The sequence below is a fragment of the Mesocricetus auratus genome, unplaced genomic scaffold, assembly GCF_017639785.1.
Source record: "Mesocricetus auratus isolate SY011 unplaced genomic scaffold, BCM_Maur_2.0 Super-Scaffold_100004, whole genome shotgun sequence".
Lineage (NCBI taxonomy): Eukaryota > Metazoa > Chordata > Mammalia > Rodentia > Cricetidae > Mesocricetus > Mesocricetus auratus.
Window position 1 is genome coordinate 33,535,961 of NW_024429189.1, and position 144,179 is coordinate 33,680,139.

The following is a 144,179-nucleotide window of genomic DNA, read 5'->3' on the forward strand; positions in this document are numbered from 1 at the left end:
CAACCTTCATTATTTTATGTGGTTAAGTGTCCACAGCTCTCAAATTTATTGGTACAACCATCCACATGTATATTCCATTTGATAATAATGTCGCAGCTTAACGAGGTCTCTTAGAATTATTTATTATTAAGTTTCATTACTTCCTGCAAATGAATGTGCTGATTAAGACCACCCTTTTAGACTCTACCACACCTAGACTAATCACAACATGATGATGAAACTTGAGCTGACTTGCTTTCCCCAGCACCAATCTCATCAAATCTTTAAGTATAATTTAATGAAATGTCTGCTTATATAACTATAAAAGTGGAAAAACTCATTTATAGAATCGGTCAACCATATCTGAAGTGCATTTGCATCTTTGACAAGTCAAGGATCATGTAAACATTTTGAATTGTCTTTGTGTTGAAAAGGGAGCCATATACTCTGCCCCTTGTAATCTGTAAGAAACATGGTCCAATTCTTCTGGAAAACATGATTCCTAAGACTCAAATATTTCAAAATAGATTTCAAAAAGTATCAGGTGATATGTATATATAAAATGCTGTAGTATGTGTGGATATTCACAGATCTTGTCCATATTATTATTATTATTTATAAAACAGTTGTGTATGGCATAGAATTATTATGAATATTGGCAAATGTTGGAATCTAGAAGGTAATTTTATGCATAGAAAGGAGTCTTCTGATACAATACCTAAATACAAAGTATATATGTTTGTTTGTATATATACTAAAATTTTTATCATTGAATATGAAAGTTAAGATTGTATGAACTTGAGTGGTAGGAAAACAGTAGTATTAGTGAAGACAAAATATTCAGAACATCTCCATTAAAATATTCAAAGACAAGATACAAGATAAGAAAATGTTATTTTGAAAATAATAATAACACTCTGCAGATAATGCAGAGTGAAGTTACCCATTTATAGTCATTGTGTGTGTTCTTGTTCTCTATCTCTATAGCATCTATTCATAATTACCTATTCATAGCTTTACCTCTTCCTTTTTTTGTAAATTATTCGAAGACAAAGACCTTGTCTTTTGTAGTTCAGTTCTTTACCACATATGACAGTTCCTGGGACATAGAAAGTGATCACTAAATGTTAAGTATATAGGTATGCTACAGGCAGAATTAAAAGCTTCAGTAAGTACCTTATTCACAAATCCAAGATTATGTTCATATATTGTGAAAAATGCTAATTGTTAATTTTATATGTGTGTGAGTGTTTTCCCTGAATATGTGCACCCAGTGAATACCAAGTGTAGAGGTAAAAGAGGGTACCAGATCCTCTAGAGCTATATTCATAGACAGTTATTAAAACCCTATAGGTGCTGGAAATTAAACCTTGATCCTATGCACATGCAACCAATGCTGTTAACCACCAATCCATCTCTCCAGCCATCAAAATTATGTTAAATGCTGAGGAAAGGTCATATTCTATTTTTATGTGTTTTTGTGAGAGATGCAGCTATTATTTAAACCAGACCATATTTGCCTGCCTGTCTTGGCAGACAGCATGGAGAGACCTGACGGCAGTATATGAAGTGCATCCCATATCCAGAGACCCTTACAGGCTCTTCCAAACACACACTAATTTGACAAAGCACATTTGAATGTCTTCTTAGAAATATAACCCGCGAGAGAGCAGTTTGCTGCATACATCTAACTTTGTTTTTCTTATGTGGTTTCAATGAAAGAGCGCATTTTATGCTGCTCAATGAAGTATAGTCAGACTATGAATAGCAAAGGAGACCCTAGGTGAGAAAAATGTCTACTTCTAGAGGAATCGATACAAAAAGAGGGCAGAGGAACCTACCCAGAACAAACACAGCATCCAGCAAAAGCATAGGCCAGAGTCTTTCAGAGAGTTCAGGCTATTTGTTTGTGTATTTTTTTTAGTGTAGCATTGGTACTGAACAGGAACCAAGGCACATGCATGCAAGTCATTTGCTCTCCTAATACAATGCCTTAAAAAACAAATTAGAATACATGACAAGAATGGACATTGTAACTGTAATCCTTACTTGGCTTTAAAAGTGGTTACAGTAGTAGTCATTTATCCTTTCAACCAAAACTTGTGGAATTGCTGTTATATTCACAAAGAGAAAAGAGAAAGAAAAGGATATAGAAAATAAAATTTATTAAAGGATTTTATTCTACAACTTAGGCCTTCTCCTTTGTGTATATTGTCTAGTTTCATACGACAATTATTTTTGTGAAAGGAAACCAAAGTGCAGAAAAGTTATTCATCTCAAGCGACTGAGTTAATAAGCAGGCTTGTCCCCTCAGTCTTTCTGGGGCTGAGATGTATGGCCTTATCCTTCTCCCCAGTACACACTGACTCCCACAAATCCTATCCCACTAAAGAATCCTTTGGCAGGATTCCCCTATTCAAAGACTTTGTAGACCAGGTTTTAAAAGAAAAGATAAAGATAACCACCATCAGGCCATTGAAAATCAGCACATTTAAGCAACTACAAAATGCATAGCTTTGAAGAAAATCCTTCAAATATATAAATAAACCCTAAATTATTAAAGAATAGAAGACAAATTATGCTGCCAACACATTTTTGGTAAATAAAGAATTTTAGTTCCTAAAATTGAAAATCATTTAATAGTTACCCATAGTGCTTTACGACGACTCAAATCATATTGTGTAATTGGAACACGGAGTTACTAACAAAGCCTTTAGTTATGAAAGCAGTCGTCTTTCCTTAATGCTCACTGTAACTTCACATTTCTTTCTATGGCAGAAATGAGCTTAATATACAACTGCATACAAGTTATATCCATGGGTTAGCATGAGAAGAGTTGGTCAACCCTAGAGTTCAGGCTGACCTGGAGGAAATTAATCACACCTACTTGCTGTTGTTTTTTCCGTCTTTATGATTGAGGACATTCTTAATTGAAGAAAAAAAATATCATTTACAAAATCTATTTAATTAGCCCTCAGATCATTCATCTAGTGAACATGAAATTTCCATAATCATTGTGGCATTCGACAGTATAGAATTTTTTGAAAGGGGAATTATTTCTTAAAATAACTCTATCTATCTTGCACAGTATATGTGTCCTAACGATATTCTTACTTCTTGACATTTATCCTCATTCTCTCAAAAGCCTCACTTTTTCCTACACACTTTAAAGCCTTTTTTATTAATTAGACAAATCATTAGTATTAGAAGACAATATAATAGTTTCAAGAAGTAACTTCACAGACTAGCTGCATATTTAATCAACTGCTTCTAAATTTTTAATCGTTTGAGTCCAGGTTCTTGTCTTGAAGCTTAACTTGATAACAAACCTACCAACTGGTAGAACTAATTGGCACAGAGTCAGTCAATAATTTATAAGGGAAGGGAAAAACATATTGGATGTTATGAGGTACAAGACCACCAGCCAGTTAATCCTGAGAGGTACCAGAGAAAACACTTGGTTCCACAAATCCATGGCGCACTGGTGACACCCACTGGCTGTCCACTAGCATAGCCTGGATTGTTCGGCTCTACTACAAAGAATGTAAAAGAGAATTTGTAGCTTTTGCATGTTACGTTTACATCTTCTCTTGATGTTGACCTCAGTTGTTCCGCCTTATATATCAGCTGCATTTAGTGACCAAATGTATGATTTCAAACTCTTGTAATTCAGTTGTAGGTGGTAACTGTTCTGTGTAAAGTGGATCTGATAAAATTTCTTAGTGTTCTGAGTTTGAAATAAGAAAAACCAAGTGAGCAGAGAAAGCATTTTAAGTGTTTCACGACAAACATTGAGATTGTCATCTCACAGTGCTGGGAGTTTAGTGAATTCCCTTGCTACTGTAATTTGGATAAGACCACTGTGCCAGGACTGAGTCATAGGTTTAGCTTGATTCTCAAGTAAATCAGAATGATCTGGAAGACTTATTGCCGCTACAAATTTGGTGGTACCGTTGATGACTTATAGTAGAAACTCAGAGAGAATTTCTTATGTATTTAGTTCGCAAAGAACACTGCATTAATACTGACACTTTTGTCCCATGTGCTCCAATCTCAGCATTTCATATATACATAGAATAGTGATTCAACTTAATCAGGATGAACAAATTCTTCAGAAATTATATATTTATACTGTACAGTTTCCTAAAACCTCACCACCATACCAATCAAAACTTATTAAAGGGTTTGAGAGGATGGCATAGTAGATAAAGTGCTTGCTGCAGAAACATAGGGACCTGAGCCCCAATCCCCAGCACCCATGTAAAAAGTCAATGCATGGCCTGTTTTGAGAAGCCAGCATTAGAAGAGTGGAGGGAAGGTAGGGGTAGAGACAGGTGGCTTCTGGAAGCTCAATAACTAGCTACTCTAGCCAAATCAGTAAGCTCCAGATTCAGTGCCAGTCCTTGTCTACACATGAGGGAGATAACCTAACATTGACTTCTGGCTTCCACATACATGAACACACCTACATGTGCACACACACACACACACATTAAACACACAAGTGCATACACATATGCATAATCTAAAACTATTTCCCAAAACTTTCAGGCAGTGCATAAGGCACATATGAGATAGTAATCGCTGAGGACCACTAGCAAAAGCAAGTCAAGTGCCCCGAATGAACTTAACTTAGCTAGATGAGGCATAACTGACATGAAATGGTGAGGCATGACGCACAGGGCACTCTCCCTGGTAACATCAGTATTTGCAGTATTGTGTCATCTGAAAGTCATAAACCTCCAGATGATTAGATTTTGCTAATATTACCTAATTTTTCACTTATGAAGACAGTTCCTTTTGTGTGAATTGGTTTATGCACTCCTTTTATCACTTCTGGAGACAGGTGGGTGTAGGGGAGGACTTGGTGGCACATTCGACAATCTTGATAATAGTTGACTAACGAGTGGCAGCTGCATTCTCTCTCTAAATCCAGCAACTAAGCCCCCAATGTTTCAGGAGCTTCACAGATGATTCCAACTAAGGCACGGGGTTCAGGAACTTACATGAAAGCGCCAATTTAATAAATTTAAGTCCGTAATTGCGGCATGGAGGAAAGGACAATTTTGAAAGGTACCAAGAAGATAAGACACGCAAGGGCGAGAAAGTCCAAAGGCTAAGCTATTTTCTATGAGAAACCAAGGAAAGGTATTAGAGGAACAGGGCTGTGAGGTGGGGAGAGGATACCACATCTAGAACTTAGAGAAACAGTTTTTTTCTTTTCATTTTCTGAAAGAACTGAAAATTGACCCCATAGATCATAATTCCAGATAAGTTCTTTTCTTTTATAGTGTCATTAAACCGTTTTATACTGTGATGTCCATCAACAATACATTAATGTCCTTTGACAAGGTATGTTCAAATAGCCTTCAGACCCTCTGAAACTCAGGCTGTGTGTTCAGGATGCTACAGCTCATGGAGGCCTGGGGAGTTTCCTGGTGAAAAACTCTGTAATCTGGACCAGTCTTCCAAAATGAAATGCTGAGGGCTAACCTAGCCTCAGAAGTTAAAAAGTGGGTCCTTTTAAGGAGAACCCCCTTGCTCCTCTCAATTACAAAGACCACAGCATAACGAGAGAAGGCAATTCCCAACTGCTTTCCTTCCCCTATAGAACATTCAGGCATCTATTCTTGCCTGATCCCAACCCGTGACCTGTGAAGCATCAAGAGAGACCCTGTCCTGACCTAGCTCTTATCTTGGTTGTTTCAAATCCGTGGCCTTTCCATTTCCCTCAGAATGAAGCCTAAACCACACCCCATGGTCTACAAGAATCTATGTGGTCTGCTGTCACCTACAACTTCACCCATGTCTTTCTTGTAGTTCTCTCTTCATGTACCATGTCAGCGATGCTGGCCTTCATTTATTCATTAAATGTATTTATTTTTGCCATGGATCTTTCCACACATGCTTAGAAAACCCCATCTTTCCACTGCTTAGGTCTTCACCCACAGAGCTCTGCTGTCTCAGCAGCAACCTTGCTACTCCTCGGGCCCCAACATTCCCACCATTTTTTTCTAACTGCCTCCCTTCTTCACTTTTGTGCTCTAATTCTGATTTTCCCAAGAGAAACAAATTCTCCCATAAACATCTGCTCTAAGACTTCACTTTCCTATGTGAATGTCCTCCCTGGCAGGTAGAGCAGGGGAAGGGCCGGTCCAGCTGGAGCTGGTCTCTTCCCAGGGCTGAGTGGGATTGTGCCTGTCGATGACTCAGACCTGAGTCTGGAGTCTGTTGAAGTAGGATCTCGATTTATTCCAACAGGCAGGAACTGACATAGGGCTGAGGTAGGGGATGAGAAACATAGGCTAGGGTAAGGTGACTTGAGGAGTAAGGGCCAATAATATTCCACCAAGCAGGCAGGTAGCTAGGGAGGGGGGCAACCTTACATCAGGTCTGGCTGATTCACCCCCACATGGAGGTTACAGCTTAGAGGCAGGTCTCCAAACTCTAGCCAGACTCAGGAGCTTACACTGGGCCTGGCATCCAAGCCCTAAACTCAAGTCAGGCTCAGGAGCTTACACTGGGCCTCGCGTACGAGCATTTCTTAGGCCCAACAGTGAAGAGGTCTACATGAAACCAATTTTTGTTCTAACAGTTTTTATCTGTTAAAATCATTTATTTTTCAGCCGAGCGTTGGTGGCACACGCCTTTAATCCCAGCATTCGGGAGGTAGAGGCAGGCGGATCTCTGTGAGTTCAAGCCAGCCTGGTCTACAGAGAGAGTTCTAGGATAGCCTCCAAAAAAAAAAAGAGAGAGAGAGAGAGAGAGAGAGAGAGAGAGAGAGAGAGAGAAACCCTGTCTTGAAAAACCAAAAAAAACTCATTTATTTTTCATCATCATCAACATTTATTCTCGTAGTATCCTTAGCTCTTTTCTTCTCACTCATTCCTCTCTTCCAGTCTTTTCCTATGCCATCCGTACAACTCTATTTTCATGCCATGGTTCTTAAGCAGGCTCTTCTGATTATTAGTGTCATCAAATATATTGTAAAGGCTTCTTTCTTTCATCAACCCTCTCAATTCTCTTCTCCAGCTTTTCTCACCTTAGCAAGAACTCTCTTTCTAACTCTGGGCAATTTAGCCAACTTTAAGGTAGATATAGAATGAGTTTGTCCATTCATTTAATTTTGGAGTTGCAGAAAAGAGATGCAAAGATAAAAAAAGAATAAATACTACTTACAACACCAAATAAGTTAAAAAATTGGAGTGAAAAACAGAACCACCTCATTGTGGTTCTTAACTAAGGCAAAAGCTTGTTTTTTCTCACAGTGAAATGCTCTAATGCAGAAGGAGCTGACTTTAAAGTCCTATTTTCCACAACTCTTCTATCCGTTGTCATAGCCTGTGCACTCAATTACATGAAGCTATGATCATGTGCTGAAAAACTCTCAACTTCTGTCTACAGAATTTCTATGCTCCCTGGCTCTGTCCTCCAGCCCTCTGATGACATTATGGTTCTTAGCCAGAGGCTTTGTACACCTATATCCTCCTGGCCTTCCAGGGTCCAACTTCACTTTCCCCATCTTTCTTTAAGTATAATTAATGTCCCTCTGTTGTCTAGAGTGCAACACTTATTCTGCCTTCTAGGGCAGATGCTATAACTCAAAAATCAACTTTGAATGTCTAAAAGGGACTGTCACATACCACTGACACTCAATACATCCTGGAATGAATGTAACAAGCATATTAGGTGATAACAGCATCTTCTGCTCTTAATTGCAAGCGCTTCTGAAGGTGGCTGAGTATAGTACCAGGCTGAAGAAGGGCACTTGTATGTAGTTTCCTAATTTCTTGGTGTTGAAAAAAATCACCTAGGAAGACTTCTTTCACCTAGCCTGGCATCCCCTCATTTCCCACACTATCCACAAAGTATCTCCAAAATGAGTGTTTATCTTTCTGTATTTCCCATTCTCCCAGTCACTGATATTTGGAAGGAGAATTCAGCAATTAAGAATGAAAACTCTCTGATACACACGGAAATAGTCTAGCCATTCTCATTGGCCCTACAGAAGTTAGGGGCAGGATCAGCAGCAGGTGCTCTTGGCTATTTCCAAATTCAGCCTTGGAGAGGCCAAAATCAAATGCAGAGGCACACTTTACAAAGTGCAATATATTGCTGCTGACATGGAGGGCAAAAGAGGGGTAGCAAAAGAATGTCACTATACAAAAAGAAAGATGTCTCTGGAAGGCAGTGCACCTAAATATGCAGTCAATAGCACAATACAAATTCTTTGTTGAGGTTCTAGACAAGGTGATAAGTACTTTTCATGCATGATTGTTGTTTGTCCCTTTGTTTGTTTTTCAAGACAGTTTTCTCTATAGTCTTGATTATCCTGGAGCTCGCTCTGTAGACCAGGCTGGCTTCAAACTCAGAGAGATCTACTTGCCTCTGTCTCCCAAGCACGTCACCATTCCCTGGCATGAGTGGTTTTAATTAACAGTCGAGAAAATTTGAGAGGTGGTGGTAATGATAAGGATGATAGTAATTGTAGCAGTGGTGGAATACACAGTTGAAAAAAATTATTTGGCTAGGGCTTTATAGCTACTGGAAATGGTTTAGAATTCAAACCCACATAATGTAAAACCTGAACTTTCATCTTAACTCTGTTTCCTACTGTCTGTATGTTGAGTGAGGTTGAATTAGAAAGTTGGGAACTTTGTAAACTTATTAAGGAAACAGGCATGAAGAACTGATCACTTGGTGTTACAGCTACACAAATTGGTGTTTGTACTGGGGAGAAACATACTTGAGAAATTTCTGCAATATATTTTAAGGTGATTATGTTTTACATGCTCAGCCAAGAATTTGGCCTTTCTTTTACTCAAATATCAAACTTAAAGCCCAAGAAACATTCAATTGGAGACATTACTAGTAGTGCCCCAGTTATGCACATTCCTAAACATCACAGATGGGCAAAGTGGGAGTCAAGATTGGCAAAGATGATACTTCCCAGAGTAGACATGGAGCTCTTGATGAATATTCAACAAATGTTACAAGGACCTTGCATTCAAAGAAATTTATTCTGCCCCACTGGTACTGTGAGTAGAAAGGTAAGCCACCCACTGAGCTTGCAGAGAACACAAGATAGGAACCTAAAAGATTTTCATGAAAAATAGAAAACACTGTTCCAGAAGTAGACACAGCAAGAAACTGTACATCAGGGTTTGCAATGAGGTCATCTAGATGCAAAAGTATATAGAACTATGCATCTGCATAATTAGCTCAAAGTCTTTTCATTGTACACATTTCAAAGCATTCTATGAAAGATGTCCATAAGCTTTACCTAGCCACAGGATGAATCCAGAACACCTTGGAGTTTATAAATGTCTGTCAATAGAGAGGACAGCTTTTTAAAAAAATGAGGCCAACTCTGGGAACTTCTCTGAAACTTTGCCAATGAAAATCCTTTCTCCTCATGAAAACTATAATCTGAGGACTAAATATACAAATAAAATGTCTAGTTATCATTGTTGGTCTTCAAAAGTCAGAGGCCTTAGAGGACTCTGATTAACTAATAGCAAGCACTCTGAAAGAAAGCAAAACCCAAATACACTACCAAGGCCTATACCTAACACAAATAAACAAATATACCCTAACATAAACAAACAATTAATTTAAAATCACTCCTAATAATTTTATCTTCTTTTCCTGGATACTTAAATATTTCATAATAATGCCCTTAAGTTTAAGTGTCAGGAGATACAAAAGAACAGAGTACAGGTAAGATCTCACCCCATTCCCTCCCCTCTGAAGGAGTGAAGCACACTGCAACATGTGAACAAACAGAGAAGAAAGCTACTGATTCATCCTCACCCTTATACAAAACTGTGCAAACCAAATGAACAGAGCTAAATCAAGGTGGAAATAATCTGAAGGCAATTACTATTTTCTAGGGAATACATTGAAATTCTCTAGCCACTGGTTGTGTCTGACATCAGATTTAACAGCACATTAAATTTACATCCACACACACATTTTTCAGAAGGAATAAAAACTAATGATTTCCCTTCACCAACCTTCCCCCAATAATTTTCTTTGATTTATAATATCTGTATATTATGAATACAGTCAAAGACATAAATAACAAAAACAAACACAAATTGGTCAATTGATTAGGATTTAGTATTGTGAGAGCATAGTTTTTGATATTATCTACTTGGACTGTGTACAAAAATGATAAAATGTATTCTAACTCAAAACACCAAGTGTTTTATATAAATTAGAAATCAATCAGATCTACTCAGACCTGTTCTAGAAGGTGAATAGGGAGTGATACACTTGAAGATCCTGTATCTTTAAGCCTTCAGAGAGACCAGACCAGGATTTGATAACAGACAAGTGGCTGATGATTCAGGATTTCAGGAGTTAAACATGCCATGTGAACGTAAGTTGGACAATAAATTATATCTCAGTGATGACTGATTTTATTAGTATCTTGGGAATATTTACCATGGTCTGTTACCAAAATATATCACTGTTATTTAAGATTATATTATGCACTTCTGAATTTTCTTTAAAATCTTTAACTTTCCCACGATGTTGTTACGAAGGTCAGTTTACAAGAAAAACCATATATTAATGCTTGCTGAAGTTTTGTTTCTAGTCATTTTTTAAGAACAACTCTTATCATCCCCCAAAAGGGAACAAGAGTCACAGAAACAGAAAGAAACAAAGGATGGAAGGATGGAAAGGAGGAGTCAAAGGAGGAAGAGGAGAAGAAGGGGGGAGGAGGAGGTGGCTTCTTTCCAGAAGATCTCCAAGATGATGAGGAAGGATAGTGTCTCAGTGTTTCAAGTTTGCAAATTGATTATCTACCACAGTGAGGAGATTAAAGGTAAATACACAGAGAAAAATGGATTTAACTGTTTGGATCTTTAGATTTGAGACCTTTAATTTCACCTGCTCTGATTAGGAAAATAATCTATTAGTAAAAGGATCTAGATTATAATGTAAACCAGAACATGAGATAAATATGAAATGTTGAGGTCACCAGTCACATAATCATAGATTATATGTCTGGAAGCATATGTTAATTGTGCCGACTTTTTCTGTTTTGATTATTTCCTTAAAGATAAATCTCTCCACCCAAACCAAAAAAAATGAAAATATTTCAATAATATGCATCTAGGGGTACATTATTAGAAGACATTGTATAACTAGTAATTTAACAATATTATGAATTATCACAAAAATCAGTTTTTCCTAAAAATTATTTAGCTACAACTCAACAATATGTTTTTATTTGGGGGGGCACTATTTTAAACTCAGAAGTATATGTAGTTCAAAATAGTTTATAATTTATATCAATAGTTATAGTTTCATTTCATAGATAACTCAAGTTTTTATCATACTAATTAATATTTTAAGGTATCATAGCTGAAATACAGTGTGTTAAGAATCATTTGGAACCAATTTTTGGTTTTCACTTTGGACCATGCTAAGGATCAAACCCAGGACTTCAAGCAATGGCAGAACCACTTGGCTACATCCAAAGTCTTGAGACATACCTTGAGCTCATGACTGTTATGTCTTTGCTTCATCAGTGCTGAGACTACGTGTGTGTTCCCAAGCCCTGTATATCAACCCATGATTTCTCTTTCATATTTCATGGTGAGAATTTTGATGCTATGAAATTAAATAATGACAATTTGTTGTTTAAAGTTGCACATTTAACAAAATACCATAGGTGTATATAATCACACAAGAACACAAACAAGTCATTTTTTTTACTAAGGTTTAATTTTAACTAATAAATTTTAAGTAATGATTGTAATACCAATCGAGTCTTCACTAATTTTCAATGCATGACCATTTTTTTAACTCAAAGGTAGAAAGTTTTTTTCACCATGGTTTACTTTCAGCTTATTTGTTATCTTTCTTCTTAAACATTCTTCTTTGCATTCTTCTTCTTGCACTTTTTAATGAGTCACATACAGTTTGACTAAAGAACCATCCTAGCACAGTAATGTTTCAACTTGCAAGGAAGGACACCCTTGTTGAGCTGGTAGAACTCTACCAGCTGGATGAGATCTGTGAATTTTGTGTGGCCATCATCCAGGGTGTGGAACAACTCTCCATCATCTTCCACCTTCAAAAGGACAAGCAACAAGCCAGTGAAAGGAAAAACAATGAACAAACAAGCAAATATTTTAAAATAAAACAAAATTTTGGGTTAAACTACCCAGAAGAACAAATAAAGTTCTCCGCATACTATATGTTTCCATAAGCCTAAGTCAACAAGTATGTAAAACTAAGGACAATGAAAACAGCCCCATAGCAACCTTTCCTGGTAACATCCTTACCTTTAAAAGCAGTTATCTACTCTTAGAATAAGCAGTCTGGTTCTTTCCTTATTCTCCCAGTGTTCTGTATATTTAGGATAGCACAATGGTTGCCTATCAACAGTGAGGATTTTGTAGTCCTTACTAAGGAAAAAACTCAATGTTTTCACATAGAATTTCCTTTCTTTTTTCTTTGTCATGCTTTTGGGCATGAATCACTTAATATTTTCTGGAGCTGCTAATCACATAATAAAAAAGCAATCAAAGTAGCAGGAAGGATACTTTGAACAGCTATTGGAAAAATCCAGAAAGTGGCGACTCAGAGGAATCCCCAGAACTCTCACAATCTTACAAAAATACCTTCCTAACGATGGGTTACATCTCTGCTACTCTGTAGGCCCCCAGTGTGCACATCATACACATGCATTCATACAGGCATGTATCAGCAATACAAGAGAAACACCAAAGCAGGATGTGACAAAGATTTTTCTTAATGTTCTTAGAAATATTGAGACACCCACTAGTTACACAACACCTTTGATTTCATCGTGATTCAAAAGAAGTTGATGGGAGACATCAACAAAAGAATATAGTTTTGAGAGGAAGGAGGCAAAGAAGGCTTCCAAGCACTGCTTTGTAAGAATCTGTTAGTGACATTCAGAAGAAGGACTTTTAGTGGCCTTTAACAATAGGTGGCATGAGGTCTACACAGTATTGCTAAATCATATTTTGTGGAAAAGGGGAAAATTTAATTTTTTACAATTCCTGTATTTCTTGTATTAATTCAGACTTATAAAATCATTTCTGCCAAACTTAACTCTAGTCAAAGCACAAGCTCCCAAATTATATTTAATAAAAGGAACAAAAGAAAACCAAAGTTTCCCAAAGCGTATGCACTAAGAACATCTCCAATACATGAATCTAGAAGTCACAATTACTTACCGGTATGATTTGAAAGTGTTTTATCTTTTGTCCATGACTCATTGACAGTACAAAAGTTCTAGGGTTACTCTGACTGTCCCGTACCAAGAAAACTCTAAAGAGAGAAAAGGAATTCCAATGTTTCTTTCTTCATACTCAGATTTCATAGAAATATATTGTATGCAAATACATATGGATACATGTAAATGGTAGAGCCGGGGCCTCCTTTACTGGGTGATCAATGGGTAAGACTATCCATCTTGGAAAAGAACAGGTAATAAACTTGTACTGGAAAACTGTCATTATACTAATGGAATGTAATAAGGTAAATACATAACCCTTCTGTCAGGTTGCATGATCACGACTGCCAATATTATGTGAAAGTGGCATCAATAATTACTGTTATGTATGTCCTTTTGTCACTCAGAGACTAGGTACTCCCACGTAGCTATCCACCAGAAGGAATGGACATTGCTATTTTAACTGACAGGTCATGACAGTCCCCTGAGAGGAGGCAATTATTTGGAATGAAATAGTTTTGTTTTGTTTTTTACACTTCTGCAGTGCACCCTCTTGTAGTAGTAGGAAATGAATCTATTCTAACAAATTAATCTCGAAATTGTTTGTGAAACGTTTAGGTAAAGATGTTTTAAGTAAAAGAAACACCCCAAAAAGCATGCACTTTAACCTTGAAGAGGCCAGCATAGAACCTTTATAATGTCAGGCTAGACAAGCAAGATGTGGCCTAATGGCCTAAAGAAAAAAGACTGCCAGGCAGGGATTCGTATTTACTGGCAATGCTGTGCAAAACCAGTTTGGTATTAATTATTGGGAAGCACACTGTGCAAATGTCCCTATGCTGACTCCAATACGAATCTCACTGTGCCTGAGCAAAGAGGCAGCCAATGTCTGAGGAAAGCATCCATTTCAAGTGTGTTGTGTGAGACTCAGAAATGACATCACTGGAGGCAGGACAAAGGGACATTTCAGTGGTAAAGGAAGATGTAATTTTCTTTCCTTCCCAAGAAGCTCAGCACTACCCCCTTGTGGGCTACTTGGCACCATCACAACTTTACAGGTACAAAAAAAGGTTTGAAGAAACATATCCAATTATTATTCTTTATTGAATTATTTCATTTAATTTACAAATATTGGACTCCAAAATTAATGGAATTGTAACTTTCTAAAACAACCCCCTCTTGGTCTCTTCTTTGTAAATCTCATCAAATGTATAACTCCAAGGACTATGCTTCACATAGAGAAACACAGTCATATCTGCTTTTAGAGTGTAATAAAATGTGCAGGCATGCATCTTTATCTAAAGTCCAGTATCAAAAACCTCAATGTTGAGCAGGATGAGAGATACCATAGCAGAGGGAGTCATTCTAGGTTCGAGGAGAGATCCGGCACTAGTGAGATCTCCAGAGATCTACAAGGATGACAACAACTGGCAAACTAAGCAGTAATGGAGAGACTACTTTAAATGCCCCTCGCTGATAAGGATTTTTACAACTGTCTTATATACCACCCTAGAGGCCAGCACGGGACTGAGTCAGATCACCTAAATGTGATTGTCAGTGAGGAGAAATAGGCAATCTATGGGGCTTTGGGTAGTAGATCAGTATTTACCCCTGGCACACAAATGGACTTTGGGTGCCCATCCCACAATGAGGGATGCTCTCTCAATCTGAACACTTGGGGGAGGGCCTGGGCCTTCCCCGTAATTAAATGACAGACTCTAGGGATCCCCATAGAGGGCCTTACCCTCCCTGGGGAATGGAGTGGGTACTGGATAGGAGTTGGGGGGTGCTGATGGGCAGGAGCGGGCATGGAGGGGTGGGAGAAGGAGCTAGGACTGACATGGTAAGCAAGCTTGTTTCTAATTTAAATATATAATAAAAAAGTGTTTCAAAAAACCTCAATATTGTCAACGTCTTAAGCCAATCCTTGCAGATACAAGATCCAATCACCACTTGTTTAAATGGATACTGCTTTCTTTCCTCTTCAAACACCCACACAACCCCCACCCCCATTTGCTCTGTATTGAGAAAGAAATCTGGCTAGAATTATATTCAATGAATGAAATATACCAAGTGAAACAGATAATCCTTCTAATTATAAACAGTTGATAGTTCATTTTATCTTCCTCTTTTGTACTCATATACAGTAAAAGATATCACCAAAAAAGAAAATTTACCTGTATATACTGTGTACATACTTTTTATGGCAATAAAATCATAAAAAGAAAAACAAACAGGGAAAGAATTAAAAATACACAAGAAAAAGTTTTCAATTAATATGTTTTGCAACATATCCATGAAACCAAATTTAGGACAACATCCTGCTATAAAATGTATTTGGAATTACATATACTATATGTACAAACCAAAATGGTGACACCTCAAAGAGACTTGGATAGTACCCCTCATCCATTCGCATCTGAGATGATAGCATTCACACAAACAAAATGAGAATTAATGCTATTTGGTTAAAATTAAGTATCCTGCTATCTCGTTATTTACACACAACTATTAAATCCCACTATAATATAGTGACAACCATGCTTACAGAACAAAAGTACCTCTGCTTTGTGATAAGTCAAAATTAAAATTTCTTTAGTATGTGCTAAGTAATCCTCATTCATGGGGAGAGGGGAAAACCAAACATTATCACTCAAACTACGAACATCAGACTCACCCATCCACAGGCCCCTGCCGGATAATCAGCTGCTGAGCTTCATCTCTAGAAATTCTGTGATGAAACCATGGCTGGGATCGGTGGATAGCTGAAGGAAGACAAAGGTTTGTCTGATAGGATCATGATTTCCTTCCATGCATCTCCCGCCCTATCCCTTGGGACTATTTGAGGAACACCGATCTGATTGTCCATCAACTGGTTGGCAAACACAAAATGTAGACATACCCATGTTCACAGCAGCGCTCTGGGAGGGGGCAGTAGGGCTACCATGATTCCCCAGGCGTAAACATCCTTTCTTCTGAACAGTAAGAAAAAAAAAAGGGAGGGGACAAAAATAAAGTCTCAACTTCTTGGCTGAAATGACCCAAACCATAAACATTTGAGAAAAATTAAGCCATTGGTACCCTCCAAGCGAGTCCTTCCTCAACAGCCACCGAAAGGGCTTCTGTGGGGTTGTCTATGACTCTGCTTGTCTGGCCTGAGAAGTCCATTGCTACCAGTGAATTCTCTGATATGCTTCTCTGAAAAATTAAAACAATAGAACATTTGGACTATCAATATATATATATACATATATATATATATATATATACACTAATGTTCAATGTTTTTCTGTTCATATGTGTCCATTCTGGACTGGGATTCTGTCAGCAACCCTGCAAGGGTCATCATGGCCAGCAGGGAAATGGTCCACATAAGGTGAAATTCTGCACCTCTTTATCAGGTACTGAGTCAAAACTTCCAGGGTCTGGCCTCCCAGTTATTTCTCTTACACACTGAAGCACAGTAAAACTTCAAAAAGAGGTTTCCACATGACAATTATCACAACTAAGCCTTAGACATAGTTACATAGGAACTCTCTTGCAAATCAGCAAAGCATCTGTGGCCTTTACAATAAGAATCAGTTCTATTGACTGATGGGCAGTGCTCAGGGTAGGACTTAACAGGAAAGGATTTAATAAGCATAGGGATAGATCTGTTGGAGGATGATGTAGAGTACATGGGACCTCTTTCATAAGGATGGGTTCTATTCACTGAGAGCCTAAGCTCAGGATGAGGGACTAAACAATGCTTAGGGTATTGGGGGGATTCAGGAAGACTGGCTCCATAGAATAGCAAAAGATCATCACGTTATCAGACAACATCTACTCCTGTCTTCTGGGTGAATATGCATCAGTCAATTCTGTATTTAGAAGAAAAACTGCCTTTGTGTTGAACAAATCTTGGTTCTTCAATACTTTCTCTAAACTGTGCCTCCTACAGGATTTCGAATGTAGCCCATCAGAAATTTAAAGGATAAATATGTATAGGAGGTAAAATGGTGGTCTAACTTTCATTAGTACAGTGAGTTACATGGTTATCTATCAAGATAACTAAGTAAATGCAGAATGGATGGATTTAGTGGAACTTTGGAATGAAGCTAGCTCTTCATATTTTACAAGAAGATGAAAAATGTCTATTGAGCAAGGCATAATTCTTTAGGTTAAAATGATCCATGGTCATCCTTCTAAGCATTTTTGTCAATTATCAATTAAATGACAAGTTCAACTACTTGTGAAATAGCCTTTTGTGTGTGTGTGTGTGTTTTGTCTACATATATAGCTGTGGGACGCATGCATGTGGTGACCATGGGGGACAAAAGTAGAGATGAAATTCCCCACAACTGGAGTTACAAAGGATTTGTGAGCACCATGTGGGTGCTGAGAACCAAACCCAGGTCCTAGGATCAAACCCAAGTCCTATGGACAAGAAGACAGTTCCCTTTACACCTGAGCCATCTCTCTAGCCTGGAATAACTCTTTATGAAACTCATATTTATAAAAAGTACACTTTAACTCTGCAAACATCTACTTCAAATTAGTATCATGCTTTATTTTTATTATTAATTTTAATGTACATATTCTTTAAACATGAATTTTAGCTAGCAAATATAATAGTGTTGGGATTGTTTAAAAGTACCCTTTTTAAGGTACTTTTTTATAAACACAATTTTTTTATTTTATAAACACAATTCTGAAATTTCTGAGAATTCTCGGTAATGGTGATTTATTTTCCCCAGATCCCAAAGAATACTATGTCAGGAATTTGAAAGCACTGAGAAATTTTCTTCTTCCACTGTGTATTCTAAAATGTATAATTGTTGTTGAATAAAAGTACTTGTGATTTAGGATAGAACAAACTTGAACATCTACTTTGAAAATTTCTTGCCTCGACTCATATTGCTTAGAAAGTAAAATTTAGTGGAATAATAATTCAGACATTTTCATATTATTAAAATGTCTGTGTTCAATGAATTACCTGTTTTCCTCTTCTGGGGAGACCCATAGAAAAAATGGGAACTAGGAACAAGAGCCTGAACCACAGATAGTGTCACAGAATGAAGAATGCCTCAAACAAGCAAAACGGTCATCAACTTTGTTGTTTGATTTGTTTTCTTACTAATTCTTTTCTTTGCATTCTCTGAAAATAAAACGGCCAATGCCTGGACCTTAGTTTCATTTGGGGGGAGTTTTATTTTGCAATTAATCTCTTTAAAAGTGTATCACCCCTCCATGTCAAGAATGCAGAAAATAGAAATTTTCAAGCTCTCTAGTCAAGAGTCTTGCTGTTTTCATAAGCCAGGGAAATAACATAAAACTTTCCCAAATAAAACAGCACAAAGGGGAAATACTTAAGTTATTCCCCGCTAAGTATTAAAAGAGTGAACCCCCACAGTAGCGTGATGGTGGCAGAGTCAAGCCATGCTGCATGTGGGGACATTTGGACAGTGCCATTTCATACCTCTCCTGAGCATTCAGCCAACTGGCTGGGGTCACACATGGGCTTCACAAAAAAATTCTATCCACAGGAAAGAATTTAGGGCCCCTTTATCACTGCATCACAGACCCCTACTTATTAGCATCTGCTATTTTCTCTTCAGAACATGTGAGAGAAGCTGCAGTCTTATTACAGATCACCTCTCTTCCTGAAACCTGCGCGCAATCCCCTGTCTGTTGCAGGGAGTTTTGATTATTGACAGCTGCTCTTTCCTGGTAGATGCTGTCTCTGTAATCTCTATTTGCTGCCACACTTTAGTTTGCCCTTCTCACCCCGTGATCTTCAGTGCTGGGCTGTGGACCAGTCGGATATGCCTTTGCTTTGCCGACCTTAATGAAAATCATTCACCTGCCCCAACACAGAGTAACTGGCCTCGATCCTAATGATAGCTTGATCCTTATAATATCTCTACCTCCGCATGCCAAGGTGGGCTATGAACTCTCAGAGTCCCTGATAACATAAAAATGGTGTTAGGAAAGAGATGTAAACACAATCAGTTGTCTTGCATTTTTCTTTTTTTCTTTTTCTTCCCCACAATATGACAGGCAAGGATGTAAAACAAGATCTCATGTTCATTATTTCCTGGCCCAAAAAATTGCAAGGAGATGCAAGACAAGGAAAGAACATTTTTATTTGCTATGGTAACTACACCGTGGGAAAACAGTAATACAGCAAATGTTTTCTACTGAATGGCAGGTGGTGGATGAAAAATTAATAGTTTACCTTTAGTGGACAAAGAAATAGAAGTGAAGCAGAGTTTGACAGCCCGGAAAGGTCATTTTCAGCTCAATTTCCTTCACATAGGAAAGCAATGCTGATAACATTCAGAACTGGTTGGATTTCTCAATTATTTGCCACCTTTTCTAACCTGTTCTTCTTAGGGGATGAATGAGACATTCCCTAAGAAACAGTCCATGATTGTAACAGCCTTGCCTTCTTTCCAAACAAGAAGAGGCCAGGATTAGCTTGGGTTTTCCAACTCACTTTCTGAAATCTGATCTACCCACTGTTAGGGCAGTTTGCATAACATGTCTCTTTAAAAGTTTAGATACATGCAAGGCACACCATCTTATTTGAAGGAGCCAGATAAATTTGCAGGCCCTCGTTACAATAAAGGCACAGAATTTCTCCAATATTGTCATCTCATCTCATTCCTACAGAGCCACAGGACAGTAGAGATATGCTAGTCCTCAAAGACTATACAGTAATCCCTTTATCTTGCACAGTAGGAAACCAGTGACCAGCCAAAGTCATGCAGACAGCATATGGTAAAAGGGGCAACTGACATGCTGTGTCTTGTCTAGGGTTCTTTTATTGGTGCAGGGAGGCACAGGGAAGAACTTTAGTTTATAATGTGTAGGTTAGGGTCAAAAGTGGAGAACAGAAAGAACTCCGGTTGATTTCCCATCTCCACATTCCAGCTAGGGCCCTATCAACAGTTCCTACCTTCACATGAATCCTAACTTTGCACTGTGAGGAATCAGGTATATTTGGCCTCCTGAAATGACTGCTGCTGATTCTCATGTCAAAGCCAATGAGGGGGAGTTATATGTAGCTTTGTAACTATGGTGTTCATTATGGTGTATCAAACCTTTTCATCATTTCTCAAAATGTATATGTGAAAAAAATTATAGAATATGCCTTTAAATGTGAAACTGGGTATCCTATCATTTATATGTGACTTCCTGTTAAGTGGTCCCTGAATGAAAAGCAGCTAAGGTAGGTGGCAGGGCTTGACATCTATTAAGCCTCTAATTCTTCCATAATAACATAGAAAAGTGAGATCCTCCACAGACACCAAAATAAGCAAAATGCCTCCCATAACTTCTAAATCTCCATCACAGAAATTACGAACCACATAGATAAAAGTCATAAAGACCGCCCTTTCTGATCATAACACCTACCCCATGGACAGGCCCTTCCCACACATGCCCCTGAACTTCTTACCCTCTTCAGTCCCATACCCAACAAGAGTCACTCATGGAGTTTGTCTTCCTATACACAGTGATCAAGTAACAGTGTAACTAAAAATCTCATACACACCTTGACTGACAGCATTTCCCATATTACACAATTTCAACAGAAAAAGTAGCAGTGACCCCCATGCTTGAATGCTAATGACAGTGATGAGAATGGAAAGGAGTTTGATTACAACATTTTCCTATGATTAAAAGGACATTAAGCAATAATTGCCTCCAAATGCTTGGTTGCTGTTAACAAATTCATCCTAATAACTTTAGACTCTAAAAGAAATTTGGAGAGATTTAGAAGATTAAGATAATAAAATCCAATATGCTTTTTATATACAAGTGGATTGAAAGATAAAAGTGAGCTGACAAACTATAAGAACATCCACCTTAAAGAGATTGCTTTTTATAAAACTCATTATATTCCTTAGTTTCTTATTTTAAGGCTTATAAGAGTATGTTTCAAAATTTAAAAGTTATTTTTCTATCGCTTAAAGGAACATAGCTACAAAATTGGAGGTTTTTTTCTCTATAGTTCTATCAGGCTCCACAGTCAATATCATTTCATGCCTCATTCCTAGAGCAGGGCATTTCATCTGCAACCTGATATGTGAGACACATGTACCTTCCTTGGTCACAGCCATGAAGAATGTATTTTAACCTCAATGGAAACACTTCAAAAATGCACATTAACTAATTTGTAATGCAGGAACATACATCTGAATTTTGAAAGCACTCAGTATCAAGGAGCACAGCAAAAAAAGAAAAGCATAAACTTTATGTTCAGAAATAAAATTTTTGTGTTAATGTACAGGAAATCAAAACACAAGATGTGTGTCTGTGTGTGCCTACAAATGAACATCCAAGGTACAACTAGAGAAATAGTTCTGTAGAAATGTCATGCATGACCTAGATTTTTTACTAGATTCCATTTTGTGGTTTCCTGGAAAGCAACTGACTTTGTAAGGGTGCAGAACTTAAAAAATTATTATTAAAAGATCAGAATGCAGAATAACCTAGATACTCATAATGTATCTTCAATTTTTAAATAATGGTATGTTATTTGGCTATAACAATACTAAGCTAATATTGAAAGAAATCTATAACTCTACAATGGAAACCAATGGTTTTTAGGGCATAATCGACAAGGCCAAGAGAAAATATGCTGCAAACTATCTTACTATGATCTAATCTTCAAATGACATAATGACCCTGAATGGTTCACATAGTCCTTTCAATAATTTTTACTTTAACACATAAAATTATTGGCTTTCATTGAATGCTTCATATATGTTTCTGTGTCTTTTATAGTACAGAGGTCAAACATACAAAAAATACAAAACCAAAATTTCTTTATGACATTATATGAAAATGTTGCAAAAGAATCACTTTATTGGAGATCAACAGTCAGAATATTAAGACATTATATGTTTAACATAATGTAGCAGTGGATAATATGACTATAGTCTAAATTTGAAACCTGGGTCCTTACCATGGGTGATATGCTCTGTGAGCTGCAGCCACTTCGACCTTGGTATGGGTGCATATAGTTCTGGTACAGTTGCATGCCATACTGCAGAGCAGACACACACACACAAAAAGCAAAAACATGTTCTCAAGATTATCAAGTCACTGAATTTCTACACTTCCATGGTTATACATTATCAACACAAAAAGGAATTGTAACATTTTCTTTTTTACAATTTTTAAGTGTTCTTTTCTCATACAATCCATGCCAACCACAGTTTCCTGTCCCTCTACTCCTCCCAGGTCCCTGCCATCTCTCAACTCCTCCAGATCCACTCCTCTTCCATTTCCCTTCTGAGAGAGAGGGGAAAAGGGGGTACTTCCAGAGATATCAGTCGAACATGGTTTAAGTTACAAGATTAGGGCTGGGTGAGACAACCTAGTAGAAGGAAAAGGGTCCCAAGAGTAGGCAAGAGAGTCAGAGACACCCTTACTCCCACTGTCAAGAGTCTCCCTAAAACACCAAGTCAACAACCACATAATATATAGAGAGGACCTAGTACAGATCCATACAGGCTCTGTGATTTACACTTAAGTCTCTCTAAGCCCCCATGAACACTAATCGTGTTATCCCAGTATCTTCCACCTCTCTCTCACCACTCTTCTGTGGGGTTCACTCCTCCATTTCTGGTGAGGGTACAAACTTGTTCAGCCACTATGCAAATCAATATGGTGGTTCCTCAGAAAACTGGGAATCTATTGGTCTACATCAAGACACAGCTACAGCACTCTTGGGCATATATACATAGGATACTCCATCCTACCACAAGGACACTTGCTCAGTTATGTTCGAAGGAGCTTTATTCATAACAGCCAGAAACTGAAACAACTTAAATGTTCCTCAACTGAAGAATGGGTAAAGAAAATACGGTGTATTTATACAGTGGAGTATTACTCGGCTGTTTAAAAAAACAACAACAACAATATCATAAAATTGGCAGGCAAATGGATGGAACCAGAAAAAAATTCATCCAGAGTTAGGTAACCCAGACCCAGGAAGACCAACTTGGTATGTACTCACTTATAAGTGGTTATTATCTGTTAAGTAAAGAATAATCAAGCTATAATTCACAGACCCGGACAGGGTAGGTAACAAGAAGGGCTCTAGGGTGAACAAATGGATGACATTTTCTTAAAACAAGTAAGCAACCAAATTTTTGACATATTAACTTCTGAGTTTTAAAAGGATACATTTAAAAAGGAAGTGTTTTTACTTAGACCCAAAGCTTTTAGTGTACCTCAATAGAACAAAGCTCTAAAATTCACATTTCTCCTTGAAGCCAAATTGTAGTATAAGCATTGTGAGTGGTACACCACCTAGTGATACTGCTGACTTAGAAAATACAGTATCCTTTTGGGAACAATGATATTTTTAAAACCTTATACATCCTAAGCATTACTGAAAAATTCAGGCCCTCAGATGAGTTTTGCTTCATTGATTAAGTAAATTATAAATTTGGTCCTATGTGGATAACATATTTAGCAGTACATTTTCTTCCATGAATATTTATCTGCATGTTCATGTGGTCTGTGTCTATCCACTCACCCGTGTGTGTGTGTGTGTGTGTGTATGTGTGTGTGTGTGTGTGTGTGTGTGTGTTTCGGTATTGTCTAGAGATCAACCTTAGATGTATTACTCAGCTAAATTACCTCTTCCTCCTCCTCCCCTTCCTCTTCCTTCTCCTCCACCTCCTTTTTAGGAAAAAAAAAGCCACATTCTGTCCAAGAACTAACCAAGTCAGCAAAATTGGCTGACCAGCAAGCCCCAAGCCTGCCTCTGCCTTCCCAGTGGTGGTATTACAAATGCATGCCTTCAAGCCAGCCTTCTCTCACCTGGATCCTGGGAATCCCATTAATCTAGTGAATCAGGTCCTCCCGCTTATAAAATCACTTCATCAGAGGAATTATCACCAAGCCTATGTTTTTCTTTATGTATTCTTATGGTATTTACTTTTTATCTCTTGCATCAAAGATGTGGGAAATGAATTGGATTTCAGAGTTTCAATATTTCAAAGGTAAATGATGGTAGTGTCTTTCCTTTCAGGAGGCAGTATCATGGAGAATTAACTGGAAGCCTACTGTGGGAAAGTAGGCCAGGATCATATACTCAAGAAACAAGCATACAAACTGCTATGAGTAAACCCATTCTGGAGATGCCTGCTTAAGAATCCAGATTGCTTTCCCCTTGAATTTGTCACTTAGCTAAAGAAAAGAAAGCAATGTGATGGCCAGATTTACTGATATAATTACTCTAGCACACTATTCAAACATCACCATTGCATGGAGCTCTAATAAAGCTTCATTAGGTCCTAGCACCTGATTTCTAACATAGGCCTCCACCTTCCTCCTGGAACCAACTTATGTCACAGTCACCACCTACAAATAACTCTTGCAGCATCTGAGCCAGCAGTGCTATGCAGCAGAGGGAATCTAGACAAGAAGGTGTAGTCAGGCATGGCATGTAAGGACAACAGCTTTGGGAAGCAAAATGCACCATCAGCTGCAGGTTGAAGATCATTTCTTGTCTGTTTCATTTTGAAGAGAAGAATGACCAACACACAATTACCTCTGAGAGCAGTACAACCATCAAACACATGATACCTACCTCTTTGGTTTGGGGAAGCCTTGACCTTACATCCTAGGGCCAGAGTAGCTCGGGTCTACCTAGCTGGCTTGGGGTCTTTCTTAAAAGCTAGCTGCAGATCTTTTGTGGGTTTCCCAGGTTGGGCCACCTTCTTTCACTCCATCTGCCTATCTAGGCCAGGTCTCTGTGTCTCCCAGAGGCAAGTGTGAGCTTATGTCTGCCTGCACAATATTAGGAAACCTCTGCCTTGAGGGTCACATACATTAAATTGTTTTCTGAGCTAAGAAAAAACGAGACAGTGGGGGTTAGAAAACATAGAATCAAGAAATCAAATCTTAACCATAGGATGAATTCCAGAACAGCTATTTTTCTACTAAAATAGTTCCTTAAAGTAGTTCCCACAAAGTGAATATATTTGGTAATTAGGAAAAAATTGCCAGAGAGGAGAATTACTGTTCCCAAGATTTTGATTTTAACATGAATCTAAACCCATTCTCATTTAAAATCCTTCATGCTGACTCCTTTATCCAATTATTTCTCAACTTTTTAAAAAATTGTTTTAATTTAGAGTTTGATTGACATTAATGGGAGCTAATGAAATTTAACTTCAAGCCAACAATAACTTCACAAAGAAAAGTAGAGTAGCTTAATTCCTAGACACATTCATTTTAGAGAACAGATAGTAACCTCAAACCAACACTTTCACAAGAAACATGCTGCTTGGTCACCTTTTATTTATCAGCATTGAAAAGCCAGCTACCTACTAATAAGACAGTTTTCTTCAAAGATGTATTGTCCCTGATCCTGGCAGTGCCTCTGTGCTGTTGGGGGTCTTTAGAAATCCTTTAACTCTGGCCGAGGGGTAGGGCATGGGTCACCTCAATGCTTGCCTGTCCCATGGAGGAGCAGATAGGCACCAAACTAGGCTAGAGTGGAGCTGGCTGGGTTCTAATTGATGGGAACGGAAAGAGCTGACACTTATCCAGGATACAGCACAATATGGAGCCTCATTTCTCAGCCTCGGGTTTTCTATAATTCTTTATGTAACTAGAGTATTTTCCATAAAGAAAAGGAATGCCTCCTGTGTTGCGAGCACACGTGTGTGTGTGTGGGGGGGGTTGCATGTAGATGAGTGTACACATGTGGGCATGCATATGTTTGGAAACCAGGGCTTCATGTCTTGTGACTTCCTCAATTGCTTTCCATTTTAGTTTTAGACACATAATCTCACTTTGACCTGAAAGCTCCTAAAGTCGCTAGACTAGTTAGCCAGCATGTCCCAAAGACGTTTGTATCTGATCCTTCAGTGTTAGGATAACAAACACACCGCTGATCAAAATATAAAAACAACTCAAATGTCCATCAGTGGCTAAGCAAATGCCTGTGTTGAAGGGCACACATATCATTTCATTCCCAGAATGGATGAACTCATAACGACAGCTCAGACCGGTGACTACCACGGCCTGGGAGAAACTGCTTGACAATAACATTATCTTCTTTTGAAGCTAAATGAAAGGTATGGTTGCACAACATGCTGAATGCGTTAAACATAGATTTTTTTCCATATTAAGATAACGACAAATTTGAACTCAATAAAAACATTGAAAACTGCCAAATCAAGCTTTCCCCTCACCTAGCATGACACCTGATCCAGTTATCTCTGTTCTGCTGTCTTCATTCTGATCTCACTCCCACTCAGGGTGCCAGAGATTTGTTAACACATTATAATGATAGTTAAAAACAGAATGACAAAGACAGGAAGGAAAACAGCGACCTAGAACATACATTAACTGTAAACCAAGAGGAGAAACTTACTTTTGCCTCTGCCTCAGCGGAAAGAAAAGGGGGACACTCAAAGATTCCAAACAAGATGCAGTTTTCTCTAATTTTCATTTCTAAATACATTCAAAAGCTGTCTTTGGTATATACTTTGTTATCTAATTCTCTTTCTGATAACATATGAAGTGATATGATGCATGATATTTTGTGGTACATGATATGACATAATTAATGTAATACACGTGATATACACTGGAAAATTATACCAGTTCTCAGGTATGAATTATGAAGACTGCCTCAGAAAATCCTGAAACTTCCAATTTATGAGAAAGATTCAAGGATGGTAGTAAATCCCATGTTTGTAAAGTCCGGTAGCAATGGGGAACTGACTAACACGGACAGGCACATTCTTTGGGTTGGCCTCTTCCAATGAAAAGCACTTTTTTGTACTTTCCCCTTTTGTTACTAACATAGCAGTATTTTCAAAAAGAAATGGTTGACTGCTTTTCTGATTATGGCGTTAAAGTTGTGATAAACTTACTGGCATATGCGCTTTCAAAATAATTGTGCCTACTTTTTTTTTTACCTATTTATTCATTAACTGTGTGCTTGCATGTGCATGAGCCCATACGCATGCTCTAGCGTGCACGTGTGTGGCCAGAGGACAACTTGTGGAAGTGGGTTTGCTCTTTCTACCACATGGGTCTCTGGGATCAAACTCAGTTAATCTTAGTGGCCCCTAAGTATGTGTTTTCAATGCAATCCTGGAAGAAATCAGTTCTGTATCTTTCCTATTTTTATCGACCTTTAGAACTGTCTAACTCTTTTCAACAGGTTCATCAAGAATTTACACTTACATAATTTTAATTTTAACATGACCTACAAGTGACGTTCTTAAAACATACTCAAAACAAAATGTATACAATAATTTCAGTTACACTTAAACTAGGAAGCAGATGAAACTGGGAGAAGGAGAGTCTGTGTTGTTTAAGGGTGTCAACCACACTCTTGTGTAAAGTCACACATTTCAGAATACTAGGACAGCACAAGGTAGCCTTTATGCAGGCGGGGGGGGGGGGGGGAAGGACAAAAACATTGACTTGGAACCAAAGCAGTGTGGATCCAGCAAGAGTTGGGGAGAGATGGTGAATATGATGAAAAGATGTAGGAAATTATCAAAGAACACACACACACACACACAAACACACACACCACAAATTATTTCCAATTAGCAATACCCAGGGGGAAATTTTTAAAATACAATTGCCTGTGGGTTTGGAGCCATTTTATAAACACAGACCAAGCTGCATACAGGAGACATGTCACCAGCTACACAGGGGACACACACACACACACACACACACACACACACAACTCACAAGAGTAAAGAGTCATTTCTAGAAACAGAATACTTATTTCACACACAGATCATGGCTACGCTCTATTCTGTATGATGGTCTCTTGAACTAAAGAGAAAGAGAGCACATTTGGTGGTGGTTACTTTTCTTCTTTCTCATACAGACACACAGATTAGAACAACACCTTCATATTTGAAAACAGAGGGATCTCAGAGCATTTACTAGGCACCCACCCCTCTTGAAAGATTACCTTAAGCAATCTAATGGCGGTCACCCAGCACATCCTGCTCTGCTCTTCTTCGGCACAGAGCATTCTCAGGTCCCGGGGCCCTCCTGCTTTGTTAGGCTAGAAGGCCACAGCACATTGTTTATTGTTAATGCAAATCTTGAAGGTAACACCTGTTGAAATAAAAGCCACTAAAATTCTCCTATACATAAGAGAACTCTGCCTCTTTTTAAAAGAAACTGAGTGAAACCCAAGCTTATCTAGAAGATGGAGTCTTACTTTGCTCATCTATCAAAACATAAAGCCTGTACCTTAAAGCAGAATCCGTAGACAGTTGGCGCTCCGTGTTTTTTTCTGCCTGCCAGTGACATGTAAACATTACTAGTGCTGAATTCGCTGAAAAACTGCAAATGCCGTGGTTCCTTTAAAAAACATACATGTGAATGTTGAAACAGATGCATGGTTTCACAATATCTTTTGCCTTTCTTATATTACACAATTTATAACTTGAACAAAAGAAAAAAACTTGCCTCAAACAATATTCCAGTGCAACGTCACACAAACAAAAGGAAGGGGGTTGCCATTTCCCTAAATAACCAGGAGCTGTGTGCAATTTCATTTAAATTGACAGGTGACAATTTGTTTATGATCTTAGACAGACAAATTCCTATTTTAAGTTTCCTATTCTCATTAACCATCATGTCAGACTAAAATAGAAAAGAGAAGGCCTCGAAGGCTTTTAGAAGTGTTTCCCTCATCTCAGCCCAAGTGGCAGGTTCTACAAGAGAAGGAAGTTTGGAAAATAGGGAAAGTAAGAGAAAATCTCTGCTTCTGGCAGACACAGCCATCCCTCACATCCTTGTGCTGCCTGGCAGCAGGCTGTGTGGCCATCTTGATCCACAAAAGGAGAGGAGCCTGCAGAGACGAGTTCAAGGAAATTACCTGGGATGGAATGTGTCTGATTGTCAGGGCAAAGGGAAATCGTGAGCTGCTATTTCTTCTCTGGAAAATCCAAGAGATTTGCAGCTGGCCATGGGAAATCACTAGGTCACATCATTCTGTGATAGGTTAATAACTTGGAGAAGTGCTTAATTCTGAGGTTGACTATATAATCAAAACTGGCCAAAATGCATTTGTTCTCCAAAACCTTGTTACTAGCAGTGTGGTCACTGAACCACAGGACCTGCCTCACCTGGGAGCTTGTTAGAAATGCAAAACTTCAGGGTCCTTGCAGAGCCCACTGAATCAATATCTGCATTTTAACAAGATCCCAGGTGATCTTCTATGCAGTGTTGAGCAGCACACACACACACACACACACACACACACACACACACACTCACACACATACACATTCACGCACACACACACACACACACACACACACACACACACACACCACACCAAATACATTCAGCAATGTGAACAAACTTGTCCAATTTGGAATGAATTTCATTGTCATTTACCAGTAAGCTATTCCAACTCAAAAGATGTCATTTCATGTCACTATTCCTTAGCATTTTAATCTAAGAAGTGTCCTTCTTTGAAGAATAAAGCAGAAATTTTAAATTATTTATTTATTCATTGTGGGTTTTTGAGACAAAGTCTATACAGTCCCGGCTATCCTGGAACTCACTGTATAGATAAGGCTGGCCTTGAACTCACCAAGATCCTCCTGACTCTGCCTCACAGTTCTGGGATTAAAGGTGTGTACCACTATGCCTAGACTTAAAATATTTTTTAAAGAAAACCTTTGTTGTGGAATAATCTTTTTGCACACTGTGAAGATGTGTCACTTGGATTGTTTTAATAATAAGTTGAATGGCCAATAGCTAGGCAGGATTTCCAGGTAGAGAAGACTCTGAGAACAAGAATGTAGGGAGACACCAGGGACCCAGAGCAAGCAGCATGAGCTTTACAAAATAAAGGTAACCGAGCCACATAAAAGAATGTAGATTAAAAGATATGGGCTAATTTCAGTTATGATAACAAGTTAGAAACAAGCCTAAACTGTTATTTGGGAGCTGGCAGGTTGAACAAAAAAGACACACTACAAACTTTTTTTAAAGAAAATATTAAAATGAGGGATTGAAATAGAGGTTTTCCTACTGTTGTGACATTTTAGAATATATATTCACTAACAGAACCTAATTTGATAATAAAAATGCATACTAACAGGCTGTATAGATTTAGTTACCAAAATCTACTGGCAAATGTACATAAGCTTATATAAGGAGGGAGAAGGAAGGGTGGCACCTAGGGTTTTCACTGACATGTAATTCACAGACATATTGCCAAGCCGTATGATAGTGGTTAGTAACTCCCATGCAACCTTCACTTCCTTGGAAGTGAAAGTATTCAACCAAGACCCCCTCGTAGGAAAAATAAGAAACAAAAATGGGAAATAGTCTCCTTAATAGGTAGGCATGCCATGTAGTACATTGGATAGCATATGTATTAAGGTCTAAAAAAACTGAAGTCTCTTATATCTCTAATTTTTTTCTTAGTGGGTGAATTTAGAATTATCTCCATGTGTAAATTACATTTGTGTGTGTGTGCGTGTGTGTGTGTTTGTACACCACAGTGTGCTTTTGGAGGTTTCAAAGGAAAACTTGTGGGAGTCAGTTCTCTGCTTCCAACATGTGAATTTAAACAATCTTGAACTCAGTTTGCTAGGCTTTAACAGTGAAGGTCTTTACTCACCGAGCCATTTCACCTGCCTCATATGTGGATGAGAAGAACATTATGATATCAGTTGACAGCCAACATTGAAAATATTACCACAGTTCTTATGATAGATTTTTTTATTTTTGCCTGTCACTAGAGACTGGTTGTATAAACAACCAAAAAAATTAAAAATAAATTTAAAAAGGTGTAGGAGTTGGAGAGATGATTCAGCAGTTAAGAGTATTCACTGCTCTTGTAGAGGACCTGGCTTCACTTCCCAGCTCCTAAGTGGTGGCAAACAACTGGCTATAGCTCCAGTTCCAGGAGACTCAACTTTCTGAGCCTACAGGGTCCTGCATGTATGTGGTATACACATATACACTCAGTCACACAGCACAATGTACACATAAAATGAAATAAATGGTTTTTTTTAAAGAAAAACTGTAAATCCTAATAGGCTTCAAAATCTGAAGCCTCAGATGAGGAAGAAGAACCAGAAAATAGATTTGTAGTGGGAGGAAATGGGGCCTTTGACATGGGAATAAGAACATCCAGGATCAACGAATGCTACAGTCGATAAATCAGTATAAAGATCAAAGAGTTTTAAAAAAGCTAAAAAAAGCAGATGACTAGGATTCAGACAAATTTCCAACTCTTGACATCAGCTAAGAAAGAAATCACCATAACAAAGCTGAATGTGATCTCATACAGCTAATAGATAGTTCATAACATACCCCAGATACCCTGGCTTACCTTTGATGTGCCTTTAGTAGAAAAATATAAACCAGATCGTCTCAGAAAACAGTAAACTTTTTTCCAAGACTTCTTTCCCTGTTCCTTTACATGTAAGAAGCCATGGATTTCGGGATAGGTGCTTGAGCTTAAAAACATCTGGAAGACAGATTGGATGCATTCATAATATTATGGAAACAATGATGCCAATAATCATTTACCTGTCAGACATGAACAAGCAAAATCAAGCAGTATCAATGGTGTTTGTACTGTACAGAAGTTACAATGGATACTTGATAGAACTCTTATCAAAAACCGGGCACACGTTCCAAATCAAGGTTCTTCAGAAATTTTACACTGAAAGTAATCAATAAATGGACAAAAACCAAAATCAGAAGTTCTTTGAATTTCTACTTGAAAGTGGTCATTATCTAGGTAATTATGTTCTGATATTTTTCATCTTTCTTATAGATTCCCAAACAAATCATTTGCCTGTAAAGGATATCATGCAATGCAATAAGCTGTAGGACCACTATCTTGACATCACTCATTCCACAGACAGAGGATTCAAGTTTACCTCCTTAGTAAGGATAAAGCATGCAATCCCTGCTTGTCTCCTGTGATTTTCGTTTTTGGTGGGCATGGTATTTTCTAGCTCTCATTCTCTTCAGCAGTGGGATCTTGGCATTGAGCCATGGAGAGGTGGCATATGTTTCTCACACCCAAATCTTCATAAATCTGTCACCCTTACAATTTATTTGGAGTGACATTGCAAGTTCTAGGCGGAGTCTTAGCTTGATGTTTCCATGAATTGATTCATAAAACAAGCTCTCAGATTTAAAAAAAAAATGGTTACCTGAGACCACCATGGGCAAGAAGCCTAATGTAAGTGGGAAAGCCCTGGAGGATGAGAGAGTGAAAGGCCAGCTCTGAAGAAGAGGCTCAGCCTCCAGCCACTGAGCCAAACAGCTACAGAACTGAGCCAGCCAGAAAACTCTAACCCAGCTCTTGCCCCGCAAAGTCACTGGTAAAATGCAAGCAGGTACTTTAAGCCATTAAGATTAGATTTGGACGAGATTGTTACGAAGCAGTAATTAGTTGAGACAATGGGCATGTGTTGCTGGGGAAAAGAAAAAGGACAGATATAAGTGGCTATGCCGCGACCTTAATAAGATAGTGAAAATGCATTAGTGATTCCTAAACGAAAACAGAAATCCCTATGAGTACACAGACACAAAAATGGAAAAATTTAAAGGAGCAGAAATCATTAACTAAAGCAGGCTAATATATCCTAAAGGCCTGTAATACATTCAGGGAAATGCTGATAGGAGATATTTACATTTTTAAGTAAATCACTAAAAAAATTGCTGCAATGAGCCATTAATTAATTGATATGCAAAACAGGCAAGAAGGTTTTTTAGTTTGAGTGCTTTCCAAGTTATTAAACCAAACCAATTAAATTTTTAAAGAAGAGTCATAGGGGTCACACTAGAAAGAGAAGAAACCTTTTAAAAAGTAGAAACATTGCCTCAGTGGAGAGGAGAGGTCAGGGCGTGCACTGGACTATCTGATTCTAAAGCCTGTGATTTTCCTTTTTATTATAATTTAACATTAAAGCAAGAGAATCATGGGAAAGGACAATTTAGGAAATGGGGTAGAAAAAAAAAAACTCCTTCCCGCCGCCACATCACACAAATCAGTGAAGAGTCCACAGGCAAAACTTTGGGGTTATACACTTATACCACAAGGGGTGCCTTTATGAGACTCTGCAGCATGGAAGCTGCTTGTAGAAAAAGAAATTTTCTTGAAACTAACAATATTTATCAAATATTCTGAAGGGTAAAAATAAAACACACACTATTTAAAAATCCGCAGAAAAATCTGTGCTAAACAAAAGGCATGCTATAAACACTGGACCAGAGAACACTGAATTTGTGAACACCCAGATTTAGCTTAAACAGAACTAACGAAACCGTGAAAAACAATTGTGGGTAACAGATCTCTTAATCTATTGAAAATAAAATTACCCAAACACTTGACTGACTGACTGTAAAGACAAAGTCTTAATAAATGATCATTCCAAGCCACAGCCAGGGTGACAGAAATGAGCTCACTAGCCATAAGGTTAACTTTATGGAAATGCTAAGAATGATTTAGGATTGCACATTTGTGTTTCCCTCACACCACTGCAAGTGCTGGCTCATGGAATGGATGCATTGCATACCCCTTCTCTTCTATTCATTTAACTGCTATGCATTTTCTCGCAAATAGCATTGAGGCTATTTATTACAAAAAGTATACTAAGTATCTACCGGCAAAATACCTGCAGTTTACTGGGAAGTGCATTTTTTTCAAAAGATGCACATTTTTTAGTACAAATAGCATGCAAGTTTTCTTTCACACACACACACACAAAACATTTTTAACTTTGAAAATTCTTTACAATCAGATTGAAATATTATTGATTTTTTTATTTAGTAAATGTTTTATTCAGGTTGTTTTTCCTTTTGATCTTCAGGAAAAATGAATCATGCAGGCCACAACATTTCATAATTCTGGCAAAAATTGAGGAAGTTAAGTAACCAGAGTTTCCATTTTGGTATTCTTACACATTTTAATGAAAACATTTTACCTGCAGGATTTGTGTAGGGGATCTGTCACCATTGGTCTCAGCTGCAAAGGACACCATGTTCTCTGGAAAGAAATACTGACCAAAGACACAAGTTAAATCAGTCCCACACCTCTGCCAGGAAAGATCCAACAGTGACCATTATAGTAACCAAAAGTAAAATGACTTTAAACCATCATGTTTAAAATTCCTACAAAATAATTTGGAAAAAATATGCCATTCCTGAACCTAAATTAAATGGCTTCTTAGTGGACCCAGGTGACAGTGGGTCCCCAGATCAGCAGATATCCCAGTCATACTCACAGAGAAATCCTAGCCCTTGAGTTTATAGTGGGTTTGCTCCAATCTCTTCCTTCAGTCCCACAGCCACCCTACCAGGTACTGGAAGAGCCCTAACCCATTTCATAAAGTCAAGACTCATAGGAGTAAGGGGCAAAGGCTGTGTCAAAAGTCATAGGCCAGAACACAAAATAGCCAGGACTCAGCTGGGAAGCTAAAAGGCCACTCATTTCTACCTACTGTTTCTCCAAACTTGTTTAATCATAAAATTCACCCCAGGAAGTTGTTTAAAATAGAAATTCCCTAGCTTCAATCTTGACTTTTCTGATTCAGTAGGTTTGAACAGGTCTTGAAGTCTGTGTTTTTAATAAGAACTGGGGCTCCCCAAGGTAAATTTCATGATAAGAAAAGTTTGGAAACACATATTCTACTTTATTTCCTCCAAGAGAGGGTTTGTCAACAGTCATCTACTAATACTGTGGTGGAAGACTTCTGCATTGTTGGGGTTGACCTGTGTGTTAGAGATGTTTAACACCTAGCTGTCTATCCTCCCGCAACAACTGCTCTCCCACTCACCCGTGCTGCGTGGATAAAAACGCCCCCACAGATTGTCACTCCACCCCCAAGCGAAGAACACTACTCAGATCTACAAAAATGAATGTCAAGCATTATTTAAATAAAAGTAAATAAAATAAAAAGTGTACACTAAGCCATATTTTTTAACTATAACCTTTAAATGAATGCCTTAACAAAGACTCCCAACAAGAAAATACTTTTCCTTTGAATCTAATTCTATTTCATCGTTATTAGAACTCTCATTTTCTTTGTCAAAGATCAACCCATTATGTTTCTATTAATAAGTTACAATAAAAGAGAACATAAGAGGTCTTCCAGGGTTTGAAAATATTCTATTATGGTGTGTATCATATATTTTTCATAAAGGATCGTTTCAATCCAATTATCCAAAACTTAGTATAAAAATACACCACAGCTGCAGAGACAAAAACAATTTAAAATAATGAGCCCAGAGGCAATTCTGACTTCTCCAAATCCGCAGACTTCATTAGGATGACACACGTTTACTTTCTTTTAAAGAGAACTGTAATGAACATAGTGTTTACTAGGTAATGTGCTGTTCTTTACCTCATTTCTACTTAGTTTAGAAGTTACTATGCTGAAAATAAATTAATTTAAAGAAAGATGCATATCAGTCTTAACTGTCTGGCAAAGCTACAATGCTTGCAACAATCATCAATGTACTTTAGATAACGCCTTCCTTTCCTTAATTCTATGAAATGTACTAAACTGTTATGTTCTGAATGATACTTGGGGACCTGTAACAATTCATTTTCTAAAGCAAATACAAATTTTCTTTGACTTTGTTTCTTAAAAGGCAGGAAAGAGAAGCAATAGCAAGAATCTCCAAATTGGCTTTCCCAATAGTTTGAAATTAAAGAACCAAATTCACTCTGTTCAGACTTTTTTTCAAAAATGTTACAGTGTTTTGTCTGTGAATGTAAACTGGCATGCATCAGGTTAGCTCACCACTGTTAAAGAAATCAGAGCACAAATCCAAAGCAACTAGCTCTATCTTATTTACAAAAATGCTCCTCTTCACATAAAAGTTAACTGAATCATTTAATTCCATAACTGTAAATGGAGAGTTCACTCACCATTGGGTTCTTAAAAAATTCATATTTGGCATAATTTTTCCTAAGATAGAGCTTATTTTCTTCTTCCATCCCCCAGTGAGACAGCACTTCAATCACCAGCTCATGGTCTTCTATTGTTCTTTCTGTGAGAATGTTTCAATGAGTATGTTGACAGACACATAAATAGTTCAACAGACAAACATGAAAATATACACAAACACAGCACACAAACATATAGAGTAAATTATGCAGCATTCACAATGCATTATTAAACAGCAAGTTTCATCTCAATTCTTAAATACCTACACTGGCAAGATTTCTTTTCAACTTTGAATTATTATATCGACTTTTATGCCAATGCAGTCATCTAAAAGGAAAATTACATAAAATATCACAAATGCCATTTTTGCTAATTCTCGCTCTCCTTTATTGCTATGTAAATTACAGTATAAGTTTGATAACAAATCTTATTAAGATGTGAGAGCTATTCTTTCTTTAACTCATCATGGTGCCAAAATTAAAATATTTGCTCCAGGTTTGAACAATTCACCTCATTAAGAGATGAAGAATTTTGACAGGTTCACTATGCATTTTAAGACACATAATCTGGGTAGATGAAAAAATTAAAACAGATGCTGTAAAGGAGAAATTTTCACTCAAGTGGATACAGTTTTTATGAATCTCAATTCCTCGTGGCACTTTAGGCTTTCAAAACTAATTCAAGGAAAATAGATCCTGTACTAACAAAGAAGATAATTACGTAAGGTAGGAAGGTACTTAGTAGAAAAGACATTAAATGAACCAAGCAGTGGTAACTTTAAAGAAGTCAAACACAACCAGCATAAAAGCTATTTTAATGCAAACTGTGATGGTGTTTGTGATTGTATTATTCATAATAACCCCAAACTGGAGACTACCCATATACCTCTTGACATGAAAATGATTTTTGTGAGAGCACACAAAAAGTATACTCTACAATAGTCCCAAACAGAAATCGTATAAGTGAAAGAAGATGTATATTGCATGAGTCCTCTCACACAAGGTTCAGAGTGAGGAAAATTTATCTATGTGGCTAGGAATAATAAAGATAGAAGGTGAATGGGGAGTGCATGAAGCAACTGGGTGAGTTCACAATTCTGTTTATTCCTGTAGATATTACTCAGGAACATGCAGTGTCTGAAAGTCACCAAGCTGCCCCCATGGGATGGGCTCACCTTTCTCAGTATAGCTCATTCTTCAACAAAAAGTCAGGAAATTTTAATTATGAAATTGCAAATAGAGTAGAGAAAGTCTAAAAAGGGGTGTGAACTCTTCAGTTCTTTTCATGTTTCTAGGGCCTTTTTGAAAAGAATCTGCATCTCAGAAGTTCAACACTTAGACAGGATCTGCGCCACACTGCAGGGAACTCTTGTAAGTAATGACTCTTGTAAGTGTGTTCTTCTGAAAGGAATTCATCTGGATGAATATGGATGAATTGCAGCAAGTGCTCATGGGCAAGCAGAATTCTGGCCTTAGACTGATCAGATACCATTGTTTCTGTCTCACCAGCCAGTTCCCTTCACTGCTTCCCTTTCCAAAAGCTCAGCTTTCAGCTTTACTCTTCCCTTTCTTCTCTAAATGAAGTCACTCTTTTCAACACATCCATTGAGTTCACTGAAGTGAAGACTCTTCCTAAAATTGCTCTCCCTGGTGTTGACCGTCTCCACCTACTCAAATACAGTCTGTTGAAAGCCAAGGTCCACACTATTTTAAAACAGCAAACACAGAATGATCATTCAATGCCACTCCTAATTGCACATCTGGCTCGAAGAAACAAAGAAATGATAGCTAAGATACTAGAAGATATTTGTGTCTAAAGGCAGAAACAACACCATATCCATGGGGAGGGGAGGTAAATAGACACACAAAATAGAAAACCAACCTTAAAAGAAATGAAGGTATGATGTACATTAAACATGAAAAACCCTAAAGATTCTGAACATCAGACACAAAAGACAAACACTATATGACCCCATGAAGGTACCAAGAACACCTCAATGCAAGTAACAGAAAATGGAATGGTAGTTTCCAGGGCTGGTGGTGAGGAGAAATAGAGCATCACTGCTTAACTACTAAGAATTTCAGTATTGGAAGAAAGAGTGTTCTGTAGACAAGTGTTGATTCTACAGGGCTTATGTGGCTTATAAGCCCACTGAACTGTTTTAACTGCATCCCACTTGCTCTTGAGTACAGAACTGATTATTTAAGTTGTAAGTACTAAAAACACAAAATTCAGTTAGGAAGTTGATTAGAGTTAACCAGGGCAGGTTAGATTAGATGATACAGATTAGATTTATGTGGTAACTGTGGGTTTTGTAAAAGGTAGGCAGGATCTGCGTACACCTTGAAGGTCTAAGCAGTGGGATGGGAGGGAATACTAGAAATGTGTGAAAAAGAGGGACAAGTCATGGAAGACACTGGTGTTCTTGTTCTAAGCTTAGAAGGATTGTATTAGTAAAGAGGAAATAGGGAGACTGAGACCAAGCTAGTGAGGTCCAGACATCAATGAACTACAGTACATTGCAGCAGTCTCTGGATACTACTGACTTCTGTTTATTGTTCCCACAAATCTATCTCATGCTTCTAAGTTAAAATAAGTACCCAAACTGCCCGTGGAGTGATTTCTCTTATTGGATGATGAATAAAACACCGACTGGTCAGTAGGCAGGAAGTACAGGTGGGGCTACCAGACAAGGAGAATGATGGGGTGAGGAGGCAAAGAAAAGTCGCGAGGAGATGTCATGCAGCCAAGGAAGGATTAACAGGTCCAGACCCTTCTCTGGTAAGATAAGACCACGTAGATTAATAGAAATTGGTTAATAATTAAGAGAGAGCTAGCCAGTAAAAAGCCTGAAACATCAGTCAAGCAGTTTCTAACTAATTTAAGTCTCTGTGTGTTTATTTGGGGCTAAACAGCTGCGGGACCAAGAGGGACAAAAACTCCATCTACAATGGAGTGTGCAACTGCCAAGATAAGAAATTCAGTGTGGCAATAATGATACCTATTTGCTGGCTTCAGCAACTTGTGTTTCTTTGTACAATTACCTGTCTATAACAATAAGGAAGGAGTTAATGCTCTACCCTGAATGTACAACAACACAGAGACAGAAAAGCAACAGACAGGCATTGTCTTGATAGTTAAACTTCAAGGTACATTTAACAGTCTTTGGTAAATATAATTGCTTGGGAAGAATCATGTCTAGCATGGTCCCCTGCTGCCTCACATCGGGATCCAAGCTTTCCTGAAAGGGGAGTTACAGATAAACAGATTGTGAAGGGAAGAGAGGGTCAAGTCAGATCCTGGATCATGTAGGAACCAATGACTCTATCTGCCCCCATTCAGGAACAGGGACACTTTCAGAGTGTCAGGCTCCCAGCAAGCTGAAATTCTCTGAGTGGGTGAAACCGTAGACTCACAAAGATTTTTTTAATCCTCAAGAAGCCATGTATCAAGCAGAAGCAAGAGCTGAGTGCAATACCAACTCACAGCTTCCCAGTATGCAGAAAGAGTAGGAAAGTGTTAAGTTCCCAGCAAGAAGATGGAAGAGCTGAAAAATAAAAAGACCATAAGCTTAAAAGCCCATGTGCTTCTCAGAAAGGAACTGTGCGACAAGCAGGAGCTTCCAGAATATGAAGAAAAACACTGACACAAAAATAAGACAAACACCTTAGTTGAGAATGATGTGTCCCACCAGGATGCTGGAAAAGTAAAAGGGGTCTCAATTGTCATATATAAACATTTCAAACCAAAGGCAACTCATGGCAGAACTTGAATTATTGATCCCAACAGAACAATCTGGACTGAAAACAAATACTATGAGGTTAAATTCTCTGCCTTTCTGGTGGTAGAGTCCAAAATTCATTCCAGTAGCAGAAAGAGATTGCAACTCTGCATCTCTCAATCTGTGATCATGTCACTGTTACATTTCATTTTTACAATACCCTAGGAAGATTGGATAATGTCCCTAACAACATCAGCGCCTAACTCCTAGAACCTGTAAATTTTATCCTACATGGGAAAGCCTTTGCAGATGGCTAATGACAAACATGGAGTTGAGGAATGGAGAGGCTCTCAATCTGTCTGTAAGCATCCTTGGAAACACAGACAGAAGGAGGTTTGATATAGACAACAAAGGGAATTGAAATGCAAAGCAGTGATTAAGTGATGTGACCACAAGCCAAGGAATATTAGCAACACCCAGCACCTAGAAGGGTAAATAGTCAGGTTCCCTTGAGCCATCCAAAGGAATGTGCCCCTCCAGAATTGTGGAAACACACCGCTCCAGCTGAAAACTCACCAAGTTTGTAGTAATCTGTTATGCATCCTTATGAAATTATTATAGCAACCTAACGAGCAAGTTATGTTTCTGTTTTAAAGATAGCCAACATACCCAGGTTGACTGAGCCCTTGTGCCTGACCCAAGCTGACAGCCTTTCTCCTGCAGGGCACTGCTTCCTATATGGAAATTTCCCCATAAGGCTCTTGCACTGCTAATTCTATAACCAGGGAAAGTATAAATCACTCCCTCGTTTCCTGTTGTTTAATTATCTGCTTCTTTTTTGCTTTGGAATATGTCCAATAAGTATTTGTTAATCTACTGAAAATAAACAATCATGTTCTAATTGTAAGGTGAATAAAAGTAGCAGTTGAATTTCAAGTTATCCAATCTTAACCTTCCATAAAAGTAATTTATATCATTTGAGTTTGGGATGCATTCAAAACTAAATACAAAAATGGGTTGAAAAAAATCAAGCTGTATTTGAATAGTCAGAGTGAATAAGAAACTAAAAAAAATAGCATGGAGTACATGGTCACCAAGCAGAATGTAGTCCGGTGTTTTGTTGACACCATACATACACACACACAAACACACAGACAGACAGACAGACAGACAGACAGACAGACAGACACACACACACACACACACACACACACAGCAAAACCAGAATATAAATCTACAAAGAAAAGATAAGCAATAAAATACTTCAGAAAATTTCACAGATCTATATAGTACTGAATGTTTGAATAATGCAAACAATAAAGTCAGAAAAATAGCCTCACAATATCAAGAATAAACCTGCTTTCAGAAGGCTATCAAAGCCTACTTTGTTTAAAAAGCAAAAATACATCTGCTCAACTCATTTAAAGCAATGTTCTCTATCTACCCTATGGATAATTCTGATAATATGTAGACAAAGGCAGGGAAAGCCCACATGGCTGAGTGCAGCTATGTTTTCTACTTCATATACTAAGTCTGACAGTGAAGATAAAGTTTGCTTACCATGGAATTTGGCTTTTAAAAATTGTATCACGTTAGATATTCTTCATGCATCCACAAACCATCATCTCAAGTTGGATGCACTGTTGTATACCATCCTCCAACTGATTTCATCCCTCAAAGACCCACAGCTACAGAGACCTAGATAACCCTGGCATGGACAACAGACGACCAATGAGCTAAAGCTTACTCTGGTTTATATCCTTTTAGTGAGACGGCTCACTAAGTATAGGCATAACATTCCACAGGAAGATACAGGATGCTGAGACAGATTCCTCTGAGAGGAAGACATGTAATGTGTAGACGGAGTGAAAAGTTGCGGAACACCAGTGTGAAAGCCCAAGCACTGCCATAAACCATGTTACCAAGACCTGACAGTGTAAAGAGAAAAACAGAGCTGCTCTAGTCAACTTTGAGCTTGGCACCTAAAGAATTTTTCTCATCACTGTCCTCCTTTAACTATACTTTAAAAACAAGCAAATTTTAGCCAATTAAGTAATCCTTTCAAGTACCCATATTTTTACAACACAAAAAAAATTAATTCTCCAAAACATAGTTCTTTGATTCTGTGTTCAGAGAGAGAATGAACTTCAGCCTTTGAACTGCCACTCAAGAAAGAGCCATTAGGTATCATTTGTATAAATCCATCTCTATTGTATCTATTGTCTGTAAACTTCACAAAATCAACCTAAGTACTCTGTTAAAATGTTATTAAAACTCTACAGTTGCAAACATGGTCTGAATTATAAAATTATCCCCACTGGTTCGCGAGTTGAACACTTGATCTTGCAGCCGGTGGTGTTATTCTGGAAGAGTTTGGAATTGTTAGCAGTTGAGACACAACTGGAGGAAACAGGTCACTGGAAACAAGTCCTTGGGGTCATCTTGCCTCTGGTCCCTCTGTTATCCCCATGCTCTGTGACCATGATGGTGTGGTCACTACAGCACAGAAATATGGGAGAAAGAAACCATGAACAGACTCCCCCAGAAGTGTGAATCAAAATAAAGGCTTCCTACTTCAAGTGGTTCAGTTGGGCCCTTGGTCAGAGTCACACAAAAGCAATCATCAACATGGACACTTTTTTTTTGGATATTGGTTTTTTGTTTTGTTTTGTTTTTGTTTTTGTTTGTTTGTTTGTTTGTCTTTTGGTTTTTCGAGACAGGGTTTCTCTGTCACTTTTGGAGACTGTCCTGGAACCAGCTCTTGTAGACCAGGCTGGTCTGGAACTCAGAGAGATCTGCTTGCCTCTGCTTCCTGAGTGCTGGGATTAAAGGTGTGTGCCATCACCGCCCAGCATGGACACATGTTTTAAAAAATCATTTCATTCCAAAGGCCATATGGCCTACCTTTAAATGGCTAACAAATAATTGGCTAAGCCTATTTCAAATGCGCTTTCTGAAGTTATTTTTCAGACAACAGAAAGTGAATTGCAATCATCAAACATCACTCATACGTAAGTAAAGAGTAACAGGAGGGCCTCCTTAAATTACTCCAAGATAGCCAGTAAAAAAGTGAAAGCGGAAGAAAAGCTCTGGGAAGTTTTCAATGATGCTTACAACAAAAAATGAGAACTACTATTGTTTTACATTTTATTTTTTGTCTCTAAGGTATTTTCAGGGCTTTGCTGTTTGAAAAAAAGATATTATCAAATAGTTCTGTTTTCTGTTTAATTTTCAAGAACTTTTTCTTTAAGGGAAAACTAAAAAAAAAGTTTCCTCTGAAAGTGTTGATTTAAGTTCAAAGTCTTTTAAGAAACTTCAATCCGCCAAGAATGGGAGTGCTCACCTGTGACCTTCTGCCTGGATTTGTTCCCTGAATCCACTAAAAGCACCACATTGGGCTCAAATAGAAGGCAAACCCCTGCTCTTCTCATCACTTGATAAGAGGAGAAACAAAGTGGCTTTTACTTCTAATGCACCCAAGAAACAGGTCTTCCTACACCATTGTTACAGGAAGCTTCAGGTAACAAATAAAGGTCCCTTGTATTTCCCAGAGCTGGGTTGAAACCACCTATATTTTGTCAATCTTTTTTCCAGACAAAAATGAACAGTCTCTTACCAAGCAAAACAAAATCTGAACATTAGAAGCAAAGAATAAGCCAGGGCTCAATTTCTAAAGGGTTCCTTAGCCTGAGAATGCATTTCAGCACCACCAAGAGGCCCCAGAAAACCCCCAACCAGATTAACTCCTCAAAGAAAATCACAGGGAAATGATGGCCCTTTACCGTGGAGGCTTACAGGCCTTTGCATTCATTTTTCAGCAAATCAAAATAATCTATGCATTAACTCAGATCCACAATGGCAACTTACACTCACAGGAAGACTTCTTTTTCTACAAAGGCTTGCATCTACTCTCACTCCAGCCCACTGGGAAAGCATGCGGAGCTGGAAGGCATCCATAAACTGCACATCACCAGGTGCATCTCTGAGAGGGGAACTAGGCATCCACGTGAACATGTGGGTTCTATGGTGTGCTTTCCAAGCCCCTTTCTTCTCTGGACATCATAAGATATGCTTTGAACCATTGGGGATACAAATACCTTGCAATTCAGTACAGCTGAATTCAAAACACACTTATTTGTCTTTGACCTGGGATACAAAGATGTATGCGTAGTCAGAGTTCCTTATCTCCCAGAGGTACTATCTAATTTTAACAAGATCATTAGTAAGACTGTTGTAAGAAATGTTGCTGCAGTTAAGAAGATGGGTATTTGGACCTGCTTGATACTCCAGGGGTCTGTGACATCACAGGGGTCTGTGACACTCTAGGGATCTGTGATACTCCAGGGGATCTGTGACACTCTAGGGATCTGTGACACTCCAGGGGTCTGTGACACTCCAGGGGTCTGTGACACTCCAGGGGTCTGTGACACTCCAGGGGTCTGTGACACTCCAGGGGTCTGTGATACTCCAGGGGTATGTGACACTCCAGGGGTCTGTGATACTCCAGGGGTATGTGACACTCCAGGGGTCTGTGACACTCCAGGGGTCTGTGACACTCCAGGGGTCTGTGATACTCCAGGGGTATGTGACACTCCAGGGGTCTGTGACACTCCAGGGGTCTGTGACACTCCAGGGGTCTGTGATACTCCAGGGGTATGTGACACTCCAGGGGTCTGTGATACTCCAGGGGTCTGTGACACTCGAGAGGTCTGTGACACTCCAGGGGTCTGTGACACTCCAGGGGTCTGTGATACTCCAGGGGTATGTGACACTCCAGGGGTCTGTGATACTCCAGGGGTCTGTGACACTCGAGAGGTCTGTGACACTCCAGGGGTCTATGCTTAGTCTTCAGGAAAGATGTTCCACACTACCAGTCATCACAATCCATCTCTGTCTCTAATGACCAGGGATTTTCAGAAAGCATTCCTCACTTGCTTTTCCCCCTGGTCTACATGAGGGCATTTATGTAAACATCTCTGGTAAAATTTGGTAAATATTACATTGGTGCATGTTTTATTCAAGTATCATTATAATCTTATGTTTGCCAAAATCAGTCATTTTAAGTTTTATTTTTTAATTATGTGTGTGACACACACACATACAGAGAAGGAAGGCAGCAAGGGAGGGAGGCTGGAAGGGAGAGGAAGTGTTCCCATGGAGGCCAGAAGAGGAATGCACCCCACTGGGCATATGGAAAAAGCAGTTGTGACAACCTGCCCCCCTCAGACACAGAGGACAACTACGCCACACAAGACTAAGTGCATGGTGGCAGCTGCCTCCCTTGGCCTGCTTTCTCTCCTAGATCGTGGCACTCGGAACAGGAGCCACCATCCTGGCCACTGCTAAAGAAAATGCCCACATTTACCTTGTCAGCGCGAGTATTCTGTGAGAAAACACTAAAGGAACCAAAGTAACAGTCCAGGTGCCCAATAAAGTAGCGGGTAGCTGGATAAAGTAGGTACCTGACAATCCCAGGAGCACAACAAGGACACAAAGTGAGCAGAACAGCAACAGTGTGCCGATGATTCCACGTGTGGAGAAATGAGGGGTGAGACACGGCCTGTGCACATGGGGGTTAGGCGGGTACCCCATGGGGGTTAGGTGGGTACTCCATGAGGGTTAGGCCTGTACCCCATGGGGGTTAGGCATATACTCCATGGGGGTTAGGCAGGTACCCCATGGGGATTAGGTGGGTACCCCATGGGGGTTAGGCAGGTGCTCCATGGGGGCTAGGCAGGTACTCCATGGGGGTTAGTCCTGTACCCCATGGGGGCTAGTCCTGTACTCCATGGGGGTTAAGCCTGTACCCCATGGGGGTTAGGTGGGTACTCCATGGGGGCTAGGCAGGTACTCCATGGGGGTTAGTCCTGTACTCCATGGGGGTTAGGCCAGTACTCCATGGGGGTTAGGCCTGTACTCCATGGGGGTTAGGCCTATACTCCATGGGGGTTAGGCCTGTACTCTGGGTCCCACAGATGACTGTCAGTAAAACTCCAAGTCTCAGGTCCCCACCCAGATGGATAAAATTGGTACACAATTGGGAGAGGACCAGCTGTGAGGCTACCATAATACCTGAGGGGGAAAACAGTGGGGAGTCAGGCAGCCCTGAGAACACGTCAAAGAAACCAGGAGGCAGTTTTACTTACAGACACTTCCTACTCTTTTCTGGTAAAAATTTTTCTGGTTTGAGGACAGCTGAGAGCACAGGAGGTCAGGGCACACGATTCTCTGCGCAGAACATGTCCTAAGGGCTCCACTGAGGCCCCTGATGGTGACAATGGTAGTCACGACTCTGAAAACTGCTCAGTTATAAACAGCCCAGACAGTGCAACTGCACATTGGATCCAGATAACAGGAAAAATGCCGACCCTCTTTTGTTTGGCACAAAAAGGATAAAAACAAAAACAAAACCAGTTGCAGCTTCGGAGCAAGCTCCCCCCGCATCGCAAGACTTCTCCTGCCTCTGAGAGATGCTGTAGACATGGCTGCACATGTAAAAACGGTTTCATTAAAAGCCTCCAGCCATTCATTCTGCTTATTAAAGCCACTCCACAGTAGTGTTCACGATGGAAATCTCAGCTGCTGTAGCAATGGTACTAAAACACAATTAATCCCTCTTCCTGAGAGTGTGTAGGTATGTGCTCGAGGTATAGTGTTAATTGCCACTGCCTTGTACCACAGCTTCAATTAGGAATCCAAATGGGAGCCAGACAAACACAGAACCCCTTACGTTCCAGAGGAGCTGAAGCTGAAGCCACACCCAGTGTGCACACACACACACACACACACACACACACACACACACACACACACACACAGTTCCACTGATTCTAACAGCAGAAGGTTCCATCTGGGGAACTATAGTGACACCCAGTGGCTATCAAGGAAAGTACAAAGCAGGGCTCTATGGGCGTGTGTTGCTGCAGTGAAGTTTTAACCTTACTGTATGTAAAACTGCATTATCAGAACCGTGTCATACTATATTCTGCCATTGGACAAGTCAAAGACTTAACACCGAGTGAGGACATTTACTTCTCTCAATGATTTAGTAGATTAAAATTCTCAGCAGTATATATTTTGGGAACAGGCTATTGAGGCCACGGGTCCTCAGGTGGGAGAACTCCCAGCAACGAGCAGAGTTTCTTTCTTTGTGGTGTGGCTCTTTTGTTGCCAGCATAAGTTTCTGTGTCTCCTAAGCACAGCCCTTTTCCCTGCAGGCGGTGTGTCTCTCTGTACCTGCTACCTGCCACCAGCAGAACGGCAAGGGCACCCAGTCTCGTCCCAGCCAATCAGCAACTGCAGAGACAGACCCTCTGCCTGGCCCAGAACAGTGCGCAGGGCAGACAATGGTAAATCACAGAGAACCAGGTGGAAAATGAAGCGGTGGGCCACCCTAAGTCCGGATAAAAGCCCAAACCTCTTTAGACTCAGTGGTCCCCAGCGCTGTCTTTTAATTCTTTAGCTGACAAAAAAAAAAAAAAAAAAAAAAAAAAAAAGAACCGACCTGTGAGCTGGCACCAGAATGAAGCTCGGATACTGGGTTCAAAGTTGCCAGGCACAGAACTGTCTATGAATAGTTGCTGGAGAGTTCAGGAGAGGAAGCCATGGGAGAGGAGATTTTTCTGATATGCAAGAGAGGGGAAAGGCTTAAAACTCCCACGAACTCATTCAGGTGGACTAAAATAAAGTCGTTTATGCAAATAAATACGAATAACGACTGTGCTGAAATGACTAGCTAACTTAGGTGTAGAAGCAGACACCTGTAATCCCAGGCCTGGGGGGCACTGAGGTAGGATGCTGGCAAACTCGAGGCTAATCCGGGTTCCATAGTGTGAAAGTGATGGGGTGGAGGGAGAAAATATCCAGAGTCCTACAATGCTAATAGAAGTCATCTCAGTGTTGTAAAATTGTTTGTATCTAAATCAGAATCTTTTTATCTCTCAATCATCTACAGGGAGCTGATTGCTCTTGCGTTTAGAAGTATTTTTCAGGATGGAGAGTGCACGCTCTTGATCCAGCACTTCCCTAGGGGGCACTAAGGCCCTACTTTCTTCAATAAAACCACGGAATATTTTTTTGCATAATGACAGGCATTCCCCACTTCCTTTTACAACCTACCGGGGGAACAAATGCAAACACGTTGCTCCGACTGCTGCATGGAATACCAATGAGGGTCTCCAAAGCAAACACGGTCAAGATACACCTGCCTGTGTTTGATGCCGAGGAAGACTACAGTCCTTTAAGCTGCAGCCTCCTCACCTACTGCTCAGTCATTTAGGACTCAGGTAAAAGCAGTGTTTGTGACTACTTTGTTTGGATATGTAATCTGGGTACAAGGCCAAAAGAAAATCAACACACTGGAGGTCCAAAAGGAAATGTCTTTTCCATAGCCTTTTGTCTATGACTGATGAATCTGGGAGATGACGTTCCAGTGCTTGACTTCATTTCAGCGATATCTAGCAAATACATGAAAGCCACAAAGAACACATCATATCAATGTCTAAAAATTTGAACTCAGTGTGGAACTCACAACAATGCCAAAGGCTTCGTGGAAAATTTTTGCATGTAAAAGTGAACTTCATTCCCTAGTATAAACACTTGGTAGATTTTTGTGAGCATGGCCCCTTTGTTTACAGAACAGATTTTTATTTCTGACTTTTGAAGCTGTTCTTTAGGCGTAAATTGTGGTGACTATAATACAAAATATTTCCAAAGTTCCAAAGATGGAAATATAATAAGATTAAAGTATACAATTTGGCACTTATATGTTGTGTTAATTAATAACTGAGTAGGTAATGAAACTGTCTGGAATATGGCAAGAATCTACTGAAAGTTAACACGAGGTTTCCTGGGAATTCTCAAGAGCAGAAGTTAAACTCACCCTAATTGGCAATGGCCAAAGCCAATGGATTGGCTTTCCTGTCTGTGGAGGCAGGAGATGTCACAGGCCAGTCTAGCCCACCTTCAGAATTCAAATATCCTCAAAAGATTCTACGTGTTCCACACTCAGTTGTTGTAAGCAGTGGACCATGGTGGCAGAAAGCAGCTGTGTCCCCATTGAGGCTTCAAGAATACCCCCATCCTTTCTTTGAAGACCAGACATATCCCATAACTGTCTTCACTGAGAGGAAGTCTTCCAACACTTATTTTGTAATTTTTAATTTCATTTTACATGCCAACCACAGTTCTCCCATACCTCCTCCTGCCCCCTGGCCTCCCACTCCCCTTCACTCCCCCCAGACCACCCCCAGTCCACCCCACTTCAAAGGTAAGAGCTCCCATGAGAAGTCAACATAGTCTAGCACAATAGGTTGGGGCAGGGCTAGGACCCTCTCCCATGCATTAAGGCTGAGCATGGCATCCCACTATAGGGAATGGGCTCCAACAAACTAATTCATGTCCTGGGTTTGTATCCTAGTCCTACTTCCAGGGACCCCTCAACTAGTCCCAAACTTCATAACTGTCTCCCACATATGGAGGCCCTATTTAACTCCCCTGGAGTCTCCACAGTTGTAGGTCTAGAGTTCATGAGTTTCCACAAGCTTGGTTCAGCTGTCTCTGTAGATTTCTCCATCATGGTCTTGACCTCCCTTGCTCATATATTCCCTCCTTCCTCTCTTCCCTTGGATTCCCATAGCTGAGCCTGGCTCTTGGTTGTGATATCTGTGTCTGGTACCACCAATTACTGGATGAAGGCTTTTTTTCTAAGATTATCTCTCACTGGTACCTAAAGTTGGCAGGATAAACTAGACCTGTTGGCTAACAAGCTTCAGGGATCTACTGTTTCCACCTAGCCAGCATCGGGGTTTCAAATGCAAACAGCCACATCCAGTTTCGTAGTGGCTGCTTGAATCAAAGTCAGATCTTCATGTTTGTACCCCAAGCACTTTACTGAGCCATCTCCCCAGCTCCACAATCTTTTTAAAGCAAGTCTATCAAATAACCCTGCAGCAGCAGCATATTTTTCAGTTTCATCTCACAAGAGAAAAGGCAACTGGACCTAACTTTGGAATACTGTTTTGGGATCTAAACCCCAGAATAAATAAAACAAGGTAAAAAATTTATACTTCAGTAGTTGATGGGGGAAGTAATTTCGTGTATATGTCTCTCTTACTGGTTAATGAATAAAGCACTGTTGGCCAATAGGGAAGTAAGATAGGTGGGACTAGAAGTCGAGGAGGATTCTGGGAAATGTAGTCAAAAGTCTAGTAGAGTCTCCATGTGATTCCAGGGAAGAGAGGACATCTCAGGATGTCGTCCTTGGAAAGATAAGTCCTTCTAGAAATATATATTAGTAGTCATGGGTTAATACTTAAGACAAAACTAGCCAATAAAAAGCCCTAGACATAGGCCGGCAGTATGGTGGTAACTAATAGAGTCTCTGGTTGTTTTGGGGGTTAAAGCATCGACGGGACACAGGGTGGGAATCCCGAAACAATATGGTGCCCAACGTGGGGTCCAAACACAGGACCCTGAGATTAAGCGTCTCACGCTCTACCAAACTGGTTAATGAATAAAGCACTATTGGCCAATAGTACTTTATTCATTAGCCAGTAAGACAGACATATACACAAAAGGATTTCCCCCATCAAGAAGCTATGTCAAAAAGTGAAGGACTGTCATGATGAATGTAAAAAATCATCTACAGCTCTCTAAATAAATCACTGGAAGTAATTATGCTGTCAATAGCAAGCTATAAGAAATCATTTTGATGATTGCTTAGTAACAGTTAGATGATAAAAAGAGAAACAGTGTGTGGCACATTGAACACTTGCCCTCAGAAGATAAACATAAGACTGCAGGTGTGGTTACATATGGAATCTGAAATTATAGCACTGCTGTAGATGATGTGGGAGACCCTAAACATTGCTGAGACAGCGGAGACTTATTAGAGACAGAAGGGGACTAGGCTATCGGACCAAGGAGGCTCATCAGAGTGATGAGTCTTCAAGCTGAAGAATGCTAGCAGCCATGAGAAGCTGGAAAAAAGGAAAAAAAGAAAAAAAGTCTATCCTAGAGCCACCAAAGGAATCACCAAACCTTGATTTCGACCAAAGGCATTGACCTCACACCCCCAGAAGCATGAGATGGTAGCATTGTTATAAGCAGGCAAGTTCCTGGTAACTTGTTAAAGCAACCATGTGAACACAACACAAAGCTGAATGAATGAAATAGCTTGCCATAGCTCACTCCTTCCTTTCTCATCCACTTAAAGACAAAAGCATGCTTTCCCACCTAAGTACTTCTAAGAATAAGAAAGTAGAGAATAAAATTATTGCCAAACCCTGTTCTCACTCTAGAGGGCAATCAATTGTTTATATTTAACTAAAAGAAGACCTTAAAACTCTCTTCACAATTCACAACCCAGAGATGTATCCCATAAATATTTGAGAAAAGATCACTGTTTTTAAGTTTGATTATTATGTTTAAGTCTTTAAGAAAAACCTAGAGGGTATTCTCCCAATCAACTCAAAAGCAGACCAAACAAAATCTTTTTCTAATTTCTTGAGAGGTTTTCCTGTTGTATGAGATTTAACTATGAAATTTAACTCCTTGTTTTGGTTCTGAAATTGATCAATATCACGATTAAACTAAGGAGGGTAACAAATTTGCAACGTTTCTACCTTTGTTCCTGCTCTGTACTTTCTTTGTCCATCATCAATGGGTCCCAATGAAAAAGGTAAGGGGACTACTGTGTCCTTACCTACACCTGTGTGAGACAGGTGCTCAAAAAGGGTCCAGCTGTTGTCATCCACATAGTGGTTCTTCAGGATCAAGAGCTGGCAAACATCTCGGGCGGTGATGTCACTGGGCACTTCTAATGCCCTGCTGGTCTCATCCTCGCTGTAGACTTTAATCACCTGTGTTTGTGAGAAACAAGAGAAAGAGCTCAGAGAGCCATGCTTATTGTCTTGATTACTTTTCTGTGACAAAACACCTGAGAAAAGAAACTGAAAGAACGATTGGTCTATTTTTGGTTCATAGTTGCAAGGAATTTGTGCCAGCGTGGTGGGTCATCGTGGCAACAGGAGCTTGACGTAGTTGGTCACACTGCATCTGTAGTTAGGAAGCAGAGAGAGATGACTGTTCATGCCCAGCTCACTTCCTCTTATGTTCCAAATTCACCCAGCCCATGTAATGGTGCCACTCACATTTACATGAACCGTACCATGCCAATTAGTTCAACCTTAGTAATTCTCCAAGCATACCAAAGCTTTTGTTTCCATGGTGATCCTTTACATGTGAGGTACTGAGCGTGAAATTATGAGGTGGGTATAACAAATAAAATGGTTACCATAGAAGCGAACTAATGTGTCAATCATTCCCATTATCCACACTCTGCTTACAAGGGAGCAGAGATCACCTGCTCTGCCACACCTGACACGACACCAGTCCACAGTTTACATGTTATACCTTACAGCTGAAGACTCTCTCTTCCCAGGTCTGCTGATTTGTGTATTTGAACTCTTACCTCTCCACCCATGCACCCAGTTCAAACTGCCTTGTTCTGTATTGATCTAGATTTGACTTTTTTTCTTCAATGCTTCCACACATAAGTGATATTATGGGATAGTCTCCTTCTGTGTCTGATTTCTCACTTAAAGGAATCTCCTCTGGGTTAAGACTAGAGGCAACTAGGATAATTTTTTCTTTTTACAAAAGATCTTACTATATAACCTGGGTTGGCCTCAAACTTATTGTTTAACCCAGACTAGGTGAAATTTGCATCATTCCTCCTGTCTCAACCTTTCAAGTGCTGACATTACAAGCAAAAGCTACTATGCCCAACTCATAATCTCCCCCTTTTAAAAAGTCCATTGTGATAGTATATACAAATAAACGCCACAGCTTCTTTATACATCTGACCCTTAGGAGGACGCAGGCAGTTTCCATACCATGGCATCATTAATAACATTTCAAAGAGAATGAAACTGCAAATCTCTGTAGGTGATAGTGATTTCAGTTCTTTTGGGTAACATGGTGGTTCTATGATTTATTTCCTCCGAAACATCTGTGCCATTTTTCACAATGCTGACTAATATTGCCTTCTTCCTGCATCCAAATGGAAACCTTTCTCCCTTCTGCTCCATCACCTCCAGAGTGATGTCTTCTGGTCTCTGGAAGATGGCATCTTATAGTGTTTCTGCTTTAAATGTCTCAGTGCTCAGCAACTTCTCACACACCTGTCAGCTGACCATTAGTCTTTAGAGAAATGGTGCAGCTCATTTCTCACTCTGATGGCTTGCTGCTATTGAGCTGTAAGATAGTAGACTCCTCAGATATATGACTTTCAAATATGTAGGCAGTTCCATGCTGTTATGGAGACCTTCATTAAAATATTCCATTCAAACAAGTGTCATTCTTGTAGGTCACCAAATTTGTCCATTAAACATAAATTCCCTATAAAATCCCTTGTGCATTTCATCTTCTTACATGCTTCCACAACTAGGAACCAAATCATTTTATTCAACAACTTTTATCTTTCTCCATTTTATAAACCAAATTCCATTTGATGGCCAATCTGTCATGTCTTTACCAATCAGGTCTGTTAAAAGCTATGCCCTTCTTATCAATATTCTTCATTTCCTTTCAATATTAAATTTTGTAAACTATCCAAGAAATTTGGGTGCTCTACATTGAGACATAGTCACGAGTCCCAGAATACAACAGACTACCTAGGTATTCACATGTCCTTCAACACTTCTTTTCTCCCTTGCAATCCGTATGGCCATGGAATTGAGTGTTAGTCAGCAGAACACAAGCCGGTGGAACAGTGAGCCTCCAGATCTGTCCCATGAAATTCTTCCACATGTCCCGATTGTCTTTCACCACCCTTGCACAGAATGAAAACAACTGCACAGGCCTTGAGGAGAGTAAGGTCATGGGCAGAAGGAATTCTTGTCTCTAAATGACTTCAAGGACAATTCCCCTCACGGAGTATCCTTGTGAATAAGAAGCAAATTTTCACTCTGTTAATTCCGCGAATTAGGAGTGAGCTAGTAGAGCATCCAGTGTCCAACTGAAATGACGCAAAACTAGAAGTTTCTACAAAGGAGCCACTCAGCATTTGCCAAGCTATACTCTGTACTAGAGTTTCCAGTATCAATTATTATCTGTGCGAATTTAAGAGCACCATGTGCATGGAGATGGAGCAATGGTGTAGCTGTGCACACACACCAAAGTGAGAAACAAGAAAGTGTAGTACAGAAAACATGCCTATCATAAGAATGCCAGCATTTTACACATGGCCAGGAATTCAAACAAATGTCATAGAGAACAATGTGCCAATCCAGTCTTACCATTTTTAAGACACACTTTATTACATCACAATGAGGTAAAATCTCTTCTGTGTATTAATGGAAGGGTATGTACTGAAAGTATTAAAAGGTCATTCCTTTGACCCAGCAATTTCACTTCAGCAAAGTAACTCAAAAAACATTTTTAGTAACTTTACAAAGTGACTTTTAGGAATTCACATGGCCAACAAACCATTCATAATTCTAGTGGCATAAGTTTTCAACAATAAAAGAAAGGGATAATACTGTTCAGGGGATCTTGAAAACATTACCCAAAGAAATTATATAAGAATATTTAGAGCAAGGCCTAGTGGCACATGGATGTAATCCCAGCACTTGAGAAATAGGGACAGAATAATCCAGAATCCAAGGCCAGCCTTGGCTACGAAGTCAGTTTGAGGCCATCCTGAGAGGATGGGGTTTAAAACACACAAGCTTTTTTGGCTCCCAGTCTCCCATCCCTCTTCTTCTGACTGTCATTTCTTTCGGGAGCATTCTCCTTCCCCATGACCATCACCAGCTATCTCTCCAATTATGACTACTCATCCTCCAGCTCAGTGATATTATGCTGGAGTTCTGGGACTGGCTTTGATGGAACCCCAGACCGGGAAAGCCAGGCATCTTAAAATCAGCCATGACAGTAGTTACTCGTGGAGGCCAGTGTTGTGAGAGCCAGCAGAACTCATACAGATCTGTTCAACAATTATTGTATGGGATCTCTTTTCTTCAGAGCTGTGGAGATGTAGACCAGAGCTGCACTGGTCACAAACACAGTGGCCATGTGCAGATGCAACTCATATGGAAAAAGCCACATGCCAATATGATGAATCTTTGTGCCCAACACAATAAATATATTGAAATCCTAATCCCAGAGTGATGGTATTACCTGTGCTGTGGCCTTTGGGGGGTGATCAAACAAGGTTGTGGCTTTCCTGGATCAATTAAGATTTTATGAAATGAATCACTCTGTGATCCTACAAGGTGTCTTTCCTGTCACATGTGAAGCTCCATCTGGAACTAACATCGGTGCTCTATGCTGCCCCCGCCATGTTTATTTTGGAAAAGTCCAACTTATATTTCACCTGAATTCAAATGAATTCCTCTTCAGAAGGAAGCTATCTTGAATGCTCAGGGCATCATGATGTGCCCTCCCCACCTGTGCTAGCATGTCCCCACCCTCAGGAAAGTTTCTTTTTATTCACTATTTACACCTGTACCACAGTGACCTACCTTAAGTCGCCTGGCTTAAACAAGCCTTGCCAAGCAAATGCAGTTACCATCCATTGCAAAGCCTACCGGCATTCTGTACACAGTAAATACTCAATATGTCTTTTTGACATTCAATTTGAAACTATTTTCCACCATGGTAAATATAATTACTCAAAAATATCTTTGTTCAGGAAAGTTGTTTGTACATACAACTTTTCAGTGAAACAAAAAGATTCCAATTAGGAACTGATTCAATATGGCAGGCTCAAGTTACAAAGTCATTGAGTCATCCATAAAGCATCATGATTGCCACCAAATTTTCCTTCCTATCACCTGTCTCTTAGCAGCTCCCTTTATAGTGACTCATGTGGAGTTTCACTGTGCCGCGTTATCATCTTGATAGGCTGTTGCTCATGAGGCCACGCCTCCTACATCTGGGTCTGGCTTAGACCAGGCTGACTTTCTAAGGGAGGCTTGTACTGTGCCCACCCTGCTGTGCTGACAGTGGCCTTGGTCAAACTCTAGAAGGCGCTCCTGCCAACATCCATGTGGGCATAACCATTGGGTGAGCATAGGAGCACCAGACTCAGTGGAGCCATGAGTGTCCTGGAGCCAAAACCCAGGAAGGGCGACTGGAGAAGGATGGATGAGCTGGAAAGGACCCCTCAGTTTCCAGATCATCCCGTATGTTTTCTTACAGCAAACTCTCATCCCCTGGTGAAAACAAAGCCTGCTTTTTGCTTTCCATGTCCATCTTTTACTTCAAGGAAGTCATAAAGATGCAAAAGCTAGAGACACTCAGAAGCTCTGCTGTATTGTAATTGAGGGCAATGAAAGCAAGAGCAGGATAGAAGACTGGGAAGCAAAAAGTTTAACCACCCATCCAGGAAACCCCACTGTTTCATGCAGCCTCTATTGTTACAAATGATTACCAAGAATTGAGACATGTAAACTAAGAACCTCATGATATTTTATTATATGTATCAATTATACCCATCAGTAGCACATAAGTACCAGTAAATTAAATTGAAGAAGCAAAGCCAACAGAAACTTTTCTTGAACTTGGCCCCAATGGAAACTGAAATCTATGGAGTAAGTGTTATTGATTTTAAAAAATATTATGTACTGAAAAGAAACAATACTTTGGTTTGGACTCCATTTCAAAGTCTGATTTTTGAAAAAAACATTATTTAATGCTGATGTTTTTCAAACATACATTTCTGTGTATATGTACTTATATGCATATATGTGTGTGGTACATGTGTGCATATGTGTATATGGGTGGTATTTATGTACGTGTGTGTGCTTGTGGTGTGTGTGTGTGTGTGTGTGTGTATGTGTGTGTGTTTATGTGGTATGTGTGTGTACACCTGTGGGGAATATGTTGGTATGTGTATGCATTTATATGTTTGCATGGTGTGTGTGTGTGTGTGTGTGTGTGTGTGTGTGTGTGTGTGTGTGTATGTGTGTGGTGAGATTTTACCTAGGTTGGCAGTCCTCTGAAGCACACCCCCGGGTCTCTGGAATCCACTCAATAATAGAACATTTTCATGCTACTAGTTCAGGAAGAGAATATTCTGTCCTATGTCTATTTGTATCCCTTAAATATGTGACCACAGAAAGATAACTAAGCCTCAGCTCTTAGTTAGCAGTTAGAGTGCAGTTAGCATCTTGCAGAAACGTCACCACACGAGAGCCTTCCTATCTAAGGAAAGAAATGAGCTCCACACAGAAGCCCTGGGGCTGCTGTGTGTAAAGCCCAAGCTTGGACTGTTCAGGATGTGGGAAAACAAACAGCACAGTGTTCTTCAGATCCCTTAGAACATAATATTAGTATCCTCTTTCCTCTACAGCTGAAAACTAAAAAGGGCTGAATCTTATATAATCATGCTATTTAATAAAGGACTACTGTACATTTCTAATTAAGCATCCCAAACGCCCAGCTTGTTTTATAGTGTGAAGAAAATAGGATGAGAAGACTGATGTCATTTGAAATTGTACACCAAAGAGAGAGAGAGAGAGAGAGAGAGAGAGAGAGAGAGAGAGAGAGAGAGAGAGAGAGAGAGATTCTCCTTGGATCCAAAGAATAGAATAGGAACCAACTGACTTCAGCAATAGTTGGACAATTGAGTAACAAGTGACTCACCCCTCTGAGCAGTCTGTTTATAGCATCCCTCTAGCATAAACAGACTGCCCAAGGGAAGCCAAGGTGTTTGCAATGTCTGCGATGAGAAATCCTTCAGTGTGAGCGGAGGACCAACACACTGAACAAGTTAAGCCATTGTAAAACTGAGAAAAGAGATTTCAAAACCCACCTATTCATTTAAATAGGAGACACAACAACAGCAACCAAAATAAATAGATAAATAAATAAATAAATAAATAAATAAATAAATGGTTCACTTCAGACCAATGTTTGAGAGCCCTAGACTTAAGGAGACAAAACACTGCAAATAGAAGCTGAAGGTTGTGTCTCAAAAATAAACCAAAATAAAGACAGAGAGTCTGCTCGAGTGAGGGCAACACGCACTGCCTTGTTCTCAGAGTACTCTGTGCATTTCTGTGAAATCATCTGGAATTTGATTCTAAGAATAGATTATATGGAGAAGCCCTTGGAAAACAGCGCAGATGCTAGGCAAAGCCCTTCCCTGTCCCCACTGCTGCCCACAGCGATGGACGCGGAGGGGATCCACAGTCCCTTTCGAGCTGGGTGTAGTGGGAATGGGTCAGGATTGTTGATTGGATTTGGCATTTTAGAAGGGCTTTCCAAACTGCCATCATGGGAAACTGATAAATGCCCCCCAGAGTTCTGCCCTCATTGTCTTTTGCTTCTTCAGAGGGTAGTACAGGGCTTGTCATTCATTGGGGGGTGGGGGTATTAACCAGTAAAAAATAAAAATTAATAGAATTGGGTAAGAGAAAAAAATGATAAACACAGAGGAATGATGTCTGGGGCATGACTGTACCCAGCTTTCTCTTTTGCTGAAGTTTGTATTTTAGGAAAAAATTTAAGCTCAGGTGCTGTTAGCTAATACTGAATTTAAAATAATTTGATAAATATATTTTAAATGGCTCTTACAACTAAAATTTCAAAATGTTAAGCATAAATTTTCACTATTTTATCCTATGTATTTTGCATCTATCAATAGCATGCAATGACTATAAAATTAAAGTTAAGAGGAAAAGTCCACAGAAGAGTTCCCTGAACTGGGCTCCAACGTGGAACTTATTTTGATTCTACAATTCTTCCAAAGTTTACCACCAACTAAAGTCAGATTACAAAACATCTTCTAATGGCTCGAGATTTCTTGTTGTTTTTTTTTTAACAGATAGCAAATGTACTTAAATGTATTTTTATAGCAAGGTCAGAGCAGCCTCAAATCTTCACGCTCTTCTAAATAAGGAGTGCTGTGGCCCCAGATAAGAGGAGACAGTGGGGGGATTTTGAATTAACCCTGCATGTTTGCTTAAGGGAATGGAAATAACAAATTCATTAGTTCTTATTCCGTATCTGCCTTTCAAACACTGGATCCCTGAAACAGCTCCCCGCTCCAAAAGCCCGCGATATTCAAGAAACGCTGTTGCTTTCTTGTGTCTCTACTGTACTCTTCTCCTAGATGTGAAACACGGGAGCGAAGGAGGACGTGGCTCAGAGACGCCATGAAATATAGTCTTACATTTGAGGGAAATATTTCACAAGTATTATACCTAAGCACGAACTGTGCATTTCTAATTAGAGTAATTCAAAACAGGTAAATGCCACTAACATTAACTTTCAGGAGCTGACATAACATGATCCACCCCCAAACACTTCCTCTGCGTTTCAGCCTCATCCCACACAACCTGCTCTTTCCTCCCTGACTCCAAGCACCCTTTATCCCCCTCCATTTCTTACAAGAGCCAAGCTCTTTCCAGAACACAGGACCTTTGCACTAGTACACGTACTACAGGCAGTTTATGAACCATCTCCCCACAACCTACTTTTCTTCCCTAAAAATCTCAAACACACCATTATTTCTATGATGGAGGTTTCAATGACCTTTCCACTTTAGGGCCAGAGAATCTATTCAGTGTCTGGTGTACCTATTCCATCAACACCCAAGGCCCTTGCTACTCAGAATGCCACATGACATCAGAGTTATAGCTGCCTCCTATGATCTCTCCAGCAGCTAGTGCAACACAGGGCTCACAGTGGACAATTGAAACTGTTATTCCGTAGTGAATAGAATCATTGTCTGCAGCCCCATGTGGGACATTGGGGATTCCACAGCAGCAGTATCGAGCCCTCAAGATTGAAACCACACATGCAGACCAAAGAGAAAATATTAGCAGGTTTTCATAGCTTTTCTCAGCTGAACAAAGTCCAACCAGGGGATTGTGGTGGCGTGTTGTCATATTTGGGGTTGTGGGAAAAGTTAAAACATATAGGAAAAAACCTGGGTGGAGCAAATATTATGAGAAAAGGTACTGAGAAAGAAAAAAAGCAAATATAACAATAATAGTTATTAATACTTTTTCAGAAAACAGTCCAAAGTGCAGAGACTAGGGCTGCCTCCACGGGACTGGTGATGCTTCGCCCTTGGCAGCAGACCACAGAGGGAAAGGTAGCCTCACCCAGACCTGCTGGGCTCCTCTTTTCCTTGGTACTACCACAAGGGAGGACCGTGTCTACAACATCCAAGTAACAATACACCTCCAAAACCAGCTGGGAATATAATAATAAGGTTTAAAATACAAGTTTTGCATGGCTTTGCTTAATAGTGGCAAGACAATAGACTGTTGAATAGCCTCATGGTGATGGAATCACCAGGGAAAAGCTTTAACTACTAAAAGAAGATCTTCCCTAGACCTTTAACTCACATTTGGAGATCTGAGTTTGGGTAGGCAGGGTCCCTCAAGGTCCTACTGGCCTGGGGTCTTTAAGTTCATCCCTAACCTTTTTACTCTTAAGACTACCTCAGGATGAATGGTCAGTGAGTTTCCTGTGTGGAAATGCTGGCTTAGCAGTCACTTGGTTGCTGTTCTGCTTCATTTGGACAGTTAGAAGGAGTGCCTGGCCAAAGACAGCAGACTCAAGACTCACAGACCTGCAAAAACAGGGATCTAGCTCAACAAACAGACCCAGAATGCACTGGGGGAAGATTTAGAACGTACTAAATTAGTTCACCTTCCTTCATTGGGTGAAAATGGCCCCATGTAGCCTCAATAGTGAACATGTCCTAAAGTTGATCTGGAAAGAGATTCCAAATCACCATCTGGCTCACAGCTAGGCATCTAACCTAAGCTACTTCCACATACATATACACACACGCACACACACATACACACTACATTTCGGTGCATTTGAATCTAATGTGTGTTATAGAGTTAAGCCACAAATCCCATGCTAAGTTCCCAATGACTTCATCCAAGACATGTCTCTGAGCAGTTTTTTAAAAATATTTTAATTAATTTAATTTTTACATTCCAATCCCAGTTCCCCTTCTCTCTTCTCCTCCTACTTTCCCCTTCCCCCAACCCCACCTCCCATCTGCTCCATAGAAAGAGTAAGGCTTCCCCTAGGTCTACTAAGTCTGTCCCATCATCTCTTTGAGGCAGGACCAAGGCACCTCTCCACCCCCACACACCCCTGTGTCTAGGCTGAACAAGGTATCTCTCCGTATAGAATGGGTTCCACTAAGTCAGCTTGCGCATTAGTGTTAGATCTTGGACCCACTGCCAGTGACCTCACATATTGTCCCTGCTGCTATTGTCACCTATATTAAGGGAGTCTAGTTCAGTCTTATGCAGGTTGTCTATTTGGAGAACTGGAGTCAATGATTACTCACTAGCTTGGATCAGCTGATTCTATGGGTTTCCCCATCAAATATTCAGTGTTTTAAACACATGTAATTCATCTAGGACTAAGGTACAAATCTTCACAGGTGCTAACACTTAGCCATACTTAAAGAAGAACACACTGGTCAAGCTTATGCTGGTCACAGTGTTATCCAGCTATCTCCTTTCGGTTTTTAATTAACTATTTATTCCCAGAATAACCAGTGAGTGTGTAAATAAAAAGTTCAAAATCAGTTCACACAGTGAGAAAGAAGGACAAATGGAGAAGAGTGGAAAGGAAATAATTTAGAGAGAGGAGACCACAAGGAGAATGCAGACATGACACATCTAACTATTGTGTTTATTGAGACATGGGGTGTCGACCCATGCCCTGTTAGGAATTATTTGTCTTCATTGATTCTAAAAATATTTTTATAATTTAATGTCTCAGAAACTCACATGAAGCCTACCATACAAGGACTGTAGTATTTTTACTGGAGATAGATAAAATAACATGTTTATGTAATATACAGTGCCAGCTAGTCAATAACAAGTCACAGTCTTTCTGTGATATTTATGTGTTATTCTGTAGACTTAAAATAGCACTCACAAAAAAAATCAATTCTAGATCCTAAGGTCCCCATGCTGTGACAAATCTAGGGACAACTGATTTATATCCATGCTGTAATTCTGGGTTTTGTTAAACGCTTAAACATTTCTCATATAATCAATGTGAAATGCAAAGTGTGCATATCCTTGCTTGGAAAACAGAATTAATGTTGTCAGACTAACAAGACATGAAAGTTAGAATTCAGGCTGAATGACTAACAAAAGCCCCTAGTTTTAGAAAAGAAAAGCAGAGGCTACCTGCCCTTGCTCAGCACCTGATCCCTGGCAGAGCCATGGAGCCCATGTAGGCTCCAGCTGAATTCCTCTCCCACGCCGAGGTCAGTGCCCAATGCCTCTTTAAATGGCTACTGCCGTGTGAAATGTAGTGTAAGCATGCTAGCTAGCTCTAGCTACACACTACACCAGGATATAAATGCAATGTATGTCACAAAGCACCTGGCTTTGGAAATGCCAAAGAGTTGTTTGCTTTTTCTTTTCTTTTTTGGTTGAAAATATGCAAACATAGAAACAGCCAGCAGAGGGAGTCTTTATTCTGAGTTGGTACAGCTGTAAGCACCCGGCTCCCCCACCCACCCACCCCCAATAGCTTTCTCTGTCTGGGGTGATGGCTCAGGTTGCTGCCAAGTCTGTACATCTAAATAAAATCCTTAGGACCCACAGGGTGGAAGAAGAGGACAGACTCCCACAAGTTATTCTCCCACCTTCTCAAGGATGCCCATCTTCACCTCAAACACACACAGTAAATAAATGTAAAACGAAATAAATAAATAATATGGAAAATACATATCTTGAAAATTACAGCTGGAGGGAGGGAGGGAGAATTTTTTTTTTAATTTCTCTTTTGGAACTGTCTGAAGGCTGAGCATTTTTAATACCCTGCAGGGGTGGAAATCTTTATATTTTCGTCAAGAAGTAGTATCCAAAATGACCAAAAGTCCTACTTATTTCCTTGCCAACAAGAGATTATTATTTTTAAATTCTGGCTCAGGGGACTGGGGCACAGCCAAGAAAGCCAGCCCTTCAGACTGCCCAAGCAGGAGTCTGAGACTGTCCATCACCCTGGCTATTTTTAATCAGCCTTCTGTGCCAGGCATGGACCAAGCATTGTGGTTTACAAAATAACGTGAGGCTCAGTGCCTGTTCCCATGGAGTTACAGCCCAGGTGTCTACAGTGCTGGGAATACTGGAATTTGATCTGGGTCAAACTGGTAACTATCAAGAGATCATTTCCTACATCTTCAACCCCTCATACCTTTAAATGTACAAAGAGCTAACAGCGCTCAGTGTTGTGTTGTGTATTATCACAGAGCTTAAAGCAAAGCAAGTGTACTGTGATTAAGTCTCAAGAAGCCCTTATAGCCCTAAGTGTATTCTCAGTCACTCTGACATGTCAGCTTCCCCCCAGGCTTGGAAGTAATACTGAGGACACAGCAAGGAACAGTAATCAGAGGGCAAAAGTAGGTTGACAAAAGAGGTGAGAATTGTCCCATGTACCTAGTACAGGTAAGAGGAGAAGCTATTCTGTGAAGCAGGCACATGCAGTGTGTGTCCAGGCTGTTCTGTGAAGCCAGGCCATGCAATGTGTGTAGCTAGGATGTTGTGCAGAGCAGAGGCATACAATGTGTGCGCATAGGCTATTTTGCAAAGCATGACCTTGCAGTATGTATTCTTCAGCTGTTACATGCATCTTGGGTGTGCAGCATGTGTGCCCAGAATTTTCTGTGCCCAGCTTTCTGTCTGGGAAGAAAGGCCTAGCCTATAGCCCTGCCCCCTGTCATTTATTAGTAGGAGCTTTGTTGACAACCTTTCTCCAAACCAATCTTCCTCATCCAGAACAGGTTTTGTCACCAACCTTGTAAAGTTCTTAGAAGACTAAAGAGAATGTGACTGACTCCATGCTAGGAAGATCACAGCTGCTTTGGTGTCTACCCGTCTATGGGGAAGGCAGAGAATCTTCTTTTCTTTTCTTTTTTTTTTGTGGGGGGAGGTTAGTTTTTTGTTTTTTGAGGCAGGGTTTCTCTGTGGCGTTGGAGGCTGTCCTGGAACTAGCTCTTGTAGATCGGGCTGGCCTCGAACTCACAGAGATCCACCTGCATCTGCCTCCCGAGTGCTGGGATTAAAGGCATGCGCCACCACCGCCCAGCTGCAGAGAATCTTCTAACTTGCCAAAAGCAACAAGTTGGAGCTGGATAAAGACAATAAATAGTGAATAGGGGAGACTGTGGCTTTCCACCCTGAGGGATAAAACTCCAAGAAGAATAAAGAGAAACAACAATGCTGAGAAATCGCAGCTGTAGATCAGTAGCTTGTTTCCACACAAACCTTGTTTACACAAATGATGGGGATTGTCCTTTGAGTGGTGGTTGTTTGAAGTGCTTGAGTGGAAAGAGCGTCAGGCTTCTTTTTTCTTTTCTCTTTTCATTTTGTACATACACATAATGAGCTATCCTAAAGGAAGAATCAGCTCTGTAAACAAAGGATTAATTTATCTTTTATCTCCACTTTTTAAAGAGTTTGGGGCAATTCTGTTCAGTGTCTTTGCTGCACATTAGTTTTTGCTCTAAATTTAGGAGTATTTCACATTTGGGATTTTCAAACTAAGAATTACACTGTGGCCTTGCTGTCCATGTCACAATCAAAAGTGACACAGCACCACTGTCACAAAGCTAACCTGCAAACATTCCCAACTTTTTGGCCTTCATACAATTTGTCTTGCACAAACACGCAGTCTGTAAGGCTCTTACTAACAATCCCTGAAAGGAAAAATAGTCTAACTGCTTGTCTTCTTGCATTCCAATCTATGCTCCCAGAAAACATAGACGAGAGGAAGACAAATGTCAATTCTGTGTATTAACTATTCATTTTTGTAACTTCCACAGCAATCACAAGTACAGTTATAGAAAGCCAGCAGTGGGAACAGAATTTGTACAGTGTGTCATTCTTCTGGCACTGGTGGCATGATATAAAGGACAATAAGGTTTTAATTAAATTAATTTGCTACAGCAAAAAAAATTAGGTAATGATGTTAACAGGAAATTTAAATTCCTGATAATAGTAAAGTCTTTTTTAATTTTTTCTCATACAATTTAAACTGCTTATGAAGCTAATAAAACATGGTATTTTGAAGCCAGTCACAGTGATGCATATCTGTACTCCCAGCTCTCGGGAGGCTGTGGGAGATAATGTAGTGGTTGAAGCTATTCTGGATTACATATGGGAACTGTCTCTCAGCAAAATCACATTTTACCAACGACAGCAGATTAAAAACCAATCTAACAAGTGAACAAAAAACACAGCACATGCCTTTCCTTGGGCCTGGGAAGTAATGTACATTTGCTGGGCTTCTACCTGTGCTAATGTTTTTAAGTATTTGTCTGTTTCATGCTCACCACCAGTCCATGTAAATCCAGCATTGTAAGGAACATAGAGAAACTGCCTCTGGTGTAACAAAGGATATGCCTAGCGTTAAGGAGAGTACTGAGCTCAGGTGCCATGCTTTATACCTCTAAGACACACAATGTCCACCAAGGAATGTTGACTGAAACTTTATTTCTCAAAGAAGGAAACACTCTGTGTAAATATAGCCCAAACAGTGCTCTGGGTGACACCCTTGTAAGTTAAGGACAAAGTTATGTCACCCTAATAAAAAAATGACACGAGCAGGAAGAAAATAAAGGTTTTGCAGGAGTGATTCAAAAAGTAGTAGTAACTACCACTGCACCATCCAAGCAAGACTCTATTTAAATCAAAGTACAACCTGTAGACATCAATGGCCCTGCTCCACCCAGAGAAGCAGTAATCTTCCCAATTAGCTCACTTGACACCCCCACAAAATCATAGAATATATTGCCTCCAAAGACACAACCAAACAGTACATGGCATCATAACAACAGGATATTTACAAATATTTGCTGAGTGCTAAGGACAATAGAGCCACATATGGTAGTGATGGCCACCTACACTTGAAGATACCCTTCACTTATTCCTTTCCAAAGAATCCTGATGCCTTAATTGTTAGGAAAATGGAGTCTTATTGAGAAACTCCTTTCCTACCCCTATGCCTTGCAGGGTACTGTCTATGCTTTCTTCTAGAAGTTTCATTGTTTGGGGTTTCATTTCAAGGTTCTTGGTCCATTTGAAGTTAATTTTTGTGCTACACAACAGCTATGGGTCTAAATTCATTCTTCTACATGTTGACAGTCAATTTTCCCAGCACTATTTGTCAGATATAAATTATACATACTCATGTTTGAGTCTTCTCCTTTGTTCCATTCATTTTCATGTCTGTTTCTGTGCCAATGTAAGACTGGCTTTATTACTACAGCTCTGTAACACATCTTGAAATATGAAATGTTCATTTTTCACAGAATTGTTCCTTTTGTGCAGGGTTGCTTCGGAGTCCTTTTGGTTACATATGAACTTTAGGATGGCGTTGCAATTCTGTGAAGAATGCTATAGGTATTTCGATAGCATCGCATTGAATCTGTAAATTGCTTTTGGTGGTGCACAATCCCAACTGATAATCTGCAACACAAGTCCTAGATCTAAGGCCCAGGAACATCACAAAAGAGAGATCAGAAAGATTGTAAAAGCCAAAGGACCAGGACGTCTGCGGTGAAATGGTAATTTCTATATATATAAAGAGGAAACTGAATCAACAAAATCTTAGCAATATGAAGTCCTAAACAAGACCACAATAGCATCATCAGTTAACAAGTCAATACGGGGAAATCCCGCGGGTCCCCATACCTAGATGAAGAGCTACAGACAAGTAATGACTGCTGAAAGGAAGACAGATGAGGCCCCAAATGGTTATCCAATACCAAGTGGTCAGCCCTATACATATAAGCAGTGCTAAATGGCTCCCCAGATTGTGTGTGCATATGTGTGTGTGTGTGTGTGTGTGTGTATGTGTGTGTGTGTATAATAATCAAAGAAAATGAGACTATGAATTTGAGAGGGAACAGAGGAGGGATGATATGTAACGGGTTGGAGGAGGGGAGGGAATTAAAATGATGTAAATACAGTACACATGTATGAAATTACCAAAATAAATTAAACTTTAATAGAGTCCTGATGCCGGTGTAGAGAGCAGCATACTACACTCCAGGCCTGCTTTCCCAGTGTGCTTTGTGTTCAGTTACCCAACAGGGTCCAGGCGCAGCCCGCAAGCATCAGCTCTGGTTCGTTCTTGAGTGTCACAGTGTCACGTTGACATGAACTAGCACTGGCCAGCTAGCCTGTCTGCCTGCCTTGTGCACCCAACCTCAGGGCCAAGACTGTGAACAGGACGCCTGGGGATTCACATTCATCCCGCCATAAAAGGGAAGGGGCCCCAAACCAGGGAGCATATACTAAGCAAGAGAGAATTCGGTTGCCTGAGGACATTGTGGTACTGCCGGAGGAGCTGTGAACTGATCTTCACTGCAAAGAGTAAGAAAACAAATCCCTTCTCTGCTCACTCCATGTCTTGGGTCTTTTCTGCTTACATAAAGTTAAATTCTGCATATAAGCAACAAAGTGTTAAATTAGAATTGCAAAATGAAATGTTAAACTTGAATTGGCAAAAAAAAAAAAAAAAGAATTCTGGAAAACAAATACTGAAAAAAAATCCAAAAATAACAAAACACACAAAGACTAAAAAGCCAAATCTAAGACGTTCAGGAGCCTTGGATAAATATACATGATGGCTACTAAGATTTCAGTATTATAAAAGGCAACAGTGCAATGATGTCACCGGGCGTGGTTGCTAAGTAACAAAGGCATGCCCTTTCATTCAGAATTAAGATACCAAAGAGAAAAGCAAAGAGAGACTTTCAGAGTACTACAGTAAGTCTACAGCTTAGGCGGAGACTTAGACAATGGCATCTGGGAAAGAAAGCAGGAGGCACCCAGTCTGGAGAGCCAACCCTGGGAACTGGAGCACAGAGCCCTTGGGGTTAAAGGCATCTCAAGTGGAAGGAGGAAATGACTCCCTTGCAGGCTCCTATGGAGCTGGGCATTTCCTTGGCCAGCCAGACCTGGAGCACGTGCTCACTGAGAAGCTATGAATCTGCTCAAAACTTTCTGGGAAAAACAGAGATATGGTGGTTTGGAATTACAGCAATGATTGGGTGTATGAGAAATATGGGCAGAACATAAAATATCTTGTGTTCAAACAGAATTTCCACTTCCAAATGGCCTTGGATCTTAAGAAAAAGTATATTGTAGAATTTGGGGTTTTCCCACCTCTTTTATTCCTGAAACTACTTTAGGATACTGTGTGCTTATTACGAATTTCTCCTACAAAGATTGGCTGCATAAAGAATGCAAAATAATTTGCAAGCATAATCTGAAAAGCAGTATTAATCAAACAGGGGGCATCAAATACTGTAACCTGCAGACTTAAAATACAAAATCGGCTCTTCCGATCTTGCAGACATTTTCTATTTTATTTATTTTATGCATTAAAATGTTTCACTGTTAATTCTGTGACCTTAAAATGCTACTTTTCTTGGTGTAATTAATATGCCAACCTAAAGTTTCATTTCAGGTATATCCTCTCTCTCTGTCTATCTGTGTGTGTGTGTGTGTGTCTGTCTGTCTGTCTGTCTGTCTGTCTGTCCCTCTGTCTCTCTCTCTCTCTCCTCTCTCATACACAGAGAGAGGACACAGAGATGGGGGAGGGCCATGACAACTCCTTTATACATAAAATGTGTTCTGCACTGGAACATATGGGAGTTGGTGGGGCTGAAGAGGATTGTAAGGATTTGCCTTCACTAAGCCCAGAATTGAGGGTGATGGTAACTTTATACACCATAAGGCAATTTCATTTACAGACTGGTTTCAGGACATAACACACATCTAGGAAAAACACCATGGAAATCATAAAGCCTAGATTCTATTTGTAGCTTTGTCATTGACCTTCTAGGTGATCTTGTATTTGGTATTCAACATCCAAGAGACCCAGTCTTCTCAGTTTGGAAAAGAGGCAGGAAAAGGTAGGAGAAAGTGAAGGAGGAGGAGCTGGGAAGAGGGGAAGAAACTCTCTAGTAGTATTAAAAAAATGAAGTGAAAGTCAGAAGTCTGATCAAACGTTTTCTTCATTAAAATTTTGATTTGCTAAAATCAATGAACTCAGTTACTTATAGAATTGGAGGAAGTAAAAATGTTCTCTTCAATCTAATAGTCAGAATTTACCAGACTGCTCTCAGAGATAAACAAGCCCAGTACTGAGGAAAGGATTATGTTTCAAATTCAGGTCCTAATCACTCCAAGAGAATCCCAGGGCCACATCAGAAGGACACACTGGCTGATAAGAGCCCCTCCTCAAGGGCTTTTAAGCACTTTCAGAAATGTTCCTGACCTTCCAAATGATAGGGATTCCAGCTGCTCAATTGTCTGGCAAGGACCGCATACCCAGGGTAAGCAGTTCTATGGAAAATGTGTGTGCAGAGCCCTCTGGAAAGAGGAGAAGTTACACTCCCCAGCAATATTCTAAAGTGCTTTGTTTTGTGTTTATTTTTAAGACCTGTTGGGTAGGTAGTGTAACGACCAAACTGAGACTTAATGAAACACATGCGAGGTGCAAAATCATCTTAAATTTCAGAGCACATGAAAAATGACAAGTATGGAAGATTTTTGTGTCTTCAAAGAAGAAGTAAAGCTTAGTAACTGTTATCCTAACAAGTGGGTGTCTTTTAGTCTGAAAAAGAAGAGTTTTCTAAAATTAAAAAGAAACCCAAAATCCCTGAAGTTTTCAAACCAACAGAATAAGCAAGTAGATACTTTGGGGGTTAAATGGCAGAGAAATGGCATAAGGATGTTCAGAAAACCAGGGTGTGCTAACATTCATCTGTGTACACTCACAGAGCTGGCTTTTGGGGAGTTAGATGAACACAGTCATCACAGTGACAATCTGAAATCTCTTAGTGAGAAAGCAGAAATCACGGCTTTCCCAGAGTCACCTCATTGTTCTCCTCAGCAGGCTGTGCTAGAAGCTGCTTTCCAGCCAAGTTTTGCCCTTACCAATTCTACCTATGCGGGAAGCCCAAGGTACTTGAAAATGATGGCGCCTTTCATTGTTTTACACAGAACAGCAAAAATATTGACAAGTTAGAATTTTAACCAGAAGCAAGGCAAAACGAAAGTTACATTAGGATCACAGAACAACAGCCCCAAATCCTGCTGCAGATGCCATTTATCTGCACCTCAGCTGTCCCCACACAGGTCAGAATGTGAACTGATGTGATGGGCCAACATAGTCCAGCTGGTATGGGAGTCCAGACAACCAACCCAATTATTGGGTCACAGAATAAGACACATGGCAGAGTTTTGGTGAACCTACACAGTAATGTTAACAGGTAAAAAACTCAAGCATATCACTGATTGTATATACTTTAATGTACTTTTCCTACATGCATATCTCTCAGAGAACCCACAATGCAATTAAATCTAAGCCAAAATAAAGATTCAAGCTCAAAACAAAATGTTTTAATTAAATTTGCTTAAAGGGAAAGAAAGGCATCAAGAAAAATAAAACACACACGTTGGCAAAAATGGCAACGTAGCTATGCCAATGTCGAGTAGAATGGACTTAGTAACTAAGAGTTCACTAACTGAAAAAAATAAGCCGAAAGCTAAAAATTAAAAGCAATAAGAGAAACAGTTTTCTTAATTTTTTGTTGTTGTTATTATTCAATCTGTCCTGTTTCAAGTAAGTTAAAACACGACCTTTGGCTTAATGGAATACACCAATAGTTAACAGTTAACTTTAAAAGGCTGAGTAGAGAAAGAAAAATAATACTTTCTTGTGCCTCTAGAATCATTCAGAAATGGGTAATTTTTTGATAATGTGTCCCCATGCACAAAGACTATAATTCTATCAATTTAAAGGTTCTTGGTGTTCTAGCAAGAGAAGCCTGCCATGGCTACATTACATGGGACAGATACAGTCTTCCAAAATGAAACATCCCAAGTAAGACATGAAAGGAATTTTTTAAAAAAATATTTTCATACATGAGCTTCACTGTATTAGTAATTAATAGAAAGCCCTTTCCTAGGAGAATTTAATGGGAACTTTTTCTTGAGCAAACAGAAAATTCATAGAAATGGGTAGACACATGAAGATAACCAGTAAAAGCTTATCTAGTCCTCTCCACAATGAAGAGTTAGATGCATTTGAATTACAGGCGAACAAAGAAGTTGTCCCTTCACAAACACAGGTCACAACAGCTAGCAGATTTCCTGCTGCTAAACTAGAGGCAGAGATGCCTGAAGTTACAGAAGCAAATAAAAGGGGAAAGCACACTGTATGTAATCTCTAAATCACAACAGCCGGTAACTGAGACTAGCGGCTTTTGTATAGAGGTATTTTTACCCCAGGGATGTCCTGGCAGCATTTCCCCCTGGGTTTAATTCCAATAATATGTCTTTTTAAGTACCCGTAGCCTCAGTGTATTTCCAGTCTTCTCTGGCGGTTATGTAAGGCGCAAAGTTGTTAGTTAATACACGGTGACAAGAAAATAAAGGCACAAAGAAACATTACAAGGCTGGAAAACGCAAAATAAGCCACCTACCCTCTTTTGTAGAACTATTGGTGTGATTGCAGGCAGAGTGACTCTTCTTGCACTCAAACTCATGCTTGCCCTTCTAGGGTGATCCCCTCTTAGAGATCATAGACGAAATGAAAGGAGTCCTTGATGGTTACTCCTCAGAAATCCCAAGGCTCAGTGCAAAGAAACTCTAGGGAAGTAATAAATGTCACCCTGCTCCTGTGATCCCAGGCTACCCAAAGCCAATTAAGGATGGCTGCAGACAGGACAGGGCAGCAGCCAATCACAGCTCCCAGAACCCCGCCTTTGTCCTTGGAGACTCATTCGGATACTTTTGTTTATGATATTTAAAGAACCAGATTAACAGGCATCTAGTTCCCTCCACATTTTTTTTCCAAAACAGTGCAATTCAATGCCATCTTTGTTGACCAAACAGCTGTTTTGCTAAAGAATTTCACTGCAAGGCAGATAAGAAAGGCTTTACACTATTGATATGCGTTATATTAACTATAAACGTTGAAGTATATAACTATGTATGTGAACCAAATTTACACATGTTACTCACAAAATTAATAAGTGTTTCAACTGCAGCATCAGCTATGAGGCGCAGAAAGAAACCCTAGCTTAAAACTAGCAATGAATTTTAATTTATGTCGTAAGTTTTAATGCTAGTTTTAATATCACCAATATAGACCATATCCCAAACAGTGGAAATGTTTCTACTATGAAACTTCCAGTCATTCTCAAGGTCAGATCCAGTTGAATATTACCTATTAAACACAAGTCTAGCAATCAATATAAATAATATTAAATAGACAAGGAGAATTAACAATGTCTGGTCTGATCTTCACACGTTTAGGGAAAGCAGAGGTTTGAATAATTTAGCATACTTCAGCATATTAAAAAAAACCTTACAAACAGCTACTGCTCAAAGCTATCCTAAACCTTGAAAAACCTCTTTGCACTTTTCTTAAAGTAACTATAATTTTTATTTTACTAGTTTAGAGGTTGGAGGAAGTTCACAAGTAAAACAAAACAAAAGAATAAGGCTGAACAAGAAGTTTCCAATAAAGAATAAAAGAAACACTCAAAAATGCCCTAAACTGTTGCAGGTAAAACTAATGAGAGTGGTCACAGTTGTGAAATCCGTCTGGACTGCCACACTGGCAAAGTCGGCTGAACCCTGGTACTTCTTAGCACTTACCCACAGACTGAGCACTGCCCTCAGCCGTGAAGGCAGAGGCACTGTCTCCTAGAGTGACGGGACTGTTACATCAACAGGGCAGGCAGAGCAGTGTAGGCTACCCAATCACAGGCTTTCCATTTCACCATGCAAACTGCTTCTACCCAAGGGGCAACTCCAGCTCCACCACAGTCTGATTTCTGCACAGGCTGAGCTCATCTTCCCCAAAAGAAAGCAACACTGCACCTCCAGGCTCCCTACTCTGAATTCCAAAGCCTACTGTCCCCTGAGTGTAGTGTCCAGTAGAAGGGCCATTAGTTACTTAATCTAAGCAATCTCATCTGGGTCTAGATTGGGGCCATCACTTTGATCCTTGTCCAGTTTGGTTATCATAATAAAAGTTATCAGCATATATCCATTATGCAAGCGATGGTTTCACAATAATGTGTGCATTCAGTTATACCTCGTACATTGACTCCTTTCGCCTCTTTACTCTTCTGTCCCCCACTCTCTTTCACACTAGACCCTTCGTCCTCTTAAACATCCCTTCTAATTTTATTTATTTACTGTGCATATGTGCATATGTGTGATCACACACATGCCACCACACACGTGTAGAGGTCAGAGGACAGCTTGTAGAAGTCAGTAGTCTTCTGCAACTGATTGGGTGGGTCCAGGAATAGAACTCAGAATAACAGGTCTGGCAGGAAGCACCCTTACCTATTGAGCCACTCAAGTCTTCATGATGTCCGCATGTGGGGTGTATGTGTGTATAGTCAGAGGGGTCTTCTTAAAGAAAATTACTAACAAAATTACTACAGAGATAGGAGCTACCATCTGTGAAATAAAAGATAAATAAAATTTTGGTATAGTCTTGAACCAATATCAGCAAAGCCTTCAGAACCTATATAATTTCAAGAATATTAGCCATATTATTTTACTTTGCTGTATCCCCAATTTCAGTGTAAATATTATATATAAAGTATTGATTTTGTCTTAAATATCTTATTGGTGTTTCACCAAAACCAAAGTCATTTATTTTACTATATCATTAAATAAAATAACCCACTGTTTGCCCACATTGTTAGATATTAGGTATATTATTAAATAAGACATATCATTGACTCAGAGGGAAATACAGACATCACCTTTTAAATTAAAACACCACACTCTCTAGCTGGCAAGACTAATAGCTATTAAACGTCCTGTATCAGGGGTACCCCAAGGAATAAGAAACTGCACATTGGAATAAAGCATACTCCAAGAAGGAGGCCACACCTGTCTTCAGACATTACTAAGAAAAAGGAGCACAGAGCTGTAGAACTGATGTGGATCTAGGAGAATGTCTCAAGATTACTCTTAGGTTTGAAGTCTGGGTGACAGCTTTTCCTGTCCCTTTATCTATCCTTACATACTGTGCTGCCCACCTGAGGGAAATTATTGTGTATCCAGGTACACCATCTCTCTCAAAGACCCAGGCCAAAGTTCACTCCACCAGGATGTCACCTTTCCATCTAAGCCGTAGCAGTTATTGCTTTGTGCATTTTTTATATCCATTTCTTGAGCTGTGGTTTGAGCTTAATATTGCTTTGGCTTGCTAACTTATAAAGTCTTTCACAACTTGTGATCAGTTCTGTCTAAGGAAACTACAATACTTAGCAGTGGGACTCAGTCTCTAATTTTCCCCCACTCTTCCCAGAATGCCTAGAAGAGTACTCTCTGTGTCCAGTGGACCTTACTCATCTTCATGTACAGTTGATGGATGGAGAATGACTAGTCACTCTGGTCACAAAAACAAGCCTCTCTTCTTATGTTAACTTATGGCTAATTCTAAATAAAAATGCCTGCTTACATGACATGCAGTATTTCTTTGTTGTTGGTTTGCTTGCCTGTCTAAGGCAACTTCTCTGGCTGGTCTGGAACTCACTACGTGAATCAGGGTAGCCTTAAACTCACAGAGATCCCCCATCTCTGTCCCCAGAGTGCCAGGATTAAAGGCTTCTGTAACCACACCCAGCAGCATACCTTTATTTTATGACACTCTTTGCCTGGTCACTAATGGGAATGCTAAATCTGCACAGTGTTCTGCAAACACAGGTTTCAGAAACAGTTTATTACAGCAGCCAGAATGCGTAACGTCTACCTTTACATGAAAAGTCACAACCTCTGGTTCTAACTATCTCCATTCATCATTCTTCTAAAGTCTGCTACTTCTCAGACGCATGACATGTCACTTCACACCAATGAGCCCAGTGTTACCCACAACGCTTTCTTCTCTTCACTCCAACAATTAGTTCCTTTCTTTGAGAATGTGTAGAATGTCTCACCAGTTTAACCACTCACAGGAATGGTCTTCTTAAAAGAAATTGCTAAGTGACTTACACATAAGCCCCATTGACAAGGGGATTCGCAGTATGTACTTCATTCAATTATCTGAAAATGTCCCTCTGTCCCTGCTTGCTCTACCAAAAGTTGCTCCTAAATCCATTATCCCAGACTCTCAAGGTGATTAAGTGGGCACATAAAAAAAACTAAACAATGAATTAAGCTTTGTAACTGACTGTAAAATAAAGTATAGAAACCCCAAAAGGGAGACATAGCATAGTAAAAGATGACTTAAGTACCCCAAAGCATTCAAGAATGAAGACAAATCCTAGTGAGAACAGTTATTCAAAGAAAGTCTGGATGAGACTAGTCATGCTATGCCCTTGAAGAGTATGGCCCTCATCTGAAGTATAAAGGTACACATTATGGTATAGATTTTATCTTAATGTGGAAAATCTATATTTTACCAAGAAATGCTGCATAGGAAAATTAAGGAAATAAAGTATCTAAAATTGCTAGATTAGGAAGAAGGCAAACTTTGGGAAACACTAGAGAAGTAGAGGCTGTAGAAGGAGGCAGTCTCACAGGGAAAGCCATCACGTTTACAGGAGAAGTGACATGACATGCCCAGAGACTCATCAGAGACTGAAAGCACTTGAGGAAGAGGAAGGCAGAGAGCTAAAAGTAGGCAGTCCTTAACTCTCTCCTGACCCCAGGGTAAAGATCCTGGAACCACACTCCAAAAACCATCCCAGGGCCTGAAGTAAGAACTTAACATAACAGGAATGCAGCAGAGGCAACCCAGAGCCTCCAATAAAGGTTTCTTCAAAGATTTCTAAAGTAAGTGCCAGCACACTGGAGAAATGGTGGCAAGAAATATGGAATTTGCACAAGCAAAACATGATGATACAACTTCAGTACATTACATTATCTAAGAAAATAGCAGTTACAGAAAAAGAGGTTACAGAGATTTAAAAAATTAGTGAAAGTGAGAAGAAAAAGTACCTACTTGTTTATTTAATAAAAAATATTTTCAGATGTAAGAACTGGACTGTCAGGATGGCTCAGTGAGTGAAGGTGCTTGCCTCCAAGACTAGCACCAAGTTTGACCCCAGGACCCACAAGCTGGAGAGAGGGAACAAACTGCAAATTGCCCACTGACTTTCAAACGCACACCATGGCACATATCCACCTCCAAAACTGAAAGATTTCAAAGACAAATCTTCACAGAAGAAAATAAAAACAATGATAAAAGGTAGACATAAAAGATAAACATGAGAAATTTTTTGATAATATAATCTTAGCATTAAGTTTGGGCACTTAGTCAGGGAGGCTCCTGAGGGTCCTCAAAATAATTTAGGCAGTTGCTATTACTGTGGGTTACACACCAGAACTATATGAAAAAAAAACCTACTGCTGGAAAAAATAGAGAAGAGGATATAGAGACATCAGGTGGAGATTGAGAAGTGTTTTGTCTTCTGGCCATGCCTCATAGAACCAGAAGGAGCTGTGCAAGCTGCTGGGAGAAAATTGGGTTGAACATTCTTACTCAGCTACCAACTTAGGGCACAACACTATGAACTAGTCAGGAAAGATGTGCCCTTGAGAGCAATAGTGGCAAGTACGCAAAGGGGGTAACCAATCACTTTCCATTAGATTTGACACCAACTTAACAAGAAGGAATTCATGTATAGTACTGTAAATCAAAACCCCAAGGCTGGAGAAGTCATAGGACATAATGGGAAAGCTGTTGTTGTTTTGATGAATGACCATGATATCTCTGTCCAATTGCCTTTTAAATCACTGATTAAGCCCACACATTAGTGTGCCTTTTTTTTTTCACAGTGGTTAACAGTTACTGTAAGACTTATAACTGGTCGAAGGGCTCAAAATAAATGACTGCTGAATGCTCATCCATAAGTGGGACATCTATGTCACTCCCTCCAATGTTCAGGGAATATCAGAGAAGAGGCACAAATATTGTTGAGAAAAGAGGAAGCAATAGGTATGATGTGAAGTACTGACTTCTAAACAGGGCATGCTATTGCACTCTTGAGCTTACAGCAGCTGCAATTATCTGTGAGTTCTACAAAAGACCTTCAACATCCTTTTAAGGAAGCAGAAGGGACTCAGTGGTCCCCACCCCTCACTGAGGATTTATAGCCAAAGGTTTATGAGTTTGGTGGTGTAGCCATTGTTATGGTGCCCCTGGTCCTATAAATGAACCCTCACCCATGCTCCTAGCAACTAGAAAGAGTAACTAAATTTGTTTAGTTACAAAACAAAGCAATAAAAACAGAGAGAAAATAAACACAAACTTTCAGAAACACTAGGGAAGTATTTGCCTTTCATCTGAAATTAGAAGGGGGTTAGTTGGGAAGAGGAAGGAGATCAGTGGGAGGGGGAGTAGGACTAGAGGGTGGTAAGAGGGTAAAACTTATCAAACTACATTATATACAGATATAGTAAATATATGTCAAAAAGCAAGAAAACAAAACATGTTAAGAAAAAAAAACCCATGCAGTTTCCCAGAAAAACTTCATGCTACAACACTTCCTCCAAAGTTTGGATAACAAGCAAGTCATGATAGCTACTAAGGGGGATGGAAAAATCCATCCTTTACCTATTTTTGTGGATTCAACGTGCTAATCTTGAAAGAGTAATTCTCATGAAACACTTGAAGAAAGAAAATGTAAATATAAACAGAAAGAATCATTAATAATAAATGCAGCAATGTTCAGAAGTAAAGCCTTATTCTCTTGGGATCTCTTGAGTTTTCAAAAAGATAAAATGCAGCCATCAAGAGATGAGTGGAACACACGTGGGAGAGAAAATAGGTCTGGAATGAAAAAAGAAATTAGCTACAGAATTAAGGATCAATCAAGTATGTGATTGTGTTGTCATAATAAAATGCAAATAATATAGACCATAGTAGTAAGGAAATGATAAAACTTTCTAAAAATGATTAAATTATAAGGAGGACATGGTATAAAACACACAGTTGACTCCCTTGGTAACCAAGATCAAAGCAATATAAAATGGTAACTCACAGGGGAATTTTAAATAATTTATTTCATAAAGCTAAACATAGCTGACAGAAAAGGGAGGTATAAAAGAAAAATATTAGCTTTATTCTTGATCTTTGGAGAATGATAATTTTAAAGGTTATTTAAGAATTTCTCCCTAGTCTACAATTGCTAGCATAAATGTAATGTAAATACAAACTTTTCTAATAAAAATTAAACATAAAGTTCAGAAAATTATCTTAATTTTTAGTCTATAAATTGTAAAACAATAGAAAATGACAATAATAACGACACACTTCCATGTTGTCTCAAACATGTTACATGTCTACTGAAAGGAAACGCACTTGCAGTTTAATCACAACTATCATTCCACTTTATTCTTTGGGAAAGAGAAACCCTTATAAACTAGTGATTGACAGAGTCAAAAAACAAAGGAATAGCAAAGACTTATAGGACAAGGAATACAAGAAAAAAAGGAAGGAGGGGGAGGAAACAGACATAAATCTCTGGTGACAATGAACTCGGGATGAAAAGCGTTCAACAAGAAAGAAGGAAACACTACAGTGCTGAATGGTGTAACCCACTGTAAAGGGAAAGTGAGGATGAATATGTAACACACATTTGTAAAGCAAATGCAGACGCTAAGAGAATCAGACTGCAATAAAATATTATTAATAGACTCTTATCCAGACCTTTCAAAGAGTGAATCACAGGGGACTTAAAGACAGATATAAATATAAACAGACATCAACAGGCTAACATAATAAAGTAGATTGAATTGTTCTATATCAAAGTTCAAGGTAATTTTTTAAAAGGCATATATATATGCCTTCACACACACACACATACACACACACACATACACACACATTCATATGTATGTCTTCTTTTCAATAAAATGATTCAAGAAAAAAATGTTCTCACGTGGCATCAAGAATGCAACCCTGGTAATTCTGACACTGAGAAAAATCTACCTAACTCTTTGTAAACACAAAATTTAAAAAGGGAAACTCACTAACAAAACATAACTTTAAGATTAGCTCCTGGCATCTGAAAACCCTGACTCTTACAATAGTGTAATTAAAATACAACGTTATATCATGCATCATATATTGATAAAACTGTTCTAAGACTCTAATTCATAGTAGTAAACCATCTCAAACAAGAATGAGAATAGCCACATACCTATCTGGTGTAGTCTACTCAGTCTACAGAATGATAGACAGCAATGAAGAGAAATAAGGGTCGACCCAACAAAGAGGAGTGACAAAGGGTAGTGTTAAATCAAAAGGAATAAATTAATTAGCTATTAAAAGGAGTTACTTAGTATGACCCCACTTGCATAAAATAAAACAAAGAAACAGATACATTGAACAGATATGTAAATATAAATAAACCAAGTGAAAAAGATCATGCCAATTTTTAAAAACAATTTTATTTTCTAGGAAAGACAGTAAGATTGGAGGAAGGTATGATTATGACATGGCTATATCTTTATTTAGTAGCATATAATATACAAAATAATAGGGTTAATATAACATTTCCCTGTGCAGTTGTTTAAATTTATTTATTTACTGTTTGTTTGTTTGTAGATTTATGCCATGGATAGGACTCCATAAGCTAGGGGAAAGTGCTCAATAAAAACAGAGAATTATGAGCTCTGACTGGTCAAAAACCAGTAATGACTTTTTCTTCCTTTCTTCCTTTTTCTTTTTTCCTTTATTTTCATTTTTGTTTTTCTTTTGAGTTGGTCTTCCTATGTAGCCCTGGCTGGCCTGGAACTCACAGCAATCCACCTGCCTCTACTTCCTGAGTTCTTCAATTAAAGGAATCGTACCATGTCTAGCCTAGAAAATGATTCTTCAGAAGAGTCACTGCACAGCATTTGCTCCTAAACAGCTGTGTCTGGTGATTGCATGCCATGCATTCTGAGACTCCAGTACCCATTCCTTTAACATGTATTCTACTTAGGAAAGAAACATCACATCATTAACAGATTTCAGAGCTGTTTATGATATCATCTCATTTAATTTCGGACCCAGGAATCTTTTCTCGTCAACATGTCACTTAATGGCAGAAAGGCATTATCCAGTGATGGGAATCTCTGTGTCCTTCTGCCACTGGGATCTGTTTCTGTCTGTTTTTATCATCTCTCCACCCAGCCATCTCACTTCCTGTCTGTCTGTACAGACCTCCAAACTCCTATGGTTAGCTCATGGCAAGCTCTATTCTCTGACCTTCAGACAGTCTTTATTTGTACAAGCAAGATTATCACCACACTCTTCTTTCAAGCAAGTGAAAAGGACTCCACCTTAAAGAACAGAGGATGCATTTTCCTCCCTCCAGATAAAAATCACCTTGATGCAGTAGGCCATGTGCCATGAGAAACATACAAGTAACTTGTGTGCTCTGGCATACAAACAGGAGCAGATTATGGAGTTACAGAGACTGGCAAAAAGATTTGAGGGAGAAGAGGCTTTGGAACCAGATGAAAAGAGAACAATCTCCTTGGAGTAAGCCGGAGGTGGCAATCTCAGAGTCTGGGGGTTAGAGCCAAGAAACAAAGTAATACATTGGGTTTGACTAGATGGCCTTATAGAGAACACCAGACACAAATCGGGACATTTCGCTAAAACCAGTCTTCTGCACAGCTTAAAGTCTAAGTTGTGACGGCGTGCTAGCATAATCAACAATGAGGATATAATGAAGACGCTAAGAAGAAATGGAACATGACCACAGCTATGCCTCTGAAAATAGTAGATGAAACTATGTGAGAATACTATAGATTCCACTGTTTACTTTATGGGTTTCTACCTGCAAGCTCTAGGGGTAACCTCGTCTGTCAATATTCTTCTCCTATTTGCACACACACTTTGATCCTTTTCTTGGACTTGACCTCTGTATTTGCCACATAACCCACTGGCTATGCTATTCAAAGGGCTTCCACAAATGAGTAAATGCTACATTGAAGACCTAAGTCATGTTCAATAACCTTCATGTTAAAAACAGCCTAGACATCACTTTAGGAGTTTCAGGTCTATATTTAGATTTGAGTTCATTGATGAAAAAGGATAGGCTCAGAGCTACACAGAATCTGAAAGTGGAAGAAAGAGTGATATGTTGAGCCCTGATCCCTTCCTCCCAAAGATTGTAATTTTCACTTTATAATAATACAACTGAAAATCAAAGATGTTAGAGGTTAATGCTCTCAAAACTGCAAGGTTGGCTAGTGTAATGCTTGGCAAAGTTTGGACCCAGAAGAGGAAAACAGAAAAGAAAAAATAGCAAAACACATCATGTTCTTTGAACTGAATAAAAGACTGTGGGCTTGAGTTTAAATGAGTTTACTAAGGACAAAGAAGGAATCAGTTTGGAGTCTTTGGAAAAAAATAATTTTTAGCATATTGAAGGAAAATATAATCCCAACAAGTGAAAACTACAAGGCTTCTATAGCAAGGTTTAAGCACCAGTAAATAAATCAAGACAAAAAAATCTTACAAATAAATAGAACTCGCATTGCAAGTTTGCTTTTTTTTGTTAATCTACAAAATTGAGTATCACATAACAACAGATTCATAACTTCAAAGCTCTAAGAACAAAATTATTTTGAACTTGGAATTCTACACTCAGCAAAACTATGAAATAAAAGAAATGGTCAAAGAAAGACATCCTTTAGAAAAAGCACCTTGCTGATAAATACTCATTCTGTTTCAGGCACTGTGTTAAGTAGTCATCATTTTGGAGGATAACTTCTCAAGTCAGTTTCTCTTTCTCCACATAATAGAAAGGTCTCTTAACTAATCATACTTGTAATAAATTAGTTTATTGGGATACTATATTCCCCAATGTGTTTAGCTGCTACGTCTTCACAGTAATTGTCTTTAATATAAAACTTGGCATAGTAATATTATATTGGCTCCATAGGCTAACTCTCTTACTATAAACTAATAAATTGTACCATTACCAATGAAAGGGAGAGGGGAAATGGGAGTTTGTTAGTGGCTGTTAATTAGTTAATTCAAGTTTCAACTTGAATAAGATATTCAACAGGGGGAAAATCTCCACTAATTTTTATTTGAAAGATCAGAAAGACACTTAGGTTTCCTTCCCAAAGGAAATGTTTATTCTAGGTACCAAAACCAACTGGAGATAAAAACAGATCAGATATAAAATGTTTCTAACAGAAGTAAAAAATATCCCCATAGGTTTGGAGGATAAAAAATCTCTGAGAGCAGAATGTGGGGAACACCAATAAGGATTTCCCGAGGATGGTGTCTGTCTTGTCAGCTTCTGAAATGAATGTCCAGTCTCAAAGAGAATCTTGCATTCTCCTGGACTCCCTGTTCATTCTTTCCTACCCATCTACGACACAGGCATGGTGGTTCTATTGGCTATTTTCTTCCATTGCTATGGAAAATATCTGATTAAAAACTGATGGAGGGGGAAGTCCTTCTTTGTATATGTTGATAAATAAAGCACTGTTGGCCAACAGAGAAGCAAGATAGCTGGGACTAGGAGCCGAGGAGGATTCTGGGAAGTGTAGTCAAGAGAGGAGTCACCACGTGATCTCCTGGGAGGAGAAGACACGTCAGGAGTGCATCTTTGAAAAGATAATTATGGGTTAATAATTAATTCAGAGCAGCCAGTGAGAAACCATAGCAAACGGCCAACAGCTTCATAATTAATATAGCGTCCTGTGTGTTCATTTGGGACTGACAAGGCTCTAGGACCTAGGCGGCTGGCAGGAAGAATGCACGTTATAGAAAACAACTTAAAGAAGGAGGGTTTCTTTTGCCTCCTCATGGTGGAAAAGTATAGCATTTGGGATGACACAGTCAACTGCAACCAGAGCATGAAGTAGACATCTCAGCACAGCTCAGTGTGCCAGAAATCAGAGTCCTAGAATCGGAGATTCATTAGAACTACCCAAGGCTGACCCTACTGGCCTCCAGGCTTTGATTGGCAGCTAAACTCTTCTCAGAGATTCCACAACCTCCTCAGATGGTGCCGCTAGCCAGGGTTCAAGTATTCAAACTCATGAACTTATGAGTCACACTTCTCAAACCTTAACACTGGACCTGAAAATTAAACCAAATATGAGTATTGATTCACTTTCATCAGCATTAAAGAATGAATCTGTTTCTAAAACTCTCTATAAGTCATGGGCTTCATACCTACAGCCACATGTCTAAAATAGTATGTCATGTGGAAAAATGATTTTTATTGCTCATATGATTCATTTAATGGCCTCACTAAGATAAGGAAATTAAAATCAATGCCCTGCCAAGGGTGGTTAGAAAATGCAGAAATGTTGCCAGAGTACCTTGTCTTCTCAGCAGCATCCTTATGTTGTCTCATTAGATGATCCTAGGCATATTGAGGTGAACTCCTGAATTAAAACAAGGGCCAAGGAATAGTTCTCCTCAAGCTAGCACACTGTCTGATCTACTAGGCTGCTTCTGCCAGTGATCACAGAGGAAGCTTTGATAAAGCAAATGTGGACATCATTATAGAGCTGTATGAAGGTATAGAGGGAAAAATGTGTTCTCAACAATAACTGTGAGAGGTTATGCAATGTTTTGTCTTCAAGTTCAAATATTGATAAAGTATGACTTTTTGATAATGATGCTGATTTAGCAAAATGCCAGAATGTCTATAGCAAAATGCCAGAATGTCTAAATGGTAGTAAGTGAGTGAAATTTTTCAAACAGAGATTGTCTCAGATATTACTCAGGTTTCATCAAGCAAAGTTTCAGATAAGATTCCTTAAAATACACCTATATTTTTATTTTCACACATCCTTTTATATTCAGTAGGTCATTAACAAAGTAAAGGTTATGATTTTATGCTAAAATGAGGAGGAATTGCAAACTGTTTTCAGTAAAAAGGCTCTGAAATCAATGCAATAATTTTTGAATGCTCAGCTTGCTGCAAGGAAGGCTATTTTAAGAAAACCATGTTTTCTGTTTAAAAATCCAAGACTCTTTTGTTAGAATTCCATATGAAGAAAGACCATACCAGAGAATTCTCTTGGATAGCATTCAGTTGGTGGTGGTCATGACTCTCAATCCGGCATATCAACTACCATTGGGAAAGTGAAGACTGATGAAGATTTACAGTTTCTGTATGTTCAATATACCATCACAGTACACAGAAGCCTTCCCATTATCCAGGCATGCATTCACAAAGTTAAAATGTAAGAATGGTACTCAATTGCCATTCATAGAATTATAAGGTTATTAAAAATTTACTTGCCAGAAACCATTCTTCTGGGAAGTACTGAGTTCAAACCACAACTATACTAAAGCTTGGAAGAAATCCTATTGTAGAGAAAGTGACACACACAGAAAATCCACAGAAAGCTATTGAAGGGTCTGTATTCTCATTCTAACCAAGTTGTCATCTTAATCAATTTGCATTGTAACCACGTACTGGGCAGTTGATAAACAGCAAAAATATTTTTCTCACAATTCTGGGGGCAAAAGACAAAGCCTCAAAACTGAAGATGCTGCAACTGCCAGGTTCCACAAGAGTCTGTATCTTTTCCCTGGGTCTTCACTCAGCTAGCTCCACTCATGAGGACTCTACCCTCCCACCTTCTGACTTAATGACCTCCCACAGTCTTCACCTCCTAACTCCATCACATTTGGAGTACAGATTTTAACAGGAATTTGGGAGAGACCACACATTCAGCCCTCAGTGTTCCTCGGCAGAGGTGTGCTAATGTTACTTATTGCAAAGCCTGAGCTCTGTAGGGTTTCTAGGACTTCAAAGTCTCAATACCTTCTGTTCCAGTAGATCCCTCATCTATTTCCCCAGAATTGGCTCTCCACAACTGTGTACGTTTTCTCTGAAGCAGATACTATTCAAACATGAGGACCAATCATCAATGAGAAATTTGAAAGTTGGTTACCAGTCTCTAAAATTTGATTACCTATTCCAGAGTTACTGGGTAGTAACACTGTCACTAGAATCAAAGTTCATTCCCAGTGATGAACTTGAATGGGACTCTCTTTATCCAAATATGTCTTTCCTGACATAAAATAAACAAATTAATAAACCACCAATTTCAAGTCCCATTAAAATAAAGTAATTCAAACAGTTTAGAGAGGAGAAAAGCAACCGAATGGTTCTTCATTACATTACAAAATTGCACAGACTGACATTCAGTTAACCCTGGAGAGAGCACATAGCAAACTCAACACTGGATAAACCCTATAGGACCAGCTTCTTCTAATCTATCATGACTTCATTTGTGTGGCCTTGATAGCACTTTGTTCTATAGCCAAGATCCAATCACATCTTTGCATAAACAGAAAACATTATCTCCATTATTTTTGTCTGCTGTTCTAAGTATGCAACTGCACCAATCGCATTTTCTAATCTATATTTGCAAGTCTTCTCTTGACTTATTTCAAAACAGACACACTTCATGTGGAGTAGCACTCGGTTCATGGCTGTAATCCGCATCCATTACATAATCTGTTAACACAGCAAGATTACTTGTCCTAATCAATGTGTATCAACACTGTGAAATTGCCTTCAGTGCTAATATTAAGCTCACTGAAGATAACAATGCACAGGAATCATTTTCTTTACATTCAGTTGAGAGTTCCTGCCAACCCCAGCCATAAGTTACAAATTCCCTTCTACCACCAAATTTCTAAGAAAGATTAGGGTGGAGAAAGCACACAACAGACAGCTACACCTGCATTTTACCCCCCCACCCCTGCCATCATAACACATGGTATTCCACTCCCGTTCTAGCACACCACTGCATTATCCACCAAGCGGGAAAAGCCTTGCAAAGCTTCAAGGCCCCAGAGAATAATTTCTCTTCCCCTTTGCATCCTTCAACAAAGAACATCTCCTCATTCAGTGTTTCAGGTCCAGGGTGCCTCAGCTGTCTTTATTTTTCCAATGAAAGAAGTGTGCCATGGGCTAGAGACATGGCTCAGTAGTCAAGAGCACTCACTGGCTGTTCTTCCACAGCACCCGAGTGTGATTCCCAGCACTCGAAGCGCAGCTCACAACCATTTGTAACTCCAGTTCCAAAAGGTCTAGCACCCTCTACTGGCTTCTAAGAGCACCAGGAATGCACATGGTACCTATGCATACATATAGACAAAGCACCCATATACCTGAAATATAATACAATATAATATAACATAATATAATCAGCATGTTTGGCCAGGCATGGGAGCCCACTCCTTTAATCCCAGAACTTAACACTTGGGAAGCAGAGGCAAGAGGATCTTTGTAAATTCCAGGTCAACCAGAGTTAAATAGGGACACCCTGGGAGAATGAGACTGTAAGACCAGGAGTAGCTAGAGGACACAGCAAAGCCCTGTCTCACAATCAAACTGAAGAAGCCAAAGGTCCTATCAGGTTCAACAACAACAGCAGTTGTTTTGTAATTCTCAGAGAACAGACAGAAAGAAACCCAGCCTCCTGGAACCCCAGGATTGGTGTCTGTAAAGGTCCCTGGCAGCTAAGATGTCAACCTTGGTAGTTCTGTACCAGTTTTCGGAGCCCACTGTCTTCTCTAGGATAGTGTCCCCTTTCTGGGGGTCCTGGAAGACACGCTTGGTGGACTTTCTGATAAACTTGAACTCAGCCTTAGAGCAGCTCATTTTGAAATCCTCTTGCGCGGTGAAGTAAAAGACATGGAGTGGAGGTCTCCAAAAGAATGCAGGCTTCTGCAGAGACCAATCTGCTCTAGGACTCTGGATACTCCCATTGCCTCTGATAAAGGATACTGGCCCCCAAACTGAACAAACTGGCCACTGTTTTATGGTCTCATTTTAAAATAAAAATGGGTAGTCATGTTTCTGATATCTGCATCCAAGAAGTAAAGGACCGCAGCAACTGACAAAAACAACAGAGCCAATAAAAGGGACAGAGTACTTTCAAAGACACCATGACTATTTCCTGAGGGAGTTAGCAGAAATAATACAAAGGATTGTATAATATTTTACAAAGTTATTTTCTTAGATATTGGAGACATAGTTACTGAAAAGAAAAACTTTATCTCAAAGAGAAAATGTGAACTAATACCTACAAAACAGAAAAAAAAGACTAAGGGCTATAAAAAAAAGGTTAGATTAAGTCAAGAGGCCCAACATCTGATCCACACAATTACAAAATTGAGAAGGGAAGAAGCAAAACAGCGGGTAAAAATATACGGCAGAAAAACACCAGAAAAACAGAAAGATAAACTCTAGATTAAAAAGGTCATAACATTCTCAGTACAATGAATTCTTGAAAAAGCCTCACACTAAGCCACCAAATATCACTGATAAGCAGATGACCCTAAGAGGAAACTTCAGGTCCCAAAGAGACAGCTCATAACAACCTGCTAGTAAAAAAAACAAAAACAAAAACAAAAAAACAAAACAAAACAAAACAAAACCGAAAAGAAAAGAAAAGAAAAGAAAGAAACACCTCCAGTGGGGTAAATGTGATTATAGGTCTAAACTCAGGCAAAACTACTGCCGACTTCAAAACTGATAAACATGCAAAAAGTAAAATAAACTACATTACTTCTCCGTCTCCTCTCAGCAAGATACTCCAACACAAAAAGAGAAAAAGGAAGAAACCCTGAGACTCAAAATGCAGATTCCAACACACGGAAGAAGAAGGGTGAGTCTTAGAAGAAGCGTAAAGCCTACAGCGAGCAGTGCTGAAGAGGGCAGAGCAGGAAGAGAGGAGTGGGCATTCGGAGAGAGACTCTGGGATGAAGAAGGAACTGACAGACTGTCTGCACTGTGCCCTTTGGAAGTCTGTGTTGAATTTAATCAGTTTCCTTGGAAGGACTTGGTCATCAGCAGAGAGGGAAAGAAACAGATAAAACAACAACTCAACTATAAACCTTAGGAAAACAGGAAGTTTTCATGGTAAAAGCAATCCAATCACATGTGCTATTCAGTAGTGAATGATAAGTGTGCGCTTATATGAATGGAATTACGGGGAAAAAATGGTGTGAACACGCCGAGCACTGCAGTGGGACTGTCGAAGAAGTAACACCCCTCGGCTGCCAGAATGGGAATCCCATGTCAGGGTGATGAAGACAGACTTGGGGAAGGACTGTCTCTTTGTTTATTCTTCTTAATGTAACCACATTAAATAAGACTTTCTCTGCTTTTCACTATTATGAATCTCTTTCCTAGGCTTATTGAGGGCGGGGTCAGGCATAGCTAGTTACAGATGCTAGGACCCAGGCTCAACCTCTAACAAGTCCAGGGACTTTGCAACACACAACCTAGCATTAGATATACATTAGAAGTATATATTGGCTGAAACACTCCCGGTCAGGTGTGATGTGAATGCCTATATCCCAGAATTTGGGAAGTTGGGGAGAGCAGCCAGAGAGTTTAAAGTCAAGGTAGGATATGCATGGAGACAAACGCAGGAGAAGGAGGAGGAGGAAATTCCTCAAAAACAGGAAAAGGGTCTATGAAGTAAGAAGGCAAAAAGGAATCACTTTTTATAAGACGTCATTTCTGTGCTTTTGGATCACAGACTATTATGATATAAAAATATTTCATGTGTACTCAAAACTACATTATATTCAATTTTCCTGGTACAGCAGGAGATATGTGGATTCGGTGTCACCTGCATATCATTGGCACAGAAGCACAGAATGTGTCTGTTGGCCTTCAAAACGAAGTCCAGCTGATAAGCATCAGAGCCAGAGTCATGTTCTTGTTTCTCAGATGCATCTTTCCTGTGTGTTTTCCCTTGTAAAGCATAAGAGTTGCAGGGGATTGTTAACCAGGAACACTAAATAATGCTTATTATGCACACAGATGACCAGACAACTCTGGGCCCATATGTATTCTGACTACCTCCAGGATGCTAATTGAAGTAGCCATAATCAAGGATGGGGAGAAGCAACTGGATTTCTTTGTTAGGGATTGTATAGCTGTGTTTTGTCACTGTGAATATAGTATACATGTTTTAACTTACCCACTGGAAACCTTCCTTGAAACTTCTAAGGCAGAGAGAAATTTACAAAAATTAAAATGGGGAATGCATGGTCAGACTTCATATTAAACACCCAAATTAATTCCTGCCAGGCCTCAGGTAATGGGTCTCCATGAAAATAATTTTATTCCTCAGCCACCACATCAAAATATCAGGCACTTTAATAGGCCCCTGTCAGTTTCATTCACCATAGCTCAGCTTAGTGTCTGTATACAGAGAAAACAAAACATCCTTTGGATAGGTCAGTGAAACAAGAGAGAGATGAACAGATATCTCCAGGACCCAAGAAGGAGTTCATAATAACTTAGTGTTTGTGGAGTCAGACAGACATTGTGTGTTTTCATTTTGGAAAGCCCATTCTTATTCGATTGACCTTTTCGGTCCTAGGGACCAGTGCCCTGAAAGACTGAGATACAGACCCACTCTTGCGGTGATGAACTGCTGATTCAGAGGAGCAGGCTCATAGATCTCAAGGGCACAGATATTATAGACACTCTGAAAAACAAATTTAATGGATGCCACAGAAAATGTGATCCGTTCTCCTTGAGTAGATCAGGACATTATTAGCTCTTTAGGAAGGCTAATAATACATTCTGAGATGGCCAACTATGTCTGAATGGACAAGACAGATATGACTAAAATAAGACAGTTTTCAGGGGGTAGTCTGTTATGGATCAGATCATAGTGGCATGACAAGCAAATTAAAACCTTGAATTCCACTGAATAGGCCATGAGGAGTGACCCAAGTGTCCTGTTTGAATTTGGTCAACTTGACACAACTTTGGACTTATCTAGGAAGAGGGAACCTCAGCTGAAAAAAATGCCTCCATCAGATTGCTTGTAGACTACTGTGAGCAGTGCTATCCATGGACTGGTGGTACTGGGGTTATGAAAGCAATCTTGGCAAATCGAGAGGAACAATCCAGAAAACAGCCTTACTCTATGGCCATGCATTTATTTTTGCCTCCAAGTTCCTGCCTTAAGTTCTCCCCATGATGAATTGTTGCACCTGAAAGTATAAGATGAAATAAACCCTTTCCTCCAACAAGTTGCTTTTGGTCATGGTCATTATCACAGCAAAAGAACCTAAAGATACCAAGAATCCCCACAGATGATGGTACCCTAAGAATTAAGTATTCAGAGAGAATACAGGAGCAGCATCCTAGGAATGAAGAGATAGACAGGGACTAAGAGCACTTGAGCAGTGGTTAGCACTAGAGACTATAACAACAATGCAGAAAACTGTTGAGTCTTATTGGAATGTGTCTGGTGCAGAGTAACCATGGGTTGCATTCTCTATACCTAGATATCAACTTCTGGCTTCCAGTGTCCTATATTTGACTCTATGTACAAATGCACATAATTAGCTTTTCTCCGAGGCAAGAGATTCTTCCACGTCACAAAGAACATAAGCTTATCCTTGAATGGGTAACAAACATATGCCATGGTACAATAGAGTAATTTCATCTTTTTAAATTCTTAGCTCCTCAGAAATTTTTGCTGCAATGAAAATGTGATGCCTAAAATCAAATAACATATGAAGAAAGTAATGAACACACCTTGTGTTATTGAAATGCAAATCTTCTTTAAAATGAGAGCAGGGGAAACAAAATTAAAATCGTTGACACAACTATGTGTTTTCTAAATGTCTCTTAAAATTAGTATGTAGGATTCTCTCATAGCTGCATTTCCCTTCTCAGTGACTTGAGGAATTATTAGAAGTATATTTAGTTTAAGAAGATAAAAATAGCAAATGCTTTAGAATGGCTAGAACAAAATCCCTGATAACAGCAAAGGAAGATATCACTGTGTAGAACGATTTATTCTGCACTTGGAGGTCTTCAGAATCTTATTTTTACACTTTAATCAGGCTCAAGGCAATATAAAATTCAAAATTTACCTTGACCTTTTCCAACAATCATTATCTTACCCTTGGCAAAATCTGGAACTGTGACAGTGTACATTGTTCCGCTTGAGGAAGGAAGTGTGGGTTGCCATTTCAAAGACACAGCCAGAAGGAAAGGATCCCTGTGTGGAGTCTTTAATCGCAGAACCACATGTAAAATCTCCCTTTACTACTTAACCCAATGAGGGCTTAGCATCCAGTTTTCCCTTGACATTACTGAGCTAACCACTGACCTATAGGAACTCACAGTTCCAGGGTCTGAGGATGTCCTAACAAGAGAACCAAGCAGCATCTTCCAACCAAGGCAGTGGAAAAGGAAGCAAAAGGGAACACCAAACCCCAAATTTAACTTGAAAACCTTGCATGCTCTTGCTGTATATAGTACCCACGCTAGAAACATGCCAGCCTACAAGTGCTTATGAGATGTCAAGCTCATGCCCATTGTTTTTAAGAGAGAAAAAAATGAGTGAGGAGCAAGGAAGAGAGGAAGGGAAGGTGGGAAGAAAGAAGTAAAATGGGGAGAGTAAAGGGGAATGAGAGAGAAAAGAAGAAAAGAGGAGAAAGGAAAAATAAAAAACAAAACAAAAACTGTTTCCCTCTGAAAAACAGCAACACACGGACAAGATGGGTTTCATTCTGCTCCTCTTGGAAGAAGATGAGAGAAAGAACAGAAAGAAACGCACATAAGAAAAAGAGTCCTCACAACTCAGGACGAGAGATGTGCCAAGGGCTTACTTGAAGCAATGAAACTAACCCAAGTAGGATCTGAGCCACCATGTTGTGTTTTCCCCTCACCATGAGGCAAAGCACACTTCTGCACACAGAGCACCAAGAACCTTCCTTCCTGCTGCTTGACGTGATGTTTGGATACCGAGATGCAACTCAGAAGGCATCTCCCCCCTGGAGAACTGATAAAGACAGTGATAATTTCTAGTGTTGTATTTTTTTTTTTTTTGGTTTTTATGAGACAGGGTTTCTCTGTATTGTTTTGGAGGCTGTCAGTCCAGCCCAGCCTCGAACTCACAGAGATCCGCCTGCCTCTGCCTCCCGAGTGCTGGGATTAAAGGCATGCGCCACCACCGCCCGGCTCTAGTGTTGTATTTTAAGTATCAGACATGCTAAATTCAATTTTGCATCAATGCTTCTCCGGGAAAGTGCATGCAAAGTTTCCAAAGGGATGTCTAGAATGTAAATGGTATAAACTTCTGCAATTACTTAAATATAAGCACATGTACCATGAGCATACCTTATTCGTGTGCATTGCTCTTGTTTAGCTTTCTGTAGCTGAATGTTGAATAAAACAAACACTGGGAGGTATCTTATAAGAAACGCAAAACAATTGGGCTAGTTGTGCCTATGATAGATTCTGCTTGGTGAGCTGTCTGAGGTTGGTAAAGTTCTTCCTGATGTGGCAATTACTCTGTAGGTGTCCCTAAGCTATATTTCTGTAGTTTCGCTCTCCAGCCACAACAGACAAAGTTAATGATCTTACAGACTCTCCAGCATGGAGTGTGTGATGCAGCCAGGGTTCAGAAAAGGCAGCTCAGGGTTCCTGAGAGTGTTCCAACAGGCAGGAAAGGAAGCTATCAGTCCCTCAAAGCTTCACAGCAGAAACTCACACTGGTACTTCCTCCAGGTTACACTGAGCCCTCCTAGATTCTAGAGGAGATTAAGGCTCCTCATTTTACTGAGAGGTTTAAGAAAGAGTCCCTGATCATCTTTAATCAGACAGCCTGCATCTACATGTTGGCACCAACACTAACATTTGTGACTATGTCCAATGTTTCACAGGAGCTTCAGAGACTATAAACGAATATGGAACAGCCCCTTTTTCATCCAAAATGTCGTGAATGAAAAGGTTCACAGTTTGAAAAAACAAAGATGAAAAAGGCATTCATTACAATCAACTTCACTTAAGGCTTTTTATTCCATTATAATTAACAAAGAATTGATTTTTTAAAAAATCATTTATGGAATGATGTCACATAAAAGAGATCACTAAGTTATAAATAAAACATCTGCATATATAGTGAGTCTAGGAGAAAGGACAATGCTGACATGATACAGACTGATGATATATGTCAATTCTCAGGCAAAACACTATCAAATTTTCATTCAAATAATAATCTGTAGGAGAAATTCGCCAATTACAGTTCCACAGTCAACTAGGCCTTAAGCATATCAAAATTTTAACTCTCACAATTAACATACATACACACACACACACACACACACACACACACACACACACACACACACAGCCTAAAAGAAATGCTATCTGGTTATCTGGGGCCAGTGCTCATAATATAATATGAAACCGTGACATGAATCAGAAATACTTAAATATACATTTTAAAAACGTTCTTCAAATAATTACCTTACAAGAACTTCACATAATCCTTTATCCAACAGACCGTTTGTTTTAACAAATTATATTGCTCTAATAATGCAAACAAAGTGAATTAATAATGTGATCTAGAAAAGTTCATACTGAAAAATAAAATAAAAGCAGGCAGCCTCCTGGTGTCCTTTAAAGCATACCTCTCTGCTGTGTGTGTCTCAAACTACCTAGGCCAAAGCATGTTCACACAGCGCCCCCTGGGAGCTCAGCAGCTACTCAGCAGGCAAAGAGCTAAGGCATCCCCCATCTGCCACACAAGTTCCTTACTCCACAGCAGGTGGACCTCATTTAAAATCCAAGTAAGAGCTAATCAGTTTAAGACGAAGTGAAGAGATTTAGACAAGAGTTGCTCCTAGAAAACTTAAAGAAGCACAAATATGTTCTAAGCATATGACGAATAAGAAACACGTCCCCCTCCACCTGTGAGGATGGCAGATTGCCCAAAACTTCCTGGAAGGGGAAGTGCTGTTCTTCCAAACCTTCAGTGTAACTGCAGCAAGATCTCTTCAAAAGTGGCCTACAGACAAGCTGCATTAGAAATAGAGGGCTCTTCCAGCAGGTACATGTTCAAACTCCTAGTACCTCAACCTAGAGACACAGACTCTCCAGGGTGGTGTGTGAGGAACCTCTACTCAATGATCTAGGCCAATGAGTGCTACTGCCACCATGAAGTATCACAAATAAGCAACCTGCAGAAGACTGGCTGTATTGATAAATAAAGGACTGTCACCTTCTTCTCTAAAAAGAATTCAATTCACACTCTAAGTACTTGGATGGCTTCCTAATTCTAAAAACAGTGTTATCCTCAGTCATACTTTCAGACCAGCATTCTGATGATGATGTGTGTGGCCTGTTAGTGGTTACCGTAGGTTAATAAGACATTGTCCATTGCCAGATTCACTATCTCTGCAGGAGCCCTTGGCTCTGTCCTCTGTTCTGTCCAGCCATTCTCTAGGGCAAAAATAGTGGGACAAGTTTCTGATGTTTCTTGAAACAGCAACAAAAAGAATTTTTCATATTTCTTAGAAACAATATGCCTACTCCACGGGAAACATAACAGGAAAAGAGGGTGGGGAGCTAATCCAGTACAGTGCTTGCTAACATGCATGAAAACCAGCATTTAAATCCCTGCTGTACACACACACACACACACACACACACACACACACACACATGCAAGCAAGCAAAGAGTGAGATGCTTGCATGGGGTCAGGGGGTGGAGGTTCACAGGCCAGCACGCCTACCTGAATCAGAGAGCCCCAGATCCCAGAGAGAAGCACTGTCTTAAGAAACAAAGTTGATATCCATGGATCTGAAGAAGAACGATATCTGAGGCTGTCTTCTGGCCAGTTAATACATTCACACAAACATGAAATGTGTGTGTGTATGACTGCATGTGTGTGTGTGTGTATATATATATTCTTCCATCAGAGATCTTGGAACAAATCCCACTCACAATTGAGTTTTTGAACCCTCTGCTCATTCAACAACAAATATTTACAGAATGTGTCCAGGTACAATGTTACAGTCCAGAAATATGCTGATGTCCAAGTCAGACATGATTCCTGTAGCTTGGGAAAGCTTCCCAGATCATGGAACACTGATAAGTAAACATATTGATGGGGTCATGTAGCTGAGCAGGTATTTGATCTCCAGACAGGGCATCTCATAACCATCTACCAGGGAAAGAGAATTCTCTGAGCTGACATTCAGAGATGCTCATCAAACTCACTCTTTGAAGATCAAGGAGAGAGGGACATAGGAAGACTAAGCATTGGCTTCATGTGAAGCCTCGACCCTGGTCCCATGTGTCAATTTGCGCCTGAATTTCATTTATTTTTAATCAGAGAAGTTGTGCAGTAGGAAACTAAAGATGCCCAGTGTGGTCAAAGCATGCAATATAAATAAGGCAGGGTTAGAAAGGGAATTAGAAGCCCAGCTCTAGCACCTCAAGGATCTCACTGAAATCAGTACATGAACACAGATGAAGGATCCATGAAACAATTTTAAGAAATAAATGCTATAATTGGAGTTGACCTCAAAAATATTATTTCTGTAAGGAAAAGTGGTCATGATGAACAAAAGTTTCCAAAGCTCTGGGAAGAGACGGGAGGTAATTAATATATGGTGTGAGCATAAGAGGGTATTCTTTTGGAAAAAAAGAGTTAAAATAGTGATGCCTTAAAGGCCTTTGCATGATAACTCAAATGCCAAAGTGGAAATACATACAAAAGGAAAAATACATTTATGATATATAAAGGGAATTTTTCTCAAATATGAATAAAAGTATAATTGACTAAGTTAAAACAAATATATTCTGTATCATGAGAGACACTGTAAGCAATTTTTAGGCAAGTCACAATTACTGAGAAAAATGTAATTGCAATGCTTACAACTATCAAGAGTGCATTATTAAAGTGCTATAAGTGACACAAATCATTCGGAAGACAATAGAGCAAACATAGGTAATTCACAAAGACAAGAAATTAGTAGTCAGAAGCTAGTGAAAACTTCAGAAACGATCAAGAGAATACAAATTAACACAGTGGTTACATTTCATTGAATGTTCCAGACTGACAAAAGCTTACAAATGTTAAAATTGTAAGACTGTTGAACAGCAGGTGTGGAAACAGGGACGCATATAGTGCTGGTGGGCACAGCCGCTTAGGAGAGAAATTTGGTAGAATGTAGCAAGGCGGAACAACGCACTGGCCTCACTGTCCAGTTCCACTTCTGAGAAGAGAGAGGAGAGAGCCCCCTGCACATTTGGTGATGGAAATTTTCTAAGGTTCAGAGACAATAAATTATGATGTGTGCAAAATGGAAATAAACCAGTGATACAATCATTGACGTGGATTAATAAAAAATGTCTAATAGAGAAAGTTGAAAAAATATATACATACAATTTATTTTTCTTTTAAAAAATTACAGTCATTTATTTATTACGGTGGGCTACAAGTAGGTATGCACACACACACACACACACACACACACACACACACACACAGATGAGAAAACAGCTAGTGGAAGTCAATTCTCTCCTTCCATCATATGGATCCTAGAGATGAACCCAGGTCATCAGACTCGGTAGTGAGAACATTTACCCACCGCACCATCTTGCCAGCCCCACAGTACTTTTGTATAAACTGAAAGAGCAGTTGTAGTGCTCTTTATGGTTAAGGCTTAAAACAATGGAAGGAAATGATGATGCTCACCAGCCTTGAACAGTATTTCCCTCAAAGTAGAAAGAAAGGAGCCAATAGGATGGAGAATGAAGAAATGAGCAGGAACGAGTAGAGCAACGACCTCCTCATTCTTAAAAAAAAAGAAACTAACTACATCTCTACAGAGTAAGAATTATTTCAGGAGGGAAAGCTTTTATCACACTAAAAAATGAATAAACATAAAAACATAAACAGGGTGACCCTAAGAAAGAGACTCAAACGGTCACAGAGGGTAGGGATCCATTTTTATGAAATGTTCAGGATTTGTAAAGTCGTAGATATGAAACACAGATTCATGCCTGTCAGTGACTGAGAGGGAGGACAAATAGACTGACAATTTAATGGGGAGAGCACTTGTTTTCAATGATGAAAAGGTTTAGAAATTCCATTAATATGATGGTGGCATTGTGAATGCATTAAATGCCAGTGAGTCAGTCACTGTAAAACAGCTATTGTGTTGTATGAACTTGACAGCAGTGACAACAGCAACAAAACAATTAACGCACACTGTATTTCTAAGTGCACATCAAGACAGAAGGGTCTCCAGATGCTTATGACAAGGATTGTTTGACCTGAGCTACCACAGTGGAAGACACGTTACAAACAAGTGGATAATCCAAGGCTTGTCTTCTCCATGGGACTTAGTAACTAGTCAGGTGGGTAAGAAGATCTTAGAACAGAAAAGTTGAAGATATGCTGAGATCTATAATTGGCTAATGTGAGTGGAAAGTCTTCAATTTCCAATGAAGGACAATAGAGAAGAAGGAGCAAGTCCCAACAGGAAGCAAGTGGTTTTGTTTGGAATATGCTGATTTTAAGCAATTTCCAGGCTGCACCAGTCAAAAAGTGGAGCAAATGGCCTGGGATAAAGTTCTATCTCCAACTTACAATACTGCAATTGCAACCATGGAAGCATATGAGATCACAATGGCCAAATGATGAAAGTAAATTTAAAGATAAAAACCTAAAGAGCACAGACATTAAAATCCTTCAAGCTCTGCAAGAGGCGGAAACCAAGAACGTGTCTAAAGAAGGAAAGGTAGAACAAACTCTAGAGCCATCAAAATAAGGGCAGAAAATCTGGTGTCTGGAGATTAGTTCAGACACAGTACTGAAAACCATTTACTGTCAACACGAAGAAAACCTACTCTTCAAATGCTGCAAAACCCAGTCACACCAACACTAACAGCACAGATGCTAATAAAATTAAAGCAATCTGGAGGAAGACCGTTGGCCATCAAAGAAATGAGAAGAAAGAGATAGAGGTTGCAAAGGCCCTTCGCAAAGAATCAGAAACACTAGTAATTTGCAAATGTCCCTGCCAGATACAACCAATTTAGAGGAGAGATTAGATGCACAGCCCTTAGTGTCTCAGAGAAAGCAATATTACGGAGCTACTTAATTTGTGTTTGAAAATCCACATTAACTGTCCTTTTTCACAAAAAAAATCTCTTGTTAATATTTTCAATTAAAACCAATTTTATAATTCAGACTGGGAGTGGCAATTGCATGCCTTGGATTCCAGTACTTAGGACAAAAGGGTAGGAAGATCTCTGTACATTCAGGCCAGTCAGGGCTATACAGTAAGTCCTTGTCTCCAAAATTCATCATCATCAAAAAGGTTCTCCATGCTCGCCATCATTATAACAAGCTTCTCACATACCCCGTGTACACACAGACATCAGGAGTCCCACTATATGGTGGACATTCACTCAAAAGTGTGCCTTGCCCTGGGAATCTTTTCAGACTGACAGAACATAAGAGCCATAAGCAGCTGCCAATGCCATAAACATGACTTTCTTTGTTTCCTTTAAACCACATCGTTAAGAGCGGAGGAGACAGTTGGGTTAGTAAAGTGCCTGACGAGAAAGGTTAGAACCTGAGCCCCAGAACTCACATAAAAAGCAACGGTCAACAGCAGCACACACCTCAAAGTCAAACACTGGAGAAAGAAGGATCCCTGGGGCATGGTGGCCACCTAATCTGCTTTAATCAGAGAACTCCCGGTTCAGTAAGAGATCCTATCACAAACACATAAGATAGGAGGGACTGAGGAAGACACCCAGAATTGACCTCTGACCTTCACACATAAATGCACACACACAGTGAAACAAACCCATCTCTAAATAAGTCTCCAAGATCACTGGACTTGACTAAGTTCATGTTGAAGGGACTTTCTGCTTCCTCTTCCTCTATCTCATCTAAATCGGCATCATGTATTATATACTCCATACTTAATGTAGACCCAAAGATCTCCCACGGTTAAGTCATTTTTCTCTGAACTTCTCCCATATCTTTCCCAAGGTGCAGGCATGGTTTTGTAAAGGAGCCCTTGTGCTTTGGAGACAAAGGCAGGTTCAGCCTAAATGAGGTCATCAAGTTCCCAGTGCCCTAAGAGTCCAAGCCAATGACCAACAGAGTGTTTCTGCTGATCTTAATTTCCTTGGCATAGCACATGCAAAATACTGTAATATAATGCAAAAGGGCTCTGAAGAGAAACCAGACACTGGCCAGAGTCTTGCCAAAGCACGTTAAATAACGCCAAAGTGGCCCTTTCTTCTGAATATAGAACCTCTCATGACCGCGTCACCCTTCCTAGGGATGAAAGTAATCTTCCCCTGTGAGTGTGTGAGTGTGGGTTGGTTGAAAACGTACCAGACTCAGCTCCATAATGTAGTCATGCGTTTCAATTGGCACACACGTGCTGGGAAGGGTGAAAATGCTGACAAGGAGACCAAGAACAGGCCTTGCTCTGAGCAAGAGGGTATCCAAATTTAGAACCTGCTCATAGTGCTAAAACAATACTCAAATGTTCACCCTGCCCGCAATCTCTTCCAGCCTCTTACAATAGCAGAACCCTCTCCAACAAAGTAGACTTAACGTTTCTAAGTTTATTTTATAAACTAAATATCATTTATATTAAATTACCAATATGGTCTCAGATAGATTCTCACCCACCCCTGTTTCTTCTCTGTTTATTCATGCATTCATTATTTTTATTTATTAAGCAAAAATTTCTTGAGAGCCTACTAAGTGCTAGGCAGTTTTCAAAGTCCTAGAAACTGAGTATAGGAAACTTAACACAAAGGGGTATGCCTTTATAAAAGGACTGTTTCTAGCTCCAACAAAAGGTAGCTCACAATCACATGTAATTCCAATTCCAGGGGATCCCACACCCTCTCCTCTACTCCCTGGGTACCTGCCCTCCATACACACATAATTAAAAGTAAAACAAATGTTAAAGTAGTAATACAACAGACATTAATATTAATATAAATATTAATAGGCGTTGTGTTTATTATATTATGTGTTTGCTGTGATATTTATTAATAAATATTGTATTTATTATATTATAAAAACTGTGTTTATCATAATATACAAATTTTTATAAATATTGCATTAATGTAAATATAAATACAGCAGTTCTGTCTTTACAAAACTTCCATTCTAGTGAGTAAACACATATTGTGTGAACAAGGAGTACTGGGGTGATAGCAAGCAGGAGGGAGAAAGATCACGCTGGGTAAACACAGCAGTTTGGATTGTGAAAGTCTCCCAAAGGCCTGGGGATGAAAAGCTTAGTCCTCAACACAAAGCATCATTGAAGAGTGGCAGAACCTTGAGGCCTGAGGAGGAGGGAGCAAGCGCAGTGCTTTAAAAATGGAGCCGGGCTCACGGGCGGCTTCACAGTCACCAGCGGTGAACAGCTCTGCTACACCATGCACGTGTGACTCCACACAGACTCAAGGCCATGATGCCAAAAGAGCCTTCCTGACTGTGATCCAACACCCTTTTCATTCTGACGTTGATTATCTGGGTATTTTGTTACAGTAATAGGATCTGAGCGGTAGAGAGGAAGAGAGTGCTGAAGGCATTAAAAACAGTAGCCTTTAAGTCCATCTGAGGGAAAACCATCTTTGTCTATCTATCCGTCAGCTGCAACTAGTCAGGGCCTTCTAAATTTATACTAACTAGAATTAAAGAGATATGTCACCTAATCAGATTAATTCATTTTCTAGTTTCTAGATAGTTCATTAGCACTTGTACTCTTTTGCATAAATACATTTTTTTCAAACTAATATACACAAAAATTTTGGAAGTAAATAGATAATTTTATCACAACTTGGCCTAACCAATGCATTCATAAGTTTCTTGCATGATTCTTCCAGCTTTTTACTTTCATAAAATATTTTTTGTTCTTTGTTTTAAGTATATTTTCTTCAAAAGCTTAAGACTTAAGATTTAGTGTGTTCAATTTGGGGAAAATGTTGACCACATGGGATTTTGCAAGCCTATAATCATAACAATTGGGTTACGTAAAAAAGACCAGAACTCTGATGTTAGCCAGGCCACACAGTAGAACCCTGTTGAGACAGAGAGGATGAGGAGAGAGAAGAGGAAGAGGAGGAGGTAAAGGAGAAAGAACTACAGTGCCCAGCCATGTACTCAACCATATAACCCCAAGTTAACCCCCTTCAGAGAAAATAATCTATTAGATAAAATTCAATGTTACTGGTCATTGGTATGGAAGTATAAATATCACTCTGAAGCAAAGCATTAAAAAAACAAGGACAAAATAAATTATGGGTTAGCCTGAATAATAGACATATCTAAAAACAGTCAAAATTTAAAATAACACAAGACTTCCAAACATGTTGGTAGATGCTTGTGTATCCAGTACTTAGGAGACACAGTTAATAGAGTCATGAGTTCAAGAACAACCTTGGCTGTATATGTAGTCTGGCACAGCCCCCACACACACACAAGAAAAAGAAACCCAAAAAAACAAGAACCTGTCTCATCCTTCACTACAGTAATAATAATAAAGATGAAGCGCTAAGATTTCTGCACATTATGTTGAAATACTAGGAAGTACACAGACCTGCTTTGGGAACTGTGTGAGCACACATTTCACCTCTGGGTTGCAACTTTGGGTGCAATTAAATAAAAATCAAGCATAAAATTAACAATGTCTAAATTCAATGTTGTAATAAGCTTGTCTTATGTTTTTGATGAAAGCAAATGATGTATTCTGCAAAATCAACCTAGCCACTAGCATGGGACTGTCTCAGGAAAGAGAACATGTTTAAATATTTTGTAACAAAATAGGATGGGAACTGAGCAGAGGTGAAATAATCAGTTCATAATACAATTCATTAAAACACAGTTAACCACAATGTTGAAACTCACACAAATATGAAAGAAGTCAAGAATAAGTTCTGTCTTTGACCTTTATCCAATTTATCCTAAAACCCTAGTAGTTGCAGGAAAAAAGAGTTTCATTTAGAAGAATCAATCACTAACTATATGTCATGTTGGCAACCACCCAAACCTACTCCATTCAAGATCGAAGCACTCATTTTCCTAGTAGCAGCCAATAAGAATTGGTAGCTCACTTCCGTCCTGCCATTGCACTCTGTCTGCTAAAGGTAACTACTATGTCCAAAGCCAGGCATTTCCTAAGCAGCCCAGCAACAATTCTCTAGGCCCCACCTGGCTCCAGGGTGTCTATGAATGGGCTGAGGGCTTTGTTGCAACTGCGCTACAGCCCGACTTCTCTCCAATACCCATTCCCACTGGTACTGTCCTAGTTTGCTTTCAACTGCTGAGATAAAGCTCAAACCAAAATCAAGGTGGCAAACAAAGAGTTTATTTTAGTTGAGAAGTTACAGTTAGTTATCCAGAAAAGCCGGGGCAAAAGCCTGAAGTAGAAACCACAGACAAACGTTGCTACCTGGCTTGTTCTGCGTGGTTTCTTCAGTTTGCAATTCTTGCAGTTCTTTGCTACACAGGGACCACCTACCCAAGGGAGGCAATGCTCACAGTGGCTTGGGCCCTCCCACCATCAATCAATAATGAAGAAAATGTCCCCACAGTCATGTCTAAAACCAATCTGATGGAGGCAATTCTTCAGACGAGATTCCCTCCTCCCAAGTGATTAATTTGTGTCAAGTTAACAAAACCCAACCAGTATAGGTGTTGGGTTTTTTTATAATTTTTAAAATATTTATTTATCTATCTATTTATTATTATGTATACAGTGTTCTGCCTGCATGTGTGCCTGCGGGCCAGAAGAGGGCACCAGATCTCATTACAGATGGTTGTGAGTCATCAAGTGTTTGCTGGGAATTGAACTCAGGACCTCTGGAAGAGCAGCCAGTGCTCTTAACCCTCTGAGCCATCTCTCCAGCCCCAGGTGCTGTTTTTAAGTATGCTGGGCAAAAGCTTCCAGCAAACAAGCCTTTGCTTGGGAACCCTTACTTCAGCATCAGCCTACGTCACACCAGGTATTTTTAGGCACATTTTCTCCAAAGTGTCAATACATCCTGTAAACATATAGTCAGTGCAGTAGAAAATACATTGAAATCCATGACAAAAGTCATCAAAGTACTTAGTTTCTCTCAGAGATGAGCCCTTCACTCTTTCCCTTGAGGCTTTATCTTTCACTAGCAGTCTAGACACAAAACAATTGAAGCCGAAAAATTTAAAATGAGCAAATGGAAAATCAAAAGTGTCATTAGTCCCTTTATACCTCTCATATATCTCAATAATCTGGCCTGATCCTTTCTAAACATGATGCACCCTCAACAGACGGGTTGAGGCCTATAACCCCAGCACTGCAGAAACTGAGGTGAAAGAATTGGGTCAAGGCAGTCATGAACAACACAGTGACACCCCATGGACAAAGGAAATAAAAATGGCTTGTGATGCTTTAGAACAATGGTTCTCAACCTTCCTAATGCTGTGGCCTTTAATACAGCTCCTCATGTTGTTGTGACCCCCAACCATGAGATCACTTCATTGCTACTTCATAACTGCAGTTTGTTACTGTCGTGTGTCATAATGTAAATATCTGATATGCAGGATATCTGATAAGGGGTCCCAAAGAGGTCACAACCTACAAGTTAAGACCACTACCCTAGAGGATTTTCTGCCTGAAGATATTGTGAGCATGGTAAGGCTTATAGTTATCTGGAAACTGATTCTCTCCGATCTCTGAGTCCCTCCACCCTACCTCCACCCCTGGGAAGGTATTAGCATGTATCTAAGGGTCTGGTCTACCTAGTGTCATGTGATAAACTCTGGCCTAAATAAGGCACTAGCGACACTAATGCTTAGTAATTAATTACTCAGGAGGAAAAAGCAAGCAGATCTCTAAAAGCCTGAGGTCTGTCTGGTCTAATAAAACAAACTCTAAGCTAACCACGACTATCCGGTAAAACCCTGTCTCAGAAATAAATGGTAAATAAACAGCTAGCATTTGCTAGTGTCTCTCCCTTGGGCTGAGGGGATTAAAGGCAAATGATAGTTTCATTTAAGTGTTCCTGTGCAGATTTTGTGAGTACCGAGTAAGCTGGAAAGGAAGGCTAGTAGTCCACTAAGTACTTGTCACTTATATGAGAATAATGTGTAAAATTAGAAATATTTCATTACGAATGATACAAGTCCTAAGAGCTAAAGTAAAACATTATATTTCTAAAGTCCAATTAGTCCTAATATGTAAGTCTGCTTTTATAAATAGAATATTTTAATAGAACTGTGGTTGCTTTTAAAATTTAATGAAGCTAATTGATTATGGTTGGACTACAACAAGACACAATTTGATAAAATTAGGTTTCCATTATATGTGACCCTTCAATACTCCATTTATCCACTCATTTTCAGCAAAAGAACCTAGGAAGAATGAACCTATCATAGTCCATCGGAAGGAAAAACAATAAATAGACCAAACAGATAAAAAGACAGCTCGGATCATGGAGTCGTAAGTGCAGCCATAAACTAAACTGAGAAATGAATCAGGGAAGAAGAAAAATGAAAGGAAAGGAATGGAGGCAATGCCGTGTAGTCTGCTGCAAAGGGACCACAAGGATGGCGGGATCGTATGCCAAAACCTGAACAAGAAGGGTCAGCTTGTAAAGAGCCAGGAAAGGGTCTCCAAGCACAGAGGGCAATCACATCAAGGGCTTTGAGGCAGGAAAAAAACCATCTCCAGCTCACCGCAGACTGGAGCCTGTGTAGAGTTTAATAAGCAAAGTGTAGAACGCAGAGGAGGAGCTGCTAGACAGGATCAACTGTGTACAGGACCATAGGCCAAAGGAAGAGATGCTATCTAGGTTTTTAAGTTACCAAAACCTTTTTCATCCAGCGAAAGAGACATGGTCTGCATTGTTTGCTTTTTCCATAAAGGTTTTCTGAGTTTACTTAAGCTCCTAGGCTTGGTTTACGTGTGCCAATACCTATATGGATCCATGTCTTTTTGCTGTATTTTTAAAAGTACCTAGTAACAAATGCATAGAAGAATGGATAAGACAGGCTAATGTAGAACCAGGGCCATTTATGGTCTCTGCAGGTAGCTTAAAATAGTATGTGAGTGGCAGAGACAAAGGGAATCATGTTGAGTCTAGTCTGCTTGGTTCAGGGGTATAGCCAGTAGTAATTAAGAACAGAAAGTAGTCTCCTTAGATTTTGTCTTTAACAATGAAATGAAGGGTTTTAGGGCTGAATAGAAGGAATTTGAAGAAGAACATAGGCTATTGCTAATCCAAACTCAGGAAGCCAATCAGAGCTAAGAGTAGATGGGGCATATGATAACCTTTAATGTTCACATCTAATCTCATATCCTTAGCTCTCAGTTTAAGTACATGGTTCAGCACCATATACCCCTCTGCTTTCCAGATGTGATGATAGCTTGATTGTTTTTTTGATAGATGTCTTGACTTGCTGTACCATATTTACTTAAACCAGACCTTCATATTCCCTTTCTCTCCGTGGAGGAGGATCTGATGCTCTTGCCCCATCTCATTTCAGATGTATTCTTTATCATGTGACCACGGAAGAAGCTCAAAGAGGAGACTGAGGGAGCATCTAGTGAGAAAACAAAGACATCCTCCTGTGAATCTTTTGTCTACTACACACGAGTCATGGGTGACATAAAAGCCATAGGACTCACCTGCCCTGGAACCAAAACACAATGTCAGAGCTCCAAAGGCCTGAACGCGTGGGCAGTGGTCTGACATCACATTTGTCAGAAGCAGTAGAATCGTTTTATAACATAGGCTTGTTGGTCCCCACTCTAACATCTTTCAGTCACAACACACTGATTCCTGTCATCCAAAAGACAGAATGCTGAGCATGGTACACAGAATGTTGTAAGCTCACTATGCTCGCAAGCTACAGGGATTCCGAAAAACAACAACACCCACATCTATGGAATAAAGTATGTGGATAACTCTTGAATGGAATGGAGACATTTGTATGCAGATTAAGGAACTCAGGTCTTCTGTTTGTATTTATTCTCCAGGGCTATGAAAATTATTCAATATGAGACTTCAAGAAAGCACAGAAGACAAAGGAGTCTCTTCCTGTGTTCATTCTCATTTCACTTCTAAATTACCTCAGAATCTTTGCTTCTATTCCTTTACCAGGGTCAAGGACTCTGATAACTTCTTAGATTCTCCCTTGATCTGCCCTTTAAATTTCATAAAGATAATTCCTTAGTTTATTGCCTACTGAAATATAAGAGTATATATTCACACAATAGAATTTATTGCTGTTTCATATAAATTAGCATTTTCTCCAAAGCAATTCTTGAAAGTCTGAGGAATTATTATATTAAGATACACATTTATGCTGAACAGAGAATGACTCGAATTTTCCTTTCCATGATAGAACATAATCTATACCCTGAGGCAAAAATCAAAACAAGCCAAGTTTTTAAATGTGAAAAACAAAAATGGACTGCAAATGTGCCCTCAAAATTAACCAAATGTGGGGGGTAATCTTCCAACTATAATACTCTGAAGTAGGCGATGGGCTAGGGAAACTGTAAAGTATAAAGAGATATCTCTCTTCTGCTGTAAGTGAAGGTAACTTATACAAGGTGGAGATGACCCTGAATTGATAGTCCCAGCATCAGAGGCCAAGATGCTTTGTGAGGCTCCAGATAATGTTCACCAACAGCTGATCATCTCAGGAGAGTGACATCAACTGAAACCACTCCTCAGAAAACAGGCTTTGTGTAAAATACACGAATTAAAGCAAACAGCTGGACACAAAGGACCACACCCAAAGTCAGACAACTGATTAGCGGTCACCACCTGCCACACATGCCTGTTAAGAGTTAACTTTGGTGTCCTCACAATGGCACACTCTCAGGCAGCTCTTTTAGCACATGAGGTTTTCTTCTCTGTCTCTCTATGCCAAAACTGCTGAGCCTTTCCTTCCTGGAAGAGTCTTCCACACCCTAGCTGAGCAGGCAGTGGTCTAGATCCCTCTGCCCCCTTGACTACAACTGTTTCAAAGCTGGATACCCCGGGATAGCATCTCTACAGATGCAGACTTTTGTCAGTTAACACATACTGAACACTGCTAAGGGAACCAAGGGGCAGCCATTGGTGAACAAGAATACAGAACCTAAGCCGATATAGTGAAGGCACAAGAGGCTCAGGCCAGGGGATGTGTCTGTGGCAGAGAGAGAAAGCTTGGTTGCCCTGGTATTTTCCCTGACTTACTATTTTGCACTTCCAGTCTCTCATGAAACCAGAGAACTTTTGTCCTTTGGTACTAAAGGATAACTTTGCAGGCCAGTCAGTCCATGTGAGAATCAATACATGGCTAAGATACCAACCGAAGTCCATTTGCAATATCCCCACCTTCTCTCAACTAAAGAGATTTCTCCACAGCTTTTTTAAAGTCATATTGACAGGCTCTAAAAGTGGCATGGAAGAAAATAGGTGATTTTGTGTACACAGCCAAGAATGTTCACAAGGAGTCCATTTCTGCTGTCCTTCTCAGGGACGTTATTCTTGAAGGGTTTCCACACTTCTCCACAGAAGGTGGTTTTGTGAGGACCATTGAGAAACCTTGGCTCTTACAGCCTGCTATAATGGTGCTGAGAAGATCTGTACAGTCTTACATTCTCCAAAATAACAATGATTTTCATCAAGTAGCAGCATTCAAAAGTAAGAAATGGCTGTTGTGGAGATAGATTTGTTTGACACTCTAATAGAAACAAATATTGTTTCTATTATTCTTCCTGCATATATCTATATCTATACATATGCAATTCATTTCACAGTAAATGGAAGTTTCTAGAATAGCTTGGAGGGCCTAATTAAAATGCATGATGCTGTTTTCATCTGAAGATGAATTCAGACTTCTAAAGGACTAATTTTCAGACATTTGAAACATAATCAATATGTAATGTGAGGGTTTCATGTGTCCTTCCAACTGAGAAAATTTGATTATGAGTGTTTTCACATGATATCAAGGAATTATTTTTGTCAATAAATAATACTATTTGGGTTATAGCTCTTGAATGTATTTTCCAGGGTCCACATATAAAAACTAGGTATGATGACAATGATAGAATGCCTGAGATTTACTCCAAAATATCCCTACAAAAATCATACTTTTTGAAGGCATAGATGAAGCAAACTCTTGATAATTGTCAAGCCTGGGAACTAAGAACATCTGGGTAAACTTTCCTTCTCTGTTTCCACGTATAATACAGAAGTGAATATAGGACATTATACATATGTCCTTTGGACCACACATACAGGTTCAACATATACACAGTAGGATACTTATTGGCATCACACTGGTATAAGGACTTTTAATTAGAAAGTAGAGATCTAGTTATCTATTGAACATCATCAGCACGTTAAAGGAAATTTCCTCAGGAAATCCAAAGCAAAGAATATAGAAAATTTATGTCTTAATTGTTTGGGAGACATTTTTGTTTTGTTTTTCATGAGATACATTTTAAAAGGCTACAGGGGTCCAGGGTTATGGTACACACCATTACTCCCAGCACTCAGGACTCAGGGGCAAGTGGATCTCTGTGAGTTCAATGCCACCCTCTTCTACATATTGAGATTTAGGTCATCCAGGGCTACATAAAGATCCTGCCTCAATAAAGAAAGAGAGGGAAGGAGAGAGGAAATGAGGGAGGAAGGAAATGAGGGAGGGAGGGAGAGAGGGAGGGAGGGAAGAAAAACAGAATAAAAAAGTATAATTAACCACAAAACACATAAAGATATTATATTCCATTTGACACACTATGCATTCCTGGCCTTGAACGCAAAACCCTTCAGACTCAGTCTCATAAGTACTAGATTGACAAGCTAGCCTACTATAGCCAACTACATTCTAATATTCTAGGATATTTACCAAGGACCATAAACTGCATATGAAAGTTGGTTACTAACAATACTAACAAATATGATTTGATTTAACTTTTCTTTGACAGAGACCAAAGCCATGGAGAATATCATAGAGTTGCATTTCATAAAAGGTAGAAAAGGAGAGAAAAATTCCACATCCTTAGATGAATATTAACAAACAGTATTAGTTGGGCCTGCTATTTTGTATTGTAGGTGGGGATGTCGCTAAGAATGTTTGTAAGAGTTTATTACCTATACTAGTTATATGATCCTTGCTGTTATTGGAAACTGAACCTTCCTGAAAAAAATACTATACTACTGTCAAGTCCTCATAAATCCAAACGACAAGTCCTAGTTACATCACTTTTAAGCACCTAGCATCACTTAGATATAATTTAGACATCAGTGAAACTAGGGCAGTAGATGATGTCAGGCATCCCTCCCAACTCCGGCATTCAATGACACAGTTTTCACTGGATGAGTCCTGAAAATGCCCAGGCACCTTATTCCGCATTAGCTATCTTATGCTGTCCTGGGAGGCAACCAACCCTAACCCAACGCAAACTGCATCCAAGTTCAAAAATTACCTAAGGCCTGAAAAACAACACAAGAAATGATTCTGCTGGGAGGACCAGAGTGTCTAACTTTTTCCTATTTTCAAGTAATGGGTCTTCAGTATCCATCAGTAAAGGATAATTTCCTAGCAAATTTCTCTCCAAAATTAGAAAATACATTTCTTTACATAATGAAAATCATCTTAATGTAAGTAATTTTCCTACATCACATATGTTAAAGGAAGGAATACTTTAAATAGCTATTACTGTCAAACACAAAGAAATAGGCTCATGATTTCACGTGATTAACATTTAAAAGGGGGGGATGGAAAATAAAGAAGCAATTTCCATCCTAGCTCTCATGTTAAAATAACACTGAAATCACACAGCACTACATGCTTTGGCACATCTTACTTGCAAAAGAGATAAAGCCCATCCTATTTGTGGCTCTAGAACAGTATACCAATCACACTCATGGAAGCATCTCAAGATGCCTTTTTTAGAAGCATACTTGTGACCTGGAAAGTGATTTTGACTGTGGCTTTGAACGGTCAAATGAAACTTAACATTTCTAGTCTGGATTCTTTCAAACTTTCTGGACATTCATTTGTAAATAACAAGAAACAATTCTTTGCTTTTCCTGGGGAGAGAAAGTAATTTTCTTCTAAGCTGTCTGGAACGTTTTAACAAATGAGACTACAAAGAACGGTGTCGTGTTCCAATGTTTCAACAGTTAAGTCATATTGGGAAGAGTAATGTAGTCACACAAGGTCATACACATCATCTCAACCAAAGGCTGCAGATACTGGGGTCAGAAGTAACTATCTTCTTACAGGGCATGCTGGTAAGTAAGGGGCTGAGCCTAGGGAAATTACTGATATGGAGAGCCATGAGTAATGAAAGAACCACATTCCAACAACCTGAGGTTGTACAAAGTAATTAAAATAAAATATCAGTTCTCAATGCAATGTCTAAGTAAGGGAAAAGGGAAAAGATGGAAGAAAGGGGAGATGTATCTTCTTCGGTTGTGGGGATATCCTATATGAAGTTGTCGGTCTTGGGCCAAGGCAGATACTGGCAAAAATGTCTTTGGGAGGTGGGACACCCCTCAGGGATTAGCCCCGGTAAGTCAGCCAGCACTAGCTCATAAGTTGGCTCAGCCTCCTGTGTGTGTGCAGTGTTCTCCGTTGGGCTGGACACAGGCTGCAAGGGCAGAGAGGAAACCTGTTGGAGTGAACAACACATCACCTTTCCCCTTATTTTCCACCTTCCTAACTTGGGAAACCACGGCCCTCCTCTGAAATGCCTCTGCCTGGTCTGAATGCACCAGATCTGAGACCTAGGCCACCCTCTTTCTCTTCTAATTTCTCTTTTAATTTTCCCTTTGCTGGGATAAAGCACTATGACGAAAGGAACCTAAGAAGGAAACGTTTATTTCAGCTCACAGTTCAAGGGAGGTCATGGTAGCAAGGCTTGAGGTGGTCAGCCACATTGCATCCATAGGAAAGAGAGATCAATGCATGTTTGCTCTGCTTACTCATTTTCTCCATCTTCTACAGTGGGGGATCTCTGCTCAGAGAATGGTCCCATGCCCAGTAAGTAATCTTCCCACTCAAATTAAACCAAATGAAGAGAATCCCTGGAGGCATGTCCAGAGGCCTGTCTCCCAGGTAAACCTAGATTTCATCAAGTTGAAAATTAACACGAACCACACCACCCCATGAGCATGAGCGCACACAAATACCTATTCTCCCTTTCTATCCTGAACTCAGCCTGCTCAAACAAGTAGTTCTTTTAGACAGAGGCATCCTGTGTTTATTCATAAAACTAAAGAGAATGTCCTGCCAGACCCCTCTTCCAACTGCTCTTCTTCTCCTCAGCTCCTATCCTACCCACACACCACAGCCATGCTTTGCCAGTCACTCCTTGGAGGGGCATCTCTGCCTGCCTAGGTGTCTACTGTCTAGAACAGTGTGAGAAATGAGTGACCCTCCACGATTGAAAAGATGGTCCACTAAATTCCTCCAAATGAATATTATGCCAGCATCACTCATATCCTTTCTCATTCTCGATGAAACAAACCAACAAAGCACGCCATTTAAACCTGTCATCCAAACTCTCAATGTACTTAGCTAGTTCAGTAAAGCTATGTTCAGCCTTGCAGGCAGACTTTAAATCTCACTCTGAGGAAAAGACTTTAGAGAATGGACCCTCTTAGTCTCTCCCAATCCCCATCAGGTTCCAACCCTATCTCCCACAAATTGTATACACGGAACAGTCACCAAAAATACATTTCCAAAAGTTGGACTTTATGGTGTACATATGTATAGTTGGAGGCAGTTCCGTAGAGCTCACTGGCTAGCCAGTCCAGCAAATTTGGTGAGTTCCAGGTTCAGTGAATAAGGGTGTGTGTGTGTGTGTATGTGTGTGTGTGTGTGTGTGTGTGTGTGTGTGTGTGTGTGTGTGTGCTGGAGGTACAAGATGGCTCAGTGGATAAAAGCACCAGCTGCCAAGTCTGATGACCTGAGTTTGATCCCTGGGACCCACATAGTGGGAGCAGATTGCAATCCTGAAAGCTGTCCTCTGACTTCCACATGAAAATGAACACACACACACACACAAAACCACTGAATAAATAAAAACAAGGGGTGGAGTGTTTGAGAAAGACACTTGGCATTGACTTTTGGCCTCTACATCTACAAATCACACAGTGCTTGCACACCTGTGAAACCTCTGCTCCCACATTTCCCACCATGTCCATTACTGCTTCATTGTAATAAAAATATGTCTACTTACCAAAGCATTCCCTCCCTTCCCCTAAGAAAAACTAAATCACTGAACTGCTCAGAGTTTTTAAAAAAGTATAGGAAAAGGAAAGAGAATAGAAGGGAACATGGCTCCCTGTCTCTTCCCCTCACCTCACCACAGCCATCTGAGTGGTGGATTTTATTGTTCCTCCCTCATAAAAGAACAGGTGGATTTTGTCAAGTGAAGCTGTTCTTTATTTTGTTAGTTCAAAACTGGAATAAGTCCATGAGAAGAGATGAATAATTCTAGGATGCGTTGCTTTTTCTCTCTCAAAATGTACAATCATGAGGCATCATCTCTTGGTTGCTTGGACATTGCAATTTGATTTGTTTCAGTCATACTCAAACAAGAAAGAAAATATAAAAGTAAAATCCATGTTCTGATCCTCACTTCCAAGTCAGATAGACGTCATCTGCAACTGGAGCTCCCAAAACGTGGAACTTAACTGGAAAGTGATTTGAACCTCTGAACTCCAAATACCATATGCAGAATCCTTTTTAAAAGGTGGTGTGTGTGTGTGTGTGTGTGTGTGTGTGTGTGTGTGTGTGTGTGGTGTTTATCCACATCTACTTGCCAGAGAACCCATCAAGAAGTATGAGAAAACCTTTCAGGATTCAGTTATTTCTTCCTACCATATGTGTCCCAGGAATCAAACTCAGGTCCTCAGGCTTGGCAACAAGTGCCTTCACCTATTGAGCCATCCCACCATGCCTGCCGGGCTCTTTACGGTCTCTCTTTTGGTAAATGAGGTTACCGTTGTATGAAATGTGTATAAGGAAAGACACTGAGGATCAAACAAACAGCCAACCCCATTCCCACCCACTTTTTACTGCCCCAGCCCTTCCAATTAAGATTGAAATTTGAAAGTGATAACCTGTTATCACATACAACTACCCCATCTACCCGGTGAACGACAGTAGCAGACAATGACTTCCCACTTATTTTTCCCCAAGCTTTTGAACATTCCCACTATATGGCTGGGGAAACTGAGGCCCCAAAAGGAAGGCCTTCTCGAGAGACTTCTTCGGGCAAGAGTAAAGCAGCATGAACCAAGCAAATTCTCCACCGATGCTTTGTTGCAAAAATCTTTCACGCCTATATGGAGATAAACCCCTAAAGACACTAGGGTCCCCAACTGAGACCCGCCTACCTGCTTCTTCCTTGCATTTGTCCTGGGAGACAGGCCTGCGGACAGCACAGATGTGAGAGGGGGGCAGCAGAGCTCGGGAAAGGGGTTGGGAATAGATGGCGTTTCCAGAACATCCAGATCCTTCTTTTTTCTCCTACACCAAGAGAACATAGGACGTCACTTACATAAAACAGAATAGAAAACATAATCGCTGTCAGGAAAGAGCTTTGTCAAGGCTAGTGTGCACTGCTGTGTGACAACACTAACTCTATACAAGTGTACAGAAAAGGGTTACAACGGACTATCTGTGGGTCAGAATGAAATATGCCAGTTAACATAAATAATTCTTTAGCAACCCCACACCTCCCCCCCCCCAAAAAAAACCTCACTAGACGCATTTCCTGCACTTAGGACTTTCCTGAACGCAATATAGGCTACATCATGATTTATGCAAACATTACCCCGAGGAGTGAGCCATTGCCTGGCGCCTATTAAATTGACAAAATCTGTAAGTTACATCCAATGAACTCATCCCCAGGAATTTTTACTCAGCACTGCTGGAAGTTATTATTTTATTAAATATAGATGTGGTTCATCTCACTTCAAATTTCATTCACAATGTGGCCCACACACAGTCTGTTAATTTTTCAAGTGCTTATAGACACTGAACATTAAAGCAGCCCTTCTGGGAAGCTAAGTCAATAGAACGTGTTAGCGTGAATGGACGCTAGCCCACCGGTGAATTACTTTAACTTGACTGAAGTCAACGCACTTTGCAATCCTGACAAAGAAGCAAGAGTGGTATTTGCATGTGTGACTGCAAAGGGCCAAGGATTTTTATATTGTTGTTGCCTTTTTCTTTCCCAAAGTATGACAACTCCGAAGGCACTTAGTGCTGATTTCTGTGGAGATGGGAAACCTCTGCTCTTTGCCGTGGAACATAAAGACTGCTCAAATGTCAATCCCTGCTTTGCATCTCCAGGGTCCTTGGAAGACTCTGCGTGGGAGGTGAACGCATTCACGCTCCGGTTTTTTTGAAGCCTATAGTGTAGTATGAAAAGGGCCACCGAGCAGCTGAGTGTGGTCAGTCTGGAGTGTGGCCTCCTGGTTCAAACTGAAGGGCAGAGGTGACACAGACGGCTCTCCACCAACCCGGGATGCTATTTATAACAGGGTACCTGGAGATCCTGAGACCCTGCTGACCCCGCGGGGGCCGGCTTCCTGGGAATTGTCTTCAGACACTTTCAAAACTTGCTCGGGCTTTGGGCACACCCTCACCCCTGGGCTGCCTCCTCACCCCAGAAGGCTGCGAACCCGGACTCTCCCCCCCCACCCCACCCCCAAAGCTGCCTACCTGTCTGTGGCACTGCAGCGGGTCTCATCGGAGGCGGGCGACAGCGCGTGCAGTCCAGGGACCCGTGTCGGGTCCTGGGCGTCGCCCCTGCCCTGGGCAACGCGGCACACCTGAACGGCCAGTGGCGAGTCCTGGGCGGCCGCCCGGCCCGCCGCGCTCTGCCCGCCTTGCAGGGACGTGGTCATGGTCGTCGGCCAGGGGTCTGGGGAGTCATCGACCGCGCGGCGACAGTGGGGAAAGGGCTGGGTGCGAGCAGTGCCGCGCGGGTGCAGGCAGCTAGCGCCCTGCAGGTGCGGTGACAGGGCCGCCTGCGCTCACGGCCGGGGCGGCTGGGACGCGGTGGGGCGGGGAGCGGGGGAGGGGCGGGGGCGGGGGCAGAGGAGGAGGGTGGGAACGTGGAGGGTGGGGACCGGGAGGAGCGGTGCGGGGGGGCGGGGAGGATGGCGCGCCAGCCTGGCGGGCCCTGCGCGTGGCCCGGGCACTCGGGGGCGCTGGTGTCACTTCCCAGCTGCGCGGGGACCTCGGCCTCTCGCTCCTCAGGCTCCAACGACGCCTTCCCAGGTGGGCAACTGAACACAAGGCTCAATCCGGGAGTCCCACAGGCCCAGTGTCACTCTGGGCTAGGAGGACCTATAGCCAAGCTGCATGGGTCAGGGCAGAACTGATCCTTCGACCCTTCCGTGCATGTAGGGCCACTGGAGATCATCTAAACTGTGGTTGGAGCCTCAGGGCAGAGCCCACACTGATGGGGGGGTGGGGGTGGGGGTCATAGGGTTAACTTTACCCCAGGCTCCCCCACCATCCCTTCGTTTCTCTCCACTAAAAGAGATGGAGTGGAGGGAGTGAGGAGGCGAAGGAACAGGGTTGCTGTCTTAGAAAGTCTCCTTTGAACTGGTGAGAATTCTCATTAAGCCTGAATGAACCTGAAGGTGTCTGGGATTATTGGAAGGTTTTTCTTTTTTGTGGGGGGGGCAGTTTTCTTAGCCTGCCTTGTTCTCCCAACAACTCATTTTATACTTAAGAATATTGGGGCCGCAAGCTATCCAATGCCTTACACTGCTTAGCTCTTAGTGACTGGTACAGTTAAGATTACAAGCCATAAATTTCCGTCTCAAAATCCCGGACAGTGACATAATAACCACACTGTGCTCATGTGAGATGCAGCGACCACACAGTGAAATCCAGACCTCCATTCCTGCTTTCCATGAAGTGTCCCACAGCCCTGGGCACTGTGGACGTTTTTTATGCTCTTTGTTCTTTGACCAAATTAGGTATCATCTGGCCTTGGCGCCTATGTCACTAAGTTAACCTCCATGACCTCTGCCCATGACAAAATAAACATTCCTCCTGAAAAAGTGAGCAGCCCTTGTTCCCCAGCTATGATGTCCTCCCCCATCAGGACATCAGCCCCAAACACTGGTGACAACCAGAGGTCACAAGCTTCATGGTCAAAGCCTGGGGACTCCATGAACTGAGAACACTTGAGTCAAAAAATTGAAAATATGCAACTTCTTCATTTTCCTAAAGTCAAAATTAAGAATTAAAAAAGGACATGAGTGGCGATGGCTTTGTGAAATCTGTGGTTTCTAAGAGGTCTTGTAAAAGGCAAGGGCCAACCCGGGACAAAACAGTGGCTTTTCTGGGAGAGAAAAAGGAATACTAATAGTCATAGCCAAAATTTTTGAACCATGTATGCCAAGCAGACTCCTTGCTCACATCTGTCTTAACTATAGTCTGGACTATATGTGTGGGTTTTCAGTGCTCTTGATGGAAAAGCACTGTTGTGTATTGAAGCTGTTCCAGCAAAATCAAGAGGTGTGTGTTTGTAGATACCTTCAATAAAAAAAAAAAAAACCTATCTGTTATCATTTCCCGAAACGGTGCAGCTGTTTCTACTCTCTAGAAATAATAGAGTGGAACATTGTCACAGCAGAGCTAATCAATGGCTAAAACTTGCTCCCTCCCAACACACACACACACACACACACACACACACACACACACACACACAGACTTTCTCTTTCTCTCTCTCTCAGTAAGAGATCACTTTACTTTTATCTTATAGAGGAAAGACTGTGGAGAAGCTGCATATATGTCTTAAATCACTGGAAATATCATCATCCAACAGTGAACTCCATCCAACTTCCCAGGATAACTTCTTGACGTGAAGGAAGAGCCTTTGCAGATAAAAATGAGAGTCTCAATGAATCTTCCCTCTCTCAGTATCCTTACACTCACTGAAAAACCAAGGAAGGATCCACTCTCAGACTCTGGTCCTGCAATCCCATGGATAGAAATTATAAGGCCTTTACAAGGCATTAAAAGGAGACAGAGTAAAAGGGATAACTCTCTAAGAATGAGATTCGACATAGTTTGTCTTGTATCAAATTAACTACCTACCGCTAACACCTTAAGTACTTGTACCAAGAATTATCCAACTACATTTGAAGAAAAATGAAGTAGTTTTCATTTCCAAGAGGTTTGCAAGAAATTATTCTAAACAAGGGACACTGCCAGAACCAAAGGGACTTTTCTACAAAATGGAAGAAAAAGGAGGGTTTGTTATAGTTTTGGGGTTTCTTCCCCCTTCTTGTAACTGACAAAGGTTTCTGGGACAATAGAGCAGGTATGTTGGTAACAGAGCAGGATGGCTGATCTGGACGGTTTTGGGCCCTTTGGACTTGAGCCTTGAACCTGTCAGCCTGCAGAGACAGCAGTCTGCCGCCACCCCCCCACACACACACAAAGATAAAAACAACAACTGGGGGCCTTTTCTTCCTTTCCATACTCCCTGTCCTGCCTCCTGCACCTCCTATCCTGAAGAACCCCAGCCAGCCTCCACCTTGAGGAAACTATGCCATCCTCCTCACTCTCCCATCCCCTTCTGCTCATCAATTCTTTAGGTAAGGAAAGACAATACACTCCCCCCGCAAAAAAAGATACATGCCAGTGCTGCAAAGACCTCATCCCTCTTCCTGGCAATTTTCACGGTAACTAGTCCTGAGTTATAACTATCTAAACATGGTCGATTAGGTTGTTTGGTTTTGACCTTTATACAAACAGAATCGTTCAGATGTTTTGCCCTTGATTCTATTCCCTAACATTACCCTTTTTTCCATGTTTTGCATGTAACAGATGATTTGTATTTCTTTGCTATGAAAATAGCACAATATGTGTGATGCAGATAGGCATCTAGGCTCTCTGTAGTTTTGATTATAATTAACGGTACTCCAGAGTTCATGTTGTAGCCTTGATGTACATACACACATTCTAGAAGGTGTACATGTAACAATGGTATTTTGAGGTCATAGTATGTGCAGGTCAGCTTCACTGTAACAGTGGTTCATCACCATCATATATTTTGTCTGCATATACATACAGCATGTGCATGCCTAGTGCCCTTGGAGGTCAGAAAAAGACATCAGCTCCCCTGCAACTGGAGTTGCAGATGGTTGTGAGCTGCCACGTGGGCATTGGGAACTGAACCTGTATCCTCTAAAGAACATCCCACTCTTGCCGACTGAGCTGCTCTCTGGCCCCAGTTATTCATCTCTTTAAAAACTTAGTTATGCCTCTCTTGGTATTTCAGTTTGCTAGCTCTTTGTTGATTACAAGATTTAAAAACATCTTCTTCCACTCTAGGCCTAACATCTTAGAGCAGTGGTTATCAACCTGGGACCATTTAATATAGTTCCTCTTATTATGGTCGACTTCCCTCCCCCATACCATAAAATTATTTTCGTTGCTACTTCATAACTGTAATTTTGCTACTGTTATGAATCATAATGTAAATATCTGATATGCAGGACATCTGATATATGACCCCTGTGAAGCAGTCATTTGACCCACAAACTCTTTAGATTGTCTAGGTAACAGTAGACAATCTTCCCAAAGTAAACAAGTTTTAAAATATAGCCAAATTGGTCTTTGTCATGATTATATTTTTAATACCTCCATAGAGAGTTCACCCATGAAGTTCAGAAATTTATTGTTTAGATTTGGAATTTAAATATGATAGTCATGTTGAATTTTTTGTTTTGTTTTTTTTTTTTGGTTTTTTGCTTTTGGTGTAAGGATGAGAAGATTTGGCAAGGTTTCTTTCTTTGTCCTTTTCTTTCTCTTTTTTTTCAGCATAAACAGCCACATCACTGAAAGAACTGTCTTCCCTTTCAAATTTAAATGTTTATCTATGCACAGATGTATTCTTCTGTTTGCTTAGTTATCAATATTTATGTCAATATCATATTGTCCTGATTGCTAAGTTTTGAAAACAAGTCTTAATTGTCATTAAAGGAAAACTTTTCATCCTGTTCTTTCTTAAAGATTGCCTTAATTTTAGATGAAATTAGCTTCTATAATTCTGTATAGACCATTTGGGATTTTCACTGGATTGCATTTGATACATATGTCAATTTAGTTAGAAATCGTATTTTAAAATGAACTCTATATCAATTAGGGTTTCTGCTGCTATAAAAATCACCATGACCAAAAGCAGCTTGGAGAGGAAAGAGTATATTTTCACCTTACAGCTTTCCTGAAAGAAGTCAAGACAGGAACTCAAGGCAGAAACTCAGCGGCACCAACAGAAATAGAGACCACAAATACTGTTTCCTGGCTTGCTTCCATGGCTTGCTCAGCCTGCTTCCTGGTATCACCCAGGATGACCTGCCCAGGAATGGGCACTGTCCACACCCAAATTAAGAAAATGCCCCCACAGACGTGCCTACAGGCAACCTGATGGAGGTGTTTTCTCAATCAAAGTTCTGCTTTCTAGATATCTCAAGCTTGAGTCAAGGTGACAAAAAACTAACCAGGATAAGCTCCAACATACATAATCATCTTGTCTTTCTATTGATTTATGTCTTTAATTTGTTGCAGTGATTTCCACGACTTCTGAGTAGATATGCACATCTATTGTCAAACATCCTTCTAGCAATTGTTGGTTTGTTTTGGTGGTACTAGGGTTTAACCCCAAGGCCTTACACATGTTAAGTAAGCATTTACCCACTGGCCTAAACCCCACATCCATTTTTTTTATTATTGATTAAACTTGTTCTTTGAGAATTTCACACATGTATAGTGGTGTGGTGCATTCTGTTCACTCACACCCCGGCCCTCTTTTGTCTCCCACCCAGCCCTGTTATTCCCCACCTCTTCCCCACAGGTGAAGGAGGGTAATAATGAGTTCACTAGACCCAAGATAAATGATAAACGGGTGTTCTATCGGGGAACAATTTACACAGAAAATAATATAGAACTGCCCCAACCTTTCTCTGCCCTTCCATTCCCATCTGCAACTCAAGAGACAGAGTGAGCAAGCCCTGCCTCAGGATTCCCTCTTTCCATTCTGTCAGCACCTGAAGCTACGCCCAAAGGGGTGTGACCACTGTTACAGGTTCACAGGCAAGATGCTGCTGAAATTCCCCTTTTACTCAAAAGAAGGTTTTAATCCTGGTGCAAAAACTCTATACAATGATAACAAATGTCAAGTATATTCCAGGAAAGAGAAAGGTAAACATACATAAATTGAAACCTACAACCAGTAAGAGCAATATTGAGCAAAAGACACATAATACACACAGGTCTTTCCCATATTCTTGTCCTTTTGCTTTGTTTTGGGATCTTGCTAGGAGCCAAGCAGTGGTGGCATAAACCTTTAATCCCAGCACTCGGGAGGCAGAGGTAGGATCTCTGTGTGTTCCAGGGCAGCCTGGTCTACAGAGCTACACAGAGAAACCTTGTCTTAAAAAAAAAAGATGCTAGGGAAATTAGAAAGACAAAACTGCTCCTATTCATACAGGATGCTGTACAGGAAAACACTTTAAACATTTACAGATAACTTTTCAGAATGTGTACGTAAAGGTAATTCTGTAGATAAATATCAGTATACCTTGTTGTGGGATATTTGATCACACTCTGACACTCCTGAGACAGCCAATAAGCTAAACCTTGAATCAGAGGGCGGAGCCAGTGACTAACCAACCAGAATTAGCCATAGAGAATCCAGGAATGTGGATAGATAAAGGAGGAAAGGGCAGGACTACAGTTGGCCAAAGGTTCTTTTGGTTTTACAGGACAAGGAGGAGAAACACCTATAGCTGGGTCTCCAGCCAAAAACAGTCAGTTAAAAGTCTTGCCTTTTTAGATCCAGCAGGTTTTTACCATCACATCTGACTTTCAAGTCTTTGCTGATAAATAGAAAGATAAAGACTTAGTTTAAACTTACATATTTCTCAGGCGGGCAGAGCCAGGCTGAGGGACTGGAAGGCCCACCAGGCCTTGGCCTAAGTGGCTGGCTGGCCTTTGACTGAGAGCCATGGGGCCTCAGGTCACAGATGGTATTTAAAATATCTGTGAATTTATTTGCAGCTGCTAAGCTGATAGAAAAACTACAATTCCCAATCTGTTGTCTTTCTAATTATAAAAATGATAGAAACTAAAAGGTTAAAGAAGTTATTCAAGATAGTGGAATAATACTAACCGTCCTTGCTTGTGACTGGTATGGTCGCATAGGCATGTAATTTCAGCTAGGACCCCATTCATGAGGCTACAGAATGCATTCCAAGCCAGATTGATAAACTTAAGACTGTGCTTGAACACAAAAACCTAAGAGAGAGTTGGGTCAGTGAGCAGTTAATCATGGATCAGGGAGGGGCTCATGGGGCCCTACCCTTCTCTGCTGAACTTTCAGCAACTGATGGATTCTGGGGGAGGGAAAACCACTGTCCTAATTTCTATGTCAAAAAGTGAGCCCACTAGGTTCATGGATAGTTCCAAACTTTTGTCCACACATAAGGTTCAGGTTAAAACCCAAGATCCCAAAACAAAGCAAAAGGACAAGAATATGGGAAAGACCTGTGTGTATTATGTGTCTTTTGCTCAATATTGCTCTTACTGGTTGTAGAGCTATCCACAGCCTAGCAGTTGGATTAAATTGTGGAATGTCAATAGCAAAGATCATAATTGTATTTCTGATGTCAAAAAGATATATATTAAATATAATAGTTCAATGCATTTGTCAAAGGTAGACCTGATCAGATAAAGGAAGGGGGTTCATCACTTTCCCTGTTTGTGTCCCTTTATAACAAATGGGTATTTCTAAGAAATTATCATTTTCATCTAAATTTTTAATGCTTTCAGTTTTATGACATATGTGTGAGTGTGTGTATGTTTGAGTTTGTGTATGTGCATATGTGTGTGCATGTGTGAGTGCGCAAGTGTGCATGCATGAGTACGTGTGTGTGTGTGTGTGTGTGTGTGTGTGTGTGTGTGTGTGTGTGTGTGTGAATGTGATGTCTGGATAGGTGCCTGCAGGGGCCAGAAGAAGGTATCAGATCCCTTGGAACTGAAGCTAAGGTGTGGGTTGTGAATGGCCCAATGTGGATGCTAAGAACTGAATTTGGGTATCAAGCAGTCTTAACCTCTGGGCCTCCTCTCCAGCACCCTCTCTCCAAGTTATTTTTAATATCTGAAGCTTTTAGTGTACTATCCCATTTCTAAATCCTAACAGTTGACATCGGTGCCTTCCCATCTTGCTTTCCTGACTATATTCAACATAGTGACTGATGTGTAAGCCTTTTAGGGATGACACCATTGTGTGTTTCGTTTTGTTGCTGCCTTAGTTACCTCCTCCTACTTCCTTTGGTTTGTTTCCTTCATCCCTGCCCCTCTCTTCTCCTCCCTGCCTTTTTACCTCTCTTTCCTTTCATTGCTGGAGGCAAAAACACCAGGACCTATGGAAGTTGAACACTCTGCCACTGTCCGGTAACCCCAGTCTAACCTCCTATATTTTTGTTCTTATTAGAATATTGGTATTAAATTGTTTTTCCTAATATTTGCATTTAAAGATCTACATTTCTCTCCAGGAATGACTGAGATTCTTAAAGCTTTAATTTGTTTTTATTTCCATTATTATTCAGTCCGAAATAATTTACAATTTCCCTTGTAACTAACATTTTATTTTTTTATTTTTAATACGAAATATAACTACATTGTTGTAACATAGTATATGCTAAATGATTCTGTACCTTTGAAATGTATTGGAAGTTGACTTATGGTCCAGCGGTTTCTCATTGTATACCAGCTGTGTACCTGAGAAGGAGTTTTCTGATCTTTGTTGATTTATTGTTTTAAGTATTCATCAATTAGACTAAATGCACTATCTGCACCTAAATGTTCTAAATGTTTACTTTGTTTAATTTCCTGAGAGATGTTGGATTAAAAGTTTCCCTATGATTATGGTTTTTTTGCTGTATTTCTCCAGCTTTTGCTTTATGTACTTTGAAGCTTCCTTTGTAGGAGCTAAATTTCAATATACATTTCTAAAATTAGCCTACTGTGTACTCTTGGAATTTTAGTGTTTTGAAGTGTCCTTCTCTATTCCTACTAATTTTTGTCTTTTTTATTGGTATGGATCAGTTGAAGTTCTATCACACATCTTTTCCACACTTTCAGTTTTCAATATTTCTGTATTTCTACCTTTATCTTAAATTTTGAGGAATTTTATTTACTTATTGAGATAAGGTCTTATGTTTTCCTAGCCTGAAATATCCTATGTAGCAGATGATGGATGATGACCTTGAACTTCTTATCCTCTTGTATGTACCTCCAGATTACTGGATAGAAGCCAGGAATTCATGTTTGCTAAGTGAGAATTCTATCAACTGAACCACACTGTCAGCCTCGTACTTCTACATTTTAATAGTGTTTTCATAAATGACTAGAGCAGTTTGCATAGTTAGGATAAAGCCACAGCTTTGTACTTGATAGGCAAATGCTCTATCACTGAGGTATAACCACTCTATTTACTAATTTTTAATTGAGCCATTTCCAACTTTAATGGCTTCAGTGACATTTTACATAGTGTACATGAAAGCTCTCTATCCAATTTATGATTTGAAAATACTTTAACACATCTTTAATTGCAACTCTGAATCACAGAAAGGTTACTTTTGGTGGTATTGTTCTATTTTGTCACTTGTGGATTTGGAAGCATATCTGCTAAGATTTTTGACACTTGTCTTTCTTCCTGGAGTCTCAGTTGCACTTCTGACTTTTAGGTCTTTCCTACATTTCCAGGTTAACTTTGTATATCATGTGGCATGAAGAGTCAAGCTTCATCATTTTGCATGTGTTTAGGCAGCAAGTGTTAATCCTAAAATTCCTCCAAAAAAAAAAAAAACAGTTCCACCATTTTGGCCCAATTTAAGCAAGTTTTTAATAAAACTTTAAATACTGACCAAGATAGAATTTGGTTCAGATCATCACCAGGAAACTTTCAGGTAAGTAGCCTTGAGGCACGTGTTGTCAGGGATTATACGAATAAAACACATAGGCCACCATACTTTCCCATTAGGCTCTGTTGTTTATTTTCCAAGAACTACAATTCCCAGAATCCCAGGAAGTTGCCAGGTCCTTGGGCAGGTGGGGATTATAGGTTAATTTCTGATCTAAACAAGCTCTCCTCTCGGCCCTTGTCTCTCGTTAATTTTGAGAGAAATCTGTGTCCTGCCACATTACTCGTAAGGTTCCTGTTTTTCTTAGGTTTTTAGCAGTTTTACTGTAATATGACCAAGGAGGACTTGGTTTCTTTTTGCAATCTGTATGTGCTCTTGGATCTGTGATCTAATATTCTGTCAGTTTACAAATCTTCTTAGACATAATCATTTAAACAGCATGTCTTTCCCCAAAATCTCCTTTTACAACTAAATGTCTTAGACTTTACCCCAGAACCTCCTTGTTTTATATTCTGACTAATGTATCACTCATTTTTCCTTACTTTACTCCAGCTGTTTATTTCTAACATATATTTCTTCAGCTAAGGTTATATAATTATAAGCTTACTCAGTGTATAGGTTGGTTTATTGTATTTTTAATATTTAAAAGGGGAAGAAAAATCTCATTTGTCTCTCATCTCTTTGAAAATAATAGTGTTATTTAGAATATGGAAGCAATGGCACAAATGTCATTTCAAATTGGACCAGCCTGGTCTACACAGTAAGTTCTGGACAATAGCAAGCTACAAAGTAATGTCCTGTTTCAAAAAAAAAAAAAAACAGAAACCATGTATATATTTTTCTATTACCTACTTATTCTGATAGGTTATATTCATGTCCAGTTGTCTTGACAGCTTGATGATTTATTTTTTGAATTCCTTGTTTGACACTAATTTACAATGTAATTATAAACAAAAACAAAAAAGGGAGACCGAGACTGATGCTACCTTCCTTTAGAAAGGATTGTATTTGCTTTACCAGGCTTAGAGAACACCAGCAGTCTACAGTTTGTTTACAATTTAAGACTAAGCATTTGGTCTTCTAAAGACTCACCTACTTGCTATGGCCAATAAGCAAAGCTTCTATTTTAATAGTATGTTGGGGGAATTCCATTAATTATTTTCTGGTAGGTGGTTCCCTACCAAGAATGCATTTGATAAGTAACTTCAAGCCATATCAAAAACTCAACTTGTAGGAGCAATAACTGGCAGCTTCCTGCACTGTTTGCGCTGTTTAGAAATATCATATACCTCCCCTGGTACAGCCTTCAGTTGGTCATCCTGATTCATGTAGAAATTGTGGGATGGTTATGAATTCTTACACTGCCCCTAAATATTAATTCTTTCCCACACCAAGCATGTTCCAGTAAACTAGATTATCTCCCTGCTTGAAAAGCTCTTCTATTGTGGGAAGAAGAAATTTGAGAACCCAAAACGCTGAGTCTGACACTTCAACGAAAAGAAAGCCACAAGGGACTCCAGGGAGGCAGCTTTATTCTCCAGTCCTAGGAGCACAAATTTCCATGAGTGTGGCTCAGCACATGTGTGCACGCCTGCCTTCATCAGATGGAAACCACACCTGCTCTTGGAGCTCTGCACTCCAGATGGCTGCCTGTGATCATACCAGTCACATTGAATTGGAAATGCAAAATGAAGCTATGCAGCAGCTCAACTTGTATTGCTTTCACTAGCTAGGTCTAATTCTCTAGTCACTGACTGTTTTTATTCCCAAATTTGTGTCTCTTATTTTACTAGCAGTGTCAGTAAATCCAAACCTTGCCATTTCGATGGATGCACAGGTTAGATTTGAAAAGGGTGAAAAGAAAAAGGCAGCAAATATAAAATGGTCAGATTATTGGCAGGACAATCAAGAAACGGCAATCTGGATATTCCTAATGCTGTGACCCTTTGATACAGTTTCTCATATTGTAGTGACCCCTAGCCATAACATTATTTTCATTGCTACTGCAAAACTGTAATTTAGCTACTATTATGAATCATAATGTAAATATCTGATTTGTAGGATGTCTGATATGCAACCCCTATAAAATGGTCTTTTGACCCCCAAAGGGGTTACAACCCACAGGTTCAGGACCATCTGCCACAGCCTCTAAAAACAGCCATCAGTCAGAGTGATTGACTAGGAACTACTCACACACTCCTCCTTTACAAATTCTCCTTTAGCTTCACATTCTAAGAAAGTTGATTTTCTTTCTTTTTTTGCTTTCTGTTTGTTTGTTTGTTTTATTTTGTTTTTTTGAGACAGGGTGTCTCTATGTAGCTTTGGCTGTCCTGGAATTTGCTTTATAGAAAATTGTTTTTCCAAGGAGAGACAGACATGGTCCCTCAGAGAAAGAGAAAGGGACAAGATCTCCTGAGCTAATTGGGAGCATGGAGGGAGGGGATGGGGAGCTAGGAAAAAGAGAAGGGGAGAGGAAGATATAAGGGAGCAGGAAGATTGAGTCAGAGGAAGAATAGAGGAGAGAAAGAAAAGAGATACCATAATAGAGGGAGCCATGATAGGTTTAAAGAGAAATCTGGCACTAGGGAAATGTCCAGAGATCTACAAGGATGACCCCAACTAAATATCTAAGCAATAGTGGAGAGGCTACCTTAAATGCCCTTTCCCGATAATGAGACTGACTACTACCTTATATGCCATCCTAGAGCTTTCATCCAGTAGCTGATGGAAGCAAAAACAGAAATCCACAGCTAAACACTGAGCTGAACTCCTGGAATCCAGTTGCAGAAAGAGTGATGGACAAAGGAGTCAAGCCCAGGCTGGAGAAACACATAGAGACAGCTGACCTAAACAAGGGGTTGCTCATGGACCCCAGACTGATAGTTGGAGAACCAACATAGGACTGACCCAGACCCCCGTGAGCATGGGTATCAGTTAGGAGGCCTGGTCAATCTATGGGACCTCTGGTAGTGGATCAGTATTTATCCCTAGTATACATAAGGAATTTGGGAGCCAATTCCACATAAAGGGATACTCTCTCAGCCTAGACACATGGAGGAGGGCTGAGGCCCTGCTCCAAATGATATGACAGACTTTGAAGATCCTCCATGGAAGGCCTCACCCTCCCTGGGGAGCAGAAGGGGATGGGATAGGGGGTAGTGGGAACAGGGAAGAAGAGGAGGGAGAGGAAACTGGGATTGACATGTAAAACAAGCTTGTTTCTAATATAAATTAAAAAAGAAAATTGTTTTTCAAAGAAAACAAAATACACCTTCAAAGATCTATAATTTTTACATAAGAAAAATTATGATTGTAGCTCACATACAGCTAGCAATAAACCACTAAAGCCTGTATGTATTCTGTGGATGAACAATTCCCTCAGCTTGAATTTGTTTTCTTTCTTTACATTCAGATCTTGACTTCTTGTGCATTGTTGTTGCAAAAACAGAGCACAGCAACACCCAAGTCAACAGGAACAACAAAATTGAATAATTGGATATTTTCTTCCCATTCTAATGGCATATGTCTCTTGGTTCTAGCAATATGGATAGTCAGTTTGTCATCCAGTTTTATGTCTGGCATAACTAAAGAAATCTCTACCCTGCTTTCATAAATCAGCCACAATGAAGTCATAGGCAAAGATCAAACCCATCAATCCAGTAAATTTTATGTTGAGTTTCTGAGTCCTGGAAATAGCCTGGGTTTAAGCTTCAGGGCCATTAGTCAAGTAAATAAAGGGTTATCATTATCTCAATCCTTCTTTCTATTTTAAAATATTTGGTTCACACATGATTTTTTTGTGTGTATGAAGTATATAAAATGTATATATGTATATAAATATGTATATGGATGCATAATATTCTATTTTCTTGGATGTGTATACAACTCTATTGGCTAACTACCAATGACCTCAATCATATTGCAGAATTCCTTTGAATTTTTTGGCAATCTGGATTCTTCCCATTATGTAGGTGACAAAACCAAAATCCTATTGTGAAAATAATGAATTGAAACTTTAATGTATAAGCTATAACCTCCAGGGCAAATTAAGAAAAATTTGATGGATTTTATTGTCTTCTCAAATATTTGAGTGACGAACCAACACTCCCCTCTGTACAAAATCAGAACCAAACAGAAGTTCCAAAAGAACATTTGAAATACAATATGAGCCAAGCATTAGAGCCATGAAGCAAGTTGATCTGTTCCTCTGGGAAGCGAGGAGACTAGGGAACACGCATTGAAAATAGTGCCCATAGCTGTAGTGAGAGTGGGAATGGAGCACAGAGTAAGTAGGGAGACTCAAAGACAACTTGTGTGGTAGGGAGGTAAGTAGGTAGGTAGGTAGAAGAGGTGGAAGTGTGAGCCGAACTAGAGGAGTGAATTAGAATGTAGGAGGTTTGGGGGGTGTTTTTGCATACATGAACTTTGCACCATTGGGGAATACCCAGATGCCTGGGCAGGAGGTATTTGGGACTGTCACATGAGCTTGTAGTGTGAAGTCCCGGCTACTATTACTTATTTGGGATCCTTCAACAGAGGGGCCATACTTACAAGAATGATATAGAGGAAACTACCAGACACAAAGATCTGAGAAGCAAAGAGTTGAGCAAACTTCAGGGAGGAATGCTTGTGGGTAAAGAGGGAGAGGCCTCAAAGTATACAGAAAAGATGCAGTCAGAAATCTAGGTAGTTATTACTTCCCTCAGGGGGTTATTTCTGCTAGCTTCAAGACTGAGTCGCACTGTCTCAGTTAATGATAGAAGAAGAAAATAGCTAGAAGCAAAGAAGTTGTAAATATGGATTAGGCCAAGGCAATTCAATGAACTGGGAAGAAATTACTTTTTGTTGCCATTGGCTTTCAAACTTCTTTTTACCAATGTTGCTGCAAACTTGGTTTATTTTTCCAGTGTCCTCATCTTGAATAAATCTAGGCTGGCTAAATCTACACAAATAGTCCAGGTTCTAATAAATTGTTACTATGTAACATTAGGAGCATTCTAAGCCATGTTTCAAACTAAATTATTAAAACTGAAGTTATAATGGACTTTAAATTGAAACTGATTAATTGCATACATTCATCTCAGCTATTACAGTGTAATTTATTTTTCTAATGATCCTTGACGTAGGAGTTTTCAACATTAAGACCATGGGAATAGGATTCGCATTTAGTGGAAACCATACATCCAACTTTGAACTTTTATATTTCCCTGGGTGAGACTAGGCTTAAGTTTATTTCTCTTGTCTTAGTTCCAGGCAGCATTCAATCCCAAGGGGAAATTACATATTGTGTCATCTATAGCGAGCACACTTGGTTGCTATGATGTTCAGAGTGTAATGTTCACTAAATTCATGTCTGTCTAAATTAAGGTGTTTTTACCTTTGGAGATGCTCATCTCATTAGGATGCAATACTATGGTAAGGGAGGAGCTGTTGACCTACAGTTATTTCTGTATTCCCATGAAGATGACTATAGTGCTGTGACTGCTCTCTTCCATCTAAAAGTCCCTATTTTCTTCTGGTTTTAAAATAAATTTCAACACCTTCTGAAATTCTAAAAGTATTGTGGGTCCTAGATACTATCCCCACTGTGCCATAACCATTAACCACAACATCAACACCACCGAAGACATCCAGAGCTTTTGAAAGGTTGCCACCCACCTTCTTCCTGTCTAGTACACTGTGGCAGAGAAGTCACATGAAAGGACAGTGAGTGCTTCTGAGAAAGGGTTACTAAGCCAGAGCATGTTTCCTTCAAAATAACCCTTCAAAGAAACAAAGCTATCCTGTTTGAAATATGGCAGGTCCTTTAGAACCATGGTCTAGGAGACTGTGGACCTGAGCCCACTAGCTATGAAAGGCAGAGAAGATAAAATGTGCATGAACAAACAGAATTAGCAGAGCAAGTTGGGGGCAGGTCCAGTCCAGTGAAACCCATGCACAGATGCCGTTTGGTGACCATCCGGTCTGAGCCATGCTATCCTCTCCTGAGTCTCCTCTCCTTCTTTCTCTGTTGTAGTGTTGACCTCTTAATTTCTTTCACACATAAACATACAAAACCCACCTAAGAATACAGTGCTGGGATGTTTTCCCCATGTTAGGGCAAAGCTTTCTCCCTGATGTCACTTTGGTTCTACCCTGATCACATCCCAGAGTGCCTTTGGTCAATGACCCTCCCATGCCACTCTGACAATTGCCATTTTACTGTCTTTATAGCCAGCTCAATTGCTTCAGGTTGCTCCCTGACCATTGCTTCTCCTCACTCAGCTGAAGAAGGCAAGTCTACCTGTTTCCCCTGGAGCTCCTAATGCTTAGTGCACTGCCTAGCACCAAAGAATATGAACCAAATAAAAGGTGAGCTGGACAGGAAGAGATAGTATACACAGTCCTCTTCAAGAGTGCACACCCAATAATCTAAGATTTCCCGGTGGCCTCCAGCTCTTAAGGGCTCTATTACCTCCCAGGAGTACCATAAGCTAGTGATCAAGCAACATTCAAAACACAAACTGTCATACAGAACTTTAAGGATATGGGGACGAAGTGCAAATACCTCATTTTTTGGTTTCTAAGAGTGCCTACAGTTCAGTCATTAAAAATATAAAAGCCAGAAAACAGTATAAAACTTTACCTCCATATCTCCAAAGTTCCATGAGACAACAATCATGAGCAGAGATACACAACACACACACACACACACACACACACACACAGAGAGAGAGAGAGAGAGAGAGAGAGAGAGAGAGAGAGAGAGAGAGAGAGAGAGAGAGAGAGAGATAGACTTAAACTTCAAAGCGGGCTTCCGGTGACTCAGTTCATCCAACAAGACCACCTCGCCTAATCCTTCCCAAACAGTTCCACCAACTATGGACCAAGCAGTCAAACATATGAGCTTATAGGGCCATTCTCATTCAAACCACCACATTACTAGAGATAAATCTAGAGCTAGGTCTGCTAAGAGAGAAAAGCATTTCAGGTCAATTGAATAGGGTTAAGAAGAAGAACCATAGTTTGCCTGTTGATTTTTGAGGAGGCTGGAGTAAAAGAGTGTGTGTGCTGGGAGGAAGCAGTAGTAAGGGTGGTTAACAACACTGAACATGCAAGACACTCAGTGCTCAGCAGAAGTGTGGTAGCCTGAGAAGAAACACTGAAGTTCTGCGCCCAGTCATCCCTCTCCCCACGTCCCAATTTGTAGAGAGAATAAAGACTTGCATTGTTAACTCATACCTTCCAGAGTATCTTCTATTTGAACTAATGACCATCAAAACCCTCTGGAGGTATGAAGTGCTGAAACCTCAAGATGAAATTTTTAACATTTATATGTATGGGGCTGATTTTTTGTTGTTTTTTAATAATGCCCTTCTGCTATTTTTGACTAAAATAATTTGGTTTGAAGGAATGAGAAAAATGATCTTTAGTGAGTGGCTTTCTGGCCATAAAGGGATCTTTCTCAGCTCTCATCGGCAGGTTTTGGGTGCTCTTGGGGTTTTCCATAAACATTTATTATATGCAGTCTAGAAATACATGGTTTAATTTGATACTATTGACCTAAGGATTATTTCTATTTCCCCAGCTTACTTGATGCAGAAGGAAAGAACAAAATTTGTAGAGTATGCATTCTAGACCAGTGAGCATAGGGTAAATACATTGCTGTCAGACATTTGCTCTTATGACTCCCTAGATTAACAGAGCATAGCCATGATGAAAATATGGCATGGCAGAAATCCTGATCCACATAGTTTCTCAGGCTCCCAGCTGACAGAGTGTGGTGAATGACAACTCAAGAATCTAGAACATAGGGTCTCCTTTGCCCCTAGTTAGGGAAGGAGCATGAAAATCACACTCGATGTTGTATGCATCACACTCTAGATGTTGTGTGCTTTCACATACTGGGCAGAACTGATCTCATAATGCTACATAACAGGAAACATAGCCTCCTGTAGTGGGGAGAAGAGCCAGATTCTGGCAGACACCGTTGACTCGAGGTCCACTCTTACCTGACATGAAGGCAATCTGCTTCGTATGTTTTCCATAAATGTCCATGAAAAGTATAGAAAGTAATATTATTGAGAGAAAATGGCATAATAAGAACCCTATGTGAAGTCTGAGAAGGAGTTTCCATTATAAATTAGTAAGCCAAGAATTTTGAATACCAAGGAATGTTGGCACCATTATAAGCCAGGGGAGAGGCATGAAAGTCTCTCCTTCAGAGACCACAGAGGAATAAGACACTGTGGCCCATTCTTGTAATCCTAGCACTTGAGACGTTCAGGCAGGAAGGTTGAGATTTTGAGGCCAGCCTCAGTTACATAGTGAATTCCAGGCCAACATTGGCTCTACAGCAAGACTCTCTCTCTCTCTCTCTCTCTCTCTCTCTCTCTCTCTCTCTCTCTCTCTCTCTCTCTCTCTCTCTCTCACACACACACACACACACACACACACACGACAGAAAGTAAAAAGAAGTATCAAAGCAATATGTTAACTATTTGTAGATGAAACAAAGGAAGGAGACAGACATAGAGGGAGAGAGAGGTGAGGTGGCAGAATGTATGTAAGAAATCACAGAATGTGCAGAGTTTGTTAGCAGATAAATATTCTTGGTTCTGCATCTCAGTTCTGGTATGAACTATCAGTGAGACAAATTAATTGACATTTCAGTCCTTCAGTGATGGTTTTGATCATATCTCTTGCTAGTGTGTAGTCTTGATGCTACTGTATAAGAAATATTATTACTAAGGTGTATTTTTTATTTAAAGTAGAGACAAGCTTGCTTCACATGTCAATACCAGATCCCTCTCCCTCCCCCCTCCCCTGTACCCCCACCAGCTCCCCAGTCCCCCACCCAATCCCCACTCCCTTCCCCAGGAAGGGTGCTGCCCTCCATGGGAAATCTCCAGAGTCTGTCATTTCGTTCAGGACAGGGCCTAGGCCCTCCCACAAGAGTCCAGGCTGAGAGAGTATCCCTCATTGTGGGATGGACACCAAAAGTCCATTTGTATGCCAGGGATAAATACTGATCTGCTACCCAAGGCTCTGTAGTTTGCCTAGGCCTCCTCACTGACACCCACATTCAGGGGATCTGAAGGCAGCCCACATAATGGGAAAAGATATTCACTAACCCCACATCTGACAGAGGGCTGATCTCCAAAATTTACAAAGAACTCAAGAAGCAAGTCTCCAAAATACCAAAGAATCCAATTTAAAAGTAGAGTACAAAACTAATAGAGAATTCTCAATAGAGGAGTCTAAAATGGCTGAGAGACACTTAAGAAAATGTTCAACATCCCTAGTCATCAGGGAAATGCAAATCAAAACAATTCTGAGATACCATCTTATGTCAGAATGACTAAAATAAAAACACCAATGACAGTTTATGCTGGAGAGGATGTAGAAAAGGGGGAACACTCCTCCACTTCTTGTCAGAGTGCCAACTCATACAGCCACTTTGGAAATCAGTATGGAGATTCCTCAGAAAAATGGGAATCAATCTACCACACGACCCAGCAATTCTACTCTTAGGCATATACCCAAAAGATGCCCATTTATACTACAAGGATGTCTGTTCCACTATGTTCATAGCAGCATTATTTGTAATACCAGAACCTGGAAGCAACCAAGATGTCCCACAACTGAAGAGTGGATAGAGAACATGTGGTACATTTACACAATGGAGTACTACTCAGCAGAATAAAACAATGGAATCTTGAAATTTGCAGGCAAATGGATGGTACTAGAAGAAACCATCCCGAGTGAGGAAACCCGGTCACAAAAAGACAAACCTGGTATATACTCACTCATACATAGATTTTAGACATGGATCAGAGGAGTGCCAGCCTATAATCCCACTGCCAGAAAGTCTGGGGGGGACCCTAAGAGAGATATGCATGGTACCCCAGAGAATGGGAATGAGGCAAGATCTGCTGAGCAGATTGAGAGCATGGGGAGAAAGGGAGAGGGAGCCGAAAAAAAGAGAGGGAGAGAAGAGGAGGGGAGAGGACGACATGGGGAAGCAGGAAGGTTGAATCAGAGGATAGAGGAGAGCAGGATGAGAGATACCATAATAGAGGGAGTCATTAGAGCTTTGAGGAGAGATCTGGCACTAATGAGATTTCCAGACATCTACAAGGATGACACCAACTGGCAAACTATGGAGAGACTACCTTAACTGCCCCTCCCTAATAATGAGTTTGATGACTACCTAATATGCCATCCAAGAACCTTCATCCAGTGACTGATGGAAGTAGAGGCGACACCCACAGCTAAACACTGAACTGAACTCCTGGAACCCAGCTGCTGAGAGAGAGGAGTGATGAGCAAAGGGGTAAAGCCTGGGCTGGTGAAACCCACAGAAACAGCTGACCTGAACTAAGGTGTTTTCTTGAGGAAAGGTATTATTATTCCAAATTTTGCCTGTTATGATTCATTCAGTCATAAGCACCTGGTAATGCTTATTGAGAGAATGCCTAACTTTGCAGTCAAATTTTGAGATTACAGCTCAGGAGAGAGTAATATTGAGAATGACACCAAAGTACCTAGTGTAATTATAGAAAAAAGAATAGCTACAATAAATACCCTTTTATAAATTCTTAGGGTGATCTAATCTGGAAGTTTCTTGAATCATAGATGTCTTTATTAACTCTGTTATTAGCTTCATAAAACTGAAAGAACAAAGTACCATAAATAGGGACACTTAAAACCACACAAATCTGGTGATATCAGAGTTCCAGCTGTCAGCAGTTTGGTTCCACTGTGAGATCTCTTTCATGCCTCTCCTCTTTAGCCAACAACACTAATGATCCTTGACATTCATCGTTCTTGGCTTGATGGCACTCCAATCTCGGTCTTAGCTGCCTTAACAAGATGTTCCTTCTAGGTGTGCTTCTCCTCTTGTCTGTTAGTATGCCAGAAAAACTGGATTGTAGCCCACTTTGATGACTTCGTTTTAAGTTGACTATATTTGCAAAGACATAAGATGAAAATATGGCCCCTTACAAGTACTAAGAGTTAGGTCTTCAATACACATTGAAGGGGGACAGTTTAATCCACATCAACTCTGGATGTTTTTTGATTTTTTATTTGTTTGTTTGTTTGTTTTGTTGGTTGGTTTTGGTTGTTTGTTTTTTATTTTTTTAATGTTTTTGCTGACATTGGTAATATTAGTAGATTGAAATTTAAAAAATCATATTTCTACTTGTCTTAAAAACCACATCCCTTGCCCCCACCTCCCCAGAGTAAGCTGGTGGTTTAGAAACTGCTTTCATAATACAATAAATGAGAAGATGTGATGATATATTGTTTATGATTTATTAAAACCAGTGGAGATCAAAATAGCAAAGTAACCATAACAGTTAGTTGTAGAAGCCAGGCAATGGTGGTATACACTTTTAATCCCAGAACTCAGGAGAAAGGCAGATGGATCTCTGAGTCCAAGACCACCCTTGGCTACTGGAGAGTGAATCAGAACTTGAATCCCAGGATTTGAGAGGTATAAAAGGCAGAGACAGTTAATCTGACAGTTAGTCTCTAGCCATGTTGAGGAAAGTATAGCAGTCTGAGTGAATCTGAGGAGCAATGAAGTTGGGAACAGTCTGAGGATTGCCGTTTCATCTGAGTAGAAGCAAGATCTACTACTGTCTTGGCTGCTTTGCTCCTTTGATCTTGAACTTGAAGCTTGAACCCCATTATCAGTCTGAATCTTTTATTATTCATGCTACAAGAAGAGGCAGGCTAATGAAAAGAGGACTCCATTGTCAAAAGCTCTAAACAAAACCAAAATAAAAACCAACAAAGAGTTTTTAATGAATATTTTCTTAATGTTTTCACAGTTTTCTTCAAGATAAAACCTTCCATCTTGAAGAGAAGTTCAATAAGGTACATGATGTTCTTAAAGGAAGTGAAACATCCCATTCTGCCTGAAAGGCCCTTAAGTTTAGCAAGCAAACAACTCAAAAAAACTTCAGGAAGTCCCCAAACCTGACAGATTCACTAGGCTTCTCCTTCCCTAAGAATATGTAAGTTGTAAGGACTTCTGAGACACTCTCAGACCAGACAAGTCTCCAGGCTCAGACCAGTTGAGCTTCCTGGAAAAGACACTCTTCCTAATCTGTTGAGCTACCTGAATATTGTCATGCAAACATCTTAGAGTCATTTCTCCTGTAAGTGCCTACTCACCCATACTTCTGAAAATAGTCCAAATAAACTCATTGGTTCACCAAGTTGAACTTTGGTGGTACCCTCACTTTGGTTGGTTGTTGCTGGGTCAATAGACATTTGTTCATGTCTTCCCAGGAATAGTGTCACACAACACTTAGTGTCCAACAGACATATTAGAAGATACTTAATATCACTAATCATATGGCAAAGGTGTGTTAAAAACCTCAATTAGAAACTAGTTAGCTCCAATTACACATTAAGTTCCAGGCCATCTTAGACTATACAATGGGAACGTGTCAAACAAAACAAAACATGAAGCAAACTTAAAGAAAACATAAAGAAATAATTCAGAAATATATTCTAGTTAGATGGTCATTGCTGTGACAACACATTGAACAAATGCAATTTGTGGGAGAAAGGGGTTTATTTGACTTACAAGTTACTATCCATCATTGATGGAAGCCAAGCCAAGAACCTAGAGGTAGGAATGGCAGAAGAAACCATGGACAAATGCTGATTATTGGGTTGCTTCCAGGTTCAAGTTAGCTTATACTTTGCAGTACCGCCTGTTCATGGGTGGCACCACTCACAATGTGTTAGATCTTCCCACATCAATCAACAAATCAAAAAAATGACGCACAGACATGTCCAAAGGCCAGCCTGGTGGAGGCAATTCTTCAAGTAGATTCTTCTTCCTTCGTGGGTATATCAAATTGAAACAAGAATATCCATCATGGAAAAAGTGATAGAAGGAAAAAATAAAAAATTTGCAACTGAAAAACTACAGTGAGTAAAATGGAAAATTCCACAAGTGGAATGTATGGACAAATTGATCATTCAGAAGACTAATGGCTCAAAGACTTGCTAAATAAAGCCGTATAACCAAAGAATGAAATGGGGGAAAGGATGGAAAGGAATGAAGAAAGTTCATGGAACTTATCATAATAGGTAAGTTGTCTGGGAAGAGATGGGTGATGGTAGTTCAAGGAAATATACCTACAGTCAGGTGGAACACACTTAGATGTAACTGTCATATGTGAGATGACAGCAGTTAATGATCAAACAAATTAACAAGTAGGCAGAGAGTGGGTTCTATGTGCTATGACATCACAAAGAATCATATATCACAAATAAGACCAACAATAAAAAGTAATGTGTCTGTTGATTAGCTAGATCTAATAATTTTACAATTGATTCATGCTTCAAAAATCATGCTGCGGATAATTTTTTAAATTACAAAGCTTTTATCAATTAAAAATTTAGCCAGGCAGTGGAGCCAGCACTTGGGAGGCAGAGGCAATTTTCTCAGGAGCTCTTGTCCCTTTCCCCTTCTCCAGGGGACCATGTATGTCTCTTGTAGGGTCCTCCTTAGGGTTCTCTCTGGGGCTGGATATCCTTTGCTCTTTGTCTAATATCCACTTATGAGTGAGTACATACCACTCATAATGGTTTCTTCTAGTTCAATCCATTTGCCTGCGAATTTCAAGATTTCATTGTTTTTTCTGCTGAGTAGTACACCATTGTGAAAATGTAACACATTTTCTTTATCCATTCTTCAATTGAGGAGCATCTAGGTTTCTTTCAGGTTCTGGATATTACAAATAATGCTGCTATGAACATAGTCCTTATGGTATGAATGTGCATCCTTTGGGTATATGCCTGAGAGTGGAATGACTGGATCTTGAGGTAGACTGATTCCCATACAAATTTGTATAGAAGACCACTTCCTGGACATAACACTAGTAGCACAGACATTGAGGTTGACAATGAATAAATGGGACCTCCTGAAACTTGAGAAGCTTCTATAAGACAAAGGACACAGTCAACAAGACAGAATGGCAGCTCATAGAATAGGAAAAAATCTTCACCAACCCCACATCTGACAGAGGGCTGATTTCCAAAATATACAAAGAATTCAAGAAGCTACTCACCAAAACACAAAATAGTCCAATTAAAAGTGGGGTACAGAACTAAATAGAGAATTCTCAATAGAGGAGTCTAAAATGCCGGAGAGACACTTAAGAAAGTACTCAGAATCCTTAGCCATTAAGGAAATGCAAATCAAAACAATTCTGAGATACCATCTTACTCCTGTCACAATGTCTAAAATCAAAAACACCAATGACAGTTTATTCTGGAGAGGATGTGGAGAAAGGGGAACACTCCTCCACTGCTGGTGGGAATGCAAACTTATACAGCCACTTTAGAACTCAGTATGGAAGTTTCTCAGGAAAATGGGAATCAGTCTACCTTAAGGATATGTTTTCTGGATAGTATTCTCATTTAACATATCTTTTCTCTAAGCACTTTAAGGATGTCATCCCATTTTGCAGAACTGTAAAGTTTGCTGATAAATCATTTTTACTCTTTTAGACATGTCTCACATAGGCTGTGGGAATTTTGTTCTTGCAACTTTCAAAATTGTCTCTTTCAAGTCTTTGATTTTTAACTTCTTCTGTGCATTGCATCTAGTTGGATTCGTCACAATTGTTCAAGAATGTCCTTCCTCACATTTGGGGAGTTTTCAGCCATGACCGTCTCAAATGAGCTCGCTCTCCCTTTCTATTTCTCTTTTCATTCTGGAATTTCTTCTATATCTCATTTTTTGGTTTGGTGATCCCCCACAAATCCCTAAATCCCCTTGGTTTTCATCACATTTCTCTTAGTATTGTTGCTCTTAGTAATTGAAATGGCATTTTACTAAGTTCTTTCATTCTTTTTTTTCTATTTGATGACGTCTGCAGTGAAAAATTCAGTTTATTTTGTTATTTGGCTCTAAAATTAGTGGAAGTTTTTGCTTTTGCCTAGTTTCTTACTCTGTAATATTCTTACTTTCTATATTGTTTCTTTGATTTCTTTTCTTCTTCTTTTGTGGCTCATTGCATGTATTTAGAACAAGTTTATTGTTTTCTTAATAAAAAAATCAAGGATGTCTGTTTCTTTACAATAGGTCTTTGAATGTTTGTTTGAATTGTTTGAATTTGGCCATCTTTACTTTTTTCTTTATGTATCTTATTTTTTTGTTGGTGGCGGTGATGATGAGTGTAACGTGCAATTTTCCTCTGTCAGCCGCTTTGGCTCCCCCCACCCCCTGCCAGCCGCTTGGACTCTGCCACAGTTGCAGCCCCCAAATAACACACAGGAGGCTATATTAATTATAAGGCTGTTGGCCGTTTGCTTGTTTCTTACTGGCTAACCCATAATTGTTAATCTAAGTATTTCTCTTACCAGAGAAAAGGGTCCAGACATCTTGCTTCTCTGGAGGGCTACATTGTCTCTGCCATGTCTCTCTTTCCCAGAATCCTCTCAACTCCTAGTCCCACCTATCTTGCTTCCCTATTTGCCAAAAGTGCTTTATTGACATATACACAGGACTTCTGTATTAGACGAGTTTTGCATTTAAAACACAACCCTTTCTTCTAATATACTCTCTGATCCTAATCTAAGTCGATTCATTAGGGGAAAGCCTTCATCAATAAATGTGGATAAAGAGTCTTAAAGCTCCATAAAGCTTGCGTTGGGATGTCTTGACTCTTGGATATATGTTTCCCATGGTGATTACTTCTTCAGGAATTCAGAATATTCTGCTCGCACTAGTATATAATGTCTCTCTTAAGCACTGTAGGATCTCTGGAACTGCCATAGTTTGCTGAAATCTCTCTTGTTGTTGGGTCCTCCACATATCAGAAGTGTATAGGTACCATGTCAGTATCCATGTTGGTAAAGACTTGAGCACTCTCTCTGACATCCTCCCCCAATTTGGAACAGTGAATACATATATTCTCCTCTCTGAAAGGTGGATGGCAAATACTGAGCCTTCCTTTCAAATTCTAGCTCTAACGACTTGGAGGAGGAGCTTGACAGATGACATCACATGGCTTTTGTTTTCTTTTTCTCCAACTTTTATTGCAAATTTCACTAACTAATAGATTTAATTCCATACATGCATATCACATACTTTGGTCCAGTCAACCCTTGGCCCCAGTCGCCCATTATTATCCTTAGCCTCTGTTTCTTTTAAAAGTAATTTAATTTATTATTGGAAAATGTATATATTTATACATCATATTTTGATTATTTCTATCTTCCACTACCTCTCTCCAATCTCCCCAAGGAACCCCTACCCCATCTCTCTTCCAACTTCAAGTCCTCTTCTGTATTTAAAAGAAAAGGGCTTCTCTTCATCCTGTCCACATAACTGTTCTTGACCTGTGGACTTGGTGCTTGTTTATTAACTCAGCATCCTAGTTTATTTCAGGCATCATCATAAAGGACTTGAGGACTGTTTGCTGTTTCAAAGCTAGCGTTTTTGTGGGAGAGCAAGGTTAGGGGCTTCCTGTTGTGGCATCATCCTGGCATCACTTCTGATACTATTAAAAATAATAACAGGCCAGCTTAAAGAACATACAAAGAGAATTTATAAACAAGAAAAGAATTCTTGAAGAGACTCATAAAACAAGGGTGAAACATTAATTATTTCTCAAAGTTGTTTTTTGTTTACTATGAAAATATAAACACATGCATCATTCAAAGATAAAGAACTTTAAAACTGAGAAGCAATAACAGGTTTCTGGATTGTGTTAGCCAGTTTTCTGTCACTTTACCAAGATCACCTGAGAGTGTTGATTTTGGAGGGGAGGACTCAGAATTTGGAAGTTCAACTCCATGATTAATTGGCCTATGTCTTGGAGCCTGTGGCAGTACAGCAGATAATGAGAAGATGGAAGACTGAAGCTGCTCACCCTTCCTCAGTGTAATTCCATCTTGGGAGTCTGTTGAGAGAAGCAGGAGGAAGTCATATGTGTTCCACTTCACACACACCCACGTGCATGCCTCCACTTCATCAAAGACTCAGTGGACAATGGACATATTCGGAATTATCTTTTGACTGTAAATGTAAGGCTCATGAATATTTTCACTTTAAGGTAGGTAATGATGAAAATGAACACTAGTAATTTTTGAGAATGGTTAAGGGACAATTGGTTAAGGGCATTAAAAGTTTAAGGATAAGGGAAAATGAAAATGGTAAATTATACATCCTTGAGGCAGAAGCAATAAATTATGAAGACAATCCAATTTTCCAATTAAAATAACACTGGAAATGGTGAAAATATGCACAATCAATAGCTTCCCTTCGGGGTTTTGAAGTGACAATGACTCTGATCTTCAGGTTGAAGTGTTGTTCAGGGACTGTGTATGTTAGTGGGCATCCCCTAGTCACTGTGAAGGAAGATGTCAGGCAGAAGATGAAGATGAGGATGATGAACTCGTAAATGTGTCAGGGAAGCCCCTGGAAGTGGTAACAAGTTTCCAAAGAAAAGAATAAAACTTGTTAAAAATGATGATGATGATGACAAAGATGATGGTGATGATTATGAAGAAGATGATGATTATGATAATTTGATGATAGGGAAATTAAAGGCTCCAAAGAAAATTCTGTATGAGATATTCCAGTTTTTAAAAAGGCACAAAAATCAAACTTAAAACCATTAATACTAGATCAAAAGGTCAAGAATAAAAAAAAGAAAGGAAAACTCCCCTGAAATACCAATAGGACCAAATTCTGTAGAAGACGTTAAAGTCCTCATTGCGTATCTGTCATATGGTGGCATGGGTAGGAGATATCTGCCCTTCCTCATGCCCATCAATATCTAAGGCCTGAGGCAGGGGAAGAATTGGCCCTGAAGTCATAAGAGAAGGAGAGCTGTCCCTGCCCCTCATCAGCTTCAGCACTTGGGAGAGTGGCCTTGACACCATATCTGGGCACACAGTAGAGCTAACCCTGAAGGTGTAGGTGTGGTAGATCATACCCTGGGAACTTGAAAACAGGAGAACTGCTGCTGACCCTTGCTCATCTCTGCAAGAGGTGAGGTCAACTCTCCGGGACAATGCTGGAGAGCTCACTCTGATGGTGAGGACAAGGGAGAGCTGGTGGACTGACCAACCATACAAATACCCAGGCCCAGAATCAGGCTTCCACCTGCTCTGTGATCTGCTGGAGCACGTGAAGAGACAGGCCTTGTAGACCCAAAATTGCAGGATTTCCACAACACAGGGCAACTGAGAGGAGTTCCAGTGAAGGCCCAGCATCTATAGTGAAGCACAAAACAGAGTGCTTACTGTATGACTCACTGTGTCACACTGCAGCTTCCATAATGAAATTGATTTTTCTTCTCTTTTTTTCTGGTTTTTCTCTTACATTTTATTTTTTTGGGGGGTTGCAAGGGCAGAAGTGGATATGAAGGGATGGAGAAATGAATGGGATGAAGATGCATGATGGGAAGGACACAAACAATAAATAAAAAGGAGAAGAAAGAGATTAAGAAAACAAAAGACATTAAGACAACAATGAAAACAAGTGTCCTGAAAAGTGGTTCCCTTCCAAGTTCACTAATTCTGTGCTGAATTGCTTCCTGATAACAGACCAGGAGGCTTCTCGAGATCTCTGGCAGTGGAAGAATTTTCTTTAAGAAAATAGTTTAAACAGCTTGAAATATTCCATTTTACTTCATTGCTATAAAGAGCTGATATCTGGCTGTCTTTTTCATACCACAAAGTAAGGCTTTCTATACCGTATTTGATAAATGCTATCCAGATTCCAATATCGAGGATGTTCTGTTTAGATGCTTAAATGCCTGTTTTCAAGGATGCAAATATAACCTTTGATTTTATTTATTATTGTTTTTTCAAGACAGAGTTTCTCTGTGTGACCCTTGCTGTCCTAGACCTTGCTTTGTAGACCAGACTGGCTTCAAACTCAGAGACCCATCTACCTCTGCTCCTGAGTGTTGGGATTAAGAACATGTGCCACCACAGCATGACTTGATTTGAAATACATATGGAATGTTATGATAGGTCAGAGTAACAGTGATGGTAAGATGTGAGATGTGGGGGGGGCAAGATCTACAGTTGAAATAAACTCAGTGTTTCGTTGAAGTGAAACGAAACCAAACCTAATCACCTTATAGCAAAGAACAAAAAGCAAAGGAAGAAAGGACCATGATTCCACAATTCCCTTGCAGGGTATGTCCTTGATGATCTAAACCATCTCCAAATGGTCATGTCTTCCTCAAGAGTATAACATCTCATGCTACCACTACCTTAAGTCCCGGGTCCTTAACATAAGTACACAGGGAGAACAGTAAATTCGCAAACTAGAGTAGATTTTGAAAGGTCATGGAATCTGTTCTGTTTTTAGAACTTACATGTTCACAATCTTCCACAAAATCTGATTCTTTACTGTATGTCCTCTCCTGAATAAAATGGCACTGCTTCCCAGTCTCTTGGATCACAGACATCCCTGCATCTCTTCTCCTTTGCCTTGGATCAGATGTGACCAGGAATCTACCCCTCTGTCCTTCTTTGCTTTTGTTGTTGTTTGGTTTTTTTTGTTTGTTTGTTTCTATGTATAACCCTGTCTGTCCTGAAACTCACTCTGTAGACCAATCTGGCTTTAAATTCAGAGATCCCCCTGCCTCTGTCTCCTGAGTGCTGGGCTTAAAGGCATGAGCCACCACTGCCCAGCTCTCCTTTTTATGCACTCTCGTTTTCTAGGGCTTCATGAAGCCCTCTTCATCACATAACTTGTATATAGCTCAATTATGTATACTTAGATGACTATATTAAAGTAGTCAGACCTTAATCATCTACTACTTGGACTTCTGCTTTTCTTAGAAATTGATCTTCTTGCTGCATGACTATCCCACTGTGTGATCTCTTTCCCACATCCTCACTAAATCAATTTACACTTGTCTATTGTATATAGGATATTGTTTGTACTTATATGTGTTTTAAACTCCTTTCCCATCTTGTGCTACCCATCCTTCAAACCCATCTTTTTTCCTCTGTCAAGTCTTCCTAGTTGGGTCCTTTATTTTCTTCTCTGTCTATAACTCAATTCACTTGATCCTCATCCAACTGATTCACAGTTGGAGAGTTGTGAGAAATCCCAGAAGCAGTGAGACAGAATTTCAGCTCTACTCCCTACCTATTAAACCACAACTTACAATTTAAAAAGATCCCCAGCTGGTTGCTGAGCATATAAAATTCTGAGTAGGATTGTGATTAGTAGCATGATCAAAGTTTTGGGAGATGTAATCTTTTAAAATCAATTCTGAGTTCCTCTACATGAGATCCACTTCTTTCTTGATCCTAATTGAAATTTTTAAAAAAGGAAAAAAGATCAAATATAAGGAAACTCAAACATAAGAAAGACTAAGAATCACAAAATCACAAGGAAGATAAGTCAATAGCAAAGACCACTCATAAAGAAAAAAGAAAAGAAAAGAAAAATGACTCTAGAACATGGAGTAGTCTCTTTTTTATATATATCATTTTTTATTTTAATTTTAAATAGCTTGTTTTACATGTCAATCCCAGTTCCCTCTCCCTCC

The 144,179-nt window shown here is 39.8% G+C and overlaps 1 protein-coding gene across 2 annotated transcripts; it reads right to left on the reverse strand.

Annotated features, from left to right (window-relative positions):
• Positions 1 to 8,980: 8,980 nt before the first annotated feature.
• Grb14 (growth factor receptor bound protein 14) lies at positions 8,981 to 114,745 on the reverse strand. 2 transcript variants are annotated; one of them, XM_005065191.4, is made up of 14 exons: positions 114,404 to 114,745; positions 113,071 to 113,203; positions 51,561 to 51,717; positions 36,117 to 36,238; positions 34,168 to 34,242; positions 31,557 to 31,694; positions 28,448 to 28,558; positions 28,161 to 28,256; positions 22,155 to 22,235; positions 16,283 to 16,399; positions 16,104 to 16,176; positions 15,879 to 15,966; positions 13,203 to 13,296; positions 8,981 to 12,067 (listed from the first exon to the last, which is right to left on the reverse strand). In XM_005065191.4, the coding sequence occupies exons 1-14, from the start codon at positions 114,586 to 114,588 to the stop codon at positions 11,921 to 11,923; spliced, it is 1,617 nt and encodes a 538-aa protein (XP_005065248.1). In that variant the 5' UTR covers positions 114,589 to 114,745; the 3' UTR covers positions 8,981 to 11,920. The 2 variants fall into 2 exon arrangements, with proteins under 2 accessions (XP_005065248.1, XP_040601396.1); XM_040745462.1 differs by lacking the exons at positions 113,071 to 113,203; positions 114,404 to 114,745 and adding an exon at positions 71,367 to 71,554.
• Positions 114,746 to 144,179: the final 29,434 nt, after the last annotated feature.

Bases quoted from the DNA above. Each gene is read 5' to 3' on its own strand.
- Grb14 (XM_005065191.4), bottom strand. From the start codon at position 114,588: ATGACCACGTCCCTGCAAGGCGGGCAGAGCGCGGCGGGCCGGGCGGCC. The intron at 34,243-36,116 runs GTGAGTGAACTC...GTCTTTGGTCAG, and splicing joins AATTTTTTAAGAACCCAATG to TATTTCTTTCCAGAGAACAT. The intron at 16,177-16,282 runs GTACCAATGGCT...CTTACTGTTCAG, and splicing joins AGGAAGGACTCGCTTGGAGG to AAGAAAGGATGTTTACGCCT.